General features: G+C 35.8%; 2 protein-coding genes across 6 annotated transcripts in view; both read left to right on the forward strand.

The window, feature by feature from the left end:
- LOC145677663 (aquaporin-7-like) overlaps positions 1-5,155 on the forward strand; it is a 98,589-nt gene extending 93,434 nt beyond the window's left edge. For all 3 annotated transcript variants that reach the window (XM_081748090.1, XM_081748100.1, XM_081748094.1), the window contains exon 8: positions 887-5,155. The gene's annotated coding sequence lies outside the window, so the exon portion shown is untranslated. The remainder of the gene's footprint in view (positions 1-886) is intronic.
- A 31,116-nt stretch (positions 5,156-36,271) lies between these two features.
- Positions 36,272-101,267, forward strand: LOC145677738 (major facilitator superfamily domain-containing protein 12-like). Of its 3 annotated transcripts, none has more exons than XM_081748125.1 (9): positions 36,272-36,488; positions 64,342-64,884; positions 70,191-70,398; positions 71,807-71,924; positions 78,279-78,650; positions 81,053-81,164; positions 87,634-87,784; positions 94,504-94,634; positions 100,507-101,267. In XM_081748125.1, the coding sequence occupies exons 2-9, from the start codon at positions 64,596-64,598 to the stop codon at positions 100,635-100,637; spliced, it is 1,512 nt and encodes a 503-aa protein (XP_081604251.1). In that variant the 5' UTR covers positions 36,272-36,488; positions 64,342-64,595; the 3' UTR covers positions 100,638-101,267. The 3 variants fall into 3 exon arrangements, with proteins under 3 accessions (XP_081604251.1, XP_081604256.1, XP_081604255.1); XM_081748129.1 differs by lacking the exon at positions 36,272-36,488 and adding an exon at positions 54,968-55,385; XM_081748130.1 differs by lacking the exon at positions 78,279-78,650.
- The last annotated feature ends 470 nt before the right edge of the window (positions 101,268-101,737 follow it).

The following is a 101,737-nucleotide window of genomic DNA, read 5'->3' on the forward strand; positions in this document are numbered from 1 at the left end:
CCGTTTTTCCTCAGGTCACCCCTGAACGTGTATGCTACTTGCCATCTTCGAATCTCGACTTCTTCAATTTTATTCCCGTGGACGTCGTTGCAGTTAGAATTGTTGCCAACTGACCATTCTGATTTTAACTTTCGCCTGCACACTCAAAGTTCAACATTCTTGTCTTTTTGCTTGACTTGGAACGAATTTCAACTTAACTTCTTAATTTCTTCTTCCATATTTTTGACTTTTTCCAACACATTGAAAATATCTAAACTTCCGCAGTCATTTGTCCTTGTAGTACATATAATGCATCTTCTACAAATATACCTTGGTTTCCCCATTGTCGTATTTGGATAACATTTACCGCCAACGTGGTTAGATTAGGGCCTTACAGTACGCTCATGGAAACTGCAGAGCACTTCACAGTTTGTTTCATTTAAATATAGGATTCAGTTTTAAAAAAATCAAAACACGCTCTAGCGTAGTGACTAAAATCAAACAGCTAAAAAATCTTTTCGTTTTCGCAGAGCACACTTTGTCGTGTGATTTCGTTGACATCTTTTAAATGACTTTGAATTGTTCTGAAAACATAGCTTGTATTGCGTGAGAGAAAATAATTGAGTTTCTTGCTTATAGTTTGAATTGATGCGCCCATTCTTGGATCACAAGATAATAATTTTTTCTTAAAGTTGGGCACTTTGTTGATCTCTTACAATGATGCATACACACCCATTTTACCCATTTCTAGTTTTGTTTCCATAGTTTAGGCAGCAACTTATTCTTTTCTTATGATTAAGTTCCTATTAATTAAAACGTAAAAATTGAATAACATTTCTATAATATATCTCGTGACATTAGTATGATTATTGATATTACTTAACTGTCATTTTTCTTTATTTTCCAGGACAATCAAAACTATGCAACCCAACAACGGGATACTTTATGTTATATATTCATTTTGAAACATGAATATATCAATATTAAAGCACCTTATATTATCCAAAAACGGACTTTGGAAACGACTATTAATTTCTTCCCGAGAACGTTCTTATAAATTATTTGATATTTGTTTATATGATAAGATTATATATTTGAAACTTCAGGAAAGGTAACACGAGAAAAATATTATGATATGTGGTAAACTGCTTACGTCAATTTTTCTCCCATCTTACCTTGGTTTATTTGTGTAATAAATGTAAAAGCTCAGATAAAACATTCTCATAAAAATACATTATCTTTATTCAGATATTGACATACATATATCAACTGTAAACTACTTACAATATCATTATAGGTAATAGGATAACTTAATGATCTTTAAATCTTATTTATATTGTTATTGCCAGTAGCAAAACTAGAAAAAGTTTTGTAGTGTTTTGGTAATTATGTAAAATTAAATTATGTAAAATATTCTGTAAATATTAATTGAAAGAATGAAATTAACTGATAGTTATATTTGACATAGTTGTTCTTCTTGTGGAAAGCATGGCAAACCGTACATGTATATATGAAACATGTAGTGAAATTAAACTACAAAATGGGATCGTCTTAAAGCATAGTATCACATCTTAGTATTATTCAAATGAAGTTAAAAAATTACTCGAAAAAGTACGAGTGAACAAATCACTCTCCCATCTTTGTTTTATAAATATATAAAGCAGAATGATTTTCATAAGTTTTCACCTTCAAAAATACATGAACATTCTATGAACTAAGAATTTTCCTATTGCTCGATCATTTTTGTTATAATGAACTTCATATATTAATATGCATAACATATCGGGCCAGTTTAAACTTCCTATATGCTAGGCCGTTTTAATAAAAAAAAATCTCGGAGAGGCTATTGTTTAAGAAAACAATAGCCGTTATTAGAACGAGATATAATCAAATTTTCCCCTGTTAAGCTGAAAATTTTTAAATATGCTGAGATAACCAGTGTCAATCCCCTGAATATGATCTAGCATCTGATTCTTTCTCTTGTGTTGGAATCATGAGTGTGAAGTTATCCTTGGCAGCTGATGATTAGCAAATATACATAAGCACATGCCTATACTTTTGTCATAGTATCACTTAAATTTCCACATATCATTACAAATTCTATAACAGATTATATATTTATATACTTTAATTTTTCAATTTATTTTAATAAAAAATAAAATATGACCTAAATAAACACTTGTTATTACTAACCTGTGATACAGTTTGAGTATAAATGCCTTCATCAGATGAAATGTTGCGAAAAATTTAAAATTGATTAATAATAATAAATGTTTGCTTTGGTCAAATGTTATTATTTAAGTTATATGTAGTTACAATTCTAGGATGAGCAGTATTCAGAGTAGAGGAGATACCGAATTTCTGGCCCACTTTTTCCATCACAACTAACTGACTATAACTTCTGGGCCACCCCTGATTGCCTATAACTTCTAACACACCAGTGATATTGCACAATATGCCACTGATATCGCTAATGCATAATTTTGTCCCTAATGCATATTGCTAAGGATAGCTTTTATGATATAACCATAAAAACTTACTTCCTACATTGTATTATATGTTTACATGCTTTTGGCTAGACCAGATTTTCTTACATATAAAAATAAAAGAACTGTAACGTTATTGTATGTTCTAACGTGCTGTGTTCACGTTATGGTACGTTTTAACTGATGTTTTAACGTTATGGTACGTTCTAACTGATGTTTTAACGTTATGTACGTTCTAACGTGATGTTTTAACGTTATGGTGCGTTTTAACGTAATGTTTAATGTATCATAAAGTTGACACATCACGTTAAAAGCTATCCTTAGCAATATGCATTAGCAACAGTTATGCATTAGCGATATCAGTGGCGTATTGGGCAATATCCCTAGTGTGGTAGAAGTTATAGACAGTCAGGGGTGGTCCAGAAGTTATACTCAGTTAGGGGTGGTGGGAAAAGTGGGCCAGAAGTTACGTATATCCTCTACTATTCAGATTCAATTTATGGTTTCTTATCTGTATGATATATAATAAATTAAACTCTCTAATTATGTTGATATTCAGAAATGTCCTCTGATAAATAGTCACATATGTTTCTTGAAGACATGTTAGGCTGAAATACATTTAATAATACATTAACATAACATAAAATAAAATAAGAGGAAATAACGAAGCGGCATGGTTGAGATAGTTCTTCTAAATACCAAGTAAAGTGACTAAGAAAATTGTCCTAAAAGGTTAATGACTTTAAGTTATAAATATAAAAATTATACCACAAATGTACAGTACTAAAATATTCATAAATTCACTTTGACATTACAATTTTCAGTTCGTGAAATTCTCCCAAATTATATAAAATATGTTTAAAATTATAGTTTGTTTTCTGTTTGATCTAAATTCATTATAATGCTAATCTATTATTGAACGAAAAATACTAAGAAGTTTATTTAGCATATCTATCTTACAGTATCAAAATTACAAGCAGTGTTTATTGGTCTAAATATCAGATTTTATGTATTTTGTTAAATTAACATATGTTACTTAATGTTTATCGAAGTTGGTGCATTTTAGGTTCATGAATTATATACCGAAATTAGTAGAGTGATTAAATTAAATGTCCCTAAACTTAATAAATGAAATTGTTAAACAATAATTTTATTGATAGATCAGTTACTATATTTCAAAATGTACGTGAAAATGTGTTTTTAGATCTTACTTTCATTGGATAATGAAAATTTGGTAATAAATGTGCATAATTGTAAAACATGAGAAGGGAAAATCATGTTAAACTCTCTCTCATGTAAGAATTGAAAAATGAGTTCTCTCTTACTTCTATGTTGAATCAACTTTGATAAATATTAAGAATATAAATACAGGATAAATCTCTAATGTATGGAATACTACAAACTTTAATAGAAGTTCTACGATGATTAGAAGGAACAATAATTGGTAGTGGATATAGATAAGTGTTTTCAGATGGACGTGGTTTGCTTATGGAAGACTATTGCGCACAAATTTAGAACTCAGAAAGGGTCTTAATTCGAGATATAATAAATACTTCTTAGTGAATGAGGTTAAGAATTAAACTAAGTTATTTCTATGTATCATTAATTAATAATAGGATCAATTATAACTTGCTAAATTACTACCTACCATATGAGAAATACTACTATTTCGCACTATTTTAAATTACTAATTTAATTTTGCCATGAGTACACTTGCGTGCAAGGAAGATATCAAAAAAAATTCTCTAAAACCTATTTGCGTAGGTATGGCTTACGTCGTAACAATAACAATGAGTTCTTTCACCGAACTAGAAAACAGTTTTAAGCGACCGGTTAGATTCGTTTATTAAAATAATAAATAAGACATAACAGTATTGTAAGAATTGGTCGAGTATTTGCTTGCTTTCGAGTGGTGTTATAAAAGTAGGATATAAACATTCTAATTTAATTGTAAACAAAATGCAAATATTTATGGAATTCCAAAAGTATTTGTTCTTTAGATTATTTCAAAATCGTAACAAGTTCAGCCATAATTTGTTTCTTCCTTGCTGAAAATTATGTGACTTATTTACTTCCCAAATTTTTTCGATTTATTTGTATATACTAGATCCGTTTAGTATTTTTCTCGCAAAAACATACAGATTAATTCAAAATTATTTATGCTCAAGCAAGACAAAGCTATCCCTCAGGTTAATGTTTAATCTGAAACATTGTTTTTATAATTAAATGTTTGTTCTTATAATTGATTATTGATCTTTGCTACTGTACATTTTTTTATGAATTGTGTGCAGAAATAACTTTTCTCAGTAAATATTCTTAAAATGTTAAGAATATACTTATATATTTAAAAAATATATGTAGTATACATAAGTGAATATACTACCTTTATGGAATGATTGTGTTTGTTTCTATACCAATTGTTTCTGTGTGAATGTGTATCCAGCTTCTTTATAAACATAGTTACAACAATTTCGTTACTTATAAACCTGAATAAGTAAGTAAAATGACTTAAATCGGTACTCTTTTCTTAAGTAAGAAGGTGCGAATGTGTATTAATGTATTGTGAAACGTGTGTAGATATGTAATAATATAGTAAAAACTATTTGTACAGACACAAGAAAATTTATTCCATAATGTAATTATGAAATATTTATGTAAAGTTTTCTCTATTAAAATGCCTATTAAAATAATTTGCTTATAATTTTACAAAACTCCACACACCACTGAAAGTGTTATTTCAGTCTATCATATTCAAATACATATATTAGCTGTTTTCCAACAACTGTTTAATGTTACCGTGAAAGTATTATATCCATGAATTATACACAATATTTCGGCAAAGAAGGAAATAATTTCATTATATAACTTTAGACTATTCTTGGGTAGATTAGGATTAAATAAGTTAAATTAGGATAGGCATATTAGAATAGATTACTTTGAGTTATAATTAGAAATCTTTATTATTTCATAGGAGCCTTTATTAATTTTATTTATTTAGCCTTAGATAATGTATCCTAAATAAGCCTAGATAAAGGGATTTGAAATATAAACTTGATCACAGCCAGAAAACTAGCAATGCGCCTACATTAATTGAATTGTAATTAGCAGGGCCCGGATCTTGTTGACCTAAAATTTTCTGAAAAGTGACCTGTAAAATGACCCTAAAAATCACAAAAATTGACCTTAAAACTTGCGTTTTCTTAAACATTTATTTCGTTAAATATTGACATTTTTTAATATTCATTGGATTTTTAATTAACATTTCTCACTCATATTAAAAAAAATGTTTCAGTTAGTTGCACTCCATTGATCATTTATTTCTATTGATCAGTCCATTGTACGGCATTGTAAGTATTGAAAGCGTCAGTTCACTCCCGAGTTGAAAGGACGCACTCTTTCCTAGTTCGCAAGCGTAGACTACATGAAAATAATAGATAAAAACCTGTTTAAAATCTTTGTACGCCTTCTAATCCATTTTTAGTTATTCACGTGATCACATCCTTTGTGGTCAACAACCTAAAACTATCTCTTTGGGCACCTACCAACCCCCACCTTTCGTAAACCAGCTTAGTTTTCATTAGCTTGTTAAGAATAGTTTTTCTACCCCAATAGTCAGGAAGCAAGAAAAGAGATTATTCAACTTCGTCTTTTCCACATCCGTAAACAGTGTTCATTTAAAGATTTCCTTATGTAGAAGAAAAAGAATAAAAGGACCATAAGTGACCTAAAAGTTACCTTAAAATATTAAAAAAAATGCCATGAAATTTCAAAAAGGCAAAAAGTGACCAAAAGTTGACCCTAAAAAACTATAGTTTTAGAACCTAGAGTTGGTGGACAACGTTTTTATTTGAACTTGCCTTGTCCTATGCGTAACAGAAAAAAGTTGACTTCTCAACAAGATCCGGGCCCTGGTAATTAGCTAGTGTTAAGTCTATGGAAATATGTATCACCTCGATTTCAAAATGACACAGTCAATCATTGATATATAGGGAAACAAAAATAACTTTTCATGAAAGATTTAGTAGTCACTCTTAAACTTCGCTGTGAGTACATGAATCCATTTCATTACTTTTACTACCCTTTGTGCTATTGGTTGCTCATACGATGACTCTGGACAATCACTCCGTCGAATACATAGCTTAGAGATACTCCTAACTGTCATTATTAAACACTATCTAGGCCATTCACAATCAAGTATTAACGTATAAGTTTTATGTAATTGTTCTAAATTGGCTTTACACGTTATTAACTGCACCAAGATGTCATATTCGTGCTTAACAATTTTGGTTATAATTCAATCAGAAGGTGGTTTAAAAGCAGATTTTGCCGTAAAACTATTTTCCCGTTACAAAAGTATTGTGTTAACTGATAGTGCTATGACAAGAATCAGATTAATTAACATGCACACCAATTTTAAGCTTATAGAACAGTTTTCGGATCAACATTCCTCAATTATGCAGTCAATCCTTATAATATTAAGTAAGTACCAATTTTGAATCTAATTATTTTAGTACTGTAAAAAAACTTTGGTGAAAATTAATCGAAAGCCTAGTAGGAATATTCTTACGCTATTGTTTATGTTATCATCTGGGATTTATTTGCCTAGCCCGATACATTACTGTATTGGGGTTCACCTACCGTCACATAAGAAATAACATAAATTCATTATTGACGTGAGCGCAGAATCAGAAAAGAAGTAAAGTAGAGATTGGTAAATGTTAATGAGAGGCTTGATGCTTAATATGTGCTCTGGCGCTTAATATTAACTCTAATTCTGAATTGTTTAACGTAACAGTCATGAGCCTTGTGAACAAGTACATTTAAATCCACTCCCAAATTTCTGGATATTCTATAGTATTATCTGATGAATTCGTTCTTCTTAGCGCATTTTTTTTTTTTTTCATTTAAATTGTTGTGAAAATTCTTATATCCTTCCTTATACCCTTATAACTTTTGTAGACTCAGCTATTCATATAATTTCATTTTGTTATTCCTCAAGGTGTAACTATAATTGCACAGACATTAGTTCCAGTAGCGTTGATAAAAGTATAAATTGTAGAGGACACTGGGGCTATTTGAGTATAATAAGAGAAAATATGTTTTTCTGGAAACTAGCGCAACAGGCAATCTAACTCACAAAATCCGTCAAAACATTAAACATTATCATAGTACAATATATCAAAAAACGAAAGTCCTACTATAAACCAATAGTCAGAAAAATATTAAAGCAAAAATGGCAGAAAATTAATCTTGCAAAAGAAAAAAGACGGGGATATTTGAATGTCTGAGGGAATTATTTGAGTAATTACTTTACTATAGTTTGATTTTATTTTATTTTTAAAATATTGTATATCTGACGAAACCAGTGGATAGTTGGCTAAACTGGCTAAATATTACTAAGTTTTACAATAAACATATTGTTTTGCTCAGCGAAGAGTTTAATCAAATTTAGAGAACGGTATGTAACCCATAATAGAACTTTTTATGTAATAATTAGTTTACAAAAATCACCATATAAAGAAATTTATGAACCAAGAGAGTTTAAAAGTTGTTAAAGAAATATTAATTTCACAAACATTTGCCATATACAAATTGTTTTCTCCCGAAGCTCCTACACACACATCTCATAATGTCATCGTTAACATATTTGCAAGTGAATCCAATCGCATTTTCTGATAGATTCATCAGAGGTATACTTAGGTATTAACTGTCACAGTTCACATGACAAAATTTTTCTCGTATATACCAACTTGGGTGTAGAAATGCTTTCTTTCGGCGCCATGACCACTCGAAAATTTGTCAAAAAATATAAAACCACCATAATCTAGAACATCATGAAATTTGTTGTAGCTATTATTGGTAGACACAGGTTATCAAGGGATTCTTTTCTTGTGGATCGTCTTTGTCCTGTAGATAGTCTTGCAGCTCTTTCCAATACGAAACTTTAAAAAAAAAATCTCGTAATTCGTCGTTCGTGTTACGTGTAGGGGAGACCGGGGATGGTTGAAACACTGTCTTGGTTGAAACAGTGGCGAAAAATTATGAAGAAAGGGGTCTAGCAACTCTGTCTTCCTAGTGCAGCAGCATTAGTCAACTGTCTTCAGTGTTTACGAGTTTCATGGAGGTTGGAATCACCATTCACAATTCATCTTGAAAAATCTGTTTTTTGAAGGTGATGAGTAACTTTCTAAAAAAAATGTTTTTCGTTTATTATTTCAGAATAACAAAATTATGGAAATTTAAATAGTATCCAGCAAGTGATTTGAAGTATCGTATACAATTTTCATTGCTTACATTTTGATTTAACCAATTCTGTATTTCAGTATTTGCCTTCCTATCATGGCAGAAAGCAAGGGATTGGTTGATACACGAGTTTTCTAGCGTTTCAACCAACTCCATTTGTGTTTCCATGTAGTCAGTAGTTGTGTAAACAGTTAATTGATCGTTTTTAAAAATGCATATGTTCTTATGATTGAAATAATTCAGTCATTCCAGAAACTACCGTACAAATGATATGATGTTTTGGTAATTGTTACCTTTTTCATATCCCACTCGAAACCCCTCCAAATTATTCGTTTTGCAATGCTAGACTATTGCCCTGGACTGTACAAAAGAACATATACGCAATAAGAGGCACTATGTACAAGAGTGCATGTGTGATGAGTAGGCTCCGGATTCTTAGGTTCGAACTGTTTTATTTCTGTACAGTGAATGCAAAAAATTCATGTTTTCTTTACATTTCAAGTTGCTATAAGTAGAACTATATTAGTTTTATAGGACCTAAAATGTCCTAATTGGGGGATTAGGACCTAAAAAATCCTAAATTAGCTTTTAGAACCTATAACGTCCTAAATGATTCTTTATAGTTATTTTTAACTTAAAAATACTTTCAAACACGTAGTCAACCAGTTTTCAACAATGCAATAACAAGGTTTCCTTCACACAGCATGTTTCTTTGAAATTTGCGGCTGCGATTGTGAATAAGCGGGACAGCAAGTTTATTTTTAGCAAGAACAGGTGTGCGGTCATTCGATAGAAAGTTCAAGCTGATGGCGTTGACCTCTTCTCCCTGTCAGCAATGGACATTGTGTCAGTGTTCTAACCTTGTAAGAAAGGAGAAGGAAGTGTGTTTATTGGGATTGCATTTGGATCATATCAAATTTGTACGAGTTCTCTTAACATTGAAGATTGGAATTGAAAAGGAAAGATCATGCCAAAACAGAAATCATCCAAAAGTGCTCTAATTCGAGAATGGATAATATCGGACAACAACTTCACAACTGATGGCAAAGTCATCTTTTGCCAAGCATGTGACAAGCAGGTGAGTTTAATAAACTATTATTTTAAGAATTTTATATTTTAATGTTTTTAAACAATTAGGATTATTCATGTATAGCTAGGAAGCCCATTTTACAATGAGAATGTTAAACAACAAAGGAAAGAGATTTAAGAAAAGTGGGCCTTGGCGAGTTATTTTTGATGATAGAGTGTTGGTTTGGAATTCGGGAAGTTGTGCGTTTCCGTCACCGACCATCCTATCTATGTTTTCCTTTCCCCCCAGTCATACCAGGCAAATGAAGGAATGGTACCTTCTTGAGTTTAAATAGGCCTACTTAAAGGTACCATTCCAGTATTTGTCTGGTGACTGTGGACAAGATCAAAAGGAGGACATCCCGAATGTGAATGCAGCACTCTACCAAGTGAGTTATGGCTCCCCCCCCTTCATGTGATGCTATTCGACTAACCACCTAATTTTAGTTGATCTAAGCATATTCTTTCTTCCTACAAAATTATGCACACGGATTTTGTGGAAATCGTGGGTAAACGGCACATCGCCATTAATTATTGTTATTGTTGCTGGCTCTTTAGTCCAAATTTCGTTGTTCTTTTTTTTTCTTATTTCAATTTTCAAGCAAGTTTATTGTCTTTAGTTGCTTCACGATAGCTACCTCAAATTGTGCATTTATTGAGGGTCGAAATCGGGACCATGCCCACTAAAAGCATGAACATTAAAGAGCATTAGCCTGCGTTGGGATTGAGTATAGCCCGCTCCCCCCAGTGATTTTTAACGAATCATAGTGATTCTAACGATTCATACTAGTTCATAATGAACCGGAATCGCATGTTACAAAGATTTAAGATGTAAATCTTGTGGTAAGGAAGCTTTAGTATAAGTAATAGCAGTAGTAGTAGCGGTAGTAGTAATAGTAGTAGTAGTAGTAGTAGCAGTTAGTATCAGGAGTAGTAGTAGTAGTCAGTAGCAGCAGTAGTAGTAGTAGTAGTAGAAACGGGTTAGAAGCCCCGCAGGGGTTGGTTGGGTTCTGTTCTCGATAGTAGTAGTAGTAGTATAGTAGTAGTAGTAGTAGTAGTAGTAGTAGTAGTAGTAGTAGTAGTAGTAGTAGCAGTAGTAGTAGTAGTTGTAGTAGTAGCAGCAGTAGCAGTAGTAGTGACTCTTCCAGTTCCAGTGACAAAGAACTGGGGGGAGCGGGCTATACACAAGCCCTGCGTTGTCTCAAAGCCTTGTAATTATTGAAATGTGTACTGAATTTTCGGTTTAAATTTAAAATGCATTTAATTCGATTCCCAGTCTAGACATTCATTTTTTGGTTTGGCCCAATCATCATGAAGCGATTGCGATTGTGCAGATACTTGAATTAAAAATAACAAACTCCGGTCAAGAAAACTAGCAACATTAACGACCCATAGACTAACGATGTGCTGACCACGATTCAACTCAAATCATGGGCTGGTTGTAAACTTATTTTGGTGTCACCTTACTACAATAAAAATTTACAATAGGTTGTAATTGACTCTTGAGGGATAGCAGATGTTGTCCTCAGTTTAAAATCTAAATAGTCGTTTGTGTGCTTCAAATCCTGGTTTAAAGTTTTTCTTGCACTGAAGTCACAGTTTGCTGTACAACAACTAAGTTACATTAAAGCCAACTTTTCTCATCTGCCTCAAGCCATCGCTGAATTGGAGAAGAAGTCTCTTCCACTAACAGAAGCTCTTCAAATTCTTCAAGAAGTGAAAGAGAAAAAAGTACCTGGGGAAGTTGGAACAAAAATTGCGGACAAGTTGGAGGCGGTTTTGAAACGCAGTCCTGATTTCACACAGATACAACTAGTGGGCCAAATTCTTCGTGGAGACAATGTCCAAGAAAATTTGCTGTTGAATCCCGAGGAATTAGTCAGTATGAAATATGCGCCTCTTACATCGTGTGATGTGGAACGCAGTTTTTCTGCATTCAAGAGAATTTTATCAGACGACAGGAAAAAGTTCAGAACAGAAACTCTTGTCAAATATTTTGTTGTTCAGTGCCATTACAGAGAGTGAAGTGACCACTTTTTGCGCTATAGAAAACATGAATAGTGACGGAAAAACAATATTTGAACGTTCGTATTTCCTCAGTGTATCGTTAGAAAAGTGAAGTGATATTTGTGGTGTTGTATAAAATTTCAAATATAAGAAAATTGACAAAAAAAAAAACTATACTACTACTACTACTATAGTACGACAGGCCATACATATGTTAAACTATATTTCAGCTATCAAAAAAAGTCCAAGGTAAGAAGAGTTTTTATTACGCAGAAGACATGTTAGCATAAAGCTTACTAAATTAAGGTTACCATTTAAGTATGAAATAGCTAACAAAGTGTTTAAAGTGTAGTAATATTCCGTTTTCAGTAATATAACGCTAAAAATCCTAAACGGTGTTTTTAAAAACCTATAAAATCCTAAAATGCACTTTTTAAAATCCTAATTTGAATTTTTTGGGACCTAAAAATCCGAAGCCTAGTGATGAGATTTCATATATTTGTGTATATAATGTCTTGAATTTGATATTTCGCCTCCTTTTTAAGTACACTTCGTGCTATAGCACTGCGAAAGCAGTGTGTCAAGTCGTTTCCAGTGGGAAATAAGTAAAGTAGCTAATAGTAACAATAACTTATATTTTTTATTAACATCTCAAAAATACAAACATCGCGTAGAGCAGTCTTCCTCCATAGTACAACAAATGCTATGTACCAATATGCTTCTGTACAAATATTTCCATACTTGAAAATGCACGTATTGAAGAAACTTCTCGTATTATCATAACTGAAAATTATTTTAAAGTAAAACTTAAAATTATATTTTAATTACTTTATTCCTCCAGACATAATCTACTCTCCAACTTTTAATGCAAAACTGTATATTGGTACGTAGAAGTCAAGGAAAGGTCTTTCATGTTGCTGATAGTTCTGAAACTTGTATTTATAAAAAAGAAATCACGAACGTTTTAGGAAGACGGGATAGTTTTGCAGGAGAATACAACCTAAAAAATATTTAAATGTTCTTTAAAATTTTTTCTCCTTTGTCTTCCATATTTATTTTCTTTCAACGTGATACAGAATTTGGCGAATTTACGGAAATCCATATCCTGTACGATATACGTCTGTAGGAAAAGTCCATGTATTGCAAGCATCAGCAACGATGATCCTTCTGCTCCCAATTCTGACAGTTGAAAGGTAACCAAAACTATGGCACTGGAAAAGATAAGGCCTCTTCCAAAGTATATGGATAGCTATAGTTCAAAAGAAAAAGTGATTCGTAGGAGAAGAAAGAGTGCCGTCTACACCTATAAGAAACGAATTGGGAAAATACACGGAGTACCAAAAAAAAGTTCACTAAATCAAAGAAACTATACCTCCAAATAAGAAACTGAAGAAAGAGAAAAATATGACCCCAGTTCCAGTTCAAAACAAATATTTTTCATCATTTTTTGTGATACATATTCTAATACACGGAGTACCAAAAAAAGTTCACTAAATCAAAGAAACTATACCTCCAAATAAGAAACTGAAGAAAGAGAAAAATATGACCCCAGTTCCAGTTCAAAAGATAAATATTTTTCATGTTTTTGTGATACTACGGATGGCCAGAAAGTTTCGGTTCCGGCGGAACCGGTTCCGCGAGGAACCAGTTCTTGGAGATCCGGCTTTCTGAACCGGTTCCGGAACCGGTTTCAGACCTGGGTCCGAAAACCCGGTTCTAGAAACGTATCTTAGAAACCGGTTCCAAACCTGGATCCGAAAATCCGGTTCTAGAGCCGGATCTTAGGAACCAGTTGCATACCAAGCTCCCAAAGACCCGTGAAGGAGGCACAAAGTTCATCTTCAAAACACTGCAAAGAGGACCACGCGCTTGTGTCCTCCCTGACCAGACTCGCTTGTGCCACCAGAAAAAAACGTTAGGTCCACCAGTGCGTGTTTAGCCAGTTGAGCCAAATGAGTTTGCCAGTTTGCCTGTTTAATCAATAATTTTGCCAGTTACACAGTTTGTTTAGGCAAATGAGACAAGCGGCCGCAGCCTGGGCGTCTGCCTGTCACTTCTACCATTTCATTAGTACACTGTTCACAACCTGCCAGCAGCTCAGGTTTAGAGTAGGAATGGCCACAAAGTTCTGGAACCGGTTCCAGAGCTGGATCCGAAAACCCTGTTTCAGAACCGGATCTTAAGAGCCGGTTCCAGACCTGGATCCGAAAACCCGTTTCCAGACTTGGATCCGAAAAACCAGTTCTGAAACCGGATCTTCTAGAACCGGATCCTTTCAGAGCCGAAAGCCAGTTCCGTCAGGAACCGGTTCTGGCCATCCCTAATTCTAACAGCAAACGTCCGAAAAAATGGGTTAAATATATATTGTGAAACGTTTGGTGCAGGAGACCCGGGTTCGATTCTCGGCGGGAGCTCAAGTGGTTCGGACTCCACGTTAACCAGTAGGTCCACGGCTCATATAGCCTCTCTGCTGAACGGGACGTTAAACTCAAAATCAACCTGACTCAGCAGTTTCGCGGAACTGCACAACAAGTAGTTTAATTATACGTTATATTACAGTGCTATGTTTTATCATTGTCACAAGCACATTTTCTGTATGGCTGTAAAAATAGTTTTGACCTGCCTCACAATTTGTGGAATACGTGTAGAATTCACATTATATGATAGCTAATTACATTTTATGAAGGCTAAAATAAAACGTAGAATGATATATTCCCTTTGTTTCAATCAACCCCAAGGCGTGTTTCAACCTAACTCGTGGCCGGGGTTGCTTGCAACAGTCGTAGACCTGAAGGAAATCGTGTTTTAGGCCGTAATGTGAAGCAATAAAAGAATAAAATTGCACTAATACGAGGTGAGATTTCAAACTTTCATTTGGTTCATCCTTTGTGAATTACAGATAAATATTACAAAATTATTTTGGCAAATGTACAAAGTATTTCAACCAGGAAAGATCTCCCCTACGTTGATATTGAAAAAAGTTCCGTAGCCTCTTGGCTAAATGATCAATGACTAAATTTTCCATTGGTTTAAAAACAGCTTTGTACAATTTTTGGCATTGTGCTATGGTAAACAGAGTATTTAAGGTAATAGTTTACAAGACGACCTTTTCATCTTCTGTGCACATGGATACTTCTTATTCTTTTGTTCTTAAACCTTTGGTTCACAAGTTTGTTTCTTCCCCATACGAAACTACAGATATGACAGATTTAATTCTCATAGTTCGCATTTGTTTCAAAGTATTCGCCATTACCTGGTCAAAGACTTATGTCCGCCATGGTACATCTATGTAACCTCGATTGCGTTATTTATTCCAAATACTCGGATAATAATCACTAACTTTTAAAAATATTCAAACGACTCGAAAAATTGCGTCATACTGATATCTTTCAGTACTTGTTGTTTTCAAACAATTCGAGACTCACGAACGAGTTCAAATGTCTCGAACATTTCGGGAGTCTCGAACACTTCGAGTGTCTCGAACATTTCAAGAGTCTTGAACAATTCGAGAGTCTGAAAAGTTCGATATTTCAATAAATTTAAAATTATTGACGAAACGGTTTTGAAACTTTATCGAACTGTTATCGATTACTCGATTATCGGAACAGAACTAGTCTTGACCCGACTACTGCATGTCCCATATTTCTGAACCTATGGACCTTTAAGATTATTTTGTTTTTGTTTAAGATTATTTTATTTTTGTTATGTTTTCGGCAGCCTATATCTCCGAAAGAAAGCGTTTGTGCACCCAGATGTTTCTATACTTTCTGTCTTATCTTGGTGTCAGTAATCATTTCCCAAACGTTGTCACTGTAGTTTTGAAACACTGTGTATTTACTTTGGCATAAAAACTACAGTGCATACTACACAAACCAACACAAACGAACTAAATGAATTTACCATCAGTTTTGGTAAAATTAATTGTATAGTATGTATTGGTCTCCTCTAAATGGGCTTGTTTGGAACAAAACTAATGTTGAGAAAAGATAATTTTAACCAACTCGTACACAGTTTGTTACAGTTGAGTATTGAAATAATTCATATTGTAAGAATACAAATAATTCTACCATATAGAAATTTAGCTACAACACATTGTGTTAAGATAGTAAAGAGTCTGAGAGTTGTAGGGCCCATTTCTTCACTGAGGTACAACGAAACAACGTGAAAATTTATTTTACTTCCTGTGTAAGGTAATGTATATGCCATCTTCAATTTAATTTCTTATCAAGAAATAATCCTAAATATTTAATCAACGGTTCGTTGGAAAGTTGAATATTGTTAATATTTAGAGTGATGATGGGAATATATTTCCTATGAGAAAAGGCTATGAATTTAGTTATCTTTCAATTTATTTCAAATCCATCCTGAATAGAGCAAAAGACTAGTGATTGAAGGAAGCGTCCCATTTTCTCTCGTCCGGTGTTCATGTTACATGTAAATATATGATCTCATCGGTCATCGCCAAAACTGAGTATTTGGATTGAATCAATGCAAGTGTTGAATAAATCACGTAGGTAGAGAATAAAAATAAGTGGACTCAATTTTCTACCTTGTAAGAAACCTAATGAGGTGATGCTACTGGCATTGTAAGAATCCCCAATTTTAATGTACATTTTCCCCTTGATTAAAATATTATGAATGATACGAATGGTCTTGCCAGGTATATAAAGGTTAAGTAATTTGGAAATGAGAACATCTAATGTAATGTGAAACCATTACAAGAACTATACTAAGGGTGAAATGAATGAGTGGATATCAAAGACAACTGTGTAACACACTGATTTCATCCTACGGAATATTTCTGTACGATGGAGGAATAACATATTCTATGTTTACAAGTAAAGAGTTGCAAGTGTGAAAGTGTAACAAATGCTCTAACCTATGTGATGTTATGTGATATCAAGTGTTTTTGCACATACAGTATATCCTGCGGACGCATCCCCGCGCAGCCCCTGCTGTGCTCTTGCTTTGACTCGGTTAGATCAAAGTATATAAAATCACAGGTAGCCCCAATTTACTTTTAGCGTTCTGATTGGTTCCCTGTTCGTGACGTCTTATAGAGGGACTTTTGCCCATCTTGAAACAGTATACCAATTAGCGTAATTGCGTATGCAGCATTTCACTTGTTCTCTTGAACGATACCTCGCGATATCCAAGGATATTATAAAATAGAGGATCTGCTCATATGCACCTGCATCCTATAGGCTGAAATAGTGTGACGTCACGGCCATCTCGTTGCCATGGTGATCGTAGTTTCATATTCTTAACATGGCCTAAACATTTAAGTGCATAGCGAAAACAGTGACGTGTTAACTTCCGGATTGCAATGTCAAGCGTTGAAAGTGAAATATTTCCCTTGATATCGCAGATTTTGTGATTTACACATTTGGAGGTTACGTTAAGTGTCAAAATATATTTAGCTTATGTATTATCGGATATAAATTTAAATAATTCTGGAAGCCTTTTATTTAGTAGTGTTAGAATCACACATTACATTCCAAACGAGTTGGTCCACAGAAATAGTTTTTAACACAGAAATAGTGTTAAAGTCATAATTGGATGTTTTTCTGTTGTACTGTCAGTATATGTTTTCAAAGTAAGTAGGAAATATAAGGAAAGATCCGATGCATGTTAACCGATCAAAAATTGGTCTCGATTGAAAATTCTTAGAACGCACGTGGTGACTAGTTTCGTATCCTTCTTTTTTGATTGATTGATTGTTTGTTTGTTTTATTTTGTAGCCACTGTAACTATGCACTCATATTTTAAAGGGTGGGCGTAAAATATCTAAATGTGCTAATACAGGGATGCAAATAACACGACCCGCTCGGGAGAGTAATACTCCCGGAAGTACGTTATTTTGCGCTATCCTAGTCAGTTGTTTTAAGTTGGTCACAAAATCTATATCATTTAGTACAAGGGGAACAAAACGAGCCTTATATCATGGAGTACAAGGGCAACAAAACGAGCCCTGCGGGGCTTCTAACCCGTTCCTACTACAACTACTACTTATCTGCACAAAAGTAAGTAAATCACATTTTTGAGTATTATTTTAATTTAAAAAGTGTTATAAAAATGTTAAAAAAATTTAAAAAACTTTCCTCGGGCCGGGTTTGAACTCACGCCAAAAGAGATTTTCGTTACTAGCATATAGCGCTAGCCCACTCAGCCATGAGGACCGACAACAATAATCGTCTGAATTCTGCTATTTGAATGCAACGTGGCAAGACATAGATAACGGCAACCAATCAGAACTGTGTTTTTCGTTCCTACTTCCGTGAGCATTACTCTCCTGAGCTAGTCCTCAAATAACCACTCGCCTGGGGTGAGTGGTTCATCGGTGTGGGCGAGTATTTGATAGCATACGTAAGGTAAGTAAATGATTTCTATTGTGGGATGTGGGGTAGTAGCTTTTTTGTTGGACTAGTAAAATTTTGTTGCTTATTTGCATTCCTGTGCTAATATAATCAACATTTTCAAAGTAGATAATTATTTTTCCTTGTAAACAAATCGTACATTTGTTCTATTTTCATTGTGCCGACAGCTCATCAGTTAGTACCTTACCGCCTTATGCAGAGTCGTTTCGACGTATGATTAGCATCAGACTAAAACTCTGACTACTGCAGGAGACTTATGTTAGTCGAATTCTTTAGCATGGCACTAATCGCGCTTCAAAACGACTCTGGATAAGGCCCTTAGAGTTTTTACATTGTGTATAGTTACTTTTTTGATTGTACATTACATAGTAATGGCGCTTGCATTACTTATGCAAGTTCTATCTTATCAGATTACGTAGAGATGTGGCCACTGTGGAAAAAGGTTCCTTATATGTTACTTCGTTAATTATTAGATTTCACCCGTAAATTTTCTAAATAGTGGTCCCATATTCTTAATCTGTATCTTTTCCTGCCAACTTTACTTTGTCTTCAAAATATTCTAAAATTCTTATTAACTATATGTTCTTATTAACAGTGTACTTCATAGTATTCCTACCGCTTCATGCATTTGTTTCGAAAAAACATGGCGATCACCATAGTAACGAAGAGGAAATGACGACATCACTAGTTCAGTCTATTAGGTAACTGAATTACCGCCATATATGTTGATTCAAAACATTGCGACCTTCATATATAGACATGTAGTGTGTCTGTCGTTTATTTAAGTTGTTGCTTCGGATTTTTATTATACAACTGGCTGAACTTGTGCTCTCTACACAGCCATCATTCACATATGAGCATGAATCTCCTTGTCATTCCTCACATCATATCCCTTTACAAACACAATTGAAAGACGTCTTGATAAAAATCGGCAAGGGGTGACATAAAGGGGAGTTTTTTTTCGATTATTTTTTCAATATCTCGCACTTCTTGCAAGATTGAGCCTGCTTCAGTTGAAGTTTCTAATTCATGTATGATCAGTGTTTTCTTTCTTCTTGCAAGCAGTATGAAATAAGCAAATACATCACATACAAAATTAATTATAATATGGTTGATACATGGTGTTCACTCCAAACAATAAAGATTCATCTTAGCCTGGAGAAATGGTTATCCTTTACTCTTCATTATTATTTGACCATGAAACAAACGCCTGAGAGATATACAACCCCTCTATACAATATGTTGTGTTGGAATGTATAACTCATAGGATAAGATGCTTTACTTTTTTAAAATTTCAACACAGTCCAGTCACTGAAGATGGTGTAGAGGACATGGTCGGGAACAGAATTTTTGACTTCAGCGCTGTGTTTGGAGTAGTTGGGAGCTAAACATACTAAAGTCACCGGACCTACGAGGTGAGCAGGAAGCAGGAGGGCCGGGGGAAGGTCACTTTTTTCGGGTTTTTGCTTATATCTCGAAAACAGTGCGTCGTAGCGAAAAAGTTTTTATGCTCAGAAAGAAAGCTGAGAAAATTTCCTACAAGATTGTTTCTATTCCTTTTTTTCCTATTCCTAATAGTTTTCGAGGTATCCGCTTGAGAAATTGCATATTTTCAAAATCCCTTTTTACCCTTACTTTTATAGACAAACTTTGCCTTTTAGCACCTCATCCCTTAACTTCAGCCAAATGCTCAGGGGAAAAAGGCGTAGAACACTAGATTTTCTTTGAAATGAGATATTATTTAATGTTTTATCTTCAGCTATTCATTGAAACTATAGAAAAACTATTCATACAAGAATTTTGTTGTTTTGGCTGTCTTGGAACGGGAGGGTTCGGCAATTGGCTCAGGAGGTGGCTCATATTGCTCATCTTCATCTATATTTTCTTTCACCTCAGTTTCCACGTCTTCCAGAGATTGTTTCTTCAGGGATAGGTAGGGATTCTCTCTCTTCAGCGTCGTCTTTCTCATTGTCCAACGCGAGGACACCATTAGAACAATTTCCCAGACAGTATTGACATAAAAGAGAACAGTTCCTTAAGGCTCTTCTGCATTCACATTTCTCTCTACAGTCTTTGGTGTACCGGAAGAAAATCCTCTTCAAAAGTTTCTCTGGTGTTAATAAGTCTTTAGTTTGTACATTGGTGAGCTGGTTTTCTGTCTTGCGCTCCCTACTCCACAGTTCAGGTGGTAGCGCGTTTTCTAACCAGTGCTGGGCCTGGTGATACGTTCACTTTTTTCGGGTTTTCTCTTATATCTCGAAAACGGTGCGTCGTAGTGGAAAAGTTTTTATGCTCAGAAAAAAAGCTGAGAAAATTTCCTACAAGATTGTTTCTATTCCTTCTTTTCCTATTCCTAATAGATTTCGAGGTATCCGCTTGCGAAAATTGCAAATTTTCAAAAATCGCTTTTTACCCTCACTTTTATAGACAAACTTTGCCTTTTAGCACCTCATCCCTTAACTTCAGCCGAGTCCTCAGGAAAAGAAAATCGTAGAACTAAATGACGTGTAACAGGCTAACATTACTTGACTACAGTACTGTTAATTTTGAGTATCATAATAAAGGGATGGAAAAAAGAAGAAAGAGAAACTAGCGAGAAAAGTAAAATGAGCATTGATTTAGCTTTATTAATCGAGTTCAAAGAACACCCGCTTTCATTGTAACAAGAAATTACCGAAAAAAAGTATTTTTGAAAGGATGGAGCTCCTTCGTGGCTAAGCGGTTAGCGTACGCGCCTTTCACATGGGAGAACTGGGTTCGATTCCCGGCGGAAGCTCCTGTGGTTCGTATTCCAACTTAATCAATAGGTCCTGTCTCATATACCCTCGCTGCTGAAAGGGACGTTAAACTCAAAATCAACTTAACTCAACTTTGGAAGAGTGCACAGGGGAGGGGAATTTTCCTTTAAAGTTCACTTCTACTCATGCATTACTCGAGTCCAGTTTGTTTTTAACGTGTGTCGTGTGACATTGCTAAATAATCTTTTTGATTATAAGAGTGCTTTTATATTTCCTGAGAATGATTCACTTTCGCAATGCCTAGCGGTAATAAATATTTTGTGGGTGATGGAGACATCGATGAATCGGTTGACGACGTTTCAAGAGTGTCAGAACAGAGGAATTCTTTTCGCTTTTAAATGCAAGTAAGGAAAGGAAGAACAAGAGCTTCCACATACATGGTTTGAAATCCCTCCTAGTTCACATTTCATGTCGGAAAAATTACACAAGGACCCAAACCATTATGGCTGATTTGAAGAGACATACTGCATCAATAGCATCGCAACCAATGGAAATGGTAAGTTTGAGATCTTCACTACCAAATTTTGATTTCAAAAGTAATGGTTTTCTGTGTGTTGACCCTGCTGAGAATGAGGAAAAGAAATCCTGTGACAATCACTCTGTCATACAAAGATAGAACACCCCCTTTTTACTCTGTGAGTTCATCTATACAGAGGAACGATTAAAAGGTTACAGTAGATCCTTTCCCGCTTTTTCAAAAGATTTCAGTAATGAAAAGAAAAAGGAGGAAGACTTCAAAAACTTTTTGGAATATGAATTGGCTCCATTCCCGTCAACCTTCTTCAGTGAAAGTGGAATGAGAAAAAACAAAAAAATCAGTCCTATACACACTGTTTGATCCAACCACCAAAAACATACTTCTGTCAAATTTAGACGTAATTGTTGATGGAGGATTTCACATGCGCAAAGTGGTTTGGCAAAGAGTATCTTCAGTTTCCACCATTTGTGAAGGATATGTGAAATTTCTTAAGAAACAGTATCCTAGGAAGACAGCCGAACAGGGATGACACTATCGAATGAAGAAGTCCGTCGACATTAATTTCGATTCGAACACTGAAATAACAGTGAAGCAAGACGAATTTATCTCTAATGAGCACAACAAAAGGAAACAGATTGACCTGCTGAGATCAAAACTCCACGACAATAAGATTGAGACTCTTCAAGCATCAGACGATGCTGATATATTGATTATTACAACAGCCATTGAAAAATCAAAAACAACCAGTATCGCTGTCATTGGCGAAAACGTTGACCTGGCAGTTTACCTAATGGCAAAAACTCAAGGTAACAAGATACCGGTATTTTGTTTGTGAAACCTGGCCGAGGGAAAGTAAAAACCAGCGTATATTCTACTCAACAGATGCAGCAGTTAGGACTAAATGACATTTTGTTCCTGCATGCCCTTACAGGCTGTGACACAACGAGTACAGTATTTCGGGAAAGTAAAGTTGGTTTCATCAAACTTTACCAGAAACACCCAGGTATTCGCAAAACAGCCGACATCTTCTCGAGCCCTTTCTCATCACTAGCTGCAGTTGAGGAAGCTGGTCGCAAACGTATCTTGATGTGGTTTGGAGGGATCGGAGAGATCCTTTAATCTCTACCGTTACCAGTAGTTTGTCAAGCCTGTAGGAAACATCAAACCTGATATTTCTTCTCTCCCACCAACTGAGAAGGCAGTCAAGGAGCATTCCTTCAGAACATATCACCAGGTCTAGCACTGGTTAGAAAACGAGTTACCACCTGAACTAGGGGTGCGCACGAGTCGAGACATGTCTCGAATCTCGACTCGAATTCGAGTCGAGACACACTTTCTAAAATTGGATACGAGTCGAGACAAACGTATTTCTCGACTCGAATTTTCGAGTCGAGTCGATACAGCTCGTAAAAATCTCGACTCGACTCGAATGTGTCGAAAATCTTTCTATAATTTTTATATGATTTTGAAGAAAGCACTCATTCAGAAGCACTCGGCACGAGAATTTCGGAAACTGCAGGACTTGTCAGGTATTCGAGGAGTGCTGTGGTGAGTGTCTTCAACAAGTGGCGAAACCAGTGCCGTACCTTGGGGGGGGGGGGGCGAGCGGGGCGACTGCCCCGGGCGCCGAAGTAAGGGGGCGATAAATTCGGAAGAAAAAGGGAAAAAGCTACGAAAAATTGCTTGGAATATATGTATGGGGGCGCCGTCATATACTCTCGCCCCGGGCGCTGATTTTCCATGCCATGGCCCTGGGCGAAACCAAGGGGAAACAACGTCCAAACGTCGAGGTGTTGGGCGCCCCCCATCTCATTACATATGTCGGACATTGTAGGCTGAGCAGACTGGTAAAACAGGACAGGCAGCGAACTGCGTTGGAACTAACATCAGAGTTTAATGCTGTTCCAAGTACAAGTGTGTCTGAACTGGTGTTGTAAAATTTCCGGAAATTTTGAACCTGTTGGTAAAAAACAGTTTTTTTTTTCGATTTCCTTCAGGGAAAATTGGAAACATTGAAAAAAAAATAAAAAATGTTTGTATTAGGTTAATTTTACTAGTGATATCCTTTTTTTTCAAACGCGTGAAAAATATAAGTTCAAAAATTTCAATATTGCGAATATTAAAATATAGCACTCGAAAATAAAACTATTCCAATTATTATCTGTATTAAAATTCTAGATTTACGCGTATTTGTGTGTCCCTACAGAAAAGTTTATATGTTTGTCTCCAGTCCTTTCGACAATGAGATATTGAACCCACAAGTGCTAGAAACGTGCCGTTTCCATTGGTCGATTCCAAATTTTGTGTAAATTGTCCGGTTCTAATGAATATTTAAAAAAACATGGCCATTAGTTCTTTATTAAATTTTTAGGGGTACACTGGAAGCACTGAAATTTTTTAAAAGTAAAAATTTATACCCTACGAGTTATATATTCCAACATCACATAGTTGTATATAAAGTTGTATATCTCTCAGGTGTTTGTTTCATGGCAAAATGATAAGAAAACGAAGGATATCTATTTCTCCAGTCCAAGATGAATCTTCATTGTTTGGAGAGTTTTTTTTAATGAAATCTATATATAACTGACATAATTAATTGTGTGTGTAATTTATTTACTTATTACATAATGCATATAAAAAGAAATAAAACACTGGTCATATATGAATTAGAAATTCCAATCACAAGTCGCCTCAAATCTTGCAAACGGTGCGAGATATTGAAATAAAAAAATAGTCAAAAAAATTTCCCCTTATGATATCCCTTGCCGATTTTTATGAAGGCGTTCTTCACTTGTATTTGTAAAGGGACATGTAGATATGAGGAATGACAAGGAGATTCATGCTCATATGTGAATGATGCGCTGTGTAGATAGCGCAGGTTCAGCTAGTTGAAAATTAATAGTTTGCGCTTATTTCTCTTATGTCGTTTATTCGTGGATGTGCATTAATTACAGAACTTTTACAATTACATACAAGCCTACCAACATGAAGTGTTTTTATTGCATCAAATAGGTCTCTTGAATGAAACTGAGTTCTAAATATTAAATATGCTCTTTAATCTGGTGAAGTTTTGTTAATTTTAACCAAATTACTTCTTAAGAGAAAGAGCAATAGGCAAATTTCACTAATACTCATGCACTAAAACATACTCGTATAATTACTATTATTTAATATTTTAATATAGACACTTATATAAACTTTAGGTACAAAATCCTGTATGTAAACAAATACATGTTTTCTAATGCGACAGATTATCTATTACAACCGAAATGAAAGTGACTATGTTTCTAACTTAGAATCATCAGACCGACCTCGATAAAATTTTCAACATAGATGAGGTTCGGGATGGTTATTATCATTTTACTTTGAATGTGCAACTTGAGGGAAGGGGAGAGGAAAAAATGACATATTAGTGTCGAATCCACAATTTTCGGGGTCGCTGAAATGAACAATGACACTTCCGATGCCATTTAAATCAAAATTCAGCCTCTCAACTTGAAGGAGGGAGGAGGTATATAAACATTATTGAAAATGACCGAAATTAGTGTCGAATCGATAGTTTTCGGGGTCGCTAGGATGAACAGTGACACTTCCGGCCGTTTAAATCCAAATTCAGCCCCGCAACTTGGCAGAAGGGAGAATATATATATATATATATATTTGCTCTAGGAATTAATTCGTGCGGTTGGTACGCACACATTGAAGCTGTAGTACAAACACAAAATACATAAATACCTTAAGAAAAATATTGTCCATCGCTAGCCACCACTTTCGCACATCTGTCAGGCAATGTACGGATTCCGTGGCGAAAGAAGTCCTCATCCTTGGAAGCGATCCAGTCAGAGACCCATGTTTCGATATCTTCTGAAGAAGGAAACCGCTGTCCAATCAAATCGTTGTTCATGCAATCGAACAAGTAGTAGTCCGAAGGAGCAACGTCTGGAGAATACGGCGGGTGGGGTAAAACTTCCCATCCGACATTTTCTAAATAGGTTTTGACCGGTTTTGCGACATGTGGGCGAGCGTTATCATGTTGAACAATAAGTTTATCATGTCTGTTCTCCCATTCTGGTCGTGTTCTGGCCAGAGCTTGCTTCAAACGCATTAATTGTCGTCGATAACGTTCTCCATTCATAGTTTCACCCGGTTGCAGCAGCTCATAGTACACCACACCTTTCATATCCCACCATATGCACAGCATAATCTTTGCACAGTGAATATCTCGTTTTGGTTGTGATGGACCTGGTTCACCTGGTTTCACCCAGGCCTTTTTTCGTTTAGGGTTCTCGTAATGGATCCACTTCTCATCACCCGTAATAATTCGATGCAAGAAACCCCTTTCTGCTCTGTCGTTGAAGCAGCAATTCGCAAATGGTTTTTCGTCTTTCAACGTCTCTGTCTTTCAATTCATGTGGAACCCAATGTGACATCTTTTGAATCATTCCCATGACTTTCAAGCGTTTGGAGACTGTTGTTTGATCAACGCCTAATGCTGCTGCAAGTTGTTCCTGCGTTTGACACGAATCCTGCTCGAGCAATGCTGTCAATTCTTCGTCTTGAAATTTTTTTGGCTGTCCAGCTCGCTCTTGGTCTGCCAAGCCGAAATCACCACTTCTAAACCGTGCAAACCACTTCTGACACGTTCGCTCAGCTAGAGCATGGTCACCATACACTTCCACCAAAATACGATGACTTTCAGTCGCACTTTTCTGCATGTTAAAGTAATGCAGCAGGACACCCCGCAAAAACACTTTATCAGGCACAAATTGCGCCATGTTCACTTAACTACAAACTGGTGTTGTTGACGCTTTAATCCACTGCCCTATACTACGAACGATACGCGATGACAGGGGTTTGCAACACATGTGTGGATACACGGAACTGTGGGACGCTCCGTTCGTTGCGCCATCTCTTGTCCACCCGCACGAATTAATTCCTAGACCAAATATATATATATATATATATATATATATATATATATATATATATGTCGATTTTTCTGTCGGTACGCAACGGTACGCCATATTGGCACCTTTCAATGGTAGCGAAATATTTCCTTTTCTGTCTTAAAAATGGGTTGACAAGAAACTTAAAAAAATACCAAATAGTAAATGTATAGGTTTATTGAAAACCAGTTTTTTGTTTGTTAGTTTGTTTGTCTTCGTTTTCCTTTTTTCTTTCAGCAAAAAGAGCTGCGAATCTTTGTTCCTTCTTGAAGCCAGTTAATAATATTCAGGGATCTTTTCCTCTCTGGTACGTCCTCCCGCTTCCCTTTGTTCTTTCCTTTTTCCCCATTGTAATATAAACCATAAAGGCTCTGAACCGACCAGATTCTTTTATCTGAAAATACTGATGTCTCCCAACAAATTTGTCTGTCGCTAATTCAATGGCCATTAGAGATGGAAAGTTGAGGGTTGAATTCCTGAGATAAATAAAGCAATAAGGCAAAAGTAGACGGTGAGCAAAAGTCAGACTCTCTCTCCCATTCACAAATGGACATTCAGTAAATGGAAATGTACATTCAAGATGCAGCATTGAATTATCTATACAAGCCGGCTACGAGTCTTTTGTTTTGGCCACTGTTGCAGTCCAAACTATAGTTTCCTCCTACCAATTTTACAATTTAGGATTTAGCTTAGCCTACCGAAAAAGCACACAGATGTTATCGAAACTATTGTGCTATTGTTTCTTTGTATGCTTTGGCAGAAACTTCTTTGGATATCGAAGCACGCTCACTTTGTTTCTTGCGGACACGTTGAGAAAAGTAATTTAGTAAACCAAACTTTCTGTCTAAAATATTTTCTTTTTCGCATTGAGAAGCAACCTCAACTCGTCGCGCTCTCGAGTTTGTGTTCAATTACAGGTGGAAAAGATTGAAGTTCCGACCACAGCGGCTCAAGAGATCCTGTGAATCTGGTCATTTTGCAAACGGCTTCGGTTTCGGGGACACTAAAACGTCGTGGGATAAGTTTTTAGCAATGAGGTATCTTTCATTTAGTTGGTCGTGTGATTTGTGCGTGGTGTGCCAGACAAGAAATCTGTAAATATTTTTGAATTATGAAATTTTTAATTGAATTTTAAACGTACGTATAAGCGTCTAGTGTGTAGAGGAACGTCGAGTAGTTATCTCCAGATATGACAAAAAAAAAGTCGCCTTTTTAAAATTGCCAAGGACCATGTGAGTACATTTCTTATCCTATGAACCATGTTTTAAAATATTATGCTGTCTTTTCGTAATTTACGTTGCTGTCTGGAATAGACTATAAAACGTAGATATTTCAACAGGGACGAACGCAGGGGGTGGAATTTGGGAGTCCGGATCCCCTGAAATCCTGATTTTTGTGCAAATTTAGTCTAATTCTAGGGGCAAGTTTACAAATTTTAATATAAGTTATTCTCAAATTGAACTTGAACCCCCCCGAATACCTTTGGCCCTTCCGAAATAAATAGGGGGCGCGGTGTCTCAGTGATAGAGCGTTCACCTCCGATGCTTGGGGTCCCTGGTTCGATCCCAGCTAGCGCCGTATGGACTTTGTGGTGGACAAACACAGCGCTCGTGGGTTTTCTCAGGATTCTCCCGTTTCCTTCCACTTTCTTCATTCCACCATTTCTCATTATCAACGTCTCCTTTAGCCTAACCAGCATAAGCGTGGGCCGTAAAACTTAAAGATTTCATTTCATTTTTCTTCCGAAAAAATTGCTGCGTGCGTGCTTATATTTCAATTATCTTTTATGAAAATCCTGTTCTACTCAAAAGTTTAGGGTTTGAAGTCTGAACATTGGGAGCTAAATTTGCTCATTATTATTATTATTATTATTATTATTATTATTATTATTATTATTATTATTATTATTATTATTATTATTATTATTATTATTATTACCCTGAAAGGTATGCAACCAACTTTCCAACTTTTTAACCATTGTGAACGTGAGGTCCAGCATACCGGCACATTTATTATTAAAAAAACACTATATATATATATATATATATATATATATATATATATATATATATATATATATATATATATATATATATATATATATATACATAGTGCGAGAGAGAGAGAGAGAGAGAAGGAAAATAGATATAGATATATACGTGATCGAAAATGGCGGTCGAATCCATACTTTTCATGGTCCCTGAGATGAGCAGAAGATGCCGTTTAAATCCACAAATTCAGTCCATTAGTACTCCTAAGAGGGTACGGGAACAGGTAAAGGTAATTGAAAATTACCGACATTAGTGTCGAATTAATAGTTTTGAGGCTCGATAAGTTCATTGGTGACAGTTTGGTGCCCTTCATTTCCAAAATGAAACCTATTCTCTCCGTGCGAAAAACGGGTATTCTGCTAGTCTCTAATAATAACGAACGGAAGTTTCACATATTCAACCCTTTAATATATTTCTCGCTGCTCAAATTTACTCACTTGTGCGGTATAAGTGTGTATGTGTAAATAAGATCATATCCCTTTTTGAGTTATTCGAAAGGAGGGGGCGCCCATGTTGTGGTTTCCAAGGGGGGGAAGTATAAGCGACATTTCAAATGTAGTCTGAAATTTTGCGGTAACTATTCTAAAATATCTATTGGATTTTCGCTCTTCCGAAGCACAAATGCCTCTAAAGGGGTGGGGGCGAGCGCCTCACCTTGCCCCCCCTGATGGGCGCCCTTGCGATTGTATAATGCTGCAAACATGTTACATCAAGTAAGATTACTAGCATCATACGAAGAAATAGTTTTTAAATTATATTTTCCGGTTTTTGCTAATATTTCCGAATAAATTAGTTTTTTGTTAATGGCTTCAAAATTTTTGAAATTTTACCGATCTCGATAAAATTTTCAACATAGATAAGGTTCGGGATGGTTTTTATTATTTCACTTTGAAGGTGCAACTTGAGGGGAAAATGACAGATATTAGTGTCGAATCGATAGTTTTCGGGGTCACTGAGATGAACAGTGACACATTCGGCCGTTTAAATCCAAATTCAGTCCCATTTGTACTCTAAGGGGGAATGGTGACATGTAAAGATAATTGAAAATTACCGATATGAATGTCGAAATCATAGTTTTGGGGCTCCATAAGTTCATTGGTGACAGTTTTAGTGCCCTTTGTGTCCAAAATGAAACGTATTCTTCCCGTGCGAAAAACGGGTATTCTGCTAGTCTCTAATAATAACGAACGGAAGTTTCACATATCCAACCCTTTAATATATTTCTCGCTGCTCAAATTTACTCACTTGTGCGGTATATGTGTGTGTATGTGTAAATAAGATCATCTCTCTTTGAGTTATTCGAAAAATATACAAAGAATAAAGAGGGATTTTACCAGAAATCAAAAACTAAAAAGTAGAATTAAATCTTGTTGCTTTAAGTACTTTTCCGTTAGCGAAACATATTGTATATACAGTAGGACGTCGATAATCCGAACGTCAAAAATCCGAACGCGGTCTTTAGAAGCTTTTTACATTTTGTCTTAATATAACGCTAGCGATAAACAAACAATAGTGTGTCCGTCGACGTTGTGTGAAGTTAGTGTTTTTACAAAAGTTCATTCATACGTAATTGTTTGTCATACATATTTTTATTTTTTATTTTCTCTTAGGCCTATAAGTTTTAAGTGTGACTTACAAGAGCAAGTGTACTTAATTTAGTGTACGAGCAAGTTCTTCAGAAACATTAAGTAGCCTTTCGTACGGTATTGTAATTACTGTATGTACTGAATAACCACTGTATCGATAGAAGAACATACCGTACAGTATGTATAAGCCTAAATGGCATTTTCTTGGTCATTTTCGAAAATCCGAACTACCTGTGGTCCCAATTAGTTCGGATTTTCGACTTCCTACTGTATATGCTGCAGACATGTTACAGCAAGTAAGATGACTAGCATCAGGCCAAGAAATAGTTCTTAAATTATATTTTCCTGTTTTTGCCAATATTTCCGGACAAATGATTTTTTCTAATGGATTCAAAATTTCCGGAAATTTTACATAGAACAAGGAAGACATCTATAAAATACATGTTTGATTTAACATATTAACTAAAATGATTCTGTCCCTGTTATTTTAACACTTCCCTGCCATTAAGGGGGAACTTCATAAGATTGCTCAAGATAATTTTAATGCGTCTATACTAATTAAGCTAACTAGGATTATATTTTAGTTTCTTTTGTAGCTATAACTCCGTTCTATCACAGTCCTAACTTTGAAGTGATTGGATGAGTTGTTCACAAAATTTCCTTATTCTAATACAAGAATCATAAGTACTCAATTATCTTAACTCTAAACTAGTAAATACAAAATAAATTTAATTTTGAAAGAATAATATAATAAAATATTCGAAAATTTTAATTTTACCCAAATTCTCCGTTTTTTTTTTCAAGTTCGGGAAAACCGTAAAAAAAACTTTTTTTACCCAAAATTTCCGTTTTTTCCTATACTTTCAGAACACTAGTCTGAACACATAGTGCACCGAACACTCCTAACAATGGGCCTCCGCAGCTGACGACCCATTCATGTGCAAATGTTAGCGCCACGATATCGACAACTACAACTACGTGACCATCGCCACTGGACCTTGATATAGTGGCAGAGCGTTGCATTGTCTGATGAATCCCGATAACTTCTTCATCATGACGATGGGAGGGTGCGAATCCGTCGTATTCCAAGGAAACAGCTCCTTGACACCTGTACTGCGGAACGGAGACAAGCTGGCTGCGGCTTAATTATTATCTGGGGAACATTCACGTGAGCATCCATGTGTCTAGTGGAGCTCGAGCAAGGCACCATGACGGCCGAGGCGAATCGCACACTGCTTGCAGACTACGCACACCCCTTCATGATGATCATGTTTCCCAATGGTAATAACACTTTTCGACAAGATAATGCACCATGTCACAAGGCCAGGAGTGTGATAGGGTGGTTGGAGGGGCGCAGAAGCGAGTTCCAAGTTATGTTCTGGCCCCCAACTCGCCGGATCTTAACCCAATCGAATACATCTGGGATGTGATTGAACGTGACGTCAGGGCGCATCGCCCCTCTCCCCGGAATTTACGGGAATTAGGTGACCTGTGTGTGCATATGTGGTGTCAACTCTCTCCAGCGACCTACCAAGGATCATCGCGTGCATGCCAAGACGTGTCGCCATTGCTATCCGTGCCAAAGGTCGACATACTGACAATTAGGTAGATAGTCATAATAGTCTGACTGATGTGTGCGTATATTTTAACTCGTACATTTTGTCTCGAATCGAATTTCGAGACGTCTCGACTCGAATTCGAGTCGAGTCGAGACAAACATATTTTCGAGTCGAGACATTTTCTCGAGACGAGTCGAGACAGGCTTAAATCTCGACTCGACTCGACTCGTGCGCATCCCTAACCTGAACTGTGGAGAAGGGAGCGCAGGACAGAAAACCAGCTCACCAATGTACAGACTAAAGACTTCTTAGCACCAGAGAAACTTTTGAAGAGGATTTTCTTCTGGTACACCAAAGACTGTACAGGCAAATGTAAATGCAGAAGAGCGTCAAGCAACTGTTCTCTTTTATGTTACTACTGTCTGGGAAATTGTTCCTACGGCATCCCCGCGTTGGACAATGAGGAAGACGATGCTGAAGAGATAGAATCCCTACCTATTCATGGAGAAACACAATCTCTGGAAGACGTGGAAACTGAGTCGGAAAAAATATATAGATGAAGATGAGCAACATGAGCCACCTCCTGAGCTAATTGCCGAACCTTCCGTTCCAAGAGAGCCAAACAACAAAATTCTTGTATGAATAGTTTTTCTATAGTTTCAATGAATAGCTGAAGATAAAATATTAAATAATATCTCATTTCAAAGAAAATCTAGTGTTCTACGACTTTTTCCCCTGAGTATATGGCTGAAGTTAAGGGGTGAGTTGCTAAAAGGCAAAGTTTGAAAAGCGAGGGTAAAAAGTGAGGGTAAAAAGCGATTTTTGAAAATTTGCAATTTTCGCAAGCGGATACCTCGAAGACTATTAGGAATAGGAAAAAAAGGAATAGAAACAATCTTTTAGGAAATTTTCTCAGCTTTCTTTCTGAATATAAAAACATTTTGCTACGACGCTCCGTTTTCGAGATATAAGCGAAAACCCGAAAATAGTGACCTTCCCCCGCTCACCTCGTAGGTCTATAACGGTACCGGGTTCGAAACCCTGGAGGGAATAGCCTTTCTATAATAGTACGGCTTTGCGTGTCTCGGAATATCTCATCATTTGGCGACTCCAGCAGAGTCAGCACGGTTCTTCACCCCCAAGCAATACAGCCTTGAACTGAATTACCTGTGGATTCAGAAAATACCTCACTCTCCGTCAGTCGCCCAATGCCTCCGTTAAGCGCACTCTTCCTTACCGTCTACGGTCTGGATTCGGGAGGTTGCATCCGTAAGAAGATCTAAAATATAACAATGAGAATAGACGAAAGTATCATCCCCTCTCATATACTTGTTACATCAAATGACACTCACATGCATTACTGACGTCATGCTTCCTGGAAATAGAACAAAAAATCACAAATACTCTCAGTGCCATTTATTGTCGGAACTAAACATACCTGAAGTATTACATGAATTATTAGAGTAACCTTTGCCCCAGTGAAATAATTGGTTCGTAGAATACTTCGAAGGTACTAACAAGTTCAATGTCTTAGTCCAGTTCCACCACTCAAACTTCTTACAACAATTGTTCGTATCACCAGATCTGTCAAGATGTAAGACATCTACTCCGGATAAACATTGTATATTTCAAATTCAGTTCAAAGTATACTGAATTGTAGAACAATTTTGTTGGAAGATTATTTAACTCATGTGTTCTATCATTGTTTTGCGCCGAATGCTTTTTCCGCCCAAAATTATCTCGTTCTCATATACCTTTTATCACGAAGTATGACGTGGTAAAGTTTTACTTTAAGATTAATTAAAATAACATTAGCAAACTTTACTAAAACATCAGTCCCCAATTTTATAGATAACTTACGGCACTTCACACATAACTTGGTCTTATCCAACGTTATTACATATTCAACATATTAAACTATAACATGGGAACGAGAGTATCGTTCAAATTTAACGAATGTGCTGACTCATGCTCTACACCAACACAAATACAAGATTTCTTAGTTTCTCAGCGCACTTCTCTCGTTTTCCTCTTCTTTTTCTTCGACTAACGTTCCTTTTAGTACTACCAGGTCGGAGCACAATCGACGGAAGGCACACATAAGTCGAACTGTACGAATTTGGATTATTATCACCACTGAACATAAACACAAAATTTGCGTTCGAATGAAAAAATATATTAGATCTAAATTTGGACCAGTTACAGGTCCAGGGACTTGTAGTATGTTTAGCTCCTAACTACTCCAAACATAGCCCTGAAGTCAAAAATTCTGTTCCCGATCATGTCTTCTACACAACTCTTTTGAGTGTTTATTGACTGGACTAACTTCCAGAGTACCCCTAAAATATGTAATAAAGAAATAACGGCCCATGTATTTTTAAATATTCAATTAGAACTGGATAATCTACACAAAATTTGGAATCGACCAGCGGAAACGGCGCGTTTCTAGCACTTGTGGTTTTCGAGATCTCATTGTCGAAAGGATTGGAGACAAACATATTAACTTTTCTTTGAAGACAAAAATATAAAGCTAGCATGTTAATATAGCTATAGATGGTTACATGCTACATGTGAGAGTGTACAAATAGAAGTGAGAAGAAATTACCTGAAATAACCTTTCACAGGTAAAAATCACCAATCTTAGGATACGTATGGGTATATCATCTATTTTAGAACACCCTTAGCGATACCTCACGTGACGTCACCGACTGCAAAGTATCCTGGGAAAAATGAGAGCAGAAAGGATAAATCAGTGGTGCCCCCCATGGGAAAAATCCATATTGTGGGATTTTTGACAATGTTTTCTCGTAATGGGATAAGTGTAATTTTCGTAACATTTCGTAAGGGAATTATGATACAAAAACGTAATGGAAGCACTAAACTCGCTAAACGTAATGGAAGTACTAAACAGAATATACTTATTTTCACCCGCATTTTCAACTGTCTCTTTCAATTAAGAAAACACTTGTTCATCTACTGTTTGATAAACATAGAGGATAGGAATTGTTGAATAATTTACTCATATATTGAAGAAAATGAAACTATACACTAATTGCCAAGGACGTTATAAATAGAGGATCTGCCCATATGTATCTTCACCCTATTAAATCGGTGAAGCCAAAAGCAACTGAGCATCGGTAATATCAAGTGTCTGATTGGCTACTCTCGTTTCTACCATCGTCTGATTGGCTGCTTTCGTTTCCGCCATGATTGTTGGCTTAAAACATTGCGATCCTATTGGGCGGAGTGGGCAGAGTAGGGGTGGCGAAACTGTGACGTATGGCTTCAAGATTTTGTTGTAAGGGCAGATCCTCTATTTTATAAGATCCTTGCTAATTGCACTATTCGTGTTTTCTAAATTTCAAAAAGTTTGATATTAGTATAGCGTGGGAAATTCCAGAGCAAAATGGGTATTTCTACCTTTCGAGATGAGGTTTTATAACTTTCTCGGGTTGGCATCATTGGGGTGAATCAAGAGTCCCCTGAGGTTAAATAGCATTCTCAGTGTTTGTGCTTACCCATCTAGAGATGGCCAAAATATCCGGATAACAGGGGCGGATCCTGGGGGGGGGGGAGATCGGGGCCATCACCCCCCAGAAGAGGGAACTTTTTTATTTTATATATAAATAAAACCCATTCCAGAGTTTGGAGCTCTTAAAAGGACCTGTAAGTAGCAGTGTTACAAACCCCTGCCCCGCAGATGTTCGCCCTGGATCCGCCTCAGACGGATAATATCCGGATAACAGATAATATCCGGATGACAGATAACGGATAAAAGATAATATTAGGATAACGCTTAAAGAATAATATCCGGATGATAATATTCGGATAACGGATAATATCCGGATAACAAATAACGAATTATATCCGGATAATGCATGATATCAAAATTACGGATAACGAAGAATATTCGCGTTACATATAAGAAGGTAATTATTGATTATCCGAAAGTTATTGATATCTTTAAAAAAAAATGCGAGATAGTGTTCTTCGGGTTTTTGCAATTGATTAGCAAAGTCAATTTGTTTATCACAAGAAATAAGGGATAGTAAGTTTCAGAATATTATGTAATTGTGCATGTGTGCATTTTAAACACATAAAAGTTGTAGAAAGAAGGAAAGGGAAAAATGAAATGCATCTTTTTAAGGATTCACTGTTATGCCCCGTAGCCTGTGCCCATTACAAGTTTTTTTTTCACAGTCGTTTTTATAGCATAGATCCGAGTACGTATTTATACCCGTAAGGGAAAGTCATCGTAAAGTGAATCTGCACATATGAATGAAACTCCTACCCCTCAGGAAACAACTCTTGAGAGACTGTGGCTGAATGCCGTGATGAAATAATTGCATATAATAAGGTAACAGGTTCTAGAATATTATGTAGTCATTTCCGGAGTACATCAGTTTGCACACGTTTTTTCAATACGTATGCATTTATTTTAGCATGTGTCAAGGTAATAACAGGCCAGTACGGCTTAGAGAATCATTTAAAGCAAGGAAAGTGAGATAAAAATGCTTTATTAATTTCACGGACCATTCTTAATCTGCACCCTAAGAATATTTTTTTTTTATTTTTTTTTTTTTTTTTAAATCTCCCTAGTTGTGTTGGGTGTTCTTGGTTTGTTTACATAAATCACGTATTTACTGCTCAAAGGGAAGAGAAAGGAACATTTCTTGTTTTCTTCTGACAAAAGAGAAACGATCACCGTTTCAGAATGGAGGTGTTGACGTTTGATGTCGGTGATTAGTCACATGAGAGTGAAAGTCAAACATCTTGTTTACGTAGTTGGCATGTATTTCCATGTATTGACAATGTGTGAGTGCAATGTAAAAGTTAATTATGTGACACGGAAACAATTTTTAAATAATTCCTATGAATGAATTTTTAGTGATTGAAATACTCAAGTAGACGTAAGTATTAAAATGGCCTAGACCTGTTTACAGTACGTAATCGCACTTGAATGCCATTGAGATGGATTTTTATCAATTGGTAGGCGTTAGAAATAACGTATATGCTGTTACTTCCATTTACTTCATCATTTCCGTACAACTTCATAAAATGGTAATTAGTAATGAAATTCAGGAGTGCGGATCATTTATTTGGGGAAAAGATAAAATTACTGAAGGGTTGTTTCAATGAAGTTCCATTATATGTTTATGAATACTCGGTAGTTTTGCCGTTCAAACTTACTGCAACTGAAAGAGGGCGCAGATTAGTAGTACGAGAGCATTTGGAAAATTCACAAAGAGACAGTAATGTTTCAAGAAATATGGAAACAATAATGTAGGAGACAAACAAAGGTACAGCATTAAAGGTACGCTGATGGTATTGTTAGGTAAGGAAACAACGCATAGTGAAGATTAGGGTTGACAGTATAGATTTGTACCCAAAGCAGTGGTTAAATAACTTCTGCGCTTGTGGCACCGTTACACTTAATGCCTCCGTTCGTTATCGCTCTGTGCTGAATCACTTCGTGCAAGCGTACCTTGTAAACGTGAATATTAGCGACAGGAATAATCGGTTTCATAGCATATAAGTTTGCAGGCTTATAAATACGTACGGAGATGGGGCGGCACCACAAAAATAACAGTAAAGAAGTCATTAGGATGCAATTTCCAAACACAAAGAAAAGAAGAAGAAATGTTTTATCAGTGTCCTGTCTTCGTTATTGAAAGAGGATTACAATTCTTTTTAAACTTGTGTAGCTGAAGATATGGGGTAGACTACAATATACGCCCCAGCTGCACATTGATAAATAGAACCGCTTTAAATGGGTATACTAGAGTAAGGAAGGGTAGGGTCGGGGCGGGTTAGTGAGGGATAGGGAGGTATAGGCCCATTTTGTTATAATTAATCACGTATAATTTCTCGTGTCTGCGTAAGGATATTAACTGGAGCGAACATTATAATATTCACCTAAGATCTATTTTTTCTCGCGTAAAGCTAATACCCGAAAAAAGACATTATTCGAGCAGAAAGTTCTGCCAAATTTCGACACATTTCTTACATTTTGAGGTTAGGTTAGGTTAGATTAGAGCAGATCATGTACTAAATCAGAGCTTCATTACGACTTGCAGATTGACTTTAGAAGGGCTCAATATAAATACAGTCTGGATGTAGGGCATAAAAACCACACAGTGCATCATATATGAACCAACTTGTGCTAGGTGGTCACTAAAAAGCACGAATGCTATCTAATCGAGTCAGGGTAGGAGCTCAGCAGGAGTGTACGCATAAACGAAGATAATGAAATAGCACACTTACACATACAATACTTTCACTATGACTCAAAATTCATTTCAATAGGGTCAGTGAGGTAATTATGAGACACCCCTGACAGATCTTCATCCACTGTAGGTAAATACAAATTAAGAGCACAGACATTTAGTAACATCCTTCACAATGCTCTGTCTACATTTTTAAGTTTCAGTTTACAAAAGTTTGGATGTATCAGTTGCTTTAACAAACTCATTAAAAAAAATTCCGTTGAAGTTTGAAATCCTATCATTAACTTTTATATTTACTCGTGAAGTAATATCACTGTTATAAAACCAATGGGTGTTGGGGGAAGCCTGGTAAGTCAGCAGTTATAGGTTAAGTTTGAATTTGTACCCTGGGCATTCGTTTCAGAGTTACGAATTTTTGTTGTTGTTGATCTCATTTTGCTTATATGGAGGGTAATTATGAGACGCATGCTAGATTAATGTATTTGAGAGATAACTGGAATCTGTCTCTATATCCTAATATGTTAAGTTTCAAAAATGCTGTACTTTGTAGTTTAGGCAGTCCTATAATCTTGTTTCTTAGTAACTTTCAAAATTGTAGACCTACATTTCCAGGTTTTCAAAAATCCACTCGCCTGCTCCCCAGTGGCGAGTACTTTTTTACATTTAGGGAATAAAGACACTGTGACTGTTAAATGGTCTGGCTAGTAGATTGTTTTGGCCCTCTACCTTATTTTGATGAAGATAGCTTAGGCTAAATATCAATACACTAAAACATAAAGAAATAGAAGTAGTCTGTCGTTTTTGAATGAACAGCCTAGAATTTGTTCTAAATGTGTTTCATAAGCCTGTTTTGTAACCTGAAACTATCTAATATAGGCTATTAGCCTATAGGCCTATTATAGTCAACTCACAAAAATATTAGAATAACATCAATAGCTATTCCCACTTTCTTTCTTAGTTATTTTCTTGTAACTCAGCCAGATATTTGTATATCTGTATGTAATAAATACAAAATAACTAAACATTATTCGGCGTAAGCTCTAAACTGCGATAAACAAAGCCACGTGAAACTAAATCTCGCTGATTTGCTGTTGTTCTACCGACGCTTGTACTCCTCCGCAAAATAGTTCATGTGATTGCATTATTACTTTTACTATGAAGCTTCATATAAAACTGCTATATTGCTATAAATGACAAAAACATAATACGGATTATCTAATAATACTGCAATCGAGTGTGGCTAATGAAACAATAGAAATAAACACTAAGCATGCGCAGTAATTATGGCGCCAAACTCACCTGTGGACTGGTGTTCTGCTTTTAATGTCTGAAAGATGACTGGCATGAATCCCGGTTCCCCGAGTGTTGTGGTGAAACACCAAGAAGGCAAACCTTTACTCACTAAGCAACAATTGTTTACGAGCGAAATTCAAATACTTTTTTTTTAATCTTTCGAGTTTCTTTTCTTTCTTTTCTGCTGCTGCTGTAAGTATCTGGACAACACGAGACAGTATTGTCAAAATGCACGTGTATAATTTGCTTCTCCCCGTGGGAAGTGGGAGTGATACATCACTAGCCAATCGTATTTGTGACAAGCGGAAGGATACAAATATTTTGTTTATCGGAGTTTAGAGCTTACGCTGAATAATGTATAGGGGCAGGAGTTTTCCGCAATTTGAATTTGAATATTTCGCATTTTGAGATATAAAATTTCTCGTTTTGTCGCTAAGTAAATTATTTTATAAACTCTAACATACAAATCCTAATATAAATTATAGAAACTCTAATATAGACCCAATATAAGTAATAAACAGTAATGCTACTAAGGACAATGCAGTTATTCCTTATAAACCTACTAACAACAAATTACTTCTTTCTTCTTTTACAAGTCCAAAAACTTAAATTACATTAGCACAGTATCATCACAATTGCCGTCACAAAACGCCATACATTGTACTAGCTATACACCAAAAGCACATACACATGCAAAAAAGGGAAAAACATACATACAATATATTAACGCAGTATCTAAATGTATATCTCGTCTGCAAATTATTACTCTGATTAACTGTTCATCATGTTGCACGTTTTCACATTTTCTTCTTTCATTTATAGCCTTCTAACATCCATTACCAAACTATATTTCGTATTTAAAAAAAAAAAAAAAAACTTTCACTTTTATTAGAAGCCATATTGAAGACAGGCACAAGTTACTGAAATTTAAATTTTCCTTCTCTTCTTTAAAATTACAAACTCTTTTAACGTATGTATTCCGTTATTGGGATTTCTGCTGTTTTATCACTACACTGAACGTTCCACGCAGACCCGTATCTACACATGCTTCCCTAAATTTTTACTCGCCTCCCTAAAATTTTCACGGTAGGCTTACAAATGAACTCTAATATGGTTGGATCGCCCCCCCCGCCCGTAACTTCTACCGGGCACCCCTTACATTTTGGGGTTGGCTACGGTCCTGGTTCATCCCACAACTACAAGCTATGAACTTGAAACGGAAGTTATAAGTAATCAGTGTTGCCGATTGCAAAAGGAAAACTCTTGTACTTTTTATTTCTGTATTTTAACAACTCAAATTGACGTTTTAAAAAATTCGTAAGTTGTCGCGTTTTGTAGCATATTTCACTCAAAATGTCAGTTATCTCATTTTGCCGCGAGTTCAAAATACCTATTTCCTTACTCAATCTGGCGTAGTTCGTTGAAAAACCAACTCTCGGCTTTGTAGGAAAACTTTCGCAACTTGCGAAAAACTCATGCCCCTAAAAATAACGAAGACTTCTTTCACACAGTTGGATTTCTTCATACCTCAATATCACATATAGAAAATTGGGGACAACAGGTGTCTCATAATTACCCTCTTGGAGGGAAATTACAAGACAGTACAAATTTGACGTTTAGTCATCAACTTATGAGATGACAGAAAATTTCTTGGCAGCAAACTGATACTCTATTGGCTCCATAAACTGCTGCGTAGGTTAACTGGTTTCAAAACTAATGTAAGATAAGTAACGTGAAAAAGTTGTGAAATCTGTCTCATAATTACCCGACTGACCCTATACTATGCACTGACAATATTTATTTATATTACAAAAAAGTTTCACAATGTATTTAACCTATAAATTTTCTATATGGTGGAACCTTTGCTTAAGTGGGGGGAGGGGGGGGAAGAAAAAAATCAGGTTTAACTACTGCAAATTGTGGCCACGAAATTCAAAATTTTTCATTCAGTAATCTTTATGGGAATTGCTCGAATCGGTCGTAGTTAGGGAGATTACCTCTAACGAAGAAACTTTCTTTACAGTATAGTATGGTTATTAATATAACGTGCAAGTTCAAACTCGATAATATATAATAATACTAGTCCTTATTCCAAGTTAATATTTTAAACAAAAGTGGTCTTCTAGAGTTCAAATGCTTTTGTGTAGTAGAAATAAGAAACTAAATACTACACTCCTCTGCAGTTTAGGAAGATGAGTACAGCAGTTACCCATCTTTCCCCTGACCAGATTTGACACTGCTGGACAGGGTTGGCTGGTTTAAACAAACAAACAGACAAAAAAAAAAAAAAAAAAAAAAAAAAAAAAAAAAAAAAAAAAAAAAAAAACACGAAAAATGCTTTAAATCGTGTGAACTTAATGATGACGTTTCCACATATCAAACCATCCGCATTACGTTTATCTACTTTTCACCTTTCAATCAAGGGGTCCCGTGTTCAATTCTCGGTCGAACCACAACCCATCTTTCAAGTGTAAACCAAGTAGCGATTCGAGGTGTCCCTTTAAGCGAAAGTCTTCTCCGTGATAACCTTGGTATTTCATAAGGATGTTAAGCTTAAACATACGAAATGAAACCAAATTATATATTTCTACTTGAATGAATGCATGTTGTTTTATAAAGAAGCCAAGCTTCCTCTTATTGATAGAAATTGGCAAAATTTATTAACTGCCTACGTAACTTCCAACATCAACTTGGATTTGACTTTGTTTTAATTTTATTGAATGATATCTACATACCAAATTTGTAATTTAATACCTCAGTTTTAGCGTAGTGATTATGAAATGTTGACCTTAAAATTTTACATACAAATACATTTAAAGTAATAACAGGATTTTCCCAATGGCTAAGGCGGGAGTTTCCCGATTTATATATAATTTTACTCGTGTAACTGTTTATCTTTTTGTCCTTTTGAAATGACTCTTGACAGTTAAATTAACAAGTACGCCTGTGTAAAGATCAGTACAACGTATTTTTATCAGGAGTCCTTCATGAGTGAGTCGGCAATCGCATTTGTGACTAATTAGTCCCGGTTTCGTGTCCAAATGGACAATTTCTCTTGGACGTAAGTCGAGAAGCGGTTTGGATTCCGTTTTAAACTTATGTAACTCCTTCGAGCATAACCTTGTTGTTGCATAATAACACCAAGGCGAAGCAAACTAATTTCTGTCCATATCTAATATAAATACATAGAGTAAATTATTTAAACCAAAAAGACCTGTTTTTTTTGTTTTTTTCAATAAAAACCATGGTTTTTGCCAACCCTGCTGCTGGATATCATGATACCCTGAGAAGCGGTATTCTAGTGCAACTAGGGAGTTAACTGTGTAGAATTATAATTGTTAATTATAGAGTAGTCTTTCACCTGTGGTTTAAAATTACGTAAAATCGATAAATTTCTTATATCTATCCAGTGAGTTCATCGGTGCCTATATCGACTGGTTATATAGTCTCCCTTGCGTTTTAAAAACTCTTTTGTTTTAGATGTGTTTTGCTAGTGATAGCATACGATAAAATATAATTAGACAATACTCGAAAAAAATGTACAGTAGCTCATTAACTTCGTTTATCTTGTGAACAGAATGAACAGAACAGAAACATGAATTCATTATTTCTTAATAATTTTATATTTCTAAAATTTCTGCTTACGATATTGGATTTATTTATTCACTTACCTCTTGTCGAGGATCAGAATTTCTTTTGCATTAAAGTGAGTTAAATTATCATTTTGGTTCAAATTTTACGCCGATAAACTTGTTACTATAGATTTTAAGATGAAAAATAATATATAAACTGTTATATATATATATATATATATATATATATACATACAACAGGATGGAATAAACAATAGTTGTTTTCTCGTAATTTGTTTAAGGCTGAGCGAGTTTTTCCTTGTTTTCTCCAATTTCAACCTGATTTCTTAGTGTACTTCCAAATGTCATTTATACCTATAACGTATTGTGTGTTTGAGTTAAAAAAAAAGTGTACAAGGATAATATAGAAAATCGTTAGTTAGACAATTAATTATTATTATTATTATAGCCCGGATTTAGAAGCACAATCAAACAATAAAATAAGCATGCAAATATGCACAATAAATTGGAATAACAATTTGCATCAAAGTAAACAAGTGAGTTCATCGGTCAAATTCAGGAAAATGAAATTAAATGTTTGTTTTGATAAAATTCTACCATATTCTGTTACAGCGTATAAGCCATCGTAAGATTTTCTTGTGTGAAGGTTCTGCGTCTGTCGCTAAAAAGTGATTTGTACGGTGAAAATGTTCTCCACACGTAATATGACGTGATGTGAAAAGCAACGCAGTTCTTCTTGGGTGAATTTCTCTTCAATATCTGTTTCTTCACCGGAAAGTTTTCTAGAAATTTTACAGTGTTTTGTAAGCAACTGTTTCGTAACGTCTGACTGAGTTTGTCAAATGCAATTTTGCAACACATGGGTCTCTGTAGACATGTTACTGAATTTTCTTTTATCAGATAAAATGAAAGTTACAAGAAATTATTTCGAGCTGTCAGGAGCAGCCAAAAGAAAGTTGTAAGGAACTGTTTTATAAAAGCGAGTGATTTGGACAAGTGGTTATGGATGTACTGTGTCTTTTCTTGGGTACTGTTTTCAGTAATTCATTCCTGGACTATGGCAATGCTGGCTGCATCTTTTGCATCCAATGAATCTAAAACGATTTTCAGTTCACTGAAATGTTTCACGTAATAAGATACAGTCTGTGACCAGGTACCCCATGGTTTTAAAACTGGCTGGGAAGGCAGTGAGGAATTTGGAAGCAGTTCTCGATGTTGTTGAATCCTAATCGGTCGTTGGAAACATGAAGATCCACGTCTTTATGGTGACTTGTAACAGCCTCGGCGACACGATGTAAACCGTGAGCAAAGCACGTCAGGACTAACTTAGGGTAAAGAATTTTTAATCTATCTGCTGCTTTAACAATATATAAAGCAGCACCACTAAGAAATGAAAAGATATTGTCATACTTTATCCATTCCGGCTACAAGAAAGTTTACATTGAAAAATTTTGCAACAGTGGAATTATTAACTTGGTCAAGTATTTGTATATTAAGAAGAAATAATCTGCTTCCTGCTTTCATAGCCCCAACCACAGCGTTATGAACGTACTGTCCCCATCCATTCGTAGTTTTGTCTACAGTAATCCATATTTTTTCGTGCTTTAATGTATCGCAAATATGACAAATTACATCTTGAAAACACTATGACACGTAGTCCTTGCGCAATGTTGATTTATCCGGTACTCTTTTGTGTGCGTATTTTTGTAAGAAAGCCCGGAACTGTACATTATTTAATTTCCCTCAACGGTATTTCAGAAGTAACTAGTGCTAAACATAAGTCTTTGGAAAATGTATCATTTGAACTCGATTGCTTGTAATCAATTGTTGATTTAATTTTGATTTATTCCTAACTCTTTCCCTATAAATTTTTGATTTATTGTGCACGTGGTATTAATATGGTGCACAACATCATGTTTTTTTTTCTTTCCAGAAACACACTTTTTACACAGAAAACAAAATTAGACTTTGCTATCCTCACTAAAATTATTTGTTCCAAATCCCGACACGTGTTTACGTAGTAGCGTCAATGGTGACGAATTTGTAGGTGACATTTCTAGCGAAATTTTACCAGCAATTACACTTAGCTTGTTGCTCCAATCAGTAAGGACACAAAACGCACAAATGGCGAATTACAGCTTGGGACCTCTGACCTCGAACAGTATGATAAGAAGCGAGGAGCACAAGGGAAAGACTACTGGAAGTCAGCCAGCAGAAAGACAGTCTTCACTCCGCGTACAGGGGTCACGAGGTGTGGCCTTTTGTCGTCTGCATATATTGTAGAAAATACGGAATGAGTGATAAAAACGGCAATGTACACTTTAAATGTGAATTTTTTAAAAGTAAAATATACAATTTTAATTGAAAATCGTAAAATAAGTAACCAATATACAATAGTTCTGCATATTTTGAGAAATGGGGGAGAAAATAAGCATTTTGCATAGAAATCCGGGCTCTTAATTATATTATTATTATTATTATTACCATCGTCACCACCACGACCATGACACAAAATTTTAGAAGAGAATTTAGTAACCAGATCAGAGAGTTCAGTTGCCGATAATCTTTGTAAAGTATGATATTATTGTCTCTAATTTTGATGAATTTTGTTACATGTTTGCCGATAGGGAAGAATTCTATCGGAAAAACTGGGAAGAGAGAAGTTGCTTTTCCTCTGTTTTTTCTTTCTTTGTTCTTTTTGTAGCAATAACGTACGAGTAATAGAATGACAATGTCAATTAGATTTGGTAGCTATACTGTATAGAGATACGGTGTGGAACAATTAAGTGCATGGAAGTCTCGTATCCTGTAGTTTCAGAGTAAGGGAAGTTTGGTGTAATGAAATTCTCGTAGTAGGAGAATCACAGAGTATCTGCTGATACTTAAAATACTGGAAATTTGTATTGATACTAAAAATACTAAAAATTACTACTGGCAATGACTGTGCAATACTGGAGAAATATAAAACTTTTCCTTGAGACCCTTCAAAATGACAATGCTCGTCTGTGTTGTAGGTGATGATAGGTCTAACTGTCCAACCACTTGAAGCTTCCTTGCTGTTGAGATCAGAAGACTGGAACTGAAAACCAAAGCTGTGCTCCAGAGTGCAAAAAGAAAGCAGAAACTTTCCAAACAGAAATAGAAAGCTTGAGAAAATAGTTAAATCGCAACCAGAAAATGTTATTATTTAACTTATTTTACAGAGGTTGTTGTCTAGTCTATATTTGGCCAATTTCGACTTACCTAAAAATGTAGAAGAATCCATGGCGCCAGGTCCGTAAGTGCTCGATGTGTTTGCCTTGGTTCCTAACAATAGCCCGACAGCGTAATTTCCACTGTAATAGGCTTCTCTGAAGAACTGGGAGGGGAATCTTGTCCCATTCCCTTTGCACAGCTTTCCAAAGTCCTTCCACAGTTGTCACACGCCGTTTTCCCAAAGCCCGCTTCAGCAGTCCAAATCCACAATAGTCCATAGGACTTGCATCTGAAGATTTAACAGGTACCTCATTGAAAGGTATCACCTGTGTACTACTTGCCCCCTCCATCTCCCTGTAGAATGCGAGGGATGATCGCGAGGTATGTGATGAGGACTTGTCCGTGTGAATGCGCACCAGGTTGGCGTCATTTCCGTACATTGTTGGAATCTCATGCTCGTAGATCGGCCGCATGATCTGCTCCTGAAGATACAGCGAATTTATTTTGCAGTTCTTCACCACCCTACGAATCTTCAGTTTACCTCGGTAACAGTAGCGAATAACGACCGTGTACCCTTTTGGGAAGGATTCTTTACAGACACGTCCCACCTTCTGCAGTTCTTGGCGCCTTTCTCTCGGTACATGATGACTCTCGGTTTGCCGCAGTCGGAAAGGTAAATCCATGCTTCATCGAGCGTTACGACGCGCATCCACCTTTGTTTTGCCAGATGCCGTTCGTACAGCTTCCGGGCGTTACACTTTCGTTCCTTTTGGTGGGCATCCGTGAGAAGATGGCCGCGAGATTTCATGACTTTTTCCAGCTTGAGTTGATGGTGTAACGTCCGGCTCACAGGCCCCAAAGACACATCAAGATGATTAGCCATACACCTTTGTGTTGGCGGATTTTCTTGCATTGCCATTTTGCAAAGTTTCCTCTGCATAGTGGAGGTGGCCATGGTGCATTCCCGCTTCCTAGGCAACTTCGTTGGTGATCCAAATGATGGAGCTTCGTTGCCCTTGTACTTTTTAATGACATTTTTTGTTACATTTAAACTGGTGTTGTAACCATTCTTCTTGCACTGTTTTCTAATAACAGAAACATTAAAGTGGGCGTCATAAAGAGCCGCAACATAGCCTTCCCAAAACCGGCTTAGTTTGGGCGACATTTTGGTCACAGAGCGGAAACCCACACACTTGGAAACAAATTTAACACAACATTCACAACAATGGCCATGTTTTGTGCGTTATTGTCGTCCGCGCGGAAAAGCAACTCCGTTCCCAGGAAGTCACTGCACAACACTGCAGGACGCCACGAGCCAGGTCGGGTGAGTCCATTCTGCCCGGGAGGGGGAAGGAACGAAATCGGCTGAACAACGTCTGTATATGCAGTTTTATATTCAATTAAAATTTTGTCTTCTATCTTGTTCGCGTAATACACCCTGTTTCAAAAAGAATATACGTATTTCGAATGCATATATTTATTAAGATATACGAATATGAAATTCGAATATGATATACGAACTTTAAGATATACGAATATGAAATTTTACACACATATTTACGAACCTCTCAAGTTCAAATTACAGATGTTCAATTTGTCCTCCATCAGCGATACGAACAATATAACATCGATACTCAAATTCCTCCCACGAGCTCCTCCGTGGCTAAGCGGTTAGCATACGCGCCCTTGGCGCAAGAGACCCGGGTTTGATTCCCGGAGTGAGCTTATGTGGTTCGGATTCCACGTTAATCAGTAGGTCCACGTCTCACATAGCCTCGCTGCTGAAAGGGACGCTAAACTGAAATTCAACTCAACTCAAATTCCTCCCGTACTCGGGCAAGCATGTTCTGCGTCACTGATGTTATGGCAGTACGGATCCGGCTCCTCAACTCTTCCAGGTTCTGTGAAAGTGGTGGTACATAAACGTTGTCTTTAACGAAACCCCACAGGAAGAAGTCACAGGGTGGCAAATCCGGTAACCGTGGAGGCCAGCTGAGACATGCTAAGTCGCCAGCTCCTTGACGACCAATCTAACGGTTCCGTAGAGTTTCATCCAGATATTTACGCACTTGGCGACTCCAGTGAGGGTGTGCCCCGTCTTGTTGAAAAATGAAGTTGTCTTCGTGCAGCCTCGGAAACAACCAGTTTTCTAACATAGCGAGATACTGCTGACTGTTAACCGTGTTTCCATTAAAGAAGAATGGGCCGTAAACATATGATCGGAATTTCTCAGAAAAAACATTGACTGTGGGCGAATCTCGTACATGTTCAATGACTGCGTGTGGGTTCTGTAGGCCCGAAATTCGAACATTTTGTTTGTTTACCTGACCACTAACACGGCAAGTCGCTTCATCACTGAACACGATGCGTTGTGCAAAAGTTTTATCATTGTCAATAGCATCCAGAATCTCGTTACAAAATGCCACACGTTTGCGTTTGTCATCAAGACGCATAGCTTGTAACAGCTGTAACTTGTACAGCTTCATAACGAACCGACGTCTCAAAACACGCCAAATTGTTGTTGTTGGCACTTGTAACTCCTAACTGGCACGACGAGTTGATTTTGAAGGACACGTTGGAAAGCAGTTTGAATTCGTGCAACATTTTCTTCAGGAAAACGAGGGTGGGCAGAACTCTTTCCTTTACATACACATCCTGTATCTACAAACTGTCGATACCACCTGCGAATGTTCCACCCATTCGGAGAATCAATTTAGTACCTCAACCTAAAACGTCTTTGCACTGTAATCACGGAATTGCACTTCGCAAACTCGAGAACACAAAATGATTTCTGCTGCGGAGTAGCCATTTTAAACATATGACGGTTACCAAGCAAAATAGAAGACAACTGACATCTAGTGGCTATTAATATAAACTAGACTATGTATTCGTTTCTCCAATACCCGAGCCGAGGCGCAGCGATCGATAGTTTGGACAAAATAATTCTTCATACGTATATTCTTTTTGAAACAGGGTGTGTGTCCCTTTTTTTCTTTCTGGGATAATTTATGTTCTTTTTCCATTTGGAAATTACTTGTTTCATTTGTTATCATTCCAAATTTTCGAAAGTGGCTTATCTCATCATGTATTGTTTATTTTTCCATTTCTTTCAGTCTGGAAAGTCGTCTACTGATTCTATGATATCATAAAAGAATATAAAGAACTTAACTATTATTTCGGCGCCTCTTTGATTATTGTAGTTTTTGTCAAGTTTATCTTCTTATCTTGAGACCTTCCAGTTATTTACACTGCTCCACAAAATTTAAGCAACACGAAGAAAGTAGCAGAAATTAAAACGACAAGATCACTACACCAAGTATAATCAACAGGAAGACGGTACAGATGCATAATGCAACACAAGTAAAGAACAATACAGTTAGGATGTATAGGGTCGCCAGAAAGTTCAGAACCACGATACCTCGACGTGTAGAACTGGACTGTACGATGGCGTATGCTGTCAATATGGCGTGTGAGCACTACGAACAGATACACATGAATGAAATCTTTTCTCCATGCTGCAAATCAGTGTTGATCAAGTCTTGCGGCGTATGGCGCCACTCCTCGAGGAGAGCTGTTCGCAGTTCAGGAAGAGTACGTGCTGGTAGATTGCGCTGCGTTATTCGCTGCCCAAGAATATCCTGCATATACTCGATGAAAATCAAGTCTGGCGTGCATGCAGGCCATGCAATATGAGTAATGTCTTCGCTGTACAGATACTCGGACACCAGATGTGCACGGTGTGGGTGGGCATTGTCATCCATAAACAGAAAGTCTGGACCAAATGCTCGCCGAAACTTGTGCACATGTGTGTAGAGGATTTCATCCCGATATTGTTGTGCAGTCAAAGTGCCATGTTCCACAAAATGGAGATCCGTTTCTCTATCAAGCATTATCTCACAATACACATGATGGAATCTCCGCCAAAGGACCGTTCAACAATGAAGTTTGGATGATAGTGTGTTCCTGGTTTCTCCACACTAATGTTCAATCAGAATCAGACTTCAGGCTGTATTGAGACTCATCGGAAAACATAACGCGCGCCCACTGGTGTTTCCCCTTCCAACGTGTTACTGACACCATATGTAACGCGCACGTTTGTGCTCTGTTTCAATGACACACACAGCACAGGCCTCCTGGCATACAGTCCTGCTGTATTGAGGCGTTGACAAACTATTTCACGACTAACACGTTGTCCCGTCGCTTGAAACAAATCATTCGTCAGTTGAAAGCATGACGTTCGACGGTCACGTCTGACAGTAGTTGTGAGAAACCGGCCACACGTCTTCCTCGGACGATCTTCTTCATGATGTCTACTGAATGTATATCCATTTTGGGAACGACTCCACAGCCTTGCCACAATACTTTTGTTAACACTGAATTTCTGCGCAACATCGTTCCAATCGCCGAATTATTCACCTGCGGTCAACGTCACTCAAATATCGTCTGCCAATAATTGTAAAGTGTCTATGCTTGATATCCCACTCAGGAACCACCAACTCATTGTATGCAGCCTCGGACACAATCGGGCTGTCGTTTATGCTTGGTGGCAAAATCTATTTACTGCGGTTGCGATGGTGCTAAACATGAGCTAGCGGGCCCTTGCCTTGACTGTGCATCTCTTTCTATGTGCGTGAATATTACCAGTGTTTAGTGGACCCCACACGTCACTTATCCCACGTTCTGTCGGGTTGCTTAATTTTGTGGAGCAGTGGATTTACACACTGCTGCAATATTTTCACACTAACTGGTTAATAGGTTGTGTACGTTCATTAATTCCAATCAAGATCTTGAAGAAATGGATGTATAGTGAATGTGTATTGACTATTTCAATATTTCGATTGGAAATAGTGAACGCATACAACCCATTAACCAGTCAGTGTGAAAATATTGCAGTAATGTATCTCAAGATAAGAAAATACACTACCCTTGATGTAAATAAAATCTTGGTTCTTCAACTACAGAGATCACGGTCATTAACGAGTCGTCGAAATAACAATCGTACAAAATAAGGAAAATACGCAAAAGATAATTTCGTCACATTCTGTTATGAAATCGCAGAATCAGTAGACGAATTTGTAAGTGGACCTGCATTCGTATTTGCAGAAAAACTTATATTTCAGGAGCCTGACTCAGAACTGTGGGAAGGCATCTTTTTGCAGAGAGTCGTGAACAAAGAGTGCAGGAGAAACGACTTAGACTTACGTTAAGGGTACAATTATGATGCAACAAGCCAACCACATCTGTAGAACCTGTTTCTTCGTTTGTGTATGTATCCATATCAGAAAGAGGCACATATTGTTTGCACTTGGCACACGTTACAGTGAAAATCCCAAGTATTACACTGTCCTAGAAATTTTCAGTAGGGGACTACAGTTCATTTCTAAACATGGCTGTAGGTAATCTATGAAATACTTACCTTCTTATGAAAAGGTTCACAAGGTGTAGTTTACTTTTTTTTTTTTGTGTGTGTTTTAGTAATAACTGCTTCATAACATAATTTAGTTTAAGAAATTGGAGAGCAAGAATGTTTAATGAGTGGCTCGTATATTTTATTTTATGATGGTGTCAGCACTTGCGTTGTGCCGTGCATGTAATTCATGGGCGACTACTCCGTAGCTGATTTTCAATGCTAATGTTTGCATCTTTAATACTGCTAGCATCCATGCATCTCTTCCACGCACGCTGAGTATATTGTTAATTTGAACAGCAGGAATTAAGTCTTTAACGAGGACGCGTGCAGTGAAGTTTGTAGATTGTGTTGATTTACTTAGTTTACTTGTATTGATGAATACCGATTTTTGAAAGAAAGAAAAGGAAGGGAAAAAAAAATGCTCATTACTTTGAGTGTGCTTCTGTATTTTGTAGGTGAACACTTAGCTTTATTTTTTATGTTTCTTTAAGACTAAAACCGATACTCATCACTAAAATAAAATAATTGTATATGAATGCAAAGCAATAAAGTAAAAATTACGTATATAAAAATTAATAAAATGATAAAAGATGCGGGTCACCGCAATAAACTTTCTCGTCACATTTCAACAGTTAAATCATGTCATAATGCTGTTATTATTGAACATTCATTTATGATATGTGAACAAATTTATAATAAGCGTTTCCGGAAAGCTTCGAAGAAAACTAACCTCAAAGATCCAACTACTTCTTGTGGATTTTACACGAGAAATGACGTATGTCAAATTTTAGGGCTTTTATTAAAATATTTATTTATAAAATATGGACAGGAACGACCGAGCTGTTTTCGAGAAAATCTTCTAGAAATAATTCACATCCAAGTGTAAATGCTCCTTGGGGACTTTTTCAGGATCCAGCTAATGCCACAAAACGGCGTTATTAATGAAATATAGACAAAGTTGCCTCAGCAGTTTTTGAGATAATTATCTGAAAAACTCAGCACCAAGAATAATCTACATCTTATGGATGTCTTCAAGAAAAGGGACGTACGCGACACAGTTATTAATGAAATATTTAATTACGAAATGCGAACAGAATGGGCGTGATAAAACCACAAAAGAAAGTAAACTTCCACTTCTGGGATTTTTCATGTGAAATAGCTTACGCCGTATTTTATGGTTGTTAATGAAACATTTATTTATGGGATGTTAACAGAATTACCTAAGAAGCTTGTGAGAAAATCGTCTGAGAAAAGCTTACCCCGCAAATAAACTACCCCTTTCGGAATTTTTCAAAGAAATGTGTTACTTAATTAAAATGTTGCTAATGAAATAGTTATTTATGAAATATAAACAAATCATCTGCTTCGTATTCGAGAAAGTCATGCGGAAAAAAAAAACTCGCAACAATATACGACTCCTTGTGAATCTTTTAATGAGAAACTACTTACGCCACGTTGTAGTTTTATTAATAAAATATGTATTATAAGATATGAACACAATCGGAAGAGATGTTTATGAACAAATCTCCTGAAAAACTCACTTCAAAAACTAAACTACTACGTGTGGTCTTTTCAGGAGAAGTGACTGACATCAATATATTGTATGTAGGATTGTTCATGAAATATTTACGTATGAGAAAATCGCCTGAATCGGTTTTAGAGATAATCGTAAAGAAAAAAAGAAACCCTCACAAAAGTAAACCATCTTTTTTTGATTTTTTACCCTAGAAAAACGATTAATACCAAATTATATGATTGTTAATGGTGTATTAAATTATAAAATGTAAACAGAATCGTTAGAGCCATTTTTGGGAAAATCATAAAGTTTAAATTTCACCCTCTAGTAAATTACTTTTTTTGTGTGTGTGTGTGTAGGAAAAAATCGCTTCCCACTACTAAAGAATCTTATTTATATTAAATTTAAAATTTGGCCTGGATACGTTAACCGATGTGATCTCTAGGTGAGTGTATATACATCGGGGTGTACGGTGGACAGATATTTCAAAATCTCTTTTTCAACATGTATGCTCAACATTAAATGTGTAAGTCCATTCAAGAATCGAGTTTTCTTTAAGCTTTTCACAATTACCGTGCTTTCTTCTCTCCTATCGTCGCTTGAAAGTTAAAATTTATACCACTTTAAATATTGCACCTTAAAAGGCAACAACTTTAAACTACGAAAATTAAAAGATGAATTATAAACATAGAAAGAGACTCTTGTAAGTACTTCCAAGTTTATAACCATGTCTTCATTATGTACTTAAACAAATGGCTGTAGACATTGATTTCGGCTAGTAAGACGGAAAAATATAAAATTAGGCGTAGTTGTTTTAGGCATTGCTTCTGGAAATGAAGTATAATTTTTAGTTTAATATTCTAAGATTACTCCTAGTAACAAAAAATTGACTCATAAGTAACTCTATGGCCTATGGAATCCGGAGGTTCAATGCCGCGTTCACAAAAGCTCTCCACTGACTTCTATTCTTAGCTAACTGCATCCAGTTTCTACTTTCTATTCCAATCTCTGCGAGATCCATCTTAATATTGTCCTCCCATCTGCGCCTAGGTCTTCCTAATGGTCATTTTCCGATTGGTCTTCAAGTCAAGACTTTGAAAGCGTTTCTACTTTCTTCCATTCTAGCTACATGACCCGCCCACCTAAGCCTCCTAGACTTGACGACCCTAACAATGTTGGGTAGACCATATAAATTATGTAGTTCCTCGTTATGAAGTTTCCGCCATTCCCCACTCCCGTTTCTTTTGGGTCCGAATATTCGTCTCAGGATCTTGTTCTCAAATACTTTCAGTCTATGTTCTTCCCTCAGAGTAAGTGACCATGTTTCGCAGCCATATAGAACAACAGGCATAATTATCGTTTTGTATATTTTAAGCTTCAAATTCCTCGACAGAATTCGCGACAAGAGATTTTGAACCGAATAGTAACACGAATTCCCTGCTTTGAGTCGACATTTAATTTCTTCGTGAATATGATTTTCCTCTGTTAATATTGATCCTAGATATATATATATATATATATATATATATATATATATATATATATATATATATATATATATATATATATATATATATATATATATATATAAAAGACTCATGCTAAATTTAAATATGAAAAGCCTCACGATTGGTCTAGTTGTTAGTGTGCGTGTATTTGGCGTACAGGCTCCCGATGGGAGAGCATTGAACGCTAGTTCGTATTATGCCTTAAACTGTAGTTCCACGTCTCGTAGTATCGTGCTATAAAGGCCAAACTTAAGCAAACAAACAAATGAATGATGATAAAAGAATTATTCAAACGAAAAGGTGGGGGAAAACAGGAGAATCCTCAGAAAATCCATGAACACGTTTCTCAACTGATTGGCTAAGGATCGAAATTACGGCCATTTGCACCAGAGGTGAGCGCGCTACCATTGAGCCACTGTGGCTCAATATCTTTCCTGGAAACGTCGTGCGTCGTGAGTATACTATTATGCGATACTTAACCAAGGAATTAGAACATTTTCCCGCTCTTTCTTGTACTTCTAAATAAGAGAACAGAACTTTCATAGGAATAGGACGTTGTTGCAGGAAGTCTGTTTTCCGTTTTCTTTGTTTATTTTGTGAATATAGGTGAGAAGAAATGAAGGGACTTATCTTTATGTGAATATATCTCTAATCATGTGAGAAGCTAAAACATGTGTCAACTTTCAATCAAAATAAGTGTGAGTGCGTGTTCACCGTCCACGAGTAAATGAGTCATGCATTGTATTATTCTGTTTGTGTGATGTGGAGCGAAGGTCATTGAGATAAATATGGTGGAGAAGGATTTTATGTACTGGAAATTCTTAAACAGTGACTCTTACGTATACTGATTCAGTTTATTACTTTTCATGTGCTTTGCTATTTTTATTGCACCTATCTTGAATTTTTTACTCATGAACTAAATCTCTCTGTATAGCTGTGATAATCAGACTGGATCAGTGAACTCTTGATAATTACAAAATTTTCGTGTTCTAACATAATATTTGGTTTAATTTGTTTACTGGTATTAGTGCAAATATTTTTGTCAGAATGTGTTTGCAATATAAGGTATGTACATTGTTGTGTATTGTTATGTAAACTAATGAGGTTACAAAAAAAAGTGTAAAAATTAAACCGACTTTTGTCAGGAAAATAAGTAAACCTTTGTCAGGGAAAATTAGAGGAAGTCAGAAGAAACACTTTACAAAAATGTGTGGGAACCCTGTCTAAATATTTGGGAGTATTTTTTGCAGTGTTTTTACATGTTTAATCTTTGCATATTTTAACTATCTCTATTTCTATTTTAAGATTTCCAAACTATGCTATACATAAGTATCGGAAATCTTATAGAGCGGCTTTGTCCGCCGGTGTTTCGATAGGTATCAGAGCAAAAACGGTAAGAGATATGGAAATGCGGTTTTTTAGCAATCGATTCAACGCCCCAAGGATAGATTCCATCTCATCCCGTAACTCTCTGTTCAAACCGGAAATGGTTCAGAGTAGTCACTTCCGATTTCAATGTTTATCGTCATAGAATGGAAACGGTAACAGATAGCGAGAAGCAGTTCTTTGCAAATAATTCAGCGTCTCAAGACGAAGTACCATGACTATTCACAACACTCTACCAAAACCGGAAGTGGTTAAAATTATTGTTATTTCTGTCCTCAATGTTTATCGCTAAAGAACAAACATTACGTAACATATAGCAAGAAGCAGTTTTTCCCAATTGATTTAGCGTCTAAAGACAACATAACCTGAGTATCCACAACATTCTAACGAATCCGGAAGTGGTTCAAATTTACTGTTCTGGTTTCAATACCAATTTCAGTAGAGCAAAAACGGTATGTCCTATCAAAGTGCGCTTTTTTGTAGTCGATGCAATGACGCAAAAATAGTTTCCATTTGCATCGTTAGCTCTATTCAAACCGGAAGTGGTTCAAATTAACCATTTTCACTTTCAACGTTTATTCGCACACAGCGAAAACGGTAACAGATACAAGAAGCGGTTTTTTGCAAACGATTCAGCGTCTTAAGATAACACATCACGATTATCTAAAACGGAAGATCTTCAAATTTATTTCCGGTTTCAATACTGATTTTCGTTTAGCAAAAACGGTAAATGGTATCAAGATTTTTTTTTTTTGCAATGGATTCACGTCCCAAGAATAGTTTCCATTTGCTCTATTAACCTCGATTCAAACCGGAAGTGATTAAAATTAGCCATCTCCGATGTCAGGGTTTATCGCCATAGAACAAAAATGATAACATATAGAAAGAAGACTTTTTTTCTTTTTTTTAACGATTCAGCGTCACAAAAGAACTCAATTTCTATCCACAACACACTACCAAAACCGAAAGTCGGTCAAATTTACTATTCCGTTTTTAATACTGGTTTTAACCTTTGTCATCATAGAACGAAAACGGTAACAGATAGCGAGAAACTATTTTTGTAAACTATTCAGCGTCTTAAGACAACATATCCATAATACTCTACGGAAACCGAAAGTACCGTTACTATTGCTTCCTCACTCCCTTACTACTATGTGGAGATGCAAAAAAGCCGGCTTTTTTGTATCGATGGTTTTTCGCACATAAAAAGCCAGCTTTTTTGGGGAAAAAACGAGAATTTTGGAAATTTTGGCTTTTTTCATTTTCATGATTTTTCTGTTTAAATAGCTTTCTTATTGTATACTCTAAAGTTAAATAAGATTCCATGACCTAAATGCCATATTTCGCTCTGGAATTCACCATCATGATGGCTGGAGCATGTTTATGAATTAAAGTAAACATAAAGTACGTAGTATTTGAGGGCCATTTTAGAAGCTATTTAAGTTTATTTTAACTTCTGGATTATCGAAATTTTTTTCTTCCCTAGATCATTTCTTTTTAGTCATCCGTGTTTCACTTCTTAGAGCTTAGTACTCTAGCTTCTAGCACATAAATTAAACTTATGTTTTTCAATATATCCATCAAAGCATACGTTTTTCAATATATCTGTCAGAGCGTCCTTCCACATTTCCGTTATACTGTAGCTGTGCAATAATTCAACAATAATCTTCCGGACACAACCTTGAATACCATTTGACAGAAATAATCAGTATCGGATTTAGAAAAATATTTGGGAGGGGTTTTTCTGAATAATGTTTGGTTTTTCTAAAAATTCCTAACTATTATTTAAGAGGAGCTTAAGTTTATGAGTATAGGCATAACAAATATTTCGTTTCGTTTGTATATTCAGCTATAATCTTCCAGATACAACCTTGAAGACCATTTTATACTGATAATCAGTGGCGGATTTAGAAAAGTATTTTGGGAGGTACTTTTCTTATTAATGCTTAGTTTTTCTAAAAATTCCTATTTTTTTATTTGAGGACAGCTTGAAGTTTACGAGTAAAGGCAAAACTAATATTTAGTTTGTTTTAGAAATTCCGTAATTTCGGAGTAGAGGCTTCAATCCGATAGACATCCCCACCCTAACCCTCTTCGCAAATCCATCACTGCTGGTAAACCAAGATTTAAAAACGATTAGAAAGGAAGTCGGCCAGGACTCTCAGTACACGCACTATCTCTACATTCACAGATGGAATTAAGAAAAACTTTTGTCAAAATGGTCGAATGCGTGGTTGAATCCCAGACTTCACGATAGAAGCGCGAAAGGTAACCACTCACTCATGTTTGTTGTGCAGTTGTACTTAACTTAAATGTATTCCCTCTCTTTCTCTTTCTCTATGGCCACAAAAGCTCTCCATTGACTTCTGTCCGTCCTTATCCAATTCAATCCAGTTTCTACTCTGTATTCCTATTTCTACTAGATTCATCTTAATACTGTCCTCCCATCTGGGCCTAGGTTTTCCTAATGGACGTTTCCTGATTGGATTTCCAGTTAAAGCTTTGAAAGCGTTCCTACTTTCCTCCATTCTGGCTACATGACCTGCCTACCTGAGCCTCCTAGACTAGATGACGATGTTTGGTAAACCGTATAAATTATGTAGTTCTTTCTTATGAAGTTTCCGCCATTCCCCATTCCCGTTCCTCTTGGGTCCAAATATTCGTCTCAGAATTTTATTCTCAAATAACTTCAGTCTGCGCTCTTCCCTCAGCGTAAGTGACCATGTTTCACAACCATAAAGCATAACAGGCATGATTATCATTTTATATATTTTAAGCTTTGAATTCCTTGACAGAATTCGCGACGACAAAATATTTTGAACTGAATAATAATAAGAATTTCCTGATTTCAGTAGACATTTAATTTCTTTGCGGGTATGATTTTGGTCTGGTAGTACTGATCCAAGATATTTGAAAGTATCCACTGTGTCGAAAGTATTAATTGATATTTTAACGCATTCATACGCCGTATTACGATCCTTGTGAACTTACTTGTAGTTAGATTTCTCTGCATTTACTCGTGCCCCTGCAAGCGCTTAATAAGGCTTCTGCATTTCTTTCGATTGTTCTCCTATCAGATTTACATCATCAGCATGTGAATACCATTCAACTTTAGGCCCTGGTTCCTATCTTTGATTTTTCTTATAGCGTACTTCGGAACAAAGCTGAATAATAACAGCGATAACGCATATGCTTGTTTCAGGCCAATCTCGACGTGGAAGCTCGCATTTTTCCACTCGGACTTTACTCTGGGATTCATTTAAACACTTAATAAATCTAGCTTTTTCGGTATTCCAAATTCTGTAAGAATGTTGTACAATGTTTCCCTCCTAACCGAGTTGTAAGCCTTTCTAAAATCAATAAACAGTTGATGTACTGGGTAATATATTCCCATTTCTTTTCGAGTATTTGTCGAATGGTAAATATCTGGTCGGTTTCGACTAAATCCACACTAATAATCTCCAACAATTTCATCTGCGTATTGGGTCAATCTTATTAATAGACTGTTAAGAGAAATGCCTCGATAATTATTACAATCAATTTTGTCTTTCTTGTGAATTGGAACAGTTATTGATTCTTCCACTCTTTTTAAATGTATTCCATACTTTTTTTATATAAAGAAAAAAGTTTCGTAACGATATGTTGAATTTTCTTGTTAAAAACTTAAAAACCTTCAGGACTGGGTAAACCGTGATGGTGGTTATATATTCTACAGCTTAGGAAACCATACGCTCAGACGAACTGTCTATTACGTATATGATCCATGAACAGAAAATTCGATATTTTCCCGATCCTGAACAAGCTTAAGGATTAGTCAGTGCATTACAGAATTTGGAGCTTTACCGATTTTGCATATCCGAAGCACTTAATAGGTGGTAACAGATTATTACGTATGTGACCAATCAGTGAAAAATTTGTTCAAAATATTCATACAATGTATATGAAAGTTAAAACTTAATGAAAAATTTCAAGAATGTACAGAACCACCCGAAACGAAGCTCTTGATGTGCAAATTTCTCTCGCTTTTTCTTTATTTTGCTTCAAAAAGACGGTGTGTGATATTTTGAAGTAAAAATACTACATACAATTTTGCTAGTTATTTTTGTATCATTTTTTAAAAGTACTTATTATATAAGAGGTTAAAATATTATTACATATATTAGTTAATCCTTTGGAATTCATAGTGTAAATATATTAAGATTTTTTTTTTAAAAAACTTTTTGAAATTCGTGGTTTATTTTCGAAGTTTCATATTGTTATCTGCATCAACCACTAATTAAATGAGTTTTTTGTTGTAGAGAAGCGAAACAAAGTCTGCTTTATCAGTTTAAAGCAAAATTTTCAAAAAAGCCCAAAATTTCCCAAGCAAAAAAGCGAAGCAGAAAAACCCGAGTTTTTTTTTTTTTCAAAAAAGCCGGTTTTTTTTCCGAGCCCTTGCATCTCTACTACTATGTACTATTACTTCCTTTTTCAGTACTGATTTCCGTAAAACAAAAACGGTAAATGCTATCAAGATTTTTTCCAGTCGATTCAGTATCCGAAAATAGGTTTCATCTGCTCCATTGAAACTTTATTCAATCTGGAAGTGATAAAATTAGACATACCCGCTAGTAGAAAGCGCAAAGCGCTTTTTTTGTTTTTCAAACGATTCAGCGTATCAAGACTATCTACAATACTTTACTATCAACCGAAAGTGGTTCAAATTTACGATTGTTTCCGGTTTCAATACTGATTTCTGGAGGATGTGGCTTAGTGGTAGAGCGTTCACCTCCGGTGCTTGGGGTCCTTGGTTCGATCCCAGTTCATGCCGTGTGGACTTTGTGGTGGACAAACACCGTGCTAGTAGGTTTTCTCCCACTCCCGTTTCCTCCCACTTTCTCCATTCCACGATTTCACTCATTTCTCATCATCACCGTCTCCTTTAGCCTAACCGGCATAACCGTGGGACGTAAAACTTCATTTCATTTCATTTCATTTCAATACTGATTTCCATGGACCAGAAACATTAAAAGATATCCATGAATGGCTTTTTGCAATCGATTCAGTGTCCCAAGAATAGGTTTTATCTTATTCCTTATCCCTCTATTCAAATCTGAAGTGGTTAAAATAAACGATTTTTGGTTTGAACCTTTATTACCATAGAACAAAAACAGTATGGAATAGCGAATAATGGCTTTTTATATAAATTCAGTCCGAGGAACAGGTTTTGTCTTTAATCTTATTACTCTAATGCAACCAGCACTCATAATTATATGCGCTACTCCAAGTTTGAGTACTGAATTCGCATAAGTTTGCAAGTCTTCGTTTCACACTGTAAAACGATACTCACTTGCTATGTTATACTTGACATCTTCATTTTACATATCCTTATGCTTGTTTTTGTATTAAAATTTTCCCTTATCTCCACAAATAATAGTAGTTTTGGAAGATAAAAAAAAAAAATAACTATATTTTCGTCAAGGGGCTCAGGTGATTTTATTCATATTTCAGAAGTCCATTATTTCATTAACATCCTTCAATATACCATGTGTAACACTACAGTTAGAAAAATTCGGAAGGCACAGTTTAATGGTAGAAGTCAGTACTTTCATAGGATTTTCTCGAGAACGACTCTAGCGATTTTGTACATATTTTGTTAACAAATATTTCACTGATATTCTGCAGTGTGACAGTTCTTTCTGTTGGAAAGTCCAGGGGTAGCAATTTACTTGCCGGGTGCACTTTTCTCAAAAACGGTTGTAGTATTTTCTTTTTACATATTTCATACGTAATGTTCGGTTATCCACACAACAATATGGCATAATACACTTTTCTGACAGAACTTAAGAAAAGATAGTTCATTGATGAGCTGGATTTTATTCTAGCGATTTTCTCGGAAACAACTATGATTTTTCTTGATATTTTGCTAAGTAACTTCCTCATTTATTTATCTTCAAATAGGCATATTTCTGAAAAAAAAATGAAAGTAGAGAGATTGATACAGGGAGTTCTGTTGGAAACGACTACAACGATTTTCTTAATATTTCGTAAATATATATTTCATTAAAAAAAAAACAGTCCATTTGATACAACTTGTCCTTTCTGACAGTTGCTTTCCTGCACGTGGTCATAACAATCATTCAAGAAGAACTGTTTTTATGGCAACAACACAATACGTTCATCCAATTATAGTGGCTCATTTCTCTCGCTCTGTTAATGATAAACATTCAACCTTTTCTGCACGTTGCCAGTTTGAATATAAACAAATGCACATTGTTTTAGTCGAATGTCAACTTGAGTAGTAGACCTACTGATTATTGAGAGATTCTTTTTAGTTCTTTTTTGTGTTATTTAATTTTATAAAACTGAGATTTACTTGCAGTGAATAATTTCGTGTTTCAATACCCGACGCAAAAGCTGGCAACGCAGCATTGAGCACCACGTGTGCACAGCGAGCTGTCAGAAAGGACAAGCAGTATCAATTGCAGTATATTATTGAAGTGAATTTTACTATTATTTCTATCATTATAATTAACTGGAATTTGCATATCTGACCATCTATCTGTTCCACAATAACTTGCAAAATGTATTTGGTTGATATTTGCCATATGCCTTCACCAATCTTAAAATATAAAGCGTATGTTTGGGTCAAGCCTGTCGAAAGTAAGGGTTAAAATTAATTCCATGTTGTTTAAGTTTACATATATATACATGATGCGGTAACATAATACAAGAGACGAATTTAGTTTATTTCGAAAATAAATAAATAAATAAATAAAGCTGCTTACCAGTAACTTTTTTAATTTTGCCCGATTTTCATGAAATGTAGAGTGTATTATTGTAGTAATAGCAGTAGTAGTAGTAGCAAGGCTTCCCAATGGGGACTGCCGCTTAGATTTGAAACCAATCAAAGGAGAATGGGTTGAATTAATCTCATATCAAAAGAATAAGTTTAACTGTAACTTCCCTAGAATTATCAGATTTTTATGAAACATGGCATGTACATTCTTGGAGTCTTCCCAAATTGGCCTTTTCTAGAAACTTGTCTGATGTTAACTTCAATATTTCTTTTTTTTTTTTAAAAAAAAAAAAGGTTAAAAAATAATTGCATGAATATCATTGAAATTTTAAGAATTATCGTATTGAAATTGGTCAGGAATGATTGGTATTGAAGTTAGTCATGTACTTATAAGGTATTGAAAATCTTCAACTTAAAAAAAATAGCCTCTTGTTTCTGCAGTGTATGGGTTTACTAGTTACCGTAGAGAAAAACAAAGAAAGATTTTAGTTTTCCGAGTTGAAAGTAAGTAGCAAACGAACTTTTTCTCTGAAATAACATTTCTGATTTATGAAAATTTAAAATGTGAAAGTCAATATTTTTTAAAGTGATCCATTGATATTGTTTGTTACAGCAGTGATATTCAACTTTTTTTTCCCCCACGTACCTTTAACAATACTTTTAACATTCACGTGTATACCCTCAGATTTATACAGGGTGATTTTTTTAACTCACGGATTTCATATGAGTCTAGAATTTCTAACCGAAGTCCGATTTCCATGCGATTTGTGGCAAATGATCATGGAAGGATGGGAGATTCATGGAACTCTGTTTACTGATTTAAATTCATCCGGGGTAACATCGACCACGCCTCAAGAAAAACAGCAAATATTCGCCAGTGTACCGTACAATTGTAATGAGGTTTTGGATTTTTGAAGCGAAATTGCAGAATACATATTAAGTGTTAGTGAGAATACAAATTAAGTGTTTAGTGGTAACACCTATAAATCACATGTTGAATAGCTATAGCCGGTTTCTTGCGACAAATGACGGAGAGATTTCTTGGGCGACCTAAGGAGTAGATAAGTGACATCTTCCACAACACCCGCCTGCGGGGTCCGGTGCTTCTCTGTCTCACTTAGAAGCGATCCTGTTTCTTCCAAGTTATTCACTAGCAACTATATTATGTTCCTGTCTGGGGTAGAACGTAAAACAAATTTGTTTCTAAATGCTTTTTGCGTAGCAACAACAGATTCCGTTCTCCAAAAAACTTTTAACGACAAACTCATGTTGCTCCATGTTAAACTATTCTCACTGTGTCCTGATCATACTCACACAGTAGCACAGAACCGTTCAGCACAATTCCCAATACAACGACCCAGTTTCCTGTTTCTTATTGACCTTGGCTAGGGTGCTATCTAACGAAGAAAACTCAAATCTCCACACCGCATCAAACCTCATTCCAATTGTAAGGTACACTGGCGAATATTTGCTGTTTTTCTTGAGGTGTGGTCGATATTACCATAGATAAATTTAAACCAGTAAACATAGTTCCATAAATCTCCCATCCTTCCTTGATCATTTGCCACAAACCGCATGAAAATCGGACTTCAGTTAGAAATTCTGGACCCAAATGAAATCCACGAGTTTGAAAAAATCACCCTATACTATCTATTAATTCAAATTACAGATAACTATATCAACAATTTACTACTTCTTAACTAAATAACTGTGTTACATGAAATAAGTATTGTTCCCCTAAAAAATCTTCTGTAACTCTAAGGGTACGCGTGCTCCAGGTTGAGTACCACTGCTAGAGTATTGACCTCTATTGTGAGCTAGCGGTTACTTATTTGTTTGTGTGTCTTATATTTTCAGGCATATCAATAACGGTAAACGGTCAAGATGATTGATAGATGATTTCATTGAAGGATTAAATTCAGCAGATTCAAAGGTGTGCAGATGGAAGCATTTGCCAGTATCTATTTGCTAGTGAATAGTAGTTAATCAACATCCTCTTTGAAACTAAAAAAGAGGAGAAAAAGGGAAGTAAAATAGCATCATTTGAGTAGAAATATCTATTACAAGTAGTAATGTGTGAAATATAATAGTGATACTTACTGAACCTAAATATGGAAGGTAGCGAACTAAGTTTTGTTGGCTTTCGCCTACCGTTACGCCTACGAATAGCATATGGTGTGGGCCATGTTTTGAATGATGTGTGTGCTTCAATGTGGTTTACGTATCTTCTGGTATTTTTCAATCTAGTCCTTAAATTTGACAGCTTTCTATCAGGAGTAGTGCTTCTAATTGGACAGGTAGCAGATGCATTGGCTACTCCCTTTGTAGGCTTGGAATCAGATAGAATAGATGATTTTTGGCTTTGTAGGTATGGTCGAAGGAAAACATGGCATTTAGTAGGTAAGTTGGACGTTATTATACTATTGTGTTCTGTTTGATGTTTTTATCGTATTGTATGTTTGAATCTAAAGAATAGCACTTGCATATAACCTAATGCATTATAAAGTTTTATGTATTCGGTTATTTACGTTTTTATAATGTATTTCGGTTGCATCAGTTGCATATATTGTTATAAGCAACTTGAATGAGAGTTATATTTTTATTTAATGTTTTCTTTAAATAGACCAAGGACTTTCCGTTCACTTTTTGTGTGCATGTTCACAAGTTAAAGGAGAATGTCTTGAATAGAATTCCGGACATTGGTTCGTATTCCCCTTCCTGATCTCGTAGTTGCATAAGAATGTGAAATACAATCAACTGAATGGTCAGCATGCTGTAACTATCACAAAAAGAGAAAGACTATCAATTAGCAATCCGTCAGTCTTAAGTTTGAAATATAATCATTTCTTCTAAATCATAACCTATGCTTAGTTATTATTTCCTACTCTCAAGAATGTTCTATGGAGGCATTTTTAAAATATAATCAGTCAATCAATCCATTGTACAGGAAATTGTTTCGAATGCTTGACTTCATACCATAGTAGTTTGTAAATTCCCTCCCCACTATCGTCATTGTACCGATTTTTTTTCATTATTCATTTATATGAACTCATCCCATAAGTAGTGTCGTTTTCCGTATTCTGCTGCAATGACTCCTGACGATTTAAAAAAAAAAAGTGTCATAGCTATGTCATATAGGGCACTTTATTGTGCAACATTGTATAAAAAGAGAACGGTGTGTTCCACGTTTTGGAATTGTGGCTTGTTTGATGATAACAGTATCGGAGGACCACATACTGCATGTCATTCTGTATGAATTTCACCAGGAACATTCAGCCATCGCAGCGGCACAGAACATAAATGCCGTATATAGTCAGGATGCCATGGATGTGCGGAAGTGCCGGAGATGGTCCAAAGGTTTTGGTCTTGGGAAAGAAGCCTCATTGATAAACCAGGAGAACGGAGACCTGTGCAGCTGGACAGCGGTGCCCTGCGAGCAGCAAGGAGACAAATTTAATGCATACTCTTCAAGAACTGGCCAGCAAATTTCCTGTCGCCTATTCGACCTACAAGACCTTTGATACGTGTCGAAACTCGATAAATGGGTTCCCCATGTGTTAACGCCTCAACAGAAGCAGCAACAAGTGGATATATGCATTTCTTTCCTAACATATTATAGACTTGAACCATTTCTGGACAGAATGTGACAGAGAATGGAAAGTGGGTTTTCTACTATATTACACACAAACGTCAGTGGGTACATAAAGCGGGCCACAGAAACTGCCAGAACAAGACCTCTACCCCTCCAAAGTGATATTGAGTGTTTGGTGGGATATCCAAGGGACAGTCCATTTTGAGCTCTTGCCACGTAACCAGACAATCAATTAAGAAAACCAGACAATCAGATATGTATTGTCAGCAGCTTAAACGCTTATGGATTGCATTGTTGGAGAAACGTCCTTTCGCAGGAGTGTATTCATCTACAATGCTAACGCGCGTCAACTCACGGCAAGAAGGACCTATACTAAAATCGAGGAATGTGGCTGGGAGAAAATCCCCTACTTGTTGTTTTCTATTGATCTTGCACCAGCAGACTATTATCTTTTTCACAGCCTGCATACCCACCTTTCCGGTAAAACACTGCAAGATGAGGATGACATGCGACTAACAGTAACCTAGTTCTTTACCTCAAAAACGAGTTACGTCTTTCATAACAACTGGTTGACAGGAGGAATGTTGTGGAGTCCGATGGAGATTGTTTTCCTGACTAATCGTGTTACACCAGCCATTGTCAGAAGAAGTGAAGAGTCATTTCAAAATGATCAACATATCCGCTTGCGAATGTTGACACATGAGTTGAACAATTCATTCGGTACGGCTACGATACTTTGCACGACAAAAGTATCTGACAAAGGAGGAAAAAGTCATAGAATGATGCTCTTTGGATCTATAATGACGGACGATAAATCCTAGAAACTGCGTCTTACTATCGAAACAAAGCAGTCCAGCATGGAGTGGAAACATTCATTCCGACTTTCAGCCGTTCAAAAAATTTAATTACCTACTGTGCTCAAACAATCCGCTAACAGTTCTCTGGGATGTTTCCCGTGTGGAGTTTCGTCCATTTAGGACCACTGTGGCTGCTACTACCTACCACTAACACATCAGCGAAATTGTGTAGCGCTCTTAGTGAAGCATGCCCCAGGAAACATTTTCCAAATAATTGTTTCACGACAAACGCTCTTTCAAATGTTGCTCAACACGTTGTTGAAAATTGTTCAATTTGGCTAGAAGGTGCACCAGCACCATCCACGCATTCTGGGTTTAGCTCCATCAGCCTTCTATCTTTTCCGTCTCCTCAGACAATTCATGGACAGCCAGCGATTCGTTTCTGTTGAAGACCTTAAATCATCCTCCATACTTTGTTTATACGCTTAGAAGATAACTTCTGTGAACATGATCTGGCAAAACATACCACGCTGGGAGGAATGTGTCGTGCGTTTTGATTCTTGGTGGCTATTTGTAAGAACTTCGGCAAGAAAAGTAATGGTTTTAGCCACTGTATATAGGGGATTAACAAGTCAAATATTACAAATTTGCTCTAATTATGTATATTTCAATATTGTGTAAAGAATGGTCAAAACTTTCAGCACATTTCAGGAATGAAAATATATTTCTGATAAATACATTTTAAGAAATTTCAAAACCTAGAAAGTCAGGGAAAACCATAATTTGATTAGGCAAAAGGTAAGGAAGTACATAATCGCCTTAGTATTCTCGTCGCAACCTAATCCTGACAGCCGAGATACGCATCTTCAATTCGGGCCACTCCGCGCCGTTACATAGTTATTCACACTATGCACGAAAAACATTACTTAGGAGATCAATTCAATGAGCTAATTGAGTGTAAGCATATGAAAATATCAATACAGAAATAAATATATAAAATAAAAGATACTAGATTTATTAGTAACAGTTTATGAAAATGACGTCACGATTCAGAATCAGAAAGAAAGAAAGAAAGGAGTAAAATGCCAGCAGCTAAGATGCAAGTCTCTTGCAAGTGTTGCAAGATTATAAACTTGAAAAATCTTATATCAGAAACAATACCAATTAAATTAGTTGATTGATCAATGTTGGAAATCTTCCACAGTGGATAGCAAAAGGCTTAATATTTTTTATATATAAATTAAATAGAGTAGCTACCCTGTAAGAAATTTCTTTACCTGCTAGTAAATTAAACAAAAGAAAGAATGGGACTCAGGTGTAACTTTTGCAATTTTTGTGCAGATGGTGACATGCTCTGCAGTGCGTAGTGTGGGTGTAGTGAAACTGATATCATGAAGAGTGTTGAGCGCGAAATTGAAAACATGAATGAATCCAAATTATTATCATCTCAGTATTATCGCGAACACGAGAGAAGGAAACCTCTTCAAAGTCAAACAAAGTAAATTGTCATCAATGTGTACGCTTGACTAAGAGAAAAATATGCAGACAAAACTGTTGAAGAAATTGTTGATATGATTGTTGCCGGGTCGCTGCTGATTTACTCACTGCCAACGTAGAGTTGCGGTGCTTTGAGAAAAAAAAAATCGTATTTTTAATTTATTGTGTGCGAGGGTGGCTGCTCGTGTTTCTCTGCTTATAATTAACCTTTTCCAGGTAAGACATATGAAGATAACTTCATTTCTTATCCTTTCGTACTTTAATCAGTCGAAATGAATAAGCAAACTGATGTTCATGCTTTCGGGTTTTACTTGTGAGGATTCCAAATATATCACGTGCGAATTTCACATACATGTATTACTATTATCGTGTTTTCATGAATTATTAAAACCAAATGGGCCAAGAAACATATTTTTCGTTAGCGGCAGGAAAAGGACGAGAAATCACAGCTCCGTGCATATCAGCTGAGGCTTAGAGCAGCGCCAGTTGAAACAACTGGCGATTGAGAACTAAACCAAGACACATACACACACACTAAGGCTTCTCTGTGAAAAGGTTCACGCGCCAACATGTAGTAATGCTCTCGTGATTCGGCACTCAAGTTAACATTGCGTTTAGTATACACATCTCGCTCTATATAATTAGTAATGGAGTAATATGTTTCTGTCGATTTTTTTCTCCGTTATTTTACTTTTTTTTTTCTTTTCTTTCTTTTTTTTTCTTTTTTTTTTTTTTTTTTGTCATGACAATGTTTACAAGAGAAAATGAAAATTTGGAGGATTGGAAATATACGAAGTATTTTAATAATGCAGTACAATTATTAACGAGTGAAATGCATGCAATGTTTGATTTAGCTTGCATTATGTTGGCATTAATGTGGGAAATATCAGACAAAGAATAAATTAGCTACTAATAAATTTAAATAGATGACTTACAAGATCTGAAAATAATGTAAAAAGATGGGCACATATGTGTATCGAAGAGTAATGAACTGAGCTCACTGTCTTAAAATAAACTTCTGTCTCTTCTGAAAATCTTTTTAATACGCATTGATTATATAGAGCGTAAGAGAATAAAATAAAATAAATCTGTGGAGATTGCCAAAACTCCAAAACCTCGCCTTGCATCCACTGCTTTTTAAGACATTCTACACAACATTTCAGTTTTGTTTGGAATCATTTTCAAGCGCAGATATGACACAAGCCGGAATCTATTTATGATTACATTTATATATCACTCCAAAAACCTGTGAATAGAAAAATTGGCACCGAGTATTCTGTGGTATTGGTGCAAACTGAGATTTTGAGTTTTGTAGTATATAACCAAAAGCATAGTTTAGTAAGTAGAAATTGTTTCAGTCATTGCGGGATTTTACCTAGTAATATTAGGAAATAATGCAAAATAATGAATAATTGTTTATATATAATTATAGTGAAGTTATACATTAAAGTTCAGTATCATTAATTACCATTTGACGATTTCTAAATTTTAGAAAGTCCTTGAGCCTGTTTGATGAACGAAAACAGGAAAAGTCACAAAAATACCTTAATCAGACTTTGACAAACGTATATGATTTCCATGAAGCGTCCTCCTCATATTATAAATATATTTAAACGTCAGAGTATATGAATACAAAATGTCTCAATACGTGCCCGAAATGTGTGTACTTACAAATGTAACATAAATTGGTGGATTTCTATTGGTGAAATTAATATAATACGAGTATTTATGAAAGATTTAATCTAAATTTTGATTGTTGTCATAGTAGAGAGGCAGATAGTTATTAAGTAATGATTTATTTATTTATTTATTTATTTCAGGAACTATTTGTGTTCTTGTAAGTTTTCCGTTCATATTCATGCCCTGCATCCACTGCGATGAGAGTCATGAATGGGCTAAGCTTATTTATTATGCTTCCTTCGTTATAATATTTCAATTCGGATGGGCATGTGTACAAATATCACATTTGTCACTGATTCCAGATCTTAGCCATGACGAGAATGTACGAACGGAGCTTACAGCAATTAGGTAAGTTGGATGAAATAGATAGGTGAAAGTAGGTAATAAATTCATAACAAGGGAAAATAAACACCAACACACTTTGTCAATTTTGCCAAACAGGTATTTTAAGTAAACATATATTTAAACTTACTCGTGTCATCTTGAACGTAGATCGAAACAGCTTCAATGGTAACACTAGTCTTCCTTACTCATCATCATAGATATTATGCCATTATTGGCAGGTCACTTGCTGCAGACTGAGAAACTGCACGTACCAAAGTCTGTACTTAACCTCTTCATTTTCGTGAAGGAATTTTCTGTTTCAATTTCGTCCATACTTTACCCTCTTTCTCCCCCTCAGAACTATTTTGGACTAAAGATACAGTTCCTTATCCAAAATAGAATAGAGTAGAGTACCCGTGTTACACGGATATACCTGTATACAGTAGTAAGTAAAACAACATCGCAAAACATGGATAGTAATTCCTAATCAACAGTAGATACAACAGCGCCTTGTAGAGCAGTAAGCTGTCGGAAGTTCGAGAAACCAATTTTTAAAGTATCCTAGATTGAAAACTATGGGACTTACCTCAAGCAGTGTCTTAAATCATACAGGAAAGTAAGACCAGCTATCAGAACAATTTCTAGAAGTTAATCAACTTACTCTTGTAATATTCATTCTATCGGTCGTGCATGGGATTTACTTAGGACTTTTACTAGTTTCTATACGATTTAGGGTTACGTTCAAGCTAGGGTGCTTAAAAATACGCTGTTTCGAAATTTCGGTAGCATATAACTATGAAAAGAAGCGATGTTCCACCCATGTTGACCAGAATTTTCATTCTTTCATTTGAGGTAAGGAATGTAATACATGTTATTTAATAGAAAATAGTAAAATATATGATCATATAGCTCAAAAGAAGGTTAACGAGACAAGAAGGGAAAAAGGTTAGAAGAAAATAAAAAAATTAAGTATATAGAAATATGAAAATTCAGGGAACCGAGAATCGAACCCTTGTCTCCGGCTTACTATGTCGGTGTGCTAAGCAGTCCGTTTCCAAAACAGACAGATACTTTTCACTTTAGTCGTTTAATTCATACATTCAGGAGTATACCACTTATGTTGGCATACCCCAGTCTATAGTAATGAGCTTCCACATCAATTGGAGCTCCAACTACAGGAGTCAGAAGGTGTTTGGCTGTTCTGGGAAGCGGACTGGGTGGCGTAGTGGTTAACGCATCGGGAGATCCCGGTTCAGTCAATCACTTTGTCACTCTTTGTATGTTATTGAATTCGCTCCTACAGAGGATTTGGTGTGTAAAAAAAAAGTTTTAATCGGTTGTTTCCTCCTTTCATTAATATAATAGATAATGTACTTTCTGCATTACCGCTATGTTTTATTAGTAATTAATTAATTAAATTTAATCTTTTTAGGTACGGCTTTACTGTCTTTTCCAACATACTTATTTATGTGACTACTTGGGCTGTTTTACATATTACGAATGAGACTGAAGAAGATAGAATTGGACCAAAAGATGAATATAAATTTCAGGTATGTTTGTGCTAATTGTTTACCACAATGAAATAAAATATTCGATTGAAAACTTCACTCCAAGATAGGATTTATTTCTATCATTCAACCGCAGCTTTACTCCTTTTAACAATTTCTACCTCAAATCACTCCTTCAGTTATTTATCTCAAATTCAGTACCAACCATGGAAGTAAATTTGGTGTGGATTGGAACTTCATGACTATGCTTATTTGTAATCTTTAGTTATTTTTAAAAAGTAAACGTATTGTACAAGGCATAGGTCTCCGAAATACGGTTTGAAAAATGAATTTTCGAACCCGATCAGAAATCAGTGAACAAGCAAGAGAAGTTAAATGGAGGAAAGAAATGAAGGAAACTGTAACAAGAAAGAGAGGGGGTGATAATAATAATTTGTGACATATATGGAAAATTTGTTATAAAATTGTGAGCTTTATTAGTAGACGTAAGTTAATAGTTCCCGTTCTTATTTTGCAGTCATGAAGGTCCTAGCTTCGAACCAATGATCGATTATCCTGACAGTATTTTTAGAAAGTGTTGGCCTCAGTCTCACCAGGTTTTTGCCGTATATATAGCACCTGACTGACTGACGTCTTCTTCTGACTACTTCTATCGTTCCATTGTTGTTATTGATATTCATTGTTAATAGTTCTAATGTAAATTGGCCTCGTAGTCTGTATGTGGAACTTTGTTAAATAAATACATATTGCAGTTACTAGTGAGCCATTTCCATGTCTAATCACGAAACAAGAAGTATTTGCGCTTTTACTTATAATATGCGTGACCGGGATCCAGAATTTATCTTTGATAAAGAAATTCGGAGGCGCATCTCTACTTTCTGTGTAGTAAGGTATTTCATTCCAAATAGTGATACATATTTATGTTAGTTTAGTTTCTCTCCATTTTTTTCTAATCGTATTAACCCTAAGTTTTGACTTATATGTGCCGAAGTTAGGAATGATAGTGAATATATATATATATATATATATATATATATATATATATATATAAATAAAAGTCACTATGTTTGTGACTTAATATCTCTTGAACCACCCGACCGATTTCTATCAAATTCTCAACATAGATAAGGTTCGGGCCTGGGATGATTTTTATCATTTCATTTTGTCAGTTTAAGTTAAGGGAGGAGGAGGAGGGAGATATATAAAAATGATCGAAAATTGCGATATTAGTGTCGAATCAATAGTTTTCGAGGTCGCTGAGAGATGAACAGTGACACTTACGATGCCGTTTAAATCCAAATTCAGCTCCTCAGCTTAGGGGAAGGGGAGATATATAAAAATGATCGAAAATGACCGATATTATGTAGTGTCGAATCCATATTTTTCGGGGTTGCTGAGATGAACAGTGACACTTCCAATGCCGTTTAAATCCAAATTCAGCCCATAATAGTAATATTTAATTCGTATTTATATAGATTACTTATTTTCTGATTTTACATTATATTTTTGTTTGTTTATGTCGATTTGAGAGCTGAACATATTACTATTTTTTCTTATTTTACCCTAGCGAAACGGGTAATTGACGGTAGCTTATCATAATACTATCGATCACACGAGATAGAATAGTAGTCTCGTTGCTTATCATTTTCGAGCGGCAATGCGAGAGAAGATCGTGAGAAAGAAAGAAAAAAAAAATCGAATTGAAGATTTAAATGAATTTACCTGTTTTACTACTCTCCTGAATGTCGAAAGTGTTGTTGGAACGTCCGCCACGATGTATGTACACACACCTATAGACCATACCGTTCAACATGTCCGGACCATATTTTGATTTTCGGGAACAACTTGTAAAATTTTCCAGGGAAGTTTTTCGAATTTTTATTTCTACATCAAACAATTAAGATTGTTATTGCGGGAGGGGGGAGTAAAAATAGAATTTTTTTTATTTTCTCGGGAACTTGCATTAGTGAGTTTACTTTATTTCATAAATCAATATTTAATTGAGAACTTTTATTATGATATAAGTTGTTTCTGTGGGAAAAATCTGGAAAAGATAGATAATTCGTGAGGATGTTGTTTTCGAACGATTTCGCAAAAAACTGCTCAGGCAATTTTATTCATATATCATAAATATATTTCGTTAATAGTCCTTAAACATGTCATAATCAACTTCTCTTGAAATGACCCACAAGGGGTACTTCGGTACTCACTCAACGGAGGCGAGTATTTTGTGGACGATTATCAAGAACACTCAAGCGATTTTGTTCATATCTCATCAGTAGGGTGCAGTAGTGAATCGGCGAGATTGCAGCACTATCTTCCCCCAAGAGTAGAGTTGAGGAGGAGGTGAAACCACTTCTGTCATCTTGCAACTTACTGAAAAGCATTTAGTTCCAGTGGAGCGGTGTACTGGCGAACAACATTGCTGTGGAAATGTTTTACAAGAACGGTGAAAGTCACAGAATTGCTTACGTGAATTTTGAGAATATTACGCAATAGAATGCTATTGTGCTGTTCCATCAGCTGATGTCATTGTAACTTAGTTCTAAACCGTGTGTGCGTGAATTATTTGAATTCTGTACAGTATTATAGTTACTGTGGGTAGGAAAAGAAACAGACATAATAAACAAGCTCAGGAATCGAACTTAAGATCCATCCAGCGCCCGTGCATTGACAGCTTCGGCGTATAAAGCTATCGGCACACAAATGCTGTTACAATGCAAATTGTAATGTGATCAAACAAAATGAAGGTTTGTTCCAACCTCACCACAAACGACCACAATAAACCACAATATTAAGATTTATAGTGAAAATAATGTATTTATTTATTTTGCTGTTTTGACTTACAATATGGAGAGTATCTTCTATAAGTTCTACAGTTGTCATATGTATATAAATGCAAATTGTAATTACACCATTTGTAGTATAAAATTATAAACAAACATCACATGTTAAATTTGTTATATCATTACATCATATTCATACATTGTTATCATTTGCAAATTCCTGAACTGAATAATGTGCTTTAGAAAGTAACAGAGTACGAATTTTGTTTTGGGTATTAAAATTTACCTCTTTAGAATGTGATGGTAACATATTATAAAGTCTCGTACAATTTAAATAAACATTTGTTTGGTATTTGGAGTAATTTTGTTGTACTACGTAAATGTCGTTTAATTGCCGCGTGTTGTATGCATGAATATCTCTTGTTTGTATAAACATCTGTTTGTTTTGTTTCACGAAGTGTGTAGATTTATATATGTATAGGCTTGGAAGGGTTAAAATTTTTTGTGATCTAAATATTTGTTTACAGGATGTTCTTTTATTTAGTCTGAATATTATTCATAGTATTTTCTTTTGTATCCGAAATGTTTCCTGACTGCATGCGGCTGATCCCCAAACTGAGGAGTGATTGAACTTTTGCGTAGTAAATCGTCAATAAACTATTTCGTGAAACTGTATCACGTAACCTAAAGAACGCAAAACATAAAGTAGTCAATTTTTTATTTAGTGTTTTAACATGGGTTTGCCAAGACAAATCATCATCGATGTAAACACCAAGTAACTTTGTTGTATTAGAACACTCAATTTGTTTTCCATTAATGTTTAGCGAAGGGAAGGATGGATTATTTCCTGGAAAACAAAAGTTTATTGCGACTGTTTTATCTGTATTTAGGAGAAGGTTATTTGCATTCAACCAAGTAACTATTTTGCTTATAACCTTTTCTGCCTTTACCAATACTAAATTTGGGTCCTGTTCAGTAATAACTATATTTATATCATCAGCATATAATATGCATTTTGTGGGGTGTAAAGTTTTTATTAGATCATTTATGTAAATTATAAATAGAGTAGGGCCTAAAATAGAGCCCTGAGGGACACCTCTGGTAATTTTTGTTGGTTTTGAAAAGAAAGTGCGGGATCATTTGATTCAACTTTTGTAATTTGAACAGTTTGGCATCTATTTGTTAGGTAGAATGAAAACCACTGGTTTGCTACGCCACGTATGCCATATTGAGACAATTTATTTAGCATAATATTGTGATCAGTTTTGTCAGGTGCCTTTGACAGATCGATGAACAAACCTATAACATAATTCTTATTATCGAGTGATTTCAGGACATCAGTAAGAAAATCAAATAAAGCGGTATCAGTAATTTTATTCTTCTGAAATCCGTGCTGAAAAGTCGAGATAATATTATGAGTTATTAAAAATTTGCTAAGACGTTTTGCCATGACTGACTCAAATATCTTTGAAACTATCGATAACACTGAAATAAGTCGATTTGTCATGATATTTTCATCACCCTTTTTAAAAGTTGGGAGAACCTTAGCATTTTTAAGCAGTGTGGGAAATATACCGTTTTCTAACGAGAAATTTATGAGGTAACAAAGTTGATGTGTGATATGTTTCGCACACTTTTTAATTACCTTGGAAGGAACTTCATCCATACCTGAAGAACTGCTGTTTAATAAGGATAATAACTTCAGCAATTTGATTTCACTGTGAAGAAAAAATATAAAACCTAGTATATACTGGGTATGCACATAATAAGCACGGAGGAAAATATTGAAGAAATTGCATATATGATTCAATTCATTGTTTTTTGTTTTCTTTTATATTTTATAAGCTTACATCTACATACTTCACGTTTTAGAGGTTAAGATAAAAAAAAAAAAAAATGTTGCGAATAATTAAATACAAATTCTAACGCAAGTCTTTCTAATAAGATATGATGCGTTCTTTCCGCTTCTCAGACGAAGCACGGCCCACGGATTTATAACCCAGGCGTAAAAAGTACTTCCGAAACCCTCGTTTCATACAAATTTTTATCATTTTGTCTGCACATGCTCTGTCATTGACTGAAGCATTACTTGACATCTAAGCAAAGTCTATGGGAGTATGTTATCTTATCAGTTCCCACGGATGATGTTCAAATGTTAACAAAGAGTCTATTGTAACGTAAAATGAAAGAAAATGCAAAACTGAAAACTAAATACACTTCTTTAAATCCATTGCATAAAATAAAATGAAATGAATGTTCGAAAAATTGGTTCATAATAAGAATCACTGTAACAGGTGAAATTTTAGATCATTGTGAGAAATTCACCATACAGTGTGGTCAAACAGTCCGAGTCACTCGGAATAGCGACGCGTTGACTGGTGTGGACTTGGCTCAAAAGTCTTTCTCACAATCGAGATATTCTCGGGTGTACGTACTGTTTATATACAGTGTTACCTTTTTGCTTCAGTGTAGAACGAGTAGCCTTGAAATTTCGTGCCCAAGTCTAATGGCATGAACTGGTGGCGTAGCATGATTGCAATCTATTGCGTAATGTCTTCGAAATTCACACTGAGCGATTATGTAACTGATTGATCTTGTCCAATTCTTTCACAGTAAAGGCGCGTGTTCTCTGGTCCACTGTTCCATTGTGACTAAATACTTTTTAGTAAACTACAAGACGGTAAAAGTGGTTTCACCCTCCGCTTAGTTCTATATTTGAAAAACAGTGTTGCAAAATTGTTCAATTCACTACTGCGCCGTGTATTTTATTAACAATAAGTTTTAACACACGCATATTTTTGTTAAGACTAACAACTACTAACCTTTTTATGTGCTCTGTGATTCTTATTCCGAAGATCGCTTTGCTGGTATTGTTTCAGCAACTAACCCTGATGCTATCATCCATCAGACATTTAATTGAAGAACGTGCTTTTTAAAGTGTTTTAAGTATCGGTGGTTATCTACACACATTAGCTGCTACAGTGATTTTGGTATTCTTTTCTTCGAAAAGGTCTAAGGTGAATAACGTTAAAATCGATAAAAGCCAACGTTCTTCAATTAAGTAGCTGTCAAATTCAAAACCAAACGTTTTTATTAAAGCAGACGAGATTCAATCAAGGCTATTCTAACACTTAACTCTTGTCAGCAAGAAAAAAGTAAAACAAAGTTATAATAATAATAATAATAATAATAATAATAATAAAGAATTGAGTTCAAAGTAATGATAAGATCAAATAATCACATTAAAAATAAGAGATAAAAGAATACTAAAGTAAATAGAAGTGCCTCTCTCCCTCCCGCAAAATAAAGTAACCTATATCTATGATAGATTTCAAGCAAGTGAAGTAATACAAATAACACAAGGAACGCAGTTTTACATATCATGTCAAGTCGCATACTACTATTATCTATGCTAGTAAGCATAAGTGCATATTTATATGGAAAATCTGTTTGTAAATGAGATAATGCAATCTTTCACTAACAATTTAAAGTAGTTAATTAAATAGCCTTACTACTAGCAGTGTTGTCAAATGATTTTATAACTTCTCAGCGTTGTAAAAGAGTTATTCTAAAGGCACAGTATTAATATATGTATGTCTTCTTTTTGCAGCATATTGTGCTTATTGGGCTTTCCATAGGGTCAGTATTTTCATTGGTTTTCCACCTTGGAGTTAAAGAACCACGTCCTGAGGTGTCTCTTAGGATTCGCAATGGTGAAATCTCAACACTACCAGGACCAAATTGCAGATCTTACATGTCAGCTGTCAGCTTTCTGCGTGAATCTCAGTTCTATCAAGTAGCACTTTTGTACATGTCAACCCGTCTGTTTGTGAATCTTTCACAAGTGTATATTCCAATGTATCTTCATGTCTCTCTGAATATGAGATCTGAAAGTCTGGCTATAGTTCCTCTCATGATGTTTCTGAGCAGTTTTTTTGCGTCGTTTTCTGTTAAACTTTTAAATGAACGTCTCGGTAGAAAGGTGAGCAATTTTAATACTCTGTGTACGGGATAATGTTCAAGACACTTACGTAACGAATTAGTTACTTAGACAAAACTGTAAAATGTATTTGATAATTTTGAAAATGATATTTGCAGGTAATCAACTTTCTTCCAATCTAGAAAATAACAGATACATGAAGTGATTATGTGACAGATTAAAAACACGTCTAGTTAATTATACTTTTTTAACAGTACAAGTATACATCGATTCCTGCGAAGCTTAAGTGTCTAACGATATATGTTTAAATCGCTAACTTTAAAATTGTAAATAACATTTCGTCACTGTCATTGCTTTATGACTTTAGCCACTTATTTTCAACGTATTTCTGCCTTTTAAATAAAACGCATCTCAAATTCGCAAAGGATATCTAGCTTAAATTGTATTTTTAAATGTTTATGCCTAGATGACTCTGTATTGTGTCAGGTTGCGAGTTTTAGGTTTTTCTTTTTAAAAATTTTCCCCATTTATTCAATATACACTGCTGATTAAAAAAAATGAAGAAAGCATAAGTTTGAGATATTTATTTTACTATATCATAATAATAGTATATATTTGAGCTTTCTATTGCTTATCATTTCAGTTTTGGTCTGGGAAATAAATTGTAAAAATTAAGGATAGAAATGGTAGAACTTATTTTTTTAATTTTCATATTTTGACTTATTAAAAGTTTTGAAAAATGCCATTCAACAAATATATATGTATGGGGGCGTATTTACCTAGATACGCTCTTATAACTTTTGAAAGAATAACAAACGCTGAAATACCATACAGATATCAGCAGGGGAACATTGTTTGACATAATCTGCAATACCACCATGTTTACAGTGTTCCCAACTTAACATAAAGTTATATTTTTTCAAACAGCAATACGTCAGGTTATTAGACATTTCAAATTCATATTAAATGAAAACTAACAATATCACATTTATTATGCAGTGTTGAAAACTAAGGACACTAGAGTGTCACAAACATTCAAATTTTGGTGGCCTATACAGCTATAATGCAAATGAAACAGACGAGGCAATGCACATCCAAAGAACCTTAGTGTCTAAAATATTATGATCATATTATGACAGATTTCTAGAGGATAAAACAAAGTTACAAAGGGTTGAAAATTTGACTCAGAAAAGTGTTTAGATAAGTATCAGATCCAATTATGCAGATTATTTTCAATAGATAGGAAGATCATAGTTCCGTTTACAGCAATTTTGATACCTCAAACTGTTCTAGGAATATGGTAAAGTTTGTAACACTTCTTAAAATTATGTAGTATCTTCAGAATTTTTAGTAACTTTTTTCCTACTTGTTGGATATACGTCATACGATGACAGTAGTGTTCGATATTAAGGACTTTGGGTGTGCATAGCCCTGTCTATCTCACTTGTTTTTTTACTTTTGTAGACCCTCCAAAATTTGGTTATTTTTCGATGTGTGTGGTGCTGTAGTGTCCTTAGTTTGCAACACTACATAATAAATGTGGCATTATCCGTTTTCGTTTTACATGTAGATTTGAAATATATAATAAGCGGATTAGTGACATTTGAAAAAAAGATAACTTTATATTGGGCTTAATATACTGTATATATTTATATATAATATAAATATAACTTTTTCTTATACTTACGACTATTGATTTTAATTAGTCATTATTGAGATGTAAAATCGAGTTTACACAAGCAGGTGTGGTGGTGACCAAGATCACAGTGCTGATCGAAATAGTAAACGAATAATAGAAAATTCTCCATGATACAAAAGGAGATCTGCTGGTATTTATTTAGGTGAGAGTAGCTCAATAAAACCGTATTGTTGCTGATTTAAACCATTTATTAGGTAAAATTGGGACAACCATTATACTGTTTTATTACGTATAATATCATCATCATCATCATAGGTATTCTGCCTTTATTGGCAGGTCACTTGCCGCAGCTGAGAAGCTTCCATGCTCCACGGTCCTCCGCTAACCTTTTCGTCTTCGCGTATGATCTTTCTGTTTTAATATCATCCATTAATTGTAGTCTCCTTCGCCCCCTCCCTCTCTTTCCCGCCACCATACCCTCTAGGACGTCCCTCATGATACAATCTCTTCTTAGGCAATGTTTCAACCAGTTTCTCTTCCTCTTCCTAATTATATCTAAAAGTGTTCTTTTCTCACCCACCATTTCTAACACTCTCTCATTCGTTTTCCGCTCGACCCAACTAATTCTTTCCATTCTTCTCCACACCCACATTTCGAAGGCTGCCAGTCGATTTTCGTCACCTTTACGTAATGTCCACGTTTCCTCCCCATACAGTACAACACTCCACGTATAATATAATCAATTTTATTACATGTAGTATTTGTGTGAAAGGCTATTATTATGATATTTTTTCTTTATTTTTAGTGGACATACTTCATAGGTGGTCTCTTGGGCATTGGTGGTTGTATTTGGGTTTGGTTCGGCTCCGGAGTTATCTACAAAACCTATGAACTGTATGGTGTGGCCTTTCTTTTAGGTGCGTTCTGAAACTTTATTCGATAATTTGATTTTTTACACTCATCAATATCTCTAATAAATATAGATATGGGTTTGAAACAAAGAAATAGCGAAGCGGAAATAAAAAAAAATAGTTTTTTACCAAATAATAATAATAATAATAATAATAATAATTATAATAATAATAACGAAGATATAATCATAACACTGGAAAAGTACACTATGAGTACTTTCGCGGAAGTGTTTGATTTGATTAGGCGTTTTAGCAAAAAACATTCATATATTTTAGTGATATTGTGTTTCGCTATTTTGTTACTATCTTCTGATAAGTAACAGATAAATATAGATAAGGTGAATTCAACTCAAAATATTAATTAAAGATTACCATAAAGTAGATAGTATTTCAGTACTACATCATTTGTAATTTAGGTTACACCGTTTTGCAGAAAAAAATGTATATCACCCGAGCAAAATAAGCTGCAAATTAGGTGGCGTCTTTGTATCATTAAGTGTAGATGTTCCTTGTCAACTTCAACAGGAATCCTCAATAGAAGTCCATCGTATGATGATCATTTATACGGAAGTCTTTATTAAAATGAGTTAATGGTGCTTTGTGAAATATACAAAATTCTATAATAGTAGCCTTTCCTACTAATCCGCACGCCCCAATTTATTAATTTGAGTAATCATATTATTCTAAAAAGCAAATCAAAACATAGCCGGAAAATGTTGTTAATTCTCCTTCTGTGTAATACTAAGCGAATGTTAAAAAAGGGTCGATTTTTACGCGGGATTGGCAATACTAATTGAAGTTAGCATGCCAATCCCGCACAACAGAGATAGAATCGCCCGAATAGAGTTGCGTACGTACGAGTATCAGTAAGGTCAGGTGGCTAACGTAATACAAAATCCTGCCAAATGTGAAGTGAGATCTGTCATACGATTTTTCAACGCCAAAGGACAGAATGCAGCTGACATCCATCGGAAATAATGTGCCATTTACAAACCAACAGAGAAATGAGTAGAGAGAGAGAGTCATTCAAATGCTTGACGATGAGCGTAGCGGAAGGCCAAGTGTCGAGGACGATAAAAGCAACGAACTATCTGATGGAATGCGTAAACAAGAAAGTGCGATCCAATCGCCGTTTACAATAACTGAATGAGTTTCCAGAAGTGTCTGCGAAACAGTGCGTTGAGTTGTGACTGACAAGCTGAGTTATCACAAACTGTGTGCGAGGTGGGTGCCAAAAATGCTGACAGACGCTCACAAACAGCAAAGAATGACAGCTGCACGTGATTTTTGTGGGTCGCTAGAGGAGGATGAGGATGACCTCTTTTCTCACATAGTGACGGAGGATGAAACCCGGATATCGTACGTCACTGAAGAGTCGAAGCAGCAGTCAATGCAATGGCCGCATTCTGGTTCTCCTAAAGCGAAGAAATTCAAACAAACATCATCAGTTCACAAAACCATGGCGTCTTTGTTTTGGCACCGAAAGGGTGTCATTCTTATGGAATTCTTCGAACCAGGGTGAACAGTTATAGTAGATGTATATTGTCAAACACTGAATAAACTCCGACGTGCATCCAAAATCGGTAGAGAGGAAACGCTACGTAATAGAATTCTTTTTATCCATGACAGTGCCTGCCCACACACAACTTCTGGTACTGTTGAAATAAGACAAAGATTACGATGAGAACTATTGTCATCCTCCTTACAACCCCGACCTTGTTCCTAGGGATTTCTTTCTTTTTCTTCACCTGAAAAAACGGCTTGGATCAAAGCGTTTCTACGACAGTGAAGCGCTCACGACATCAGTTCTGGATTAGCTGCACACTCAGGTCGCAAATTTTTACAAACAGGATATACGGAAGCTTGTGCCATGCTACCAGAAATATCTGAAGGTTCATGGTGACTACGTCGTACAATAGCCAAGGTATGTACTTGTATATCAATGACAATAAATTTTCTCTTCTATCATTTTCTTGTTTTTTAAAAAGTTTTTTTTTTTTTTTTTTGGACATGAGCCTCGTAAAAATGTACGTTTCCAAGATGAACTTTTGCTTTAATTGTGAAAACCATCTTTAGGTCGATACAAAGGTGAGGAATTAAAAGGGACATGTAATATTTGTCAAAAATTTATCCAACACAGACACCCTCACCATCTCTTCAATAAGAATGAAAAACACATCATCTTCGTAGTGTACGTTTACAGGTTCAAATATCCAGGAAAGAGGACGAAATTTTCAGCTACTTTATGCTGCAATCTTTTACCTAGACGAATGTTACTACGTATTGAAAATTTAAATTAATTTCTGATTAAAGGATTAAATTGACTAGAAAAGATATGATTGTAACATCTAGGAACTAAAATATTGTAAAATGCAACGATCTACCTGATAAATCAAGAACACTTTTTCAGAAACCATTTTTGAATTTCCAGCAATGGAGTCTCAGGTGCTTTTTCAGGGAATTGCTTTTGAATATCCACAAGATAAATGAGGAACGCCTTTTCACGATTTCTCCGGAGCGCCAAATAGATGAATAAGGTTTTGGTTTCATGCTTGGGCGGTCGATAACAGATGCAATATTTGCACTTCGGATGCTAATAGAAAAATACAGAGAATACCAGAAGGGTCTCCATATAATTTTTTCGAGTTACAGAAAGTATATGACAATGGCACGGGAACTAATTTGGTGGACACTGAAGAAAAGTGTGTTAGGAACACACACATCTGTGCGACAGGAGTAAAGAGCGCGTGTGGAATAAAAGAAGACTTTACGGTTAAAGTGGGATTTCATCAATAAGTTAGTCTTAGGCCACACCTTTTTGCAGTTGTGATGGAGAAGCTTACAAAGGACTTCCAAGATTCAGGACTTTCGAATATGCTATTTCTGAATGACATCTTGCTGGTGAGTGAGACCAAGGCAGTGCTGCAAGAAAAATTGAATTCCTCGAGAGGAGTATTAGAGAGAAAAGAGATTAGAATTAGTAAAACCTAGACAGAATATTTACATTGTCTATTCACCAAAAATGAAATCACAAGTACAAGAATACGTCTGGACGAAGAAGAAAAGGTGATAATGACGAAGAAATTCAAGTATTTGGAATCAGTACTACAGGAAATCAGGAATAGAGGAAGATGTATATGACCAGGGTTGGCAAAAACCATGGTTTTTATTTAAAAAAAAAAACAAACAAAAAAAACCGTTTTTTTTTTGTTTGTTTGTTTAAACCAGGTTTTTATGGTTTAAATAATTTGCTCTATATATTCATATCATATATGGACAGAAATAAGTTTGCTTCGCCTTGATGTTATCATGCAACAACCGGGTTATGCTGGAAGGGGTCACATAATCTTAAAGCGGAATAAAAACCGCTTCTCGAGTTACATCCGAGAGAAATTGTCCTCCATTTGAACTCGGAAACAGGACTAATTGGCCACAAATGCGATACGTCTGCCGACTCACTCACGAAGGAATCCTGATAAAAAAAAAAAAAAATACGTTGTACTGATCTTTACATGCTTCTTAATATAACTGTCAAGAGTCATTTCAGAAGGACAAAAAGATAAACAGTTGCACAAGTGAAACCATTACACAGAATTACATATGAACAATTTCAAAGTACTACGGAGTACAGAACTAATTTAGTTCAAGTTAGTTAACAACGACTTTTATTGGTCCAAATTAAAGAAATACACCGACTTAATCTGCATATCAATAAGAAAAGTGAATAAAGATACGAATTATTTGAGTCCACTTTGGCTCAGATTCATTTATACATAAATAGATACCAAAGATACTTATTTCACTAAATGCCTCTCGTGGGGTCTGTATGACCCCCCCCCCCCCCCCCACACACACACACAAAGTACGGCATTTTCGATGTATTTTATCAATAGTAAACATTGAAACAAAACAATATTTAGAATTTTTCTTCGATTGCAATTACATAACAATAATAACTACAAAAAATCACAAAGTAAACATTTATAAAGTTATAAAAAAGAAAGTTGCTTTTGTAGTATAATCTTTTTGAGTAATGAATGGGGAATTTAGGTCTGAATATAATACGAATAATATACGGGAGTGAAACGTGATAACCCACAAATGTGTGTTCATCAAGATTTTACAAACACTTACACTTTTACGAACATTTTTTTGTTTTTTGGTTTAAACCACCTTGGTTTAAACCAGCCACCCCTGTATTTGACTGAATTAACAGCGATTGAACAAAATGGAGAGAAGCGGCATGAGTCTTGTGTGACTGTTGAGCACCAATACGCCTTAAAGGATAGATTACAAAACAGTAGTGAGACCGCTATGTTGTACGGAGCGGAATGTTGGAGGACGAAGAAGAGAAAGGAACAGAGCAGCGATGGATAGTGGAGTAACATGGAAGAACAAAATTAAGGACGAGGTGATCTGCAGGGGCAGCTCTAGGATATTTTATACCCTAGGCGAAAAATATGTATGCACCCCCATAATTTCCTTCTCCCCCAAACCCAAACCTAAGTGAAGCCTTATCGTCCCTGACATTTTCACCACATCACATTGTTATCATTTGTTTAAGCATAAAATAAAATAAAACTTACTCCCAATGCCTCTCTCTATGGTATTAATAAGTAATCTATAAGCCAATTATTTTTTAAAAACATTTTTATTGCTGTGACATTTGGAATGAAATTTTACTAATATAACCACAAGGCAACAAAAAATTAAATTGTAATGTAAACCATGTCGATGTCCATTGTAAATATAAAATTAAATATAGTTGTAATTCTTTCTAAAAAGATTCAATAGAAAACGTGATTAGTGACTACAATGTATCCAAAAATTTAACTTTTGCCTGTTTAAGGAAATCAAAAGCTAAGACGTATACTATAAACAGCTTTGTACATAGGCAATTTATACGTTAATAATTAGTCTAAACTTGCATTAGCAAGTTTACACTTACAAATAATTTTTGATTCCAGTAGCTTTATTTACATTCAACAAATATCGCAGAAAAATCAGTTCTGTTTGCACGAGTGTAAAAACAACATACATTTCGTGATGTTGAGATAGTACATTTTAATATTTCCATAAGTCTGTCATTCACTGTTTAAGATAAATTGAACAACAGCATTTATAACCTTAACTTTACGTTCCTTGTTTTCATACTTGCAAACTCTTTCACTAGGGTGTGCGTGGGTTTTCTCGGGGTTCTCCCGTTCCCTCCCACTTTCTTCATTCCACCATTTTATTCATTTCTCATCATCACCGACTCCTTTAGCCTAGCTGATTTAACCATAGGATGTAAAACTCAAAGATTTTATTTATTTTTTTCTTTCACTAGGACTGTCGGATCTATTTTTAACTTAATTTATTTATTTCAACAGATACTCAGATACAGCATAATGAGTGCCACTTACAGAGGGAAACATTAACAATACAGAAAAATAAAAATAATAAAAAAAGATAAATCATAGATGATGTTTCTTAATTCATTTTTAATTATTTTGAATTTGTGTAATTATTCTGTCAAAAGCTGGGAAGCTTTAACATGTGCACATAAGTTATCTGATTATATAAATTTGGTGCTCTGTGAAAGAAAGGTGTTTGAATAACCGACAGCCTAGGGCAGGACAGGTGGATATTTGATGCTACAAGGGTAGGAATGTGTTGGAATAATTCTTGAAGTGTGTTTCAGACCTTAAGTTTCCATTGACTACCTTATGTAGAAACTTTAAGCCAGTGACATTTCTGCGAGCATCCGGAGTCTGGATATTCAGATAATGCAGATCTTTTTTAGTAATAGAATGAGCAGTGGGAACACGGAAACGTACTATGGCCAGATAGATGTTCCCCGGCTCCATACAGGTGAGCGGTAATTGATCTTGGGTAATTCCACTTTTCATGAACTTCCTCTTCCTAAATGTGTAGGGCGCTGGCGCACGCACGTTCTGCCTAATGTTGATAAACCGCACGCAAAAAAAAGAAAGAAAAAAAAAAGACTGCCATTCCGCCCCTAAATGTTTTCGCCCTGCACAGCCGCCTAGGTTGTCTATATGGACGAGCCGGCCTTGGTGATCTGAGAACCAGTAAAGAGGAAGTCAGTACTAGAAGAAAAACTGCAAGAAAGTAAACTTCGGTGATTTGGACATGTAGAAAAGAAGACCTTTGGAATGCGTAGCTCATGGAGTGGATGCTATAGAATTGAATGAGAAACGAACGCGATATGAATAAGGAATGTGTTTTGTGGAGTTGTTTTCAAAATGTAGCAGATGAATCAAGAGGGTCCTTTTTCTATTGAACTTTCAGCAACTGAATCAAGGACATCCTGTTAGGGATTGTTGTTGAACCTCTAGCACATGAATGAAGGTCTTCTCCGGTTACGTGGCCACCGATTTACACATTTGTGAGGTTGGTTCTCTTGACTAGAACTTTTCCTCGTATATAATAATAATAATAATAATAATAATAATAATACATTACTTTACAGGAGCTGGAAGTTCAGTAATGCTTGTAACAAGTTTAGGAATTACGGCTGATCTAATTGGACCGAACACGGAAAGTGGAGCTTTTGTTTATGGTGCTATGAGTTTCGCTGACAAACTGTCCAATGGTGTAGCTGTTACCATAATTCAGCGAATGTAAGTATTAGTTTCATTCAAAAGACCGTTTGATAAAAGCAATGTAGATTTGAATTTGAAAGAGAGAGAATAATATATGGCAGATTTGGGGATCGAAGTCGGGTCTCCAGTACATTTTTATTCTTTCAGTGTAACTTCATCTACCGTATTTACATGAATTTAAGACGTCCTCAGATGTAAGACGCACCCCCAATTTTTGAAGGAAAAATTGAAAAAAAAAAATCCTTGAATGTAAGACGCATCCTTGGCGAAAATGAAAAAAAAAACCTACACTGCATTCATTAAAAAAAAATGAAAAAAGAAATTAATAAACATAGGTAAACAAATAATGTTATGGGAAAATAAAGAAACATTGAACTTACTGCTGAAATTTACGGTATATTAATGTGCATCTGCTGGTTTTTTTCTAATGTAATTACGCTACAACACTTGCTTGCATTAGTTTTATAGCAATCCATTATCGGTATAATTTCGCGTAAAATACACGATTCTGCATTCTGTTCCTACACAGAAAATACACATTCTTTACAGAATCGTGATTAACGGGATCAACAATTTTTGGCAAAATCCCATCTAAACTGGCCTAAATTTCCATAACTCAAATCGAAGACGCACCTTGATTTTGGAGGGGGGGAAAAATCGACAAAAATGTGCGTCTTAGAATCGCGTAAATATGGTGTATAATACAGTGGCATCACTTTCCAGTCGTTCGTGTATTTGTACTGATGTTAATTGTGAAAGGTGATTTTAAATTAAAATAATAATAATAATAATAATAATAATAATAATAATAATAATAATAATAATAATAATAATAATAATAATAGTAATCGTAGATGACATTATTTCCAAAAGAGAAAAAATTATTAGCCTTCACTGCCTAATTAAATTAAGACTTATTTTTAGTTTCATAATTTTTCGGAAAAATCATTTTGTGAACAATAATTTTATATACTTCTTATGGCTTTGAAGAAAGAAAGATTGTTATTGTTATTCCTGTATTTTTGTTTTATTCAGTAATATTGTAGTCGACAAGGCTAGTGTATGTTGAAAATGGTTAGCCATAAAAAATGGGAGAAGTGGCGGTATTGTTTATTGTTTTATATATATATATATATACTGCGGCAGATGCATGAACAGATTGGTACCATTAAGTGTTCTCAGTCATGTTATCAAGTCTTGTAATCCAGCTCGTGGAGGTGAGATAGTCTGGTGGAGAACGACCTATACAGTAAGGGTTTATCTTGCATCCTCAGACTGCACCACATTCAAGCGCAGGTCGTAGGTCAGAATCTTAATAGTGCGCGCTGTCCTTTATAACGTTAGTGTCGCATAAGGATGTAAGACAGTCGAATTCCACCCGCGTTACCGCGCTTGATACTGGAAACAAAGAACCATAGCAGTTAATATGGTAACTTTCATTCTCTCAAACCATCCAGGCTTTCACGGTGCCCAGCCTCTATGCTTCAATACAAGACGGAAAACAGCAAATAAAATACAGGTTTGTTCCGTTTAACATAAGAAAAAGCGAACAACCAGCTATGACGTGTCAGTGCTACGAGTTGCGAGTTTTTGAAAGTGCACTTCTTTTTCGGAATACTTTTCTTGATACTCCTTGCACAGTTTCAAGTTAGCGTACCGGTGATTATTCTAATTACTGTATTTAATATACTACTTACTTACAGTAGATGAATACTGTGAAGGAAGTTGCAAACAAGCTCATCATCAATGCTGGATAACTTGGTCTTTGGCCAGTGATCTATCCATCTAACTGGTCCTTGTTGCAAATGTTTGTCGAACTACAAGAACCTCAAGAGCGTTTTTTCCATTTTATTTGTTTATATTTTAAGAAAAAAATATTTTTTCTTGTTCAAATGGATCTCTTAACCCATACAGAAAAATTCCATTGTGGATTTCTTGTTCCACTCCTATACTGGGTCATGCTACTTTTCTGAATTACAGCAGCTTTACAAGTCAACAACACAGCATATGCTTCAGTGATTCATTTGGGCACAAAATATTCTTGATCTAAAAGTTATAAAAATTTATGCGTTATGAAATCTTTCATGCTTAGTCTTATTAGAGCGCAAAGCAGCCAAGTTTAAAAACTTGTAAAAATGTAAACACGAAAATTAATATTTTTTTCTTTAATCTCTGTTAGTATAAATGAAAGTGATCTTGTTTGCGATATCATTACGGGGAAGCAGCTTTAACCATTTGAAATCAGTTTTTGAATATAGTTAGCACCTGCCTCGAACTGGGTTTTTGTTATGCCAATTAAAATGCGTACCATAATCGGAAAACGAAGAATTAAAAATTTATACCAGAAAACAGAGCATCTCACGAACTCAAATTAGACAGATGAAGTTTGGTATATAAAGCCCTTGTTCAGAATAAATTGACCCATGTCTAATCGTTTCTGATGAAGGGGGGGGGGAGGAAGTTTGCGTAATATTTTAATTTCCCATTTTGCATTCATAAAATGGAGAAAATAAGAACATGGTTAAACACAGAAGTATATTTGGATATTTTAGGCCCCTGAGCTCAAGAAACTTTTTGCGCTTCTCTTCTTCCACCCCTGTATTTGTTTCTATTCATTATAGGTCTAAATAATGTACTCTTTCACGTACGTTGAATCACTAGCAACGAGGTGAGGCGACAGAACCAAATTCACGGACTATGCTGGCAGCCAATAAGCAATAGTCTCAGGTCTTTGTAGCACCAGTAGTGTATGACAAGAAAACTTGGTTGTGCTGTGGTACCAATATCAATTTCAGTATAGATCTCTCTTAAATTTCTCTTTCGTGGACAGCCTCTTTTTCCGCATAACATATTTCAATCTCGATTTCTTTTTAATTTGCCGCTCTGGGCCTGGGTCCCTGTGGCCTATGCATAAATACGGGCCTCGATGACCGTTTAAAATGCATTGGAATGCAGCACTTGAGTCGACCTGGATTTTTATCATTATACTTTGACAAATACGTTTTCTAAGGAGTGAATTTTCACAAAGAATTACAGATGCACCCTTTGAATGAAGTTAGCACTTAGATCGAGCTTCCCCCCCATTTATTTAATTTCATTTTATTTGATTAAATACACATCACAAGAAGAGAAAGGAGTTCCGAATATGCCTTCAGATACAGAATTGCCTTAGTTAAGTTTGAACCACTTACCTGGCTACATCTCCTTTCTTCACCGCCGGTTGTGTTCTATATGACGGCCACAGGTTCGAACAATCGCGGCCCAGCAGCGTAATTTTCACTGTAGCAAACTTCTGCGTAGAATGGAAAGGGGAATAGAATATATCCTTACTGCTTTGGACAACTTTCCGAAGACCCTGCAAGGTACGGGCACAACGTCAAGCAAGAGCCTGCTTGAGAAGTCCAAATTCACAATAGTCCATTGGTTAGGCGTCTGGATATTTCACAGGAGTGACTCGAATTCCCGTCTCTTCTGTCTTCATTACGTAGAACGCCTGAGATGATCGAAAGGTATTGGCTAGAAGCTTTGACCATGTGGATCCATATATTTGTGCTCTCATCATACTGCTTGGGGATGTGTATATCATACAGAGGGTCCTTGACGTTCTGTGGAAATAAGCTGCGTTGACTTCCGTGTTCGAAGGCCACTGCAGTATCTTGTCACCAGCAGAAATCCCGTGGAAATCTTTCTCTTGCACTGCAGCACAAAATCAGAACGGTTATTGTGGTCTGTTTGAAAAAATGGATCGAACTCTGTTGGTCTTTTCTAGGTAAAGTCATCCTTCATCCAGGGTATACTCTCATTTCCTCTTGTTCTCTGCAAAATATATTTCGCAGAGTTTTCTGGCGTTTGTGAACTACTTCTAATGTGGCGTTCTGTAAGGCAGTGTCTACGAGCTTTTTAACGCGTTTCCAATGCGAGGTTCTTCCGAATGATGTTGGAAACAGTGTTGGGGGATTGTTCTGTCTCGTGTCACAGCTCCTAATGGGACACACTGTATTGGGGATTCAGGCGGGCTGAGGACGTTTTCTCATCATAATTTCCGGCCGACCACGTACTGCAGAGGCCTGTTGAGCACATCGTCGGATGATGGGACCACACCAGTTTTGTTAACTAATAAACCCATTATTAGAGGCACGAGTTTTCGCAATGCGTCAGAATTAAGTAATTTTCAGTTTATTGACGTTTTATGATATTGTATGCGTATTTTCATTGGTTTCCGTTGCGCGATAAAACGCGAAATTGGCACTTTTGCGCGAAATTTCTAACAATACGTGATATAACGCGAAATTATAAAAATACGTTTTCATTACTTTAAAACACTAGTTTTCCGCTAACAAAACGGTAGAACGTGGCATGAACTGTGCATTTTGGATAATTAGGACACGACTATAGGGAACATGTTGCCCGTTAGCTATCACCATTGCAACTGGATGGGGAGTTCCGAAGTGATGATTGTTTGAACTTTGTTGTAAATGCAGTTACATATGTGTGGCTTCCAACAAGCGATGTCAATTGTGAGAGATTTTTTTTCCAAGTGTGGACTGATGATAAGTGACAAACGTACAACAATGAAGGAGAAAAATGTGGAAACATGTAACATGCTTATGTTTAATGCTTAAATGTAACTTGTGCTTGTGTGTTTTCAGAAGACAGCAAAACTTTCCTAGCCATAGTAAGTTTAGTTACTAATATTCCTCAATTTGATTTAAAATATATATATATATATATATATATATATAATTAATTTTCTGTAAATGAAATTGACATTGTCAAATGAAATATTCAGTGTATTTTGTTTTTAGGTAATTAATGGTTTATTTTTATAGTGAACTATGAATAAAAGGAACAATTGTAAAAATGTCAGGGAATTCTTTTCCACAAAAGCTACAATATGCGAAACTTTATTTAGAAAATGCGACAAAACTCAAAAAATGAAAAACGAAACGCAAAATTTTCAAATTCTTAGTGCGAAAAACTCGTGCCCCTACCCATTATTTGTACCGTTTCAGTATTGCTGGGTAGCTATAATAAGTGGCGGAAAGTCCACAAGCCTTTCTAGAAAATTGTCACTTCTTCTTCATCGCTTCATGAATCGTACTCAACTGATATTGTTATCAGTACAGGTCCTAGTATGGGGACACAATAGCGGTTAAACATGTCGTTCGGGAGGGCCAGTTAAAGTCTTGTTTTATCGTGGGTAATCAACCTGTTCTTCCCGTGCGAGAAACGAGACTCTCAGCTATTACCTCCTATTCGGTTCATATAACCAGGAGCGAAGATTCGTGCGTTTACATCGAGATGTACTACGTGAGCTTGTCGTGAATAGATTCCTTGTACTTATCGGTATTATTGTTATTATTATTATTATTATTATTATTTTTTTCAATGTGTTTCTTGTGTCCTCCACTTTTATCAACTTCTGTTAGTATAATCTTTGAAAGTTTTAAAGTTTTCTTCATTATTCCACAATATAAACAAAGCCAAATAAACGTTGGAGATATTGAGTTCTTTTAGTTGAGTTAACAGAACGGTCATTTTTCCGTAACTTTTCTGAGTCAGCCTAGGCTACGGCTTACAAACTGGAGGGCAAGGCGAAAGTGTAGATACACTCTTCTAATTCCAAAACGGCTTTAGAGAAGGAGTGAGACCATATCTTGAGTAAGAATAAAGAGGATGGGTCCACACCTGACAGGGTATAGAATCATAATGGTGGCATCTTGTCCTCCATCTTTGATTTAGGCCTAAAATTGTAAATGGGATAGGAGTTATGTCATGTCTTTCTGGGATATCTTTCCTTCACAAACACAAATCCGAGTTGTTTCCAAGCTAATTTTAGCCATGTAAGAGGAATTGAGGAAGTTTTTACAATGATGCTACAAGTACCGTAGCAGTTCCTCATCAGTGACTATCGTTGAACGTCCAGTACATGACTTGTCCAGCACAGAACCTGTTTCCTTGAATTCTTCCAATATCTTGAATAAGATATTGTGTGAAATGTTTCTCCGCCCTCCCCCCTTCCCCCACCTGAACGAAGTTCATTTAACTAACTCTGATGCTGCGCCCACTACTCTTCAACCAACTTCAGTTCATTCGTGCAATGATAGTGACATGCAGAACCGTCTGATATATATAACAGAACTTAATTTCCTTACTTTTACTTGAATGAAGTTAAATCGAAAGCAATTTCAGATTTTGTTTGTGGTGAAAATCTGTCCCAAAGTTTTTTATCACACGATCTCCTTCCTATTTAAACGTTTGAGTTGAATCCAAGATGGCGTACGCAAAATAAGATCCGATTTCCTCCAGCTGTTTTCATATTATGAAGATGTATCGAGGCTTTTACTTCACTCTGTATATGCCAATGTCTTATGTATAGTGTTATTGTTTGTATGTGATTTCGTAATTGTTTTATTTACTTTCGTTAGTATCATACGTTATATTGTGTAGTTTCGGTGTAAAATGACATCAAGCTTATATCAGAAACTTTTGCAAGTAACTAACCAATTAAATAAATAAACTAAGTATAACTGGAACTCAAAGGGTCATTTTTGAATTTCTTGAATTGAAATGGTTAAAAATATGATACTGTGTTCAATTCAAAGAGCTAAGTCATACAAATGAGTAATTTAAAAGACACAGTTGTATTACTGTTTAAACGAGTCATCTACAGACCGATGTGTGGCAATACGTTTTAACAGTTCGATTGGTTCATTATAATTATTTCTCTCTTACAGGCAATGTATTACTCATTGTACAAATTTTTATCGAGACGTGGTGACATTTGTGTGTGGAGGGTCTGCTACCTTTGGACTTATTGTGTTGGCAACTCTCTCTCCATTCGTTATTGGGTCCAGGTCGAGTAAAGGTAGGTTTAATTGAAATAAGGATTAATATGTAGGAGATCAGAGATACTTAAATGGAGGAAATCAAGACAGAAGAACATTTTATTTTTATTGTAATATGTTTTCGCAGCACGACTATTGCATGAACTATATCGTAAAGCTAGTCGTGTATATGATTTTCTGTGAGCGTAGTATGGAGAGCCCTCCCCGTTAGTCTAGTAGCTGGCCTGTATGCCTTTAGTGCTCATGGTTCTGGCTTCGATTCCTAGGAGAGCATAACAAATTTAATTTAAGTCATTCGTTTTCATTGATTACAATCTCCTTTAACCTAAAGAGCATAATCATGGGACATATTTCACTTAGCATGGAGAAAGTTGTATAGAAGCCCTTATATGAGTGTCATTCACACTAACTTGTATGATTTTAAAACAGAGAATTTTTTAAAATATAAAATTATAAGTTATGCTTTCTTTAGATCTTAATATTATTCAGTAGCACATGTAAGAGGACGATACAGAAAGATCTACTGGGAAAATTGAAACATATGGGTAGATTCCTATCTTTCTGTGAAACCTTTCTGAGAAGAAAAGTCAATGTAATCCTAACTTCGCAAATTTTGATGAACTTGGCTTTTCGAATAAAATACGTTGCAAAGTTGATAGCTTTAGCACTATTTAAAGCTGAATTTCTTCCTGTTCGAAAAAAAAAAAAAAAAAAAGTGGAACAGACTTTCCTGATAATATTAACCCACTAATTTGCCTGATTGAAAGGGAGATGATGGATCTCACGTCTTGAAATCTGTGAAGAGTATAAAGTTGACATGGATTTGTCTTTTCAGTTACCATCAATGCATTGGGATATAGAAAAGCGGCTCCCGCAGTAAGTGATCAGTTAGTTTTTATGAGGGAAGTCTTCCAGAGTTACGACCAAGTAAGACTTGATTGTATCATTAGCAGATAGATCACTTGGCAGCGATAAAAGTACAACAGTTGTAGAGGCTTCTAAAATTTGAGCTGTGAGTCTTGCAGAGAAATGCAACGGTCAGAGACTTATCAGTTTAAAAAAGACATCACCACAATTATCAGTAATTCCCTCTAGGATATGTACGAGGCCTTTACAACTTCTTTCATTCAATCATCTTTTATTCTGAATCTTTTCCTATCTTATTCCCTCATCTTGCCATTTTTTTTTTTTTTTTTTTTTTTTTTTTTTTTTTTTTTTTTTTTTTTAAGATTTGTTTTGCCGTCTGTTCCAATCTTCCTTGTGGCCATTATCCTCCTCTTTCCATTCGCAGACACTTCTTTGGTAGTCGTTTTTCTTCCAGTCTTTCTACATATTCCTATCACCGAAGCCTAGATTTCTACTATTTTCTCAGGTATTTCCTTAGTTGACTGTATTCCTGATGGTTTTATTTTTTATTTGATTCTTGTCTTTCCAAGAATATTTCTTAGAAATGTCTACTGTTGTTTGGATTGTACTTTATTTTTTGCATTATTATCCGTTCTACAGCGTAGGTTATTATGGGTATAAGATATGTCTTGCAAAGTAGCATTTTAACTTGTCTAGATGTAGTTAATCCCATGTCAAGTTCGTAATAGTTTGGTAAAAATCTTCTTTGCTTAAGTCTCCCAGTAATTTCTTTTCTCATTCGGCTATCTGCATTCACACTTGAACCCATATACATAAATGAAAGTTTTTTTTTCTTTCTTTAATTAATGACTTCGCTCGTTTCATTTGCTTGTCTCGTCGATGAGTTTGTTTCTGTAAGTTGTCATAGGTTCACTGTTTACTTGGCATACACGATAGTCCCATATTCTTCTGTACATTAGTCTCAAGTATCAAATTGAGTTTACTTCTTCAGTTCCTTCCCGAATCATTACGTCAACTGTGAATATAATATCCCCCTATTCTCTGTAGTGTCCCATGTTCCTGTAGATCTTGGCGTAGCTTTGTCCACTATGTTTCACATTTGTTCAGCAGAGCTTAGGTCAGAACCTTAGCAAGCCGAGGTAGAAGGCGTATAGCGAGTAGAGTACACTTAGTTGCCCTGGCGATGTGGAGTGGGCGTTTCTTTCTGGAAGATGGATACCATGAACTGTCCAGATAAGGTTTTAAAGACAGGATTGGTTGCTCACGAATACATAACTTACTAGTCATACTCCCCTAAATCAAGACCAGAGGCAAACACGATGTGTAGCTTCTTGTCGCCTATACCGGAATACTAGATGTGGGTTCTATATGGTGAATTCGAACACACGCTGGTATGTCTGTACACACGCACACTGTTGTCATTGTGTTCGAAGTAGAAGCCACACACATTGCAAAACACTATTTATACTTAATCGGTCTCTTCGGACATCTACTTCAACTATCAGTTATCTAGTATTTGTGCACTTGCATAGGTAGTGGAGACAAGTGGCTCTGATTGTACTGGTGGTCTCCGTGGCTGACTGCTGTTTGGTTTCCGGATAGAAGTAATGCAACCACGTTTCATCCTGGGTAAGAAGCCGATTCAAAAAATCGTCCTTGGAGTTCGCAAAATGCCGTAAAATCACCTGCGATGATCTCACACGTTCGCGTTTCTGATCCACGCTCAAACATTTCGAAATCCATTTCGCAGAAAGCTTCGCATCTCCAACTGATCATGGATTATTGACCCAACACGTTTTTTGGATATGTGCACTTTGTCAGCTATCTCCCGAAGCGAAATCCGTCTGTTGCTCAAAATCAGGTCATGAATCTGGTCCACTTTTTCCGGAGTTGACACTGACACTGGCCTGCCACAACCTGTCACCATCTTCTGTTGAAAATTCACCACGCTTGAAGTTCGCACACCATTTCTTCACAGTGGAGTATGGAGGGTACTGTCCACCCAATGTGTCTAGCATGCAACCATGAATTTCGTTGGGTGACTTCTGTTGCAGGAAGAAGAACTTCATTACACCTCGCAACTCCTCTTTGGTGAATTTGATATCTGGCTCCGCCATGGTTCATTCAATTACCTGTAAAATAAAAACCGTTCATGGTAGAATCGTGAAATTTGGTACTTAAACATATAAAAGATCAACATTTCACATGACATCAATTACATCAGGGTAGTACATTGGGAAGGGGGTCAAACCGAGAACTTATCAGCCGACCCTCGTAAAAGAAGACCGATGTTAGTGTCCAGGCCATAGTTTTTGGGGTGGTTGAGATGAAAAGTGACACTGTCAAGGCCATTTAATTCCAAGTTCAGCCCACATCTGGATGGGAGTGATGGATAGAAAGGGGGTGACATTACGGATTTTTTATCATTACACTTTCATAGTGATGCGTATCGTCAGGAAGGAAAGGGTTCAAATACTTTCCATAAACATATTCTCCCTGTTTGAAAGAGGGTCGTTTCAGCTAGTTAAAGGTAAAAATTAAGCTCACACAATAGTTTGGAAACTAACAATGAAAAAAAGAAAGAAAGAAAAAAAAAACACATAATAATCATTTCCTCCTCAAGAAATCAATAGAACATGAAAATTAGATGATGCTTTCAACAGTGGAACGAGAACTTCCTGTTCACATATCCAGCGTTATTACTGTAATGATTTTGTAACTGAGAAACGAAACCTTAAAACGATCGTCAAATGAAAAATAAAATGAATCTTTTAGTATAACCTATCACGGTAATTCAACTAAGGCTAAAGAAGATTATAAATGCAAGTGGCTGATGATTGATGAAAGTAGTGAAATGATGAAGTGGGAAGAAACGGGAGAACCCCGAGAAAATGCACGGTTACGATGTGGGACCAGCACGAAACTTCCATGAACGTCCATCGTACCCCCTGCAAATGATTATGTCAATAGAGACGCAAACGACAAAACACCGCTATTAAAATTTGATCCAATCAACGTGTGCAGCAATTACGACATGCAACCAGTCCTGCAAGTTCGCAGAAAATTGACCGGGGTAGTGCGGTAGTACCGTCATACGTCTAGAGTATAGGTTTCTAGAACAACCTGTCTTCCTATCCAGTCCTTTACCTTCCATTCCTGCACCATGAAACCCCATAGGTGTTCCATGGGGTTAAGATCAGAAGATCTCCGCTCTGCCAGTCCATGCAGATGAGTTTCGGGTGTTCTTGTAGGGAAACCTTGATATGTCTGGATTATGCACAGCAGCACTGTTCTCATGCATTAAGACAAATTCTAATACACCATAGATCCGCCTTGCGGGACAAGGTTGTAGAGTATAACTGTTCTGGAAAATTTGGTACCAAGGTGTTTTCCAATAAATCAATATAAATGTGGCTGGTCATTCGCTCCGGCACTGGAATCAAATCTGGGCCAGCAGCTGTTATGTAGCCCCAGAAGTGTTCTGCAATCCGTCCAGAGTGCCCTTTCAGCACTACATGTTGAGCACACACATTATCCCTCGTGACCTACACAGGATGAGTCGTCGTCTTTGTTCAGGAATATCTTCTTATCACTTCATATAGTTAGATCCCAGTATGCCTATGGCAGCGACAGTTCCTCAGGCAAGCTGCCTTCATTCTTTGCCGTATAGTTTTCGTGGAAACAGTTATACTCTACAACCTTGTCCCGCAAGGTGGATCTATGGTGTATTAGATTGTTACTGACGTCCTGAGCTGCATCTGTTGCTCTATCTCTTGATCTGGGTGAACATTTGGTTTATTTAATTCCGTCATCTGGTGCTGATCTAAACATTTACGAACAGTTGGTGAGCTACAACTAAGTGCTTTGACGATTTGAAATTTATTCTGCTTTGCGACCACGATTCATAATTTTAGTACTCTGAGCTGTTGTTAACTCGAGACGACCACGCTAACGAGGCATGTTAGTGATTTGGCTTGTCAGAATGAAGGTTTTGGATGATATACTGTAAACAACAAGCATGATGTTACTACACATGCTTCTCTGCAATAATTGTGTAGCCCCTTACTGTTATCGCCTGATCAAACGTTTCTGAGTCCATGACCATACAAACTTAGTTTTCATCGTAAAAATTGTATCGTCAATGGCAGTGGCATTTCTACTTTACTTTAGAGTAAACTATTAAAACGTTTGGCCTATGAAGAATCGTTGGTTCGAACTATCGTCATGCAGATTCGTTGTCTGCTGTATTAACCATTAGACAACGACCATTTCACCCCGAATGTGCTGTCTTTACAGCATTGATGTCTTTACAGCAATTGAATTCAGTGCCTCCACTTCGAATCGTCTGTAATATTTTACTTTATCTCATAGATTCTTTCGTATTTCACTTATGTTGTTGTCCTTATCTATACTAATGCATTATTTGTATTTACGGTTTCTGCCCTCTTATGTAATGCATTCCAGAGTTTGATTACCTCTCCCTACAAAACTATAGCTTTGATTAATTTAATTTTCATATTTTCCACACCAGTTAGTGCAGGAATGCCAGACTCACAAATGTGCACATTTACACTTGACAGATAGCACTTAGTGTGCTCTCATAACAACGATGAAACATGCCCTCAGGATGCGCCATGCATTCGGGCTTAAGTAGTCTAGAATAAGCTTTAGAAGTATTCTGGACAGTTGCGAGATTAATGTGGCACAACTTCGCCCGATACGAACCTAATCGAGCACATGTGAAATGAGGTGAAAACGTTCATACTTAAAATTCTGCATTTACTAATACCAGCTGTTTAGATAATATGCTCAGTATCTCAACAGAAGTCATGAAAAGGCTCTTGAACTATTTATCTTATTTTACCTGAGTGAAGGGCCCTACACGATATTAGGTACGTACCCCATGACTTTTGACATTTTCAAGTCTTGTCAAATACGTCGTCATTTTTGTCATAATAATTTTATTATCATTATTGTTATTTAACGATTTTTCTTTTAGAACTTTACATGACTCTTTAATTTCAGAAAATACAAACTTATACCAAAGAGCAGAAGAAAGTGTTCCAGATCTAACATCAGAACAACTGAATGAAGATGGCAATGTGACAATACAAGAGCTAAGTCAACCGATTACGTGGACTTTCCACGAAGATTAGAAATTATCGGAACCGGCAAGTGTTTGATAATAAACGTTGGATTGTGCGTGTTTTCATGTGCGTATTTTAGTTAATAATGCAGTGCATATTATGTTGTATTCAACTAGGAACAGCGTTTTGTGTATGAACATTGAGCTAATGTTCATAATATCATATAGTAATGAGGAACTCCTTTTGCTATAAAGAGAAATGTGCATTTATATATTGTTATAAGTTATTGTTGTGATAGAAGGATAAGATCACATATTTTTATTAAATTTGATTCTCGAAGAGCTGTGTTATCGAATAAATAACAGGGTTTCTAATCAAAGAAAAAAGGAACTATAAATAAAATGATGACTAGCTTCATTATGTTAATCTCTTAAATAGAATTACGCCTTTGTGCTCATGTAAGACCTAATTTTCTGAAATTCCAGTTAATTATATTTTCAGGCTTCTTGTAGCTTGCGTTGGTGTGTGTACTTTTAGAAGCGACAGCCACGTATGAATTCCCAAGCTTTCATTTCGAAAAGTATTATTACTGTTTTAAAATGATTGGATCTACTTAACTCTTGTACTACAAGTAGCACAACTGCCACAGTGATAAACTAGCCTAGTAAAGTAATAGGTCGACATTTTTTTTTTTTTTTTTTAATTCTCTACAAGAAAGGTGATATATGAGAATAGGATTGTCTGAAAATATGGGATTACTTTACTAGTTTGTTTTAGTCTTTCATGTTGCACATTACTACGAACTTAAAAAAAAAATACTTTATATATTTGTTTTCACTGTTTAATATGCATATATAATTTTACTATCTAAAATGGGAAAACAGTTTTATACATTGCAGACTTATTTAATTACTCAGAATTAAAAGACCACCTTAGAAATTGTGTTAAATCATTTTTATCGTCTGCTAATGTAAAGAGAAAATGTTTTCAAATTGTCTGAAATTAAAATTAACTTCTAAGGAGTCCAGTCATAGTTAATTCGAACTACAGTTCTTTGTAAAACTCCAATTTTAATTATTATTTTTGAATGTATTATTTGATTACTTATATACTTTTCTGTGCTCACAAGTGAATTTAGATATGTTCCTATATAAATATTTTGCTGGTCA

The sequence above is a fragment of the Thermobia domestica genome, chromosome 2 (genome assembly GCF_964235325.1).
Source record: "Thermobia domestica chromosome 2, izTheDome1.hap1.1, whole genome shotgun sequence".
NCBI lineage: Eukaryota > Metazoa > Arthropoda > Insecta > Zygentoma > Lepismatidae > Thermobia > Thermobia domestica.

Excerpts from the sequence above, each read along its gene's own strand:
- LOC145677738 (XM_081748125.1), top strand. The coding sequence starts at position 64,596 with ATGGAAGGTAGCGAACTAAGTTTTGTTGGCTTTCGCCTACCGTTACGC. Across the intron at positions 64,885-70,190 it reads GAAAACATGGCATTTAGTAG|GAACTATTTGTGTTCTTGTA; the intron begins GTAAGTTGGACG and ends TATTTATTTCAG. Across the intron at positions 78,651-81,052 it reads ATGAACGTCTCGGTAGAAAG|TGGACATACTTCATAGGTGG; the intron begins GTGAGCAATTTT and ends CTTTATTTTTAG.